The 144,092-nt window shown below is 41.7% G+C and overlaps 3 protein-coding genes across 4 annotated transcripts in view; all 3 read right to left on the minus strand.

The window, feature by feature from the left end:
* KCNAB1 (potassium voltage-gated channel subfamily A regulatory beta subunit 1) overlaps positions 1-36,858 on the minus strand; it is a 231,741-nt gene extending 194,883 nt beyond the window's left edge. The window contains exons 1-2 of the mRNA XM_072996106.2: positions 35,511-36,858; positions 17,457-17,705 (exon numbers count right to left, since the gene is read on the minus strand). Of these exons, the coding sequence (XP_072852207.2) occupies positions 17,457-17,705; positions 35,511-35,668 (407 nt within the window). The 5' untranslated portion in view covers positions 35,669-36,858. The remainder of the gene's footprint in view (positions 1-17,456; positions 17,706-35,510) is intronic.
* Positions 36,859-44,639: 7,781 nt separating this feature from the next.
* LOC110073037 (vomeronasal type-2 receptor 1) lies at positions 44,640-67,069 on the minus strand. Its single transcript, XM_020781844.3, has 6 exons — positions 66,476-67,069; positions 55,387-55,678; positions 52,526-53,395; positions 50,477-50,704; positions 47,509-47,632; positions 44,640-47,002 (listed from the first exon to the last, which is right to left on the minus strand). Exons 1-6 carry the CDS (start codon positions 66,748-66,750, stop codon positions 46,011-46,013), a joined length of 2,781 nt encoding a protein of 926 aa, XP_020637503.3. The 5' UTR covers positions 66,751-67,069; the 3' UTR covers positions 44,640-46,010.
* A 5,432-nt stretch (positions 67,070-72,501) lies between these two features.
* Positions 72,502-121,608, minus strand: GMPS (guanine monophosphate synthase). 2 transcript variants are annotated; one of them, XM_020781946.3, is made up of 16 exons: positions 121,177-121,608; positions 106,191-106,372; positions 101,429-101,543; positions 95,057-95,154; positions 93,448-93,551; positions 91,957-92,150; positions 91,531-91,696; positions 90,213-90,364; positions 89,116-89,289; positions 88,038-88,143; positions 87,132-87,247; positions 80,198-80,323; positions 79,436-79,551; positions 78,887-79,017; positions 77,956-78,128; positions 72,502-75,809 (listed from the first exon to the last, which is right to left on the minus strand). In XM_020781946.3, the coding sequence occupies exons 1-16, from the start codon at positions 121,201-121,203 to the stop codon at positions 75,708-75,710; spliced, it is 2,082 nt and encodes a 693-aa protein (XP_020637605.3). In that variant the 5' UTR covers positions 121,204-121,608; the 3' UTR covers positions 72,502-75,707. The 2 variants fall into 2 exon arrangements, with proteins under 2 accessions (XP_020637605.3, XP_020637607.3); XM_020781948.3 differs by lacking the exons at positions 101,429-101,543; positions 106,191-106,372; positions 121,177-121,608 and adding an exon at positions 95,263-95,378.
* Between the last annotated feature and the right edge of the window lie 22,484 nt (positions 121,609-144,092).

Here is a 144,092-nt window from a genome sequence, read left to right on the forward strand (position 1 = left end):
CAGTGGCCATGATCTTAGTTTTTTTGATGTTGAGCTTCAGACCATTTTTGGTGCTCTCCTCTTTCATCTTCATTATGAGGTCCTTTAATTCCTCCTCACTTTCTGCCATCAGAGTGGTATCATCTACACATCTGAGGTTTTGATAATTCTTCTGGCAATCTTATTTCCGGCTTGGGATTCATCCAGTCCTCTGCGTATAAGTTAAAGAATCAGAGAGGCAATATACAGCCTTGTTGTACTCCTTTCCCAATTTTGAACCAATCAGTTGTTCCATATCCAGTTCTAACTGTTGCTTCCTGTCCCATATATAGATTTCTCAGGAGAGAGATAAAGTGGTCAGGCACTCCCATTTCTTTAAGAACTTGCCATAGTTTGCTGTGGTCCACACAGTCAAAGGCTTTTGTTTAGTCAATGAAGCAGAAGTAGATGTTTTTCTGGAACTCTCTGGCTTTTTCCATAATCCAGTGCAAGTTAGCAATTTGGTCACTAGTTCCTCTGCTGCTTCGGAATCCAACTTGTACTTCTGGGAGTTCTCGGTCCACATACTGCTGAAGCCTACCTTGTAGGATTTTGAGCATAACCTTGCTAGCACGTGGAATGAGTGCAATTGTATGGTAGTTGGAGCATTCTTTGGCACTGCCCTTCTTAGGACAAGGATGTAGACTGATCTTTTCCAGTCCTCTGGCCACTGCTGAGTTTTCCAAACTTGCTGGCATATTGAATGTAGCACCTTAACAGTGTCATCTTTTAAGATTTTAAGTAGTTCAACTGGAATGCCATCACCTCCACTGGCCTTGTTGTTAGCCATGCCATCTAAAACCCACTTGACTTCACTCTCCAGGATGTCTGGCTCAAAGTCAGCAACCACACTATCTGGGTTGTCCGGGACATCCAGATCTTTCTGGTATAATTCCTCTGTGTATTCTTGCCACCTCTTCTTGATGTCAAGAAGCAATCCATGAAGGGTTCCATTCAACTACCTCTTATCAAATACAGCTCTCATTCCCTTTGATTTTGCTTCTTATTATTATTTATGGAACTTGTTTCCTTGGCAGCAATTACATTTTCTATTGGCATAATGTCTTTGAAATAAAAGGGCTGGGGAAAAGCACACCCCCGCCTCAGCTTCTCAGTCTCTTTGACAGCAAATTGTGAAGTGTAGGACAATAATCTTGCCTTGGTTAAAAAAACACACACAACCCTACAGCTTAATAGTAGCTGAAGAATGCTTGTTTCTGCTTGGAATAAATTGCATTTCTTGCCCTTTCCCCATCAGTATTTGCTTACAGCAGCAAGGTTATCCCATCTCTTCACTTCACCCACATTGCTCGGTCCACGTTGTTACTCGAAATAAAGGCTTTATTGCTATTGTCGCTGCTCCTGCTGTTGCTAATGAGTGAGTTAGAACTTCTGTAGGTGGAAGGGCTCTCTATTCATAGGTGGTGTTTCTGACCGATGTGAGGGCATCTCACTTACGCCCAATTATCCCATTCAGCATCATTCCACCCTGTGTGACAGTCTGTGGGGCCCAGAGGGGAAGCAGAAGGCAGGGAGATCTGCTGCCATCAGCCCAGTTGAGGAACACAGATGGACCCACTCTGAAGATTGTCCAGGGCAGATCTTCGAACTGCAGATCTGGAAGGGGCTCTATGGACCACCATGTCCAGCTCCTGTCAAGGAGGCCCAGTGGGGAATCGAACTTCCAACCTCTGGCTCTGCAGCTGGAGACCTAAATCACTGAGCTATCCAGCAGTTAAGGACTATGAAAACATTTGGGCCTCCCTTGGCAGCAATAGCATCCTGTTGGCTAATTCTTCTACGCCAGGAGCGTTATTGGATGACTTCTGACACAAGTGAAGGAGAAGACCAGACCAGCTGTTTCCAGTGTTATCTGCCATCAAGCTTCCTCTGACTCATAATGATTATATGAATTAAAAACCAGTCATTAACAGCCCTACTCAGATCTTGCAAACTCAAGGCTGTTTGTATACCATGTATGTGAACCATGATGTAAACTATGGTATATAAAGAATGTTCTACCCAGCTCAGCTCATTATCACTTCTGTCTCTCAGGGCCAAAGTCTTCAGTACAGGTACCATGTTAGAAGAAGAGGTGGTTCTTCAAGTGCTGAAAGACATCTGATTGTCACAATGCAAGCTTTTCACAATGCCCATAGTTCGCATATCAGCTTGCTTTGTTTTGTGATTGGTCACTGGGAGATAAACACAGACCTTATTTGCAAGTATGGTTACACAGGCCTGCTGGAATCACTTGAGTGAAACACTAACATGATTTCAGCCTCTAATGTTATACTTGTTCGTTTGTTCCCAACTAAAAGACTCAAGTGGGAAACACAATGTTTAGCATACTCAAAACCAATAGGAGTTGCTCTGCAGAATATACAGTATGTCTAGGACAAGCACAATAATGCGAACTATTCTGTCTTTTGGAAATCTCTACTCTGTAGAACAACATATGCACTTTAGCATTTATGTTACCTGTTTTGTGCTCCCCATAACTTTTTTGGAGGGGAGGAGAACTGTTACTTAACGTTCAGTGCTAGAGGCCAATGCAGAGCATGTACCAAAATCAGCTTATTATGTCCATGCTGGGTTTCAGAACCTTTACTAGAAAAGACAATGCCACTGTCCTAATTAAATGTAGAACAATTCATAATATATACTGGGCACACAGCTCCCTTTGTATATCCTAATTAACAATCCCTGTATGGCTCCCTTTTTAATGGAAAAAAATAAGTTCAATAATTACCACTTAATGGTCACTGTGTAGTAATCCCATATCAAATGTGTTGCTTTAATAAAGCAACTGTCAGTTACCAAGAGATCTGCTTTTCATACAACACTATTAGCTGACCAAGGCACTATCTTTTCTTTTATTGTCAATAGCAGTGACACCGGCGTGTTCTCCTGCTGCTTGAGGCTGGGGTCAGTGAGATATAAAATTCTGAAATGGTATTCTAAAGGGCTTAGTTCCTGTAAAATTAGAAATACAGTACCTGCTGAGCCTTTTTCAGCCCAAAGCACTGGTGCAGAAAAAGCACAAAAACACAGCAGCAACAGCTGCGTAGGAAGAGACCATTTATCTTTCGTTCCCTATGCGGCTTCAAGTAAAATTACTTTTTTCAACAGAAATTGTCTTTACAAATGATTAAAAGCTCTTAGGCCTTGTAGGGCTTGGCATGATACCTCCCATTTCTCAATATTCATAGCTAAACCCTTTGAAGAAGTGCCCCGGAACAGTTCAGGGACAGGAAGGATTGATATAGAAACCTAGATTGCTTTACTGCTCTTCTATAGTTAACCTCCTTTTTCAGTTAACAAAACCCTACTGTGGCGATATGGACCACAGACTCCCTCCTTAGCCATCAGCCTCCACTGAGGTTACACTCCCCTGAAATAGGACGACCACAAGGTTGATCCTTTGGGAAGCCTTCACACAAGTGTCAGAGGGCTGATGAGGTGGTAGAGATGGGCACAAACCAGTTCGTCCCAGTTTATCCCAGTTTGTAAAGGCGCTGCTACTCCCCTCTCCCGCCTCCACTGGCTCAATCAGCCACTCGCCAGGCCCAGTGTACTAGCTTCCAGCACCTCCTCAACCGAACTTCCAGTCCGGGCAAACGCTCAGACTCCTCTGCCCCTCCCTTTTGGCCGATCGCCCACTCAGACCATAGGACGGGGTGGAGAAGTCTGTGCTCTTGCTTGTGACTAGGAAATTAGCCAAAGAGGTGGAAAAAGCAAGCAAACTGGGCCTAGTGAGTGGCTGATCGGCTGAGGAGGCAGAGGAAGGGAGCAGCAGCCCCTGGCATGAACTGGTTCATGCCCAAAACGAGACTAGTTTTTGTGATGTTGTATCATCTGCTCCGAGTCGCCCAGATAGGTGGGGTATAAATCAATCAACCAATCAACCAATCAACCAATCAACCAATCAACCAAACAACAACAACAACAACAACAACAACAACAACAACAACAACAACAACAACAACAACAACAACAACAATAATAATAATAATAATAATAATAATAATAATAATAATAATAATAATAATAATAATAATAATAATGTTTACTGGAAATGTGTGGGAAACAACTCTGTGTGATTGGACAGGAAACTAGCTCCTTTTCTGGACTGCTTGTGGCATGTTCCAGTGTGAGCTATTTCCCAGCAATCACATGACGCATGGGTAAACAGAGGTCCAGGCCAACCCCAATCTGTGACCAAGCTGGACCATTTTAGTTAAACATCAGTGTTGCTCCTATTCTGTGACTTGAAAGTGATACCTAGATGGACAGAAGGGCTGCTTTAAAGGACATAATTCCCAATAACGTGACCCTTTCTCACTGTCTGATTGAACCCTCTATCTTAATAAATCATCCTAATTCAAGAAGTCAAATGGTTCAAATAAGCAAAATATTAAAGTTAAATCTAAGAACTTGTCCTAAAACAGCGTTTTTCTCAATATTTGAGAGTGACCAATGAAATTGGACAATAAAAGAATCACAAATCTAGTAACAGTGATTAAATGAATGATAGCAAAGGACTGGAAAGTTAAATGTGATTTAATAGTATAAAGAGGTGTGCAATGTAGCTATTAATGATAAATTAATCAGTAATATTATAGTAAGAAAAGGAATGACAAATAAGAATATGTTTAGAAATATATTTCTGGAAGGGGAACAGGGCTCCGTAAAGGGAAGGAAAATAAAGTACCGTATATCAAACAGTTCTAGTTGGGGGAGCACATTGGGTTGTATATGTTATTTTTTGTAGATTTTTTTTTATGTACGATAGCTCTTAAATAATATTTTTTTAAAAACTGAACTCAGGTATTTCATGCCATCCTAAGAATAACAAAGCAATTTTAGATACTGGTGTTCATTCTGCAGAGTGCCTCTTTGGTAATGGAACCTGGGCAACTTAAAGTTGAAACAGACAATGTAGATAGCCCATCATCAAAAGCGGAAAATCCTTAAGGCTTCATTGTGTGTGACTACCACAGCAGGACCTTCTTTCATGTCCTGGAGTTTGTAAAATAGCCTGCTTTGCTTGGTGTTTGATCTTCAGGACTCAAACATGGGGTTCCTTGAAGTCTGATTTATCAAACACTAAGGACTGTTTCAGTCACAGCTCTCCAACACTAACATGCCTTCAGTTCCAATAATGGGTTATCACTTCACATTTGATTTGACCCCTATTTTTGTCAGCGGTGAAGTAAATTTGCAGCAGGAAAAAAAACTGCTGGTCTGGGCTATGCTGTTCTGCAGTGCCATCTGCAGGGCAAAAATATTATCTGCTGACTTTAGTCCACTTCTACAAATAAAGCAATTTGTTTTTCAGGAAAGCAACTGAAGCAGTTTTTTTTTTAACAAATAGGATTTTTCAAAATATGCATAAAAGAAAAGTTACAGCTCTGTCACTCAAAGGGGACTTGTGCTGGGAAAGTATTGTACTAGACCTCTGTGTCCCAGCTTAGCAGGCAGTGGTATAAACAAACCAGAAGCAATGTAGGCCAGGGCAGCCTGGTACAAATCATGAAATAAATTGTGTCACTTTTCTGTGTACATTCCTCAAACAACGCCTACGCTGAAATCCAGTGGTAAGTCACAACTAGATTAGGCCCATTTGAATCAATTGAATTTATGGAGGAGTTGATTCACCAAATCCCCACTGATTCAAAGAGCCTTCTTTATTATGTTGACATTAACCATCGACATTAATATTAAAAGCCACGGGACTGATGGAAGAAATGGCATATAATAATCTATAATATCATAATATTAGAACTGCAGAGCTAGAAGGGACCCTATAGACCACCATGTCCAATTCCCCATCTGTGGGTCTGCAGCCGGATGTCTAAGCTCTAAATCATTGCGCTAGCCATAATAACATGGGTGGCATGTGTTGCCACGAGCTGCACCATAAGGGCTCTAGGGATTCCTTTCCATGGGTCCAAATCAGAAAAATTTCATCAATGTACCTCAAGTAGAGAAGAGGTTTCTGGGTGTCACACATGAGCACGGACATGGTCTTTTTTTTTTGCTATAACACTTGCTGTCTGAGAGGTTCTCGGAGCTGTAGTCTCAAACCAACTTTTTCTCAAGCTCTGGTGTTAGATAACTTGTAAGGCGGCCATACTAGTGAAACATGACTTCCATGCCTTTAAAAACACACACACACACACACACACACCCAAAACCCCTCTTTCGATGCATAGGCATCCTTCAGTCTCGAGAGACTATGGTAACATGCTCTGTATGGAGGACTTGGAACAGTGTCTAGTGTGGCTGAGAAGGCCAATTCAAGAGTGACAATCCCTTCCACACTGAAGACAAATACAGTCTGTACCCCGTCTAGCTCCCTGATTTTGCTGCTTTTGTGACCCTCTTTGCCTCAGCCTGCTGAACAAGTGTCTCTTCAAATTGGAAGAGGCCATGCTGCACCGCCTGCCTCCAGGCTGAACGCTCAGATGTAAGGGTTTCCCATCTGTTGAGGTCCATTCCTAAGGCTTTCAGATCCCGCTTGAAGATATCCTTGTATTGCAGCTGTGGTGTCCCTCTGGGGCGATTTCCCTGCACGAATTCTCCATACAGGAGATCTTTTGGAATCCGACCATCAGCCATTCTCACTAGAGAAATCTAGTTCATGTTCTCATTCTCATTGAGACAGGCCATCTTGACACATAGAAGTGACCTGTGAAAAATTTACTAACCTCTGCAAGGTATCTTGCTTCCAGCACAAGAATGACATCAGTCTTTTGGCAGGCAAGGCTAGGAGCCCTTTCCCCATTTTGTGCAAAATATCTGTGTGCCAAATTAGTATTTTTTTCCCACCTTTGTGAAGCTAATGCTTCTAGTGATTCTATGTTTTAAAAGTTCCTGTCACAAAAGTAGAAGCTTTCCCAGTTGCACACACCTGCACAGTTGGAAGAAAAATAATTCTCACAAATCTGTCTCAACACAACAAATGTTTTTGGAGAAAACGATGCAAGGGCACAAATGAAAAAAGTGAGAATTTAGATTCCTGCCAGTAGATCACTTGCCAAAAATAGACAATAAGCTCTTTTGAAAGGCTTTTTAGAGATGTAATAATCTGAACAATGATGCCGTTGGGGAGAACAGGTCACTTAACATAATAGCTTGCTTCTGGAATTATTTTTTTATTGAATATCTCTTCCTTATTATTTGGTACTTAACCAAGCATTTAGAATCAAAATTCTGCTGTGTTTACATTTTTTAAAAGCATGTGTGCTTCTCACATTTGTTTTTGTGATTTTACACTAAAAAGAATGCTTGCTTCATTTAAGCACAGGTTGTAAAGAAAGCCATGTGTTATTTCATGCTGTTTAATTTTGTATGTGAAATGATGAATTCTTAATAAGGAACGCTCATCAAATACTCATATGCTGGTTTATTTCTACAATGAATAGCTTCTGTCTCCCACTTGTAATGTTAACAAATCCTGCTAATTCAGCTTATTGTTGAATGCTGAGAATGAAATTAAACACTACCATTCATTTTCTTGGCTCCCATTCGTTCATAAATCCCTATCGAATATTCTGTTTACATTCTACATCTCTACGTCCTTTCAAGAGAGGCGGAAGAAAGTTCAGCAAAAGCAGAAATTCATTACTGTACAATGTTTCCTAAAGTGTGTTTTCTCTGGACCTAAGTGAGCTATATTATTGAGGGAATAACAATACTGTATTTATTACTTTGGTTTCCACAGAGTCACTGGAGAGCTGCATGGGTTAAATATGATAAACTTTACAGTGAAGTCCAGCAAGATTTGTTATGGCTTATCATCATCATCATCATCATCATCATCATCATCATCATCATCATCATCATCATCACTCTCTCCCTCTCTCTCTCTCTCTCTCTCTCTCTCTCTCTCTCTCTGTGTGTGTGTGTGTGTGTGTGTGTGTGTGTGTGTGAGAGAGAGAGAGAGAGAGAGAGACTGAGTGAGTGAGTGAGTGAGTGAGTGAGTGAGTGAGTGAGTGCAAAACAATTGATCTGATTTTATTTTGACAATGGAGAAGAAACTGCTCAAGGGCAGAACAAAAACATTGAAAAGAAAGCATTTTAAAGCAACACGTACTGCATATCTTCACAGTGTTTATGATTCTACGAACAGGGCCGACTTGATAATTAGGCAGATGGGAGAAGTGACTAATTGTACCACTTTCCCCGTTTGAGAAGGCCCCATTGCCACCTCCTCAACTAAATCTCTTTCCACCCTGCTCTGTTGCCAGGCCTGCTTACGGCTCCCTATCTCCTTTCTTTCACCCTCGCTTGCTTTCCTGCCTAGTGGTGGCAGTAGTGGCAAATCTTTTTCCACCTCAGGTGACAGAAGAGTGTGGGCTGACACTGGCTGAGGAATAGATATGAACATTCTGTCAGCACAAGGATTTAAGGCCATGCTAATCTTGAGAAAACAAGGTGCCTTTTGTCCAATGTTCTGTCCCACAACGTGCCCCCCCCAAATGCCTCTGATGAGCAACCACCCTGCTATATAATACAGACTGCATGCCTGCCCAGCCCCTTTCAACTGTAGTCCAAGGCCAACAGCCAAACCAGGAATTCTTCAGCATCCTGCCATTTGTTGCCATGCCCAGAATAATTGCCTACTAGTGGCTGATATAGTCAAAGGAATCAGCAAGATTGAATATGTAGGGGGCAAAATACAACTCTCAATACGGATGGCCTAATTTAAGAAGTGCAAGGAGGATTGTCTGAGCAGGGGCGTTTGAAATCTCTTATAGTTTGCACATGAACTAGCCTTTGTTCTATGACTGGTTTTCTGGACTTCAACAGAGGCTCTCTTTGCAGTTGTGATTTTTGAGATACAAAGGTCTGCTTGAATAATGTACCTGGAACACTAATGTGGTTTTGGCTAGAATTCCATGATATCTGTGATGTTTCATTTGACCCTGAGTGCTTCTCCTCATCCCCAATTTCCCCTGTCTAAACACTTACTGCAAATTGTAAATATAAGAAAAGAATGCCTATAAATACATTAATGTCCTTTTTGGAAACAGTGTGCTTTTTGTTTCCACCATGGAGAGATTAAATTTCTTTGACAGAGTGATTGGTACAATGTACTGTGGATATGAAAACTCTGGAAACAGAGGAATGAACTTGCAGAATCCAAAACACAAATTTTGTCATGCACAATTTGGCTGAATCCTCTTCGGAGGATGGAGGCAAGGATAATCTGCCTTAGCAGAGGAAACTAGGGCTGAGGAACAACGTGAGGCCTCACCTGGTAGTCCTCTCTCAGAGAACAAGAAACCGAGGCATGTTTTCATGGATGGAAGACCCAGTACTCCAAGAGACAACGAGAGCTTGATAGGCATTTTAATGCCTATCTCACTTCCTCTTAAATTGGCATTGCATGACTTTTAGATTGATTGCAAACTCTTAGCTCTTGCCCGATCCTTGTATGCTCCTTGAAACTCAGCTCTGATTACTCAGTAGCTGACTTGAACTAGTTGTGAAGTTTGTCTGACTCCAAAATTATTGCATTCAGCTACATCCGAATGCAGTAATTTTGCCTTTTTGGCAGTCTTGATTGCAAGACCACGAATATGATATCTGGCTCAGTTTTTGGATTTTCTACTTGAAGCCCAAGTTTTATACTATTTTTGCCTGATAAAGAAAGCTCATCTGATTTGTAAAGGTTTTAAAAGGTTCCCCTTGGCAATTTTTGTCCAGTCGTGTTCGACTCTAGACGGCGGTGCTCATCCCTGTTTCCAAGCCATAGAGCCAGCGTTTTTGTCCAAAGACAATCTTCCGTGGTCACATGGCCAGTGCGACTTAGACACGGAACGTTGTTACTTTCCCACCGAGGTGGTCCCTATTTATCTACTTGCATTTGCACGCTTTCGAACCGCTAGGTTGGCGGGAGCGGGGACAAGCGACGGGTGCTCACTCTGTCGTGTGGATTCGATCTTACGACTGCTTGGTCTTCTGACCCTGCAGCACAGGCTTCTGCAGTTTAGCCCGCAGCGCCACCACGTCCCACTTGTAAAGGTTTGGTGATCTATTAATAGTATTGCCTAGCTCAGAAAGTAACTGTCATTATTGACAGTGCTTGCATCCAGGGTAGGCAATCTCAGAAGAGTTGCGAACCCTTTTTCAGATTTATCAACAATCTGTGCTCTTAAAGGGCAAGGTTATGGCCAAAGAGACTAATTGTCATATTTAATTTTAATTAATTTTAATTTTAATTTTAATTAATTTTAATTAATAAATGCAGTAGCTATGTACTGTAGAGATTGCCCTGGGTTTTTTAAACCTTCACACCCTCTTGTGGCCAAATTGTAAAAAAACAAAAAAATCAACAATTTATGGAAGCACATAGGAAAATAGATCCATTCATCTCCCCCATGTTTAAAAATTGTACTATAGTCTCAGAGGTGCTGGACTCAAAATGGTGCCGGGCCTACTTTCAGCCCACAAAATGTTGGCTACCTCCTGTACAAACTGAGCTTTACTCCAAATGTGAGCTTGAACTTCCGCACAATTTGCAGTGAGAAAAAAGAACTGAAAGAGATGTCACATATTGTTATAAGGGGGGAAAAGAATGTTGGGGGAAGAGTAAGGAAGAGAAAGATGCAGGATGCAAATAAAGTATAAAAATCATCCTCAGAACTGTATAGGTTGCTTCTCTAAAAGGAGGGTGAACATTTTGTTTCAGTTCATTTTGGATAAGAATTTCCTAACATTGGCATATTTCTTTGTATTTGGCCACAGAGACTGGTGAAACGTTAGGAAGAACAACCTTCAGAACACGGCCAAAGAGCCCGAAAACCCAATACAACCTTTAGATCCCAGCCATGAAAGCCTTCGCAAATACAAAGAATTTAAAGCTGCATATTTTTTTAAATTGTATTTTTTTAGGACACGGTGGTGCCTCGCAAGACGGGTGCCCCATTTAACAATGAAACCGCATTACGTCGATCTGGAGAAAGCCAGAGAGTTCCAGAAAAATATCTACTTCTGCTTCATTGACTACACAAAAGCCTTTGACTGTGTGGACCACAGCAAACTATGGCAAGTCCTTAAAGAAATGGGAATGCCTCACCACCTTATCTATCTCCTGAGAAACCTATACGTGGGACAGGAAGCAACAGTTAGAACTGGATATGGAACAACTGATTGGTTCAAACTTGGGAAAGGAGTAGGACAAGGCTGTATATTGTCCCCTTGCTTATTTAACTTATATGCAGAATACATCATGTAAAAGGTCGGACTGAAGAAATCCCAAAACAGAATTAAGATTGCCAGAAGAAATATCAACAACCTCTGATATGCAGATGATACCACTCTGATCGCAGAAAGTGAGGAGGAATTAAAGAACCTCTTAATGAGGGTGAAAAAGGAGAGTGCAAAAAATGGTCTGAAGCTCAACATCAGAAAAACTAAGATTATGGCCACTGGTCCCCTCCTGGGAAATAGAAGGGGACGATATGGAGGCAGTGACAGATTTTACTTTCTTGGGCTCCATGATCACTGCAAATGGAGACAGCAGCTACAAAATTAAAAGACACCTGATTCTTTGGAGGAAAGCAATGACAAACCTTGACAGCATCTTAAAAAGCAGAGACATCACCTTGCCAAGAAAATCCGAATAGTCAAAGCTATGGTTTTTCCTGTCGTGATGTATGGAAGTGAGAGCTGGACCATAAAGAAAGCTGACCGCCGAAGAATGGATGCCTTTGAATTGTGGTGCTGGAGGAAGCTCTTGAAAGTCCCCTGGACTGCAAGGAGAACAAACCTATCAATTCTAAAGGAAATCAACCCTGAGTGCTCACTGGAAGGACAGATCCTGAAGCTGAGGCTCCAATACTTTGGCATCTCATGAGAAGAGAAGACTCCTTGGAAAAGACCTTGATGTTAGGAAAGTGTGACGGCAAGAGGAGAAGGGGATGACAGAGGATGAAATGGTTGGACAGTTTCATCAAAGCAATCAACATGAATTTGACACAACTACGGGAGGCAGTGGAAGATAGGAGGGCCTGGCGTGCTCTGGTCCATGGGGTCACGAAGAGTCGGACATGACTAAATGACGATGACCTCTACAGGAAATGCTTGTTTTTAATATGCTTTCCTAAATTTTATTTGTCAAAACATTTTGTAGAGCAGAGTGGGAGAACTCTCCAACCCACAGGATTAGCTTGGTTTGCAGAGGTTTTCAATCAAGCCAGCTTCCTCTTCTGCTATTTCCAGTAAGTTACAGGAGGTTGGCTAGTTTGGATTTGCAGCCATGAAGCTCTTTTGCATGGCATGGGAGCTGAGCTTTGCAGAGTGCAAAGCTTTGCATGGTATCATAATTCTTGTTTGCAGACTAACAAGGTTTTGCACGGCTCAGAGTATTTGCACAGGGGTGATTTAAACCTGGCATCTCTCATTTTACATTGGAATTCTATGTTCTGTGCCCATAGCTTTTCTCAGTGTTGGAGTGCAGCCTACCAGAACCTTTTCCAACTGGGGTTTGAACCCCAGGCTGGAAAGCGTTTACTTAAAAAAAATATTTAAATTAATATAACAAACAAACAAAAAGACAACAATTAAAGCTAAATTCACTATTCTTATACAGTATCACTCTTTGCATTTTTCCTCCACCCAGTGCCACCCTCCCCTTTGTCAATTTATCATTAATTGAAATATTCCACATTTTTCTGTACCATTCCTCCATATTCATCTGATTTTCACTTTTCCTGTTCTTTGCAATTATTAGCCTTGCCACAGTTATTTTGATGGTATGTAATTAACTCCTTTACTTCCCTACTTGTTTTTCATTGACAATATTCAATAAAGCAGTGGTTCTTAACCTTTGTTACTCGGATGCTTTTGAACTGCAACTCCCAGAAACCCCAGTCAGGACAGCTGGTGGTGAAGGCTTCTGGGAGTTGCAGTTCAAAACTCCTGAGTAACCCAAGGTTAAGAACCAGTGCAATAAAGCAATCATTGGAGACAATTGTATATCAACTCCGATTATATCCCTTATTTCATTAAAAATCATTCTTCATTCTTTCCTTCTTATTTTGCAAGACTAACTCATATACATATATGTCCCATTCTCTTTCTTACTTCTCCAGCACAGAGTTGATAAATTTTTGTTTATTATGTTTAACTTAAGGGACGTGGTGGCGCTGTGGGCTAAACCGCAGAAGCCTGTGCTGCAGGGTCAGAAGACCAAGCAGTCGTAAGATCGAATCCATGGGACGGAGTGAGCGCCCGTCGCTTGTCCCAGCTCCCGCCAACCTAGTGGTTCGAAAGCATGCAAATGCAAGTAGATAAATAGGGACCACCTCGGTGGGAAGGTAACAGCTTTCCGTGTCTAAGTCGCACTGGCCATGTGACCATGGAAGATTGTCTTCGGACAAACGCTGGCTCTATGGCTTGGAAATGGGGATGAGCACCGCCCCCTAGAGTCGGACACGACTGGACAAAAATTGTCAAGGGGAACCTTTACCTTTACCTTTATGTTTAACTTAACCAGTGTTAAATACCACTTCCATACTAGCTTATAGGAAATTTCTCTAATTCTTACATATTTTTCATTATTTTTTTATTCTACATCTTGCTCCATTCTTCCCCTTTAATTTCTTTACCCAAATCCTCCTGCCACAGTGGACCCTCGACTTACAGACAGCTCAGCTTACAGACTTTTCGAGTTTCAGACTTCTCTGGCCGCAAAATTTAGGTTCGACTTGCAGACAGAGAATCAACCTACAGACCGGGGGGAAAAAGGAACAAAAACGGCCGGCTACGGGATTAATCGGTTTTCAATGCATTGTAGGTCAATGGAGCCTCAACCTACAGACTTTCCGACCTGCAGCCACCGTTCCAATATGGATTAATTCCGTAAGTCGAGGGTCCACTGTAGATGTTTCATATCCTACTTGTACAAATACTGTATATATTTTGTCTGCAAGACCTTTTCTATTTTTTATTTCCCCTTTCTATCTTATTTCCTATATTCTCCTCAAACGGCATCAATTTTCTTCCCTTTCCTTCCTTTCTTTTCCACTCCTTTGTCCGTTTTTCTCTTTTGGAGTATGTTTAACCATGAGATCTATTCTTCTCCCAACACCTTCATTATTTGCTCTTTGTTTTGGAAAGTATTTCCTAACCCTGTTGTAAAGACTGAAGTTTACTCTTTGTACCACTAAAACAAGAGCACTGACATGTATGCACATGCTGACACTGCAAAGCCCAACTATCTTCTGCCTGTCTCCCATTGAATGCCTCTATTACACAATCAAGGACAATAGTGGCCCACCCACCTAAATCACATAACAGCCAAGCAGAACAAGCAGGGGCTTCTGATTGTCCATACAGTGACTCTTGACCTTTCAAGGTGAGTCCCCTCTGTTCAAACAATTGGCCACCCATGCAGTCATGGTCTTTTAGGACAAGAGGCTAATAATCCCCTATATCCCTCTCCTCTTTACAGGTAAAAATGTGATCGTACCAAATCAAAGACCATCCAGCCATTTGCTGCCCTTCCATGACTCTCAGGGTCTGCTACCTGAAGTAGTTGCCTCATCCTCTTCATGATACTGTAAGCCTTCTGCTAGTGACCTCTGGTTTTGTGAATGTTATTTTATTTTTAATTATTAAGTTGTGGCTGTTTTCCCCTCTGTTTCCCTTCAGTTTTTTCTTCCAAAAAGGCAGAGCACTTGCTATACTTTTTTGGAGACATCAATGTGATCGGGGCAAAACCATCCTTTCCCCAGTCCTTTTATGGTAATTAAATACAATGCAGCTGAGTTTTGAAAGATACATGATGACATATTGCACTGCAGCTAAAATACAAAGAACGTACTTCCTACACTGCCAGAAAACCTTTCCAAATAAAATGATTATATTTCTGTTATACTTCTTCTGAGGGCTTTATATGCTTGTATCTACTTCCTAGCATTTTTATAACTGATTATATATATTTTTAAAGACATATTCCCTGTCCCTCAAAAACTCTGGTGAACACATTCCATCTGTGGCGGCTCATGTCCTTTGTACTGTTATGCTGTTCAGCTATCTTTTTCAACAAAAGCTCAGCACTGGACACACAAATGCCCTCTTCTTTGTTGCGAACAACAGAATACGGAAGTTATAATAACCTTCTCTCAAGAATTGAGGGTTTTTGGAGGGCTGCACTGTAATAACCTAGCTATCCTTAACCCTAAGCCTTTCTTTCAGTCTCTAATCCACCAAGTGGCACACGATGAGATAATCAACCCGTCTGATGATGTCTCGTGGGCTCAACTAATCCTTAAATCTTTCAAAAGCAGATCAGTCAAGATTGATCATGCAAAGAGAAACATGTTTTGGAAAATATTATAAATCTGTGTTGCAGACAGAAAGCCGTTTCTGGCAAACATTTCAGGATTATTTAATGCTTTGGGAGCTGAGGCTGACTAATGACTGGTGGAGTTCTATGACCTTGCCAACACCAGTTGTTGCAAGGTTTCATCAGGCTCTTATCTCCAGATGAGAATAATGCATGGTTATAATTTCTAAGGTCAACATCTATTTTCAACATCTGCTTTGGAATCCTAATGCATAAATTCACAAGGGGGGCAGAAATTACTGTTTTCCATCCATTCCATAGCACGCTGGGGGGAAAAAAAATCAACATTCTATGAACCAAGCTGCTATCAGAGGTACGAGAGAATCCATCTCTGACATGATTGGTGAAGTCAACATTCTGTAGGAATGTTTCCTCTATTAGCAAGGGAAAACCCAAATAAACCATTGTAGTTTTTGAATGGCTTCTTGAATCAGGACCATGTTTGTGGACCATATGGGCTCACTCTCTGCCAAATATGGAAAAGATTGGACAAGTATTTTTAAAGGTCTAATTTCTGATTTTTACAAACCACTTCTGTTCCACCTGATTTTAGGTCGAGGCTCCCAAAATCTTCTTTCAGGTAAAAGTGAGCTTCAGGGAGCCTCAGAACTGAAAACAGAGGGACAGGAAGCTTTCAAATAATTAACAGTAAATTTTATCAGCACTAGCTGATCCCATCATTCGCATCAGCCTAAATTTACACCAATGGTCAATGAGTATCACATATTCCTTGGCTCTTACTTCTGACAGTACATCATTGATTGAATAAGTGGAATAATGAAAGAGATATTGGCTTTGTCATATTTTCTCCTTCACAGGGGCAGGCACAGTTTGAAAAAGGTCTTATCTTCTAAAAAGCTAGCTTGAGACCCCATTTGAGAGTTGTGGTGGCGGGAGTGCTTGACAGTGGCAGTGGGGTGGAGTGGGGTGGGTGTTTGATATCCAGCTATTCCTCTGGAATATAGCAAGAGGAGGGGGAGAAATACAGTCATGCTCTCAGTAATACTTTTTTAGCCTCACCTATGTACCTCCTGGGGTTGTTGTGAAGAGAAAGTGGAAGGAGAGTTATGCATGCCTTTTTGGCTCGCTGGAAGCAAAGTGAGGTAGTTCTGGGGTAGGGTTACCAAGTCAAGAGTTCCCTGTTCCCCAAGAGTCCAGGGCCAAAACCTGAGATAGCGGGAAGGAGGGTGACCTTGTGATGGCAAAGAGAACCTTTGGTTAATAAATGCACAATAATATGCACACACATGTTTATGAGTTTATAGAACAAAAAAGTTCGTGAGTTGCAATGCTGATGTTCCAATTCCTTCCTTACTCCAAATGAATGACCACAATGCATATACCCACCACCTCTCACCCAGTTCTCTTTCCCGTCCCATCTTTTGTCAGCACTGATCCTACCTAAGTACTCTACAAGTATATGTACTCTCATGTGAGTCCCCTTGATGCCAACTAGGAATGTGTGGAGATGGGCAGGCATATCTTAAAGTGCAAAGATCATTGTTTTCCTTCTCCATCCCTGCCATGAGAGTTGTATCTCTACCTGGAGACAGAAGAAACACAGCAATTTCCTGATACCTCAGCTGATGCCCCAAGACCCATTCAGCAGTGGATGAAATGCAGCCCCCCAGATATTATTGAACTGTAACGACCATCATCCCAGGCCAGCATAATCAATGGTGACGAATGCTGGGAATTGTATTGTTAGCAACTTTTGTTAAGTTGCGTTTCACCCCCAGTTGATCCTTAACAGAGAATGCAATCCCATGTATGTTTCTTTGGAACTTAACCTCCCTGAATCATAGCACTTGCCTTCCGGATAAATGTGCATAGAATTTCAGCCAGAGCCTTTCACAATTGTACCATGTATGCAGAAATCAATCAGTAAAGCTAACAAGTGATTCAGGAGCCATTACGTAGCCGTTTTTAAATATTTAACCAAGGCTAAATTTACCTTAAAAATATGGAAGCATCGCAACAGGATGTAACATTTATGCTTTATCTGTGGAGTCAAAAGTTATTCCCCCATCCCCAAATATAGCTTATTAAAGGAAGGCATGCTTAAAGTTCTTACCTGTGCAGCATGCCACTTGCATAGGCTACGGTATATTCGTAGGATAACTCACAAGTCTGGAGGTACCAGTTGGTTTCCAGTTCACGCAGAAGGGCCAGCTTTTGGGCCTTCTGCTGCATCTGTGTAGAGGTGCTGCATCGATTCTCTTTCTCTGAGGAGACTTTTGGAAGAGTGGATTGCTTCTTTAACTCTGGAGCTTTGCTCCTCACCGTCCCACCAGTGCGGGCTGCAAGCATCCTGGTGTTTCGTCTGTGCAACAAGCAAATACCTTCTATGTCTCTGGCCCAAAGTCATATAAACTGATTTTTCCTCCCCAGCAAGCACTGTAATCGTTGCACAACCTTATCCTGGACACAAAGCTGTAATCAGATACACACCCACAGGGCTTAAAGTAGAAAGCAGAGCTGTAACCTTCCCATAGGCACATCTGGGTAGCAGCTTTCTACATTTTGACGTATTTAAGTGTAGCAGTGCATTCATTTTTTAAAAAAATGAATTGGAAGCTCTGCTCCTAAATACAAGGTTGAGCACAATGTGGTTTTTCTGTGTCCAGCTGGATGGCATTCTACCTGTGCCCTTGGCTAATATTTCACAGTCCTAGTGTAGAAAATAAGATTTTTTAGAAGGTGAGGTAAGACTCAGACTAACTTCAGGTTTGTGCAAAACAGTAAACCTTATTTTTTTTCCAAAAGAGGAATGATGCAGGTTAAATCTATCTGTGTAAAAAATTCATAAATTAGCATTTCATTGTATCCATTTATTAAAATCAAGAAGGTTCAAGATGGTACTATTAGGATTTTATTCCACAGAGTTTCCACTTCATGGTTAGGAGAGAGGCAAACCAAATCTTCGCAAGAGAGCAAGCCTTTTGTGTATCTCAGAACCCTCATTTCAAGAATGACGCATCCCAGTGTGATCTTTCTTCAGTCTTCTGTTGTCTCTTTTTTTTTTTTTAAAGTAAATTTATGAAGCTGAATTAGTTTCACAGTGCAGGAAGAATATGTGTACTTTTTTTTTAGTTCTTGGAGATTATATAGTGGGCTACAAATGCAAATCGTTTTGCTACAGGCCAGGATTAAGGATGTCACAGAGTTGCTCAACTTCAACAGAAAAGGTGCCTCAAAACTTTGGTGGGAAAAATAGCAACTACTGCATAATAATTAAAAGAACCAGGCCTTTTCAGAGTATCAGCAGCATTATTTTTCATTAAAAGTGTTTTACGCCAAAGTCTTGTGTTTTACACAAAATAAATCATTTTGCACAAAGTACAAGAATTTGTGCAAGAAGTGTGACCTTTTCACCTCTTGTAATTTCACCCCGCTTTCACTTGTGAGAACAAGGTATGTGAAGGTTTATATCCTTAAAGAAGACACTATGGCTGAAATTCTATTGCTATAACTTATGCCGCTTAAGGCTGATGACAGCAGCAGCACAATGTTTGAGAAATTAAACATTTCACACTTCTGTCCCAAAGCTCCTAGGTAGTCCTTTTCATCATTGGGAACCTGTGGGAGCCACAGAATGGGAGAGGAAAGCCTGTAAATACCCAAGAACAATGCCACTGGTAAAGTCATCCTGGCAGTGATTTTCAGTAATTAAAGACTTCCCAATCTCAACCCAAGGATCCCACGGCTTCCAAACAACAAAAGAATTACATGGGAGCCTCTGGAGCATCAGGACAAAAGTAAAAAAAAAAAACTTATTTACTTCCTTCTTTGGAGGTTCCTTCTTGTGCCTTACACTGATTTCCCCCACTTTCTCTCTCCACCAATATAATGGTTTATACAGCGCTTCTGGATTCAGGTTTCTCTCAGCTTCTTCCCAAGAATCTCTAAACTGAGGCCATTCGGAAGATCAAGAGGGTTTTGCGCCCAACAGATCCAAGGTTATACCAATCCATACTAAGCTCCTCTTAAAATAATTGCTTATTTTAGCTTTATTTTGATCATTATATTTTGTAAATGATTTTGTCCATTGCTTCCATCTTGATTTTTAGATTCTTTGTCTTTTTATATTACATGTCCTTAAATATATTTTTTGGTTTTGGGTGGTATGTATGTATGTATGTATGTATGTATGTATGTATGTATGTATGTATGTATGTATGTATGTATGTATGTATGTATGTATGTATGTATGCATGCATGCATGCATGCATGCATGCATGTATAAATGAATGAATGAATGAATGAATGAATGAATGAATGAATGAATGAATAAATAAATAAATAAATAAATAAATAAATAAATAAATAAATAAATATTTCTGTTTGATTCCAAACACTCCTGTGCTCACTAGCTTTCTTGCAGCCATACCAGGATAAATGAACCAGCTCTAATGTAGAAAAGATTTTCTACTCCGATGGGATTTTTTTAAAAAGTGGCACTGAGATGTGAAGTTCTTGAACCTAGGGTCCTGAAATCCCCTTCAACAAGAAGTAAGGTCACGCTTCAAAACAGTGAGTGAAGGCACATATGGCTGAATACAATGTATTTATTCACTTTGTAATAGGCCATTGTTAAGGGAGATGTTCTCTCCATGCAGCTATTTACGTAGGTAACACTATAGCATGCATAAGCCTTCAGGTGGCAATGCCTTTTCCCTCACCCAAAGTAACCCCACACCAGCTGATGAAAAATTTAGAATTGAGGCACAGAGAATGACTTTGGTCCCAGAATAGCAAGCTAATGGTCTTTAAATACTGACAATTCTTCAACTGTATTTCTATAACCAGTTTAGTTTACTCCAGAGCAACCTAGGAACTATGACCAAACTGTGAATCTTTAAATCAGGAGTGATCAGTGCTCAGAAGTCAACATCCAGGAATCCATCCAACCCCACATCCTGGCCTACTTCATCTGTCCACAGACATTCCTCGTGTCCCTCCAACACCATTGATACCGGGTAAAGATGAAACTACATTTTAGCTACATTTTAGAACTGACAAGGCAAAGGAGAAAACACAGGTCCCAGAAAGACCTCACCCTGAAACATTCACACCTAGCTAAAAGGTATTTATGGCTGACATAGAATAACAATATAACTCTTCTCCTCCCCCCCCCATTTTTTTGATGTAAGAGATGGCCCATCATTGGAATGCCTGTAGGAGGAAGCCAGCAATGATTGTTGTAACATTCGCAAGTGATTCACAGTATTGAAGGCCATGTATCAGGGCCCAGGAAGAAAATACATAAACATACCAATAGATAAGGGGAAATGGATACTCTTGTCCCCAGACTTTCAGGCGCATTTTGGGCACAGGTCAAGGAAAGATGGGGGCACAAGATGCATATCTACATGTAACCAATAGATTAGCATAGTCGGCATCGTTTACCCAATGAGGGACTGGATCCAAAGTTGGGGTATGAATGACCAATAGGAAGCCACATGACACATAGTACCCTTCTCCAGGGACCTACCACCTTCTCCAAGCCTCTTCTGCCTAATGGTAAGGCTAACCTTGGCTTTTTCAGGATAGTAGGTTGGCTCGAGGGAGGCATGCCTTTAGCTTATGGTACTCTAAACCTGAGCTATATGGGAAGAGCTTGAAAAAGCAGAAAGAGAAAAGAACACCTCTTTCTATTTTTCAGTCCTCTCCTCCTTCAATTCAGCAGCCATTTTGCTATCATCGGTCAGTCGGTCGGTCAGTCGGTCTGTCTGTCTGTCTGTCTGTCTGCCTGTCTGTCTGTCTGTCTGTCTGTCTGTCTGTCTCTCTCTATCTATCTATCTATCTATCTATCTATCTATCTATCTATCTATCTATCTATCTATCTATCTATCTATCTATCTATCTATCTATCTATCTATCTATCTATCTATCTATCTATCTATCTATCTATCTATCTATCTATCCCATATAGTATGATATGTGATTTTAATAAAATAAAGCAAAACAGATAATAGCGTAAAATACCTCATACAAGAATAAAGTAATTTGGCTTGTGCCACATTTTGGCAATAACAGTGATGCTGATGGAGGTGAGAATCATCATCATCATCATCATCATCATCATCATCATCATCATCATCATCATCATCATCATCATCATCTTAGAACTGCAGCGCTGGAACAGTCCCTATGGGTCATCAAGCCCAGTCCCTGTCAATGAGGCACAGAGGGGAATCAAACTCTCAACCTCTAGCTCTGCAGCCAGAGACTTAAACAACTATGATTAAAAGAAGAGGAAGAAGAAAGCCACATTGCAAAATTTAAAAAAATTCAGTGCAAGAGAAAGAGAACTACTAAAGGCCACACAATGTGAAATGTCAGCTTCACAGTTAGTAGGGGATAGAATGTTATTCTTCCAAAGATGCACTCCTCAGAGCTGCCATGTGCACCATTAAGATGCATGTAAAACCTGTTGAGTACCTCCTAATGGCCAATCACAAAACAAAAACAAGCTAATTTGCAATTTACAGAACTACAGAAACCTTGTAATAGGATTAAGAGACATCAGTCACTTCCTAAGAAATCTCTACTTCCCATTGCAAAGTCTGGATCACATGTACTTGGTTCATCTCTTTTTTTCTAATAGGGCCATCATCTTTAACATCTTCTTAAACAGGTACGTAGTAGGTGTGTATAACCTGCTTCTGTCCATAATCCTGGCATCTTCTCAAGTTTCTTTTATCAAAGAAACATGAGTCTGAACCTAGAGTGAATGTCAAAAGTCTTTGCCCTGAATTTGGTAAGGGTGCAATCAGACACCTGGAAAGGTATACACAGGATTGCTCTGGAAAGGGTCACTTTTTAGGGAGTGATCTCCCTTAAAGCAACTCTTCCATGTGCCAGGAAATTGCTCCAGCCTGGCCTCCAAAGGTGGTAGTCCAAAAAGATCCAGCATGGGGACGGATTTGGGTCATGTTGGAGTTCATATCCTTTTACATCATGGGATTGCTAGGAAACAGATTGCTGTAGTATAGACCACTCCACAAGTGGTTCAAAATGTGATCTATTTCCCAGTCAGATCACAGACTAAGTCCAGTTGTTTTTTTCTTGCTCAAGTCAAAAAGCCACAAAAGGTGTTGTGTTAATTCAGTGTTCCTCTGTATTCTCATACAGATAACAGAATATCATTAACCCTGGATTTAGGCACATCTGAACAACAGTGTGAATACAGTGGTGCCTTGCTTAATGAAGATATTCCATTCCAACGAAATCGCTGTAGAGCGAAATCCTCGTTAATCGAAATAAAAAATCCCATTGAAACACATTGAAAACCTGTTCAATGAGTTCCAATGGGCGGAAAAACTCACTGTCCAGTGAAGATCCTCCATAGGGGCGGCCATTTTTGGTGCCTGTAAGGCGAGGAATCTGTCCAAAACCACAGCAGGAAGCCATTTTACACAGCGGGTGGCCATTTTGAAACCACTGATCAGCTGTTTTAAAAACGTCATAATGCGAAGAATCGGTTCCCAAAGCAGGGAACCGATCATCCCAAAGTAAATTTTGCCTATTAAAACATTGTTTTGCGATCGCAAAACAGTCATCTTATAGCGGTTTCATCATTTAACAAGGCAATCGTTAAGCGAGGCACCACTGTACTTGCTTTGACCCAGAAGAACCAACTTTGTGTGCATACCTATCAATACACTTTTGTTTGGGGGTATTGACAGAAGTACCCATCACCTCCTGGCAAATAGAAGGGGAAGATATGGAGGCAGTGACAGATTTTACTTTCTTGGGCTCCATGATCACTGCAGATGGTGACAGCAGCCACAAAATTAAAAGACGCCTGCTTCTTGGGACGAAAGCAATGACAAACCTTGACAGCATCTTAAAAAGCAGAGACATCACCTTGCCGACAAAGTTCTGCATAGTCAAAGCTAAGGTTTTTCCATTAGTGATGTTGGGAAAGTGTGACAGCAAGAGGTGAAGGGGGCAACAAATGACGAGATGGTTGGACAGTGTCATCAAAGCTACCAACATGAATTTGACCAAAATCTGGGGGGCAGTGGAAGACAGGAGGGCCTGGCGTGCTCTGGTCTATGGGATGACGAAGAATTGGACATGACTTAACAACTAAACAACAATTGACAGAGACTGGATGAGAAAGTAATGCTCTGGTTGCCCCCTGGTGGTATGGAGAACACATGTGCAATTGAGCAACCAGAGCGAAATAATTAATGTCAAACTCTGTTTTCTTCATTGTTTTTTCTTTTAATAAATTGTTTTTGGAAATATGACTCCCTGGATCCACTATCCAGGTGGAATAGTCTGATAAATGTATACAAAAGATATTTTTTTCCAGGTTTTGCCTTAGACATCACACAAGAGAATATACATTGCCTTCTCAGCACAGGTATTCCCATGTTCATCCATTTAATGTGACCTGTACTAGAGAGGGATAAAACTTGGCATTTTTGATTTCTTCTGTATTTTTTTAAACCCTCAATTCTTTTTGTCAAATTCATGTATAAATTCATAATTAGTTTTTTTTTTAGTTCTTATAAAAACACATATCAAACTATACTCTCAGTCATTAATTACTTCATTCATTCTCTATGGGGTCTAGCTTAACTGGGTGTTTTCATACTCTCTTCACAATTAAAGTTAATAACATCCACTGATCCTGTCTGAAATAATTTCCCCTATCAAACATCAATATGGCCCATCTAAAATACAAGTGAAGCCTTGATTGCTAATGTAGAGACATGCTGGATAGTTCAGCGGCTTAGGTCTCTGGCTGCAGAGCCAGAGATTGGGAGTTTGATTCCCCACAGTGCCTCCTTGACAGGGGCTGGACGTGATGATCCATAAGATCCCTTCCAACTCTGCAGTTCTAAGACTATCCAAATCCAGGTAATTTGAGTTATTTGAAGTATCGCTCTTGGTGTATCGCCTAGATTTTCTTCACTGTTATCTGTCCGTCTGTGCACATGGACACACGTGCGCACACACAAACACGGGGGGGGGTCCGCTCAGTATCAGTCACTGAGCAAAAGGGGGGTTTACTCAAACAGACTTTAAAATCCTGACAGGTGTTGGAGGAAGGAGCTTTGAGCCAGCCCTGTGGCTCCAGATACTGTACATACTCACTGCTCAAAGCAGAATCATTAGCCAATACTGTACTAAACAAGCCACAATCTGGCTTTATTTGTTTGTTTGTTTATTAGTTTTGAAGTGTCATATCAGTAAAACAATGTAATGGTAAAAAATAGAAACAGGTTTGTGGGTTTTTTGTTTGTTTTTTAAAAGAAGAGTTCTTTTCTAACCTGTCAAGAAACCTGCCATCCTGGCAGCCAATATTAGACACCCCCCACAGGAACAGACACAGTTTACACTGACATAAGTGTTCACAAATGTCAAAAATGCATGCTTAGTTGTATATCATGTAGACTGATGATTGTAAATTGATTTCTAGCGTGTAAGTATTGGGGAACAGGGTACAAAAAAGAAGGGGCACTTGTTTCTTCCCACCCTGGTAGTCCTTTGCAGGGGGTGGGGGGCTGAGTTGTCTTCACTAGTTCCCCCTACTCTGGCTATCCAGTCTTTGTTTAACCTCAATATTCCATCACTGTCCACAGTCTGATTGTGGTGTTGGGGTTTAAACACAGTCCTGAGCCACTTAGTGTTCATCAAGGATGGTTTATACTGCAGGCTGCTTGTAATATCTGTGTTTCTCTGCTGCAGCCACTTCTGTTGTCTCTTGCGTCTCCAGTACCTTGTGAGTGCAATTCATATATATTATAAAATACCCTCTCAGTCTCCAGCATCCTGGAGTGGGGTGAGGGCTGGGTGCCCTGATGGATGCTGAGATCTCCACGAACTGATGGGGCAGAGGCAATGCCAGGGTGCTAAAGATGGGTGAGCCCCTCTCCGCCCATTCATGACTGAGACTTTCACCAGAACCTTGGTCCAGATATTCTCTACATACCTGGCCCCCAGTGCACAAAATATGAGATCAGGCTTCTCAGCCATTTCATCCCATGTCTTCTCCTCCTCCTCTGTGGCTTTAGCTGACTCCAACTCTGTTTATTTCCCCCTCCTCTTTCTCCCCCTCCCTTATCCCCACCAGCTGCCCACTAGACTCGGGTCCTGTCTCCTTGCCCAGATGGGTATCTTCTGTCTCCTCTTCATCATCTCTACTCAGGATCTGCCATCCCATGTCCATGTGTGCCTGAGGTCCAGGGCTTGTACTTCTGATGGGCCATCCTGGGGTGGGGGTGAGGGCAGATGGCCTATTAGGGGTGCTGGTAGCAATATGCTCACAATATGCCATCAGGCCTCATTCAGTTTGGAGTAAGGTTAAAACCACACTGATATAACTACTGATGAATGGCAGGAAGACCATGCCATGCCATGCCAAATCTGTAAAAGGTTCAAATGTGAGGTCAGATCCAGGAGTGGACTGTCTGAAGGAACTGTTCAGATAATTCCTCTGAAATAATCTCAACTTTGCCATGGAATTTCAATGTGGGTGGATGGGTTGGCAATGGTGAGCCATTCCTTAAATATCTCCCATACCTGATTAGGGTTGTCATATGCTGTCAGGAAATGACATGATGGCATATGCCAAAATTAAAGAAAGTTCATTCATTCATTCATTCATTTCGCTCCCAGCTAGTAGCTAGGCTACTACTCGGTTCCACTACCAGAAGGACACATTATCATAAACACTAAGGATAATAAGAAAAACAATAAAACAACAGTGAAAATTAATGGCAGGCTGGCGGCAGAAGAGATGCATAAAATTACTTATTTAGTGACAAACTACTGAAAGGCTTGGAGAAAACAACCCCGCCTTCAGTTGCTTCCTAAAACTCAGGAAAGATGGGGCCAGTCACATCTCTGGTGGGAGGGAGTTCCAAAGTGAAGGGGCCACCACAGAGAAGGCCCAGTTTCAAGGGACTAATTTCCAGGCTTCCCTCCAGGTGGCCACCTGGAGCCTCCCAATATGAGAGGTGTGGGTGGGATGGGTAGATGTTTTGAGCGAAAAGCACTCAGCCAGGTAACAAGATCCTAAACCATTAAGGGCTTTAAAAGTTAACATCAGTTAGTACCCAAACAGCCATTAGAACCTTATAGACCAGTGGCTTCCAACCTTTTATAATGGCCAAGTAACCCGTAAACCTCCCCCACCACATTTGCATAAAAATGCATTTTTAATAGGGTAAAGTAATCTCTTCTCAGAAAGTAGAGGCTTCTTTTTCTTCCCCACTCCCCCAGGGCCTGTTTTTCATATATACATATATACACTAATTGTAATATCTTGCTCCAAAAGGTCAAGAAAGAAATTATTTAATAAGGGCTACACCCCCAGAAAACACTTTGTGAACCCCTAGGTTGGGAAAAACGAAACAAGATGGCCACTATATTCAGCAGACCACCCCATTCACCTCAGCTTGGCAACTCTTCAGCTCTGCTTTATACCCTCCTCAGCTCAGGTTTGGAGTCTCCTCAGCTCAATGCCTCAGCAGTTGTCCAGCTTAGGCACCCCTCTGGCCTGTCCTGCTCTTCATCTAGAGAGGCCCGTGTGAGGGAGTCCATGTACCCTTAGTCTCAAACCACTTGCTTAGAAAAGCAATTCTTTGTCAGAATGAAGCCACGTTCAGAGCAAAAAATGTACGAGATTCTATGCAAAGTACCCACATAGGGCGGCAGCCGGACTCCGTTAGTTCTTGAAATTTGCACGAGGCAAACCAAACCAAGCAAAAACAAAGCAGTAACCGTGACATCGAGATCGTTCTCAGGGATAAGCGTTTTGTTCTGTGGGTGCAGCAAACTCTGTATGCTTTTCCCCCCAAGAACGCCCAGGCTTTCAACATCACCCAGCAAAAGCTATTTCACATTCTGATTTTCCCTGCATAATTTTGTCTATGGTAAGAAAAAACAACAACAACTAGTCAGGTAATACGTAGGTTAGATACAGGAAGAAAAAAGGGGAATGTTCCCATCGTAGTTGAAACAAACAGTGTATGTTGCTGCCTGTGCAAGCTTAGTCTCAGAGGAGCTCCGCCTATTAACTGTAACAGCTTGAACAAGTATTGCTCTTTTTTCCCTTGAGAAAAATGACTGCTGTATTTTGCTTGCCACAAGCAGAATTGAAATAAATTAGACAGAAAACATCAGCTGTGATTGTCTCCCAGGCAATCTGGGCAGAAAGGCTGGTCATTTCCATTATTCCAAGGGGATTTTAAAGGGAGCATTTTATTTTGTGTTTTACACATGTTTTTAATATTGTTCTTGCGATAAGTATCTAATATGATAGTTGTTTAACGCTTTTAAAATATCGTAGCAATTTATTATTTGCTTTTTAACCTTGTTTCTTCTAAATACTGTAAACCACCTTGGATCCTTCTGGGCAAAGGAGGCATAGTGGTAGGCATCCTTCAGTCTCGAGAGACTATGGTAACCTGCTCTCTAAACGTCTTGGAACAGTGTTTAGTGTGGCTGAGAAGGCCAATTCGAGAGTGACAATCCCTTCCACACTGAAGACAAATATAATATCTCCCCTGTCCAGCTCCCTGGTTTTGCTGGTTTTGGGACTGCCTCTTTGCCTAGGCCTGCTGGACAAGGGTCTCTTCAAATTGGGAGAGGCTATGAAGCACTGCCTGCCTCCAGGCTGAACGCTCAGACGTCAAGTTTTCCCATCTGTTGAGGTCCATTCCTAAGGTCTTCAGATCCCACTTGCAGATATCCTTGCATCGCAGCTGTGGTCTCCCTCTGGGGCAATTAAAGGAGGCATATAAATACCTTAAATAAATAAAAGTAAACAAATTTCCCCCTTGTTAGGATTCCACTGGCAAAGTCATTGTAATTGTTGGACAGATTGTTTGGGTTTCTTCTCTGATGTTATAAACAGAGAGGGCTTTCTCTAGTCTTCTGAGGGATAGGAGATTCCAAGCGAGATCTCTTTACAGAGACTTCTTTTCTGGTAATGAGAGAGTGCTGGAGACTGAGACCATCCACAAATCACATAATCAGGGTATATTGGAAGCAAGAGGAGTCTTAATGCTTGGAGCCTGGCCACTCATCCTACATCAGAAGAACCAGTAAACAGCAGAAGACACCTCCAGTCCTAGCCAGCTAATCTCCAAGATTTTCGAACATGTGCTGCTTCCAAACTTGCTTTAGCATAGGAAGCCACCATTAGAGTAGGCCCATTTGAATTAATGGAACACACAGAGGAGTTGGCTCACTAAATCTCCATTGATTCAATGGGCCGACTGTAGAGCAATTTACTGCATTAAGCCACAGTGTTTGGCCATTTTTCTTTTGAACTGTATGCATATATTTCTGATAATGGTTTTCTCATTTGAAATATAAAAGTAATCGTTTTTCTGTTTTTTCTCTGTAGACATACTCCAGCATCAAAGTCAAGCTCAAGAACCCACAGGAGTTCAGTTCGCAGACAATCAGAATTCAGGGACAGATTACCAGTGAAAGAGGACTCTAGTTACGGCAGAGTGAAGTTTCTGAATCTTATATTGCTGTCAATCTCCCAAAAATTCTTTACTACATACCATAGCTACAGAAACAGCTTCCCCTTAATAGAGTGGACTTTTTTAGAGAACATATTTCTATTGGATTGATCTCTGTGCTCATCCACTCCGCTCTCCGTGTAAGGAATAACTGAATACTTCTTGAAGCCCAGTTTTACCCTCTCAGAAATACTGCACAAGTTGTGTCTATAACAAATGACATTCTAACTACAGACAGAATATCTAAAAATAAAAATCTATGGCATCGTGACTGTAGGTAGCACTCAAAGGGTCCCATACAGTCTGTGAATCTGCCTTGTTCTTAGTCAGGATGTCTATCCAATTCAGCATTGTTTACTCTGGTTAGCAGCAGAGTTGATTCAGGCAAAATTCCAGTCTTGAGAGATGAGATTTCACAACAGCAGCAAGAAATGTCAGCAATGAACTTTCATGATGCAATCTCTGTGGGAAAGGCAAATACTAGGGGCTGTCAGGAAGGGAACTGGAAAAGAAAAGTACTTGTGTAATGATGCTGTTCTATAAAACTATGCTGCAATCTAGGTTGGAATGCTGTGTCCAGTTTTGGTGACCACAACTCAGAAAAAGATGCTTGACGGCTAGAAAACAAGAGGATCAATAAAAAATTAACAGGGGGCGAAGGGATTCCCATTCATGGTGATGAGGAAAAAAAATCCATTGATCAAATCTTTTACTTGTGAAAAATCCTTGGGCCTTTTAGTTCCAGAGAGTAAAGTGGAGCATGATGGAAATGTATAAAATCAAGCATGAGGTCAACTGGCTGCAGGTCTGTTTAAAAATGTTTCAGGCAGTACTGGAAAGTCAGTGGAAACATTAAAAGCTAGGGCCAAACTGAGTTCCTTGAGTGCTGATTGTATATGATTGCCACAACAGAACTTTTAAAAAAATCTCCAGTAGTTTGGCTTTCTTTTATAGCTGGTCCTCAGGGTAATAAACATGTTCTTTGCTTGTGGGTCTGATTTATCAAATGTCTATCTGAATCATATCTCTGGAACACTAATAGGACTCCAGTTCCATTGCCAGCCTATCTATATTATTGATTACACAGGAATTCGCCCCACTGTTTGGTCCACTTGGAGTGGGCTGGTTTATCTCTTTTGCTGGTGACCAGACAATATAAGTGCCAACGCAAACCAATCCAACCCCAGAGCCTTCCTACCTACACTTTTTTGGCTCTCTGTCAGGAGCTGCTGTTTTTAGATGCAGATAACATTGCTCTGTTTGGTTTGATTCCAGTGTGTGTGTGATTGCTTGGGATCTAACCAAAGCAGATGGCTAGCTGTTCCTTTGGAGAAGCTGTTCTACTCTAAACTTCTGTCGGGTCTTTCTTTAGAGGTCAGGGCAGGGGAAATACTTTGCATTTTAAAAAACTTTTTACTAATTTATCATCAATACTTTGAAAGATTTTTTAAAAAATCCTTTCAAAGCATTGCTAATTTGCTGTGGCCATTAGCAACCACTAAAAAGAAATCTTAAATTCTCCTCCCTTCCCCTCCAAACGTAAGGAAGATTTAAAGGAAAGCTTCCCATTTCTCAGGGTTGTTAAAGCTGCATAATGAGAAATGGGAAGTTACCCTGCCCTCCAGAGGAGAGCCCAGTAGATGTTTCCAGTTAAACAGTTTCTCCAAAGGGAAAGCCTCAACTATCTTCAGAAATCTTCCCCTTTAATAGGAAACTTTCTTCATTTATAAAGTGAAATGAGGTCTTGATTGTGCTAAACAGGTCACTCGAGGTGCAGTGTGTTTTCCTGACCTGAAATCACCTGAATCCTTGCATGTGATCATACTTCTGGCCAACTTTAACTGACCTTAACCAACCCTATTTAGCCTGATCCTGGCCACTCAAATTTGGCCATCTAGCCAAACCCTATAATATATAGTGAGGCCCCTGGTACCCATCCTGAACTTTATAACTGAACAAAAGAAATTAATGGGATTAAATAACTGATTAGAATGTAACCTCCTGGAATGTAATCTCATTCCAATTACATTACATTCTGGCCCAGTGCTGATGTATAGGATTGATTGTGCTGGGAAGGTATTAATCAATTGCTGGAGGAGACAAAGCTGGTGGTATGAAGACAAGAGTGCTATCACAAAGTGACACCAAGGAAGGAAAAACCCCAGAAATTGACTTAGTTTTTCATCCCTAAACCACTTCTTTCCAGAACACAAATCAATTCTCATGGCTGTTTATTTGACAAGAGTGAGCACAAGAGGTTATCCTACATACCATCTTGACTGCTACCACTGGTGCTCTCAACATTTAGGCTGCCTGTTCCCTGCTGGCAACATGGCATGATATTGTGCAACAAAATTGGGCCATTTTCTGTTTGTTTTTTTAATCATGGATACTGAAGCACAATATCCAATATTCATAAACAAAAGGGCTTTTTAAAGGTTTGAATTGCTATTCTTAGGGCTGCTGATGTCACTTTCTTCTTTCTTGCATCTCCTTCTTGTCTCTCCAAGTAGGAAGCATCTTGCTTTTGTTCTCTAGAAATGAAGGGGGTGTTGATCACTCCTGACATCTCAAACTTTAGCTAGAACTAGGACATTTATCAGCTTTCCTATCAGAAGTGAATTCCTCTAATAAACACAAGCTTTTTTTTTTCTTGACAGAAGTGTGGATGTGATTCCTTTACAAGGCAGAAGTGTGATCATTCTAAGTCCCAAAGGGCTGAACCCACAATTTTAACTTTGCTCCAGTACTCCTGTGTGTGTACTCTCCAACATTTTTTTTTTTAAAGAACCATTTAAAAACTTGGCTCTTCAGGCAGGCTTTCCCTCATGTCAATTCTTGAATTCTATCTTTTCTGTTCTTTTATTCCCCATCTTGATCACACTATCTTAATGTTCAAATGTTTTTTGATTATGAATGTTGTTTATTTGATTGTGCGGTTTTTTATTGTTATTTTATGATATTTTATGATTTTGTAAGCCGCCCCCAAGCAGACACAGTCTAGGGGGGCGGGGTATAAATCGAATAAATAAATAAATAAATAAAATAAATATTCTAGACCTTTATACTATTTTATCAGACACTTCATGTTCCCTATTTTATCTCCAACTAGCATAGAATTGTTTCCCTCCATGTCTCCTGGTCAGGGGAAGAAATAACAACAAGAATGTAGCTTGATTTATACAGTAAGCTGAGGAGGTTCACTTGCAGGATAATTTAATGCTATATTGTCTGCATGGTATTGTGGGGGTGGGAGGCAAAGAGGTTCTCAGTTTATTGTTGCTTTACATACTGTATTTTCAAACAGCATTAAAGAGTAGCCTAAAATCCTGAAGATCCTGGGTTGTCGTTATTACAGTTCATCCTCCCACAGACTGACACTCTTGTTTCAATTGAAGTATTTTCTAGGACATTGCCTGCATTTTACAATAGCAGCCCATCGCTCAGCTGGAGCTGCCAGACTATTATCTATCCACACAGCTCCTTGGCAGAACATTGCGCTGTGTAACAAACAGCAGTGCTAGTAGATAAATCTCTCCATGGCCCATGGAATTAGAGAACTAGAGTAAGCTCATTAAAGCTGCTCGCTTGGTTATTACGGCAATTTACAGTGTGTTGTACTGGCGCTCTCAGCAGAACCCCTGGGATTCACAGAGAGACCAATGCAATCAGTTGCAACACAGAGAGCTAGGAGAGAAAACAGGGAGTGAAATTTCTTGGTAGGATGGATGTGGTGTGGATGTTAGGACATGAGTGTGTTTAACTCTGGGCATGTCAACCTTTCTCCTACAAAATTATCTCAGTCTTTATTGTCTGAGATAGGGATGTCTAACATCAAGGTTCAAATAAACCGGTTTCCATTAGAAGCAGCAGCAGATGTGAAGTTCACTTCTGGGTGATTTGAGGCCTTTTCTGCTTCTCAGCCTACAAGATTTTTTTAATGTCAGCAAACTTGGCCAAACTCCTTCCATAAAGATCTCCAGTGGGACATTTTTTTCATTATAGTCAATTCTTGTCTACCCTGTGGATATTTTGAATGGTGTTTCATGAGCAGCCACTATGGCATAGAGTGATCTCATATTTGAGGCCTATTCTGATAGCCAGAGGCAATAGGGAGTTGCAGGCAGTTGAGGGAACACCTCAGCCTTTATTATGTCCTTCATAAAAACAAAGACAACTGTCAGAGGAAGAAAGCTCCCTCCTTTACACCAAGGGAAGAAATGCAGTGGTCTGTTATCAATTGTAGAAAAGTCCCTGGGATTACTAAGATTCACAGTCCATACATGTAATTTTTCAGTGTTCTCTGATCTGTTGCAAGGAAGACAGACACATCCTGTCCCCCACTTCACCGCATGTCAATAACTGACGAGCTAGGTTAGTAGTCATTCTTTCAGACTAACCTGCCTACTTCATAAGATGGTTGGAAGGATGAAAATGAGAGAGGAGTATGTGTGCTACCTTATAAGAACATAAGATCCCTGCTGGATCAGGCCAAGCGCCCATCTAGTCTGGCTTCCTGTATCTCACAGTGGCCCCACCATATGCCTTTGGGAGCATGTGGGACAACTAGATACCTATCTCCTGATACCCTTCCCCTGCATCTGGCATTTTGAGGTACTTCCCTTTGAAGCCTGGAGATTATAACCTGTGATGGACTTTTCCTCCAGGAGTCTGTCCAATCCCCCTTTAAAGGCATCTAGGCCAGATGCCATCAACACATCATGTGGCAAGGAGTTCCATAGACTAATAACACGCTAGGTCAAGAAATATTTTCTTTGGTCTGTTCTCACTCTCCCAACACTCAAATTAATTCGAGTGGATGTCCCCTGGTTCTGGTATTGCGTGAGAGGTAAAAGCTTCCCTCTATGCACTTTATCTATCCCCTGTATAATTTTATACATCTCAGTCATGTCCCCCTTCATTTGCCTTTTCTCTAGACTAAAGAGCCCCAAATGCTGTAGCCTTTCCTCATAAGGGAGGTGCCCCAGCCCAGTAATCATTTTAGTCACTCTCTTCTGCACCTTTTCCAGTTCCACAATGTCTTTTTTGAGGTGTGCCAACCAAAACTGTATGCAATACTCCAGGTGCAGCCTTACCCGCACCTTAGCTTAGAGAAAGGGCAGGGGAGAAAGGTAAAGAAGAAGTAAATAATGATGACATTTTGAGGGGTGATCAGATTTTTTTTTGTAAGAATACTTAGCGTAGAGTTCCCCAAACGTTTGATAGCTAAGGCACTGTCCCCTAAACAGACATTGAACATTGGAGGCCCATGTGCCTCATACATTAAAAAGTACCTACATATTTGAGTGCCTGGCCGCGGAAACATACAGCCCTTTCCCTGGCTGCTGTCCGACACAGTATACTAGGTCAGAGTTTTTGCTGTCCTTCCCCAAGGTTCTGCTGAGATCAAAAGAACAAGGATCGAATTGCTGGGTGCATATGAGGTGAAGAAACAAAATGCTGCCTCCTGAGGTTATGCAGTACTGTCAGCAAATTTCCCCTGTGTATGCTTAAGGCATGAAGCCAAAGGAGATGCTTATTCATAAAGCCCTGGAACAGTCTTAAACTGACCTAACAACTTCTTTTAAGGGTGCTTTACAACCAAAAAAAAGTCTTCATTGTCCACCTGCTCTACAAACTTACCTGTTCTGTACTGCATAATGATTTATTAGTGATATTTAAAAAGTGGGGTGGTGAGACAGATCTGCAAAATGTTGAAGGATCCTTTCTGCAAAGGAAAATCAAAGCAAATATCTCCTGCTGGGGTGGAAGCTTTGCACCTTCTGCACCTTGTCTTAGAGCATGTCTACAGCACACATTTATAGCAGTTTGCTACCATTTTAACTATCATAGCCTTGTACACAGACATGATAGGATGTGTAGTTTGGAGAGGTGTTTAGAATTCTCTGGTCCTGTCAAGGGAGTGCGCTAGAACTCACCAGGAGAAATTCGAAACACCTCATCAAACTACAAATCCAAGGATTCCATAGGATGGATCCACAATGTTTAAATTGGTATCAAACAGTTGCAGCTGTGCAATGTAGATACACTCTTAGTTACCTGTGTTTGATACTACAACCTAATTCTCTCTTCTTATTGCAAATTGAAATTTAGAACAAGTAGTTTGGAATAGCCCCGAATAAAATGTAAAGCAAAAAAGCACACATATTTGCCAACAGCTTATATTGAAAGCAATAAAATCAAAAGTGATACAGTTCCTCAGCATGGTACATTCCCCAATTTCTCTCACTCTTTTGTCCAGGGTGAGATATTTTGGGGGCACTCCCATACTAGGGTTGCCTTGTTTCCAGTGCACACTGGCTATCTGTGTTATTTTATTTTGCTTTTGTTTGTTACAACAACAAAGCAGACAGCACGTGTGGAGGAAAATGTAAGGCTCCCTAGCACAGCAATAGATTCACTACCCACAACAGGACTCAGCCTTCTGTGAACGCACATCCCTCCCCTTGGATCTCCCAGTGCCAATGTTGTCATTTCTTCACATACTTGCATGCACAGGGCTGAACCAAGGCATTTTGCTGCCTGAGGCAAAGACAAAATGGCACCCCTTCCCTAATACAGCAACAACCCATTGAATTTTGCTTCCGTACCAGCAGCCCTCACAATACCTGATTCGCAGTAGACCAAATGAGGGAATTAGAAGTTTTCCGTTTAAATCTTCCTTGGGTATAAAGATGTAACTACAATGCACTCTTGAAGGAGAGAAGAAAGGATGTGCTAATGCGCAGAGCAGAGAGGACTGTATTTGTTGTTGTTGTTGAGTCATTTCTGGAAGCTCTGATTACCCCAAATGTGTCAGATAAATGGGAAAACACTGAATGGGGGTGGGGAAGTGAGTGCAAGTCAGTTGAACACCAAGCATGTTTGGGAAATTTGGCTTTACATTTCTCTCTTCTCTCAAAACATCTGCAGTGGGATAGGAAATTTGGGTTTACATTGTGTAAGCGACATACAGGCTAAAATGGAAAGAAAAAACTCCCTCCCTATAGACAAAGTGGGAGATAAACTGAATAAGGTTACAGCCCTGGTCACTTGTGAATCAGGTTGTGTGAGTGTACATAAGAGTTCCCAGGATGCTGGATGTCCACAGCTTTTACTGTGTTGCTGTTTCTGAGGGAAAGAGTGTTGCCTCCAGTTGGATTATTCTTCAGGTCCACAAAGCAGTGTTATTTTTGGACAGACTGTATCTTAGAACTGCCAAGGCCAGCAATATGGCTGAAGGAAATTGGCTAACAAGGCAATTCGGCTTATATTGGAACAGAAAGTTGACTTTGATGGAAAGATAGAAAAATGATTGTTTTAGGGTAAAATATAGTGACCAATTACATGTACCTAAAAAATAAAAATAAATGCATCACCAAGAACTACTGCCTTTCATAGTAGTAGTTGTCAAAGGGGTAGCTGTATTAGTCTGTAAGTATTATAGGCGAAGGCAAAATAAAATAAAAATGTGGTGGAACCTTAAAGACTAACTTTTACATTTTTTAAATGTGAGCTTTTGTGGACAAGTCCACTTCATCAGATATGGAGAAGGAGATATAACATGACAAATATTTTATACATGGCGTCAAGGTTGGGGTGGGTTGGTAAGAAAGTCAGTGGGTGTTAAACATTGTGATGATAGTTTCCTTGATATGCAGGTCTTTAGTAGAAGTTGTGCGATAAAAAATGCAGGAACCTGTGTCATACATAAACAATGGTAAAATAGCAATGGTAAAATAACAATGACAAGATAACGATGGTAGAGTAACAACTATGTTCATCAGATGGGCTACTTACAGTCGTTGATGAACTCTTCCCTACAAGCTTTTCTTTGTAATCAGTTGCAAAGTGTGTGAATTACCCCAAACAATGGATGACCCCAGAGTAGAGGAAAGAGAACTGAGTAAAACAGATTGTCCGAATGGTCACACAAAGAGCCTCCTCTTTGTGTGACCATTCGGACAATCTGTTTTGGAGGAGGAGAGCAATGTGCTCTAGCTGAGGAGTAGGGGAGCCAACTGGGGTGGGGGTGGGAGAAGGGAATGTGCAACACTCATGGGAAGTTACAGTCTTTACTTCACAAGGCCTGAGCATGACCTGATCATGTGGAGCTCCTTAATTCATAAAGTGGATGTAAGTCAGAAGCAGCTTAAAGGCACATAAAACATTTGATACAGAAGGAAGAAGAAATGGAGAAGAAGAAGAAAATCTCTTGTGTGTATACAAATAGAAATATGGGTACTTCTCTTCCTCTTTCATTTTATCAGATGAAAAAAGAAGTCAAGGCAAAAGCTTAAACTTAATTATAGCCAGCTGAATGGCTTAACATTTGGAATTTACCTTATGCTATAATATTCCTTTCGAATCCCAAGTACATGTTTCTTCAATTGATAACTGCAGTCATCGAGGATAAAAGGAGACTTCTAGCAGCATAAAAAGCCTGTCCTAGTGAGTACAACTTGCAGGCTCTTCAAGCTGCTTGTAGCCAAGTCCAACAGGCTGCCAGGAGATGCTACAACGATTATTGGCTTCAGCTCTGCTCTCAGATACAGATAGCAGTGGACACAGGTAACATCAAGGGAATGTGTGATGGTATCAAGCAGGCTTTAGGTCCAATACTGAAGAAATCTGCTCCCTTGAAGTCTGCTACAGGTGTGATCATCCAGGACCAAGCACAGCAGATGGAACACTGGGTGCAGCACTACTCTGAGATATATTCCAGAGAGAATGCACTACAGTGGACCCTTGACTTACAGACAGCTCGACTTACAGACTTTTCGAGTTACAGACTTCTCTGGCAACAAAATTTAGGTTCGACTTGCAGCCAGAGACTCGACCTACAGACCAGAAAAAAAAAAAACACAAAATGGAACAAAAACGGAACAAAAATGGCCGGTTATGGATTAATCGGTTTTCAATGGATTGTAGGTCAATGGAGACTTGACCTACAGACTTTTCGACCTGCAGCCACCATTCCAATACGGATTAATTCCGTACGTGGAGGGTCCACTGTAATTGAAGAGGCACTAAATAACATTGATGCATACATCATCACATTGTATAAGAACAAAGGAGATACGGGCGACTGAAATAACTACCATGGCATCTCTCTTCTCAGCGTTGTAGGGAAGCTGCTTGCCCGTGTTGTGCTGGAGAGACTCCAGGTGCTTCCAGACAGTCTATCCAGAATCACAGTGTGGATTTCGAGCTAATAAATCCACCACTGACATGGTATTCTCCCTCAGACAGTTGCAGGAGAAATGTAGGGGACAATGACAGCCACTCTTTGTGGCCTTCATAGATCCCACAAAGGCCTTTGATTTGGTTAGCAAGGATGGCCTTTTTAAAATAATTCCCAAGATTGGATGTCCATCTCGACTCCTTAACATCATCAGGCCATTTCATGAGGAAATGAAGGGCACTGTAGTTTTTGATGGTTCAACATCAGATCCTTTTGACATCTGAAGTGGAGTTAAACAGGGCTATGTCTTCACACAGAACCTGTTTGGGATCTTTTTTGCTGTCATTCTGAAGCATGCCTTTGGAACTGCAACAGAAGCTGCCTATCTCCGGACTAAATCAGATGGAAGCTCTTTAATCTCTCTAAATTGAGAGCGAAGACCAAAATCAAACTGAAATTCATGAGGGACTTCCTCTTTGCCGATGATGCAGCCATTATTGCCCACTCTACTGAAGACCTGCAACAACTCATGAACAGTTTTAGCAAGGCCTGCCAAGACTTTGGTCTAACAATCAGCCTGTAGAAAACACAAGTCATGGGCCAGGGCATGGACTCACCTACCTCTATTACCATCTCCACGTAAGAACTGGAGGTTGTTCATGACTTTGTGTACAACAATCTCAACAATCTCTGACACTCTCTCCCTAGATGTCAAGCTGGATAAACGCATTGGCAAAGCAGCTACCATGTTCTCTAGACTCACAAAGAGAGTATGGCTCAATAAGAAGCTGACGGCATATATCAAGATCCAGGTCTATAGAGCCTGTGTCCTGAGCACACTCCTGGACTGCAGTGAGTCCTGGAGTGCTGCAGTGACTTCCATATGCATTGTCTCTGACACATTTTTGGTATCACCTGGCAGGAGAAAGTTCCAAATATGAGCTGGAATTGTTAGAATGTATACATTACTGAAACAGCAATGTCTACGTTGGCTTGGGCATGTCATGAGAATGGCTGACGGTCAGATTCCAAAAGATCTCCTGTATGGAGAATTAGTGCAGGGAAAGTGCCCCAGAGGGAGACCACAGCTGTGATACAAGGATATCTGCAAGCGGGATCTGAAGGCCTTAGAAAGTTGCTTATGCCCGATGAAATGTTACAAGCAGGCTGTCTCAGAGAAGTGGATTCTTCTGGGACCTCTGGGCACAATGCTGAAGGAAAAATCAAAGCTCAGCATTGTTTAAAAAACATTTTAATAAAAGACCTTTATTGAAAGGTCAATATTTAGTTCAAAACTGTTGACTGAAAACATTGCCAATATTCTTTGGATGCTTGCAGCATCAAAGCTAAGGCCTTAGGAATTGACCTCAACAGATGAGAAACTTTAACATCTGGAGGCAGACGGTGCAGCATAGTTTTCTCCCAATTTGAAGAGACCTTGTTCAGCAGGCCGAGGCAAAGAGGCAGTCCCGGAACCAGCAAAACCAGGGAGCTGGACAGGGGATAGATTGTATTTGTCTTCAGTGTGGAAGGGATTGTCACTCTCGAATTAGCCTTCTCAGCCACACTAGCTACTGTTCCAAATCCTCCCTACAGAGTACGTTACCATAGTCTCTTGAGAGCCTCGTGGCACAGTGGTTAAACTGCTGTACTGCAGCCAAAACTGTGCTCACGACCTGGGGTTCAATCCCGGAAAGCCGGCTCAAGGTTGACTCAGCCTTCTGTCCTTCCGAGATCAGTAAAATGAGTACCCAGCTTGCTGGGGGGGGGGGGAATGTGTAGCCTGCATAATTAACTTGTAAACCGCCCAGAGAGTGCTTGAAGCGCTATGGGGCGGTATATAAGCAGCACACTCTGCTTTTGCTTTGCTTTGAGACTGAAGGATGGCTAATCAGATCAGAATTAAAATCAGCTGCAGTCAGTGTGATTCTCTTGTGTTTAACCAAAAGTGCTTGCTCCATACTGCAGTTAGATTCACAGGGAAAACCAAAAGCTTCCCTCAAAACATATTCCTATTTTTTAATTTCACTTTTTTTACTTCATCAAATTGTATTGTTTTTCTTCAGGATATTTTTATTTACTTATTTATTTAAAATGTTTTTCCTGCCTTTCTCCTGAAACAGGACCCAAAGCGGCTTACAACCTTGAAAAATAATATTTAAAGCTGAAAACAATGGTGGTTTACATCGTTATGAGACAATATTCAAAGCTAAGAACAATAAGTAGAAAGGGATAGCTTACATCATTAGAAGACAATATCAAAGCTAAAACAATAGGCATGCAAGTACTAAAAAGGCACAAACAAATACCACTCTGAGAGATGATAAGCACAAGTAGTACTTAAGACCCAGTCAAAGCAGCAATGCATAACAATCCATCTAAAAGTAAACTTCTTGGCTTTGTGTAGTGGCACTGGAGGAAGAGATTAAAAATAGATTGGCAAGGCATGAGAACTGTGTGTACGTGCGGCTCCTGCAAATGCGACAACACCAAATGCCTTTCCTAGTTGCAGAAAAGAACTTGGGACTGTGACTCAACTAGACAAACAGGCTAAGAGATCAAATGTGTTCTTGTTTCCTAAATAACCCCTCATATTTCATGAAACAGCCAGTAAAAGGAAAGAAAAATAAGGCGCAATGGACTAAATTCATCATTATGCTAAGCAGGCTATTGAATACGAATCCTGCCTTCTGCCAAAAAACTGTGGATCCCATTCTGGAACAATTCTCTGAAGAGATGATGTAGAGCAGTGGTTCCCAGCCTTGGGTCCCCTGGTGTTCTTAGACTACAACTCTCAGAGATCCTGGCTAGCACAACTAGTGGTGAAAGCTTCTGGGGACTCAAGATTAAAAACCACTTATCTAGAGTATCCTATCTTAAAAAAAACTGAGAAACACTGCCATGGGGGGGGGGAGAGCCAACAAAACAACATTGGCCTGGGTTGTGGTCAGTCAATACCTCTTCAAGTTGCTTCAGTTCACTAGATCTGGACGTGGTGGAGCTGTGGGTTAAAACAGTGAAGCCTCTGTGCTGCAAGGTCAGAAGACCTGCAGTCGTAAGCTCGAATCCACGCGATGGATTGAGCCCCCGTCCCTTGTTCCAGCTCCCGGCAACCTAGTGGTTCGAAAGCATGCAAAAATGCGAGTAGATAAATAGGTACCACCTCAGTGGGAAGGTAAACGGCATTTCATGTCTAGTCACTCTGGCCACGTGACCACGGAGGGTTGTTTGCGGACAAATGCTAGCTCTATGGGTTGGAAATGGAGATGAGCACCGCTGCCTAGAGTCGGACACGACTGGACAAAATTGTCAAGAGGAACCTTTTTTAACTCTAAACTGAGACCAACAATAAGATTATAGCCATTGAATATGATTGGAGTGTCCATAGGAGGAGCTCAGTGCTGTCTATATGTCATGTTTCTTTGTACATGATAATAAAAAGTTGTCCTGACAAACTGTTGCTCTGTCTGAATGTTTGTAGTGCATGTGCAATCCAAGATCAGATCAGGATGGTACCTTTTGGCCTCAGCCCCCACCTTGACAACTTGATGGGACCTTGTGCGAATAATTATTATGCATAGACGTCATTCATGATTGCTGACACAAATACCACCAATAAAACCTGAACATGGGCAGTGTGTATGTACAGAAGGTTGTGCAACATAATGTTGAGGTGTAAAGGCTGGAGTTAGAGCCAATGGGTGTAAATTTAACCCCCTCTGCATGTGTGCCTGCTCTAGGAATGTTTACCCCTGGGCAACAAAACAGTCAGAGATGGGAGGTTCAGTTGTGTAGTTAGCCCAGGGACACTGTTCATTGTATCTTGTTGATGAGGAGGGAAAAAGACAATAAGTAAAGTCTAAAAAGAACTCTTGTCACCAAACTGCAGGTGGTCCCACACATAGGGTTTGATCACACGAGACAAATGTTCCCTAGTTATAACCCTGTTAGATTGTTGCAGATATTTCCGGTCACATAATGCATGGCCATTATTGAATCATTTACCTTGCCAGCAATGTAACTGTTGCTTATTTCCCCCTTGGCAGGAGACTTCTGTTATTTTGTTCTGGTGGTGTTTCAACATATTCCTCATCAGTATGATGTGTGCATGACCTTATTGATTCTTTTCTGAAGCCAAGTCACTGGTGAAGGCGGCCACCATTACTGCTATGTGCCTGCCCTGCTATAATAGTTTTTTTTAAATTCAAAGTCAGTATTTCAATATTTAGGTAAACTTAAATCAACAGCCAGTAATGCCAGGGCATTGGTAGGTGCTGCATCACTCTACCTACTGTATGGCAAGCAACACAGCCCAGGAAGGGGGGGGTCCATTGAGTGCAATGCTGTTCTTCCAGGGGTACCAGCAGAACAGAGGAAATTTTACTGAACAGGAACCCCTACCTGACATACCAACGTATCATTAATTTTTCTGCAGTGCTCCCCAAAATGAGAAAATAAATGGGAACTATGGTGTGGCCAGTCATGATGATTTAAATAAGAGAAAATTAATCAGTGCCATTAAAACATATTAGGCCATTTGTTCAGGTATATATAGCACATAACCGTGATTCAGAACAACAAAGGTAGGGAAAGTATTGTTAGAACAGGGGAATATTTCCCTAGTGTAACCTTGGCCACAGCTTCTGACTTTTTGGACTACGACCCCCAACCTTATTTTCCACAATCCAGAAAAATAATGTATCCAAGCTCCAATCACATTTCATTTACCTATGAGAAGAAGAGAGGTTGGTTTTCAGACAGGCAGGAAGGCTCGTGGTTACGGTTCTTGCAGGATTTTCTGCCTCAGGTGCCAAAATAACTTCTTACAACTTGGGTACTGTGCATCTCGACTTGTGTGGTGGTTTCCTTTCTCTGTTCTCACACAGCAATTTTTTTTTTTTGGTCCAGCCCTGGTTCCTTCCACTCCTGCTCTATTTCACTGACTCCTGACGCTTGAGATGACCAAATCTAAAAGCAGCGAATCCTGCTGTTTTTCCTCTTCAAGAACAACTTCCATGAGTTTAGACCAAACAGAGTGCTGTTCAAAACACAGTCAAAAGTACAGCTCTAGCTCCTAGAAAACTTCCACATACAGATTAACTTCACAACCTAGTATACTGGAATGATGGAAGGTACAGTCCAACATACTGACAGAGCATGATTTGGGGAATGATGAATAATGAAGCCAATGGATGTTTTGTTTGCCACCTTTTCTTCCCCCTCCATCCTATCTCACAGATGGGTGAGGAACCATACAATGAGAGGCGTTAGGTATCTGAAAACTCTGTCTCCCTTCCCTGTGACAAGCAGAAATACACTGAAGTGGGAGAGGAATATTAGCTCCATATCAATGGAAAGAACATTTCTGAATATGATGGAATGTTCCATTTCTTCAAGAGAAGCAATGGTGTTATGGCAACCCACTGCCCTATTTCTGCTTTTCCTGGAAAGGTCTCTAGATAAGAAATGTTCATCAACGAACGTAGTGCAAAAAGGTTTGCTCTTAGTTATATCTCTGTAAATGTCCCTGCCTACTTCTGTAACAAAGGCAGAGGCTCAGGGATCCGTAATCAAACTCACACTCAGTCATGGGTCGGAGGGGTTCAGAGCCAGTACAATATGTCTTGTTGCCTGAGGTGGAGTAGCAAATGGTACCGTACATCGTCATGTACATAGTACCTAAAGCCAGCTATATTGTGGTAGTTCATGAGTGCAGAAAATCTCAGAAGAACCTCTCCCCTTCCCTGGCGATAAAAATGTAATGAGAATAAATCAAGTAACAATAAGCTTTGGTGTATTTTTATATTATTAAAAATCTTCAGTCTGAGGTTGCTGCCTCACTCTGCCTAATGGTAGGACCAGCCCTGGAAGGGAGAATGAAAACAAGAGGATGAATGTGCTTCAGTAAGTCAACAGCCTAGCTTTGAAACTAGACACAAAGTGAAGCAACAACAAATAGAAACAGTTCTAATTGATGTGTAATTTTCTTCTTTTCAGCTAATTTGTGGAGTGTATGGATGGATGGATGAGGGAGTGTCTTGAATAAATGCCTGCTTCTTTGTCTATCTCTCTGTGTATGAATACTCACATTTGTCCTTGACTTTATTCACCATTCGTTTCCATGACTTACGCCCCACAGCTACAACGGGCACCAACTTTTACTTAATGTTAGCACTTTTCAAATACCATATTTTTGCACCATTAGATGCACTTTTTTCACCAAAAAAACATGGGGGAGTGTGTGCATCTTATGGAGTGAATACTGTCCCCCCCCCACACCACCATCGCTGGCTTCGGAGGCCTCAGAAGGCCCCACAAGGGCCCCACACACACCACCATTGCTGGCTTCTGTGGCCTCCGGAGGCCTCAGAAGGCCCCATGGGGGTCCCCCCAGGCCACCATCGCTGGCTTCTGAGGACCTCCGGGAGGCTTTGGACTTGTAAGGTGCTGCTTTTTACTTTTTTAAAAATGTGGGTTTTGGAGGGTAGGTTTGGGCTGGGGGGTATGTTTCTATGTTGCTTTATTTTTTGGTCATTTTTGGCAGTCCCAGCGTGGGACTTGCTCTGTTTAGTTATTTTTATTTTTATTTAATTTTTGGTATTTAAAAATTAGGTGCGTCTTATGGCCAGGTGCGTCTTATGGAGCGAAAAATACGGTAATTTGAAGGGCTATCACATAGCAGATAATTGTTATCTGTTACTCCAGAGGGAAGACTAGATCTAATAGGTTGCAGTTAGGTTCTGGCTGAACAAAATATTATAAAAACACTTAACACGGCAGTTTGTACATGACGTGTTGTGAGCAAGAACCTCAGAAGAATTCAAAGTTTATACACAGATATGTTAATACAGCACGAGAAATAGGCAATGTGACTTCTTTTGGACCACAGCTCCCAGAATATTCTAGCCAGTATAAACAGTGGCCATGGTAGCAGGGGGATTGTGGGTGCTGTTGTTGGAAAAAGGAACTTATCCTATGTCTGTAGAAAAGAAAAGTATGTTCTTATTAAAAATGACCTATTGACAAAAAAAAAAAAAGACACAGTTGTAAATAATTCAGTTTATTGGAAAATATTACAGGCATTGCCATGCAGCCAGATGATAATATGTTAGGATGATTATTGTTAACAAGAAATTAAATCAGAATGGGCACCATGTTTCCCATAGACTACATGCAGCCCTCAGTGACCACACTGCTCTTGTTGATGGACCTACAACAGCAAAAAGGCCACTTCTCCCCATCCCCTTTTTACCTTGAAATACGGCCCAAGAGCAGCACACACCTTGTTTTAAAAGCAAGTTTGTTCCTCCAAGAAGCATGAATATTCTTTAAAACAGGATGAATGTTCCTTATGCATCTTGTTTAAAAATAAAAGTGCAAAAATATTGCTTTTTCAGCTGCCACTACACTGTCAGATTTTTGGTTAGGGCAATATTTCTCATTGTTTTTTGGTAGGGCTGGTCCTTGGGCCTACAAATCTTGTCAACCTCTTAAACTCTCAGCTAGCATTATAGTTGGAATTACAGGACTGCATCATATAAAGCATTAATGGAGTAATGGAGTGGGAATTGCCTGTCCTCTTTCTTACTGCCACTGTTATAAACACTCTGAGGGACAGGAAATGCCCAGAACAGTGCACCTCTTTTACAAGTGGCTGCAGCTGAGAAAGGATAGGAATCAGGGACTCCTCTCTCTTATGCAAGTTGAATTTCCTTTCTGCTTGCATAGAGTCAGATCCACTGCCATTGTTTAGAATAATGAAAATACAAAGCCCTTCAAAAAGTGTTTCATATTATTTTGCCAGCAAGCCAATTGGGTATGTTTTTCCATAAGAAGCAGGAAGTGTGACTTGTACAGAAACCAGGCATCTGCCTTCCCTGGGAATAGGGGAGGCAAAAAGTGCATTAAAACTAATAAAATTTTCACAAGCAACAGTTAAACACTTCTAATCTTCAAGAACCGTGGACACTGTAGTGTTGTTAACTTCACTGGTGCAAGAAGCTGAGGTTGGTGGTGCACTCTTGTCGTTTGTAGCTGCTCTGCCGCCGACAATTTCCTCTGTATTTCTTGCAGGTTTCAATAAAATAATGTAACATTTTGGGACAAATATGCACCCTAGCAAGCCAAAGCTGGAGGCCAAAATTGCAAATATCTCCACAGCCACTTTGAACTTCCCTCTTGTGCTTAAATAAGCAGGGACAAACGATATCCAGACAATAAAGAAGACCAACATCCCAAAGCTGACAAACTTGGCTTCATTGAAGTTATTGGGAAGCTTTCGAGAAACAAAGGCAGTGAGGAAGGAAAGGATGGCCAAAAAGACATCAAACCCAAACATCACACACAGGTACAAGATGGATCCCTCATCGCATTCAAAGATGATTTTCAGAGTTGTGAACTGGGTGTTTTTATTCATACGGGGAGGATTACGGATGAGGTAGGCAGTGCAAATGCCCACTTCCGTCAAGACGGAAAGGAGGACAATAATTTTTTGGAAAACTGGCTTGAACCACATCCGGACTTTCTCGGCAACCTTTGAGTTTTTGGCCAAGTGTGTCAAGAAGAGCATCACTGTCTTCCCTAAGACACAAGACAAGCAAAGGGAGAAACCCAAAGCAAGAGTCACCTGGCGGGACTGGCATGACCAATCTTCTGGCTTACCAATAAAGAGAATGGACGTCAACAAGGTGACAACAAGAGAATATTGAATGAGGAAGCTCAGTTCACGGTCGTTCGCCTTCACAAGAGCTGTGTTTCTATGTTTGATGTAGACACCAGTAACAGATAGGACGACACAAGCTCCAAAAATGGAAAGAGCAATCAATGTCATTCCTAAAGCATCTCCATAAGCCAAAAATTCCACCTCCTTAAGCACACATTCACTCCTCTGCTCATTGGACCAGTAATCCTCTGGGCATGGTGAACATTCTCTTGCATCTGTAAAGGAAACAATCAATAGGTACATCACAGTTTTTCTTGCTCCAAACAGCACAATGGACCAAATTTCAAAAATCACCATGAACCTTTCCCCTTGTTTCTGGCATTTTGATGTGCTCATATAGCACTCAAAACATACATAAAGGCACCTGAGGTTGGGCTATGGAGTTCTGGTGCCTGCTGGGAATGTGCTGAAATTGGTTCCCAGGCTTTAAAACAATATTACAGGACAGGGGGAATGACACTTCCTCTTTCTCCCACACCACTCCTCTTGAGATTTGTCCACCTACATGGTGACCCAGAGAAAACAGCAGTTCCATGAAATTTTAGTCAATGTCAGGAGTCCTGGCAACCCGAACCATAATTGCAGTGGAGTATGTTTTACCAGTTAGACATAAAACTCTTAATCTTCAACTACCTAGAGTCTTAAAAAGTGACATAAATATGTCTACCTCTCTTCTGCTGCACATACCCTTGTTGGGCATGATGCTAAAGGTGATCCATACCTGTAATATTACTGATCTGGCCTTCTGCACATCTTATACAGTCATAACAGCATGAAGGTTTCCCTTGAAGGATTCCTTTCCGGTAGCCAGGTTGGCAGTTGTTATTACATGCAGAGCGTGGTCGCTGAAAGGTACATAAAAGACGTTACATTCTTCTATGGGTGGGAAAAAGCCTGTTTCTTCCATGTAATAAGTACATTCTTAAACGTGTCTGCATCAGAGAGCTATGTCTTGTGATGATTGCATCCATGACCCAAGCTTTAACTGTAGTCTTCCAGAGATCCTTGGGTTATAACTCCAAATGTTTCTCACCACTGGCCATGTTTGCAAGTGCTGCTGCAGAAGTTGCAACCCATTTGGATCACCCTGTTCTTAGTCTACTCTCATGAAGATTGTAACAGAGCACCACAAGCTGAGTAAGGTTGGATATAATTCAGAGGTAGGATGCATGCAAGGTGCAGTGGAATTTTTGCAAGCCAACTAGAACAATATGCACGTGAGTATTCTTGTGAACTTCACTATGAAGTGTTGTTAACGTTTGTGTCGGAATGTTCATTTGGTGCTAAAATGTTCAACAAGGTGATAAACTTGTTTGCTTTTTTAAAAACTACAGAAAACTAAGTAAATGACATTAACTCAGCAATTTTATATCTTTTTTAATAAAGCGGTACCAAAACAGCCTTGCTAATTCCTCACTTTGTGGGCAGTGCAAGGAGGAATTCTCAAACAATTTCACAAAGGTAAGGCTCTCCACAACAGCAGCTGGCGACTCCACATTTGGACAACACGTGAGAAATATTGATGGAAAGCATGATCATAATTCAACACGGGCATGGCTAAAACTGGGGATCCTTAAGAAAGAAATTGGAGGCTTGATTTTTGCTATACAAGCACAAACACTCCAATGTGTTGAAAGCTAAGATCCAAGGAATTAGTGCTAACAGAAATGTCAACTCTGCCAAGAAAAAGATGAAACTGTGCCACACCTCAACTGTAAATATCCAAAGATTGCACAAACAGATTACAAAGTTAGACATGATAGAGTGGCAAAGTTAGTACACTGGTCATTATGCAAAAATTATAAATTGCCAGCCTCCAAAAATCCAAGGGAACTTCATGTGGAGAAGATGTCATAAAATGAGGAAGTCACAATTGGATTTCCCAATCTAAACGGATAGACACCTTGAACATAACACACCAGATGTATAAGTAATAGAATTCAGAAATGTCTGGATCACTGACATTGCAATTCCAAGGGATGCCAGAGTTGAAAATAAAGAATTGGAAAACTAACAAAGTACAGAGACCTGGCAATTGAAATATCTCGCCTCTGGAAGAAACACTCTTCAGTGGTCCCCATAGTCATTGGGGCTCTGAGAACAATATCAATATTAAGAACAGCATACATACTGCACTGATATTTAACCGTTACTTAGGTTTTTGGCTAAAACTTGTATCTGTTATATAATACCAGGCAATGTTTTTAGAATTTTGACTGTGGCTAGTGTTTTTGAATACTACTACTGCTACTGCTGCTGCTACTGCTGCTGCTGCTGCTGCTGCTACTACTACTACTACTACTACTACTACTACTACTACTACTACTACTTATTAGTATTAGTATTAGTATTAGTATTATTAGTATTATTAGTATTATTAGTATTATTAGTATTATTAATGTTTCATCCATAAGTGAGATGTTTCTGAAACACCATTTATAATAATACATTATTATTATAAAGGGTGTTTCAGAAACATCTCATGGATGAAACACACTTCAGTAGTCCCTATAGTCATCAGGGCTTTGGGAACAATATCAAGAATTTTCACACAGTACTATAAGCAGTTGCAGATCTCAGAAATCACATCATCAGAGCTACCAAAAATGGCAATATTAGGAACTGCATAATACTATGCCAATATTTATCAGATACTTAGGATTTTGGTTACAATTTGTATCTTTTATATAACACTAGTCAATATTTTTATAATTTTGCTGGACTATGCCTGGTATTTTTTAATCATCATCCTCATCCTCATCATCTTAGAACTGCAGAGCTAGAAGGGACCCTATGAATTGTTGAGTCCCAGCCCCTATCAAGGAGGCACAGTTGAACCCCCAACTTCCGCTAGAGACCTAAACCACTGAGCTATGCAGGAGGCATTGTTTTTACTGCTCAAGGGAAAGAGTGTAGCTACTGGTAGGGCATAATTTCTCCTCCGATTCCCCCGAAATTTCATTTTTAATACATTCATTTATAACTGGCTTTTTTCTAAGTAGATAGATTGGGAATAGGAGAGTAAATGGTTTATTGGAAGTTCAATCCCCTCTATACACATCTGCTAGAATCTCAGTACAGAATTGTGGTAGTAGGAAAAACACAATGTCCTCTTCTATGGGGCAGTCTGGGATCTCATTTTTCTGTTGTTGTCTTAAAACACTGTATCTGTTTGAATGAATTGTTATGGTTAAGCAGTAGCTCAGAGAGCTTGGTAAAGTTACATTTCTAAAAACGATATCTCCTACAAGCCCCCAATTAGATGGCTGCACTTGAAAGTATAGTCCAGAAAAGTAACTTTTCCAAGATATGGTAATTCACATGTATCTAGGGTAAACACTTTGAATTTGTCAAATGATGGACACCTATTGACCACATTAATATAGCACACATTACATCAAAGAATGTCTCTTGCTGACTTTCTTTCCTTAAACCTGTGTCATTCAGAAGGGCTCCTGAGAAACAGATTTGTATCTCTATATAATTTTTCTTCCAAGAAATGTGTACCAAAATTTGTACAGTACTAAAGAATATCTTTCTCATGCATAACATGAGCCCATGGCAGATCACAGATCCTTGCAGACTATCTATATAGCAGCCCATACAGATAACAACAGGAAAATAATTGTATATGTAAAACTACCACAGGATGTTAAACTAGGGAAAAACACTGATTTTTTTTAACTTACTGATGCTGCTGGATTGTTCCAAAATATTGATTCATTATAGATGTGAAATTCCCTGTTATCATCATTAGGCATGTCAAATGTTCCAACTTTCACAAAGGCAATTTCATCACTCTCGTTCCTTTGCCAGTTGAGAATGTCATACGGAGTATATACATCTCCTTTGTCATTTATGTTAACATGCTCACCAAGAACGTCAAATTGCATTCTGTTCTTCATGTAATACATTAACTATGAATCAAGAGGCAACAATTAGAAGACATCAAACTATGTGGTGGCTCCACCCAGATGACACTTCATCATCATCATCATCATCATCATCATCATCATCATCATCATCATCATCATCATCATTTACAACTGCAGGGCTGGAAAGGACCCTATGGATCATCAAGTCCAGCCCCTGTCAAGGAGGCACAGTGGGGAACTGAACCCCCAACTTCTGGCTCCACAGCCATCTCATCAACATAGTATCCATCTTGCTATCTGGATCATTTTAAATAGTGTTTGGTCCAAATCAAATCACAGTATTTACATGTATTTTGAATATGGCTGGTTAGTTTGCATCAAAATAGAGCAGTCTTATTTGTGCTGACAGCCCTGATTTGTATTTGGTGGGCTGTGGCATTGAAAAGGATGATGGAGAACCCCCTCTTCTGTTTTCATCTACTCTACTGTTTTAAATTTTTAAATATACTTCCCTATTGATGCAGCGCATTGATGTATTGCTGTTCTGATATGTCACTTGTTTTATTTAACAAAAAGAGAGAGGAAAGTCACCACTGCCCACCGAATGACAACCCTGGGAAAAGGTGAAGAAGGGAGCAGGAAGGAGAAGTTTTATTAATTGAAAGGGGGACAAACCGCAGCAATCCAATGACCCATCTGGACTCTTCTCATGGGAGAAGAAACATGGATGGCTGTGAACAGAAGGAAATTGCCCCATCTGGATTTCCCCACAGACAAGTCTTTAAAGACAACATAACATTCAGCTACCAATTGGGGGGTGAGCAGGCAGGCAATTTGATAAATTTCACTCGATTTTCAAAAGTGCATATACCTGCCAAATCATTAGGCTCTGCCGAAAATGCCTTTCTCTGTGTCCCACCATTCAAAGTGGCATGTTATGTGGAGATGTGAGAGAGGGCTTTCTCAGCTGTAGCATCCCTGTTACGAAATGCCCTTTTTTATTTCAGAGTTAAATTAAAGCCAGATAGCTCACTCAAGAATATGGTGATTAGCAAGATTATGGTTTGGTTTTCAATTGGTCTTTTTCAACCTTATTTAAAATGTTAAAGTGTTTCAAAATGTTTTCATCATTTTAAAGTATGCACATTGTATTCGTTTTTTAAAAATATGTGATGCATGGGTTGTGCCCCAAAGTGAGATCTGTCAATACAGGGCAGATTAGAAATACTGCAATAAACAAAGAACATTTAAATTGCCACTATTAACCTTTGCAGGTCTGAATGGTTTGGAATCTTGGTTATTTGAATGAACCACCTAGAGTGGTTGTTTGACCAGATAGGTGGGATATAAATGAATGAATGAATGAATGAATGAATGAATGAATGAATGAATAACCCCCAACATCTACAGCAGTGGTCCCCAACTTTGGGTCTCCAGATGTTCTTGGACTTCAACTCCCAGAAATCCTGGCCAGCAGAGGTGGTGGTGAAGGCTTCTGGGAGTTGTAATTCAAGAACATCTGGAGGCCCAAGGTTGGGGAACACTGATCTATAGGAACATTATTATGACCCTTAGAAGAGCCTCAGAGACTATGCTTTCTGACCCACCATTCAGATTGCTCAGATTGAGGATGAGCCCCATGTTTGTGGAACTACAACCCTTGAGAACTTCACTGGCACTTGCAGCCTTTAAATCTTGGGTGGGTGGGAAGCTTGGGAAACCATTTTTCCAGCCCCAGAATCCCGTCTCTCCATCTGGCTTTGAAGTTTATGTCACACCTCATTGTCCTTTCACATTAAAAAAAACACACTAGCCTTTTACAATGCCTAAGATTTGTGTCTCCTCCTAAACACCGATGCTTACCTGCCAGGGTTCAAAGTCATCTATACTGGCGCATGTGCCATCTGGCTCAAATGGTCCTTTCCCATGACAGAGGCGTAACTGGTCAAGACCGTAAGCAACAGCAAACACAGCCTTATAGACGTTATAAGTTATTCTAAGTTGTGAAACATCTAGGTATGTATTATTAAGGTCTTCAAGCTTCTCCTCTCCGGTGCACAATTGGTCTGAAGAAAAATCTGTAATATTCTCATGGCCAGTTACATTTTTTCTGTTGTCTGTATTGTACGAGACACTGCTGTTGGGCCATGTACAGTTGAATGCGGTCTGCCAAAATTCAATGGCCAGGTCGTCATCGGGATCTTTACTTGGGTGTATGTCTTGGAGAAATTCTTTGAGTCCTGGTATTTCGCCCCTTTTTACTGCAAAACCAATAGTTCCACCTAGAACTGGGAAGTATTCAGGCCTAGCAATTAAAGCTGATGTGACCCATGCTTCACTTGCTATCCAGGTTTTAGCAGTGATGTTGCTGATGATTAACTCATCCATTAAAGGCTGGAAGTCTATATCAGAGGAGTAGACCACAATGACTGTGGCATTGGTTTTACTGACAATATCAACAACTGACAGGAGCTTAGTCCGGGAATATATTTTGGGGATTGTTTCTGAGAAGGCAATGCAGGTGTAGGCATTCTCCACCTTTTCTTTAAAAGCTTTGACACCATATTTCCCGTAATCATCATCGGCTGCAATTGTCCCTATCCACCTCCAACCAAAATGGTGCACCAAATCTGCCATGCCTTGAGATTGTACCTGATCACTTGGGATGGTGCGAAGATAGGTTGGGAACTGATACTTATCGGAGAGAAGTAATGAGGAGGAGGCGTAACCAACCTAAGGAAGAACAAAAGAAATAAAGAGTTCGAAAGGGGCAAATATCGCTACCCCATATGTGGTGCTCTCCGGATCCATTGTAGCATAATCTTAGCATTTCAAACAGATTGTAACCCAATACATTTATAGGATTCGGAATGGGGAAGATGGCTATGTGCTCTTGATTACCACCTGTTCTCTGACACTACTGTACCTCTGTATTGGACGAGAAAGGGAATGGGGACAATGTTCTTGGGAGATCAAAGGAAGGGACAAGAACTTGGAAATGATCCCTGTTTTGGACCAAGCTGATTGGGCGGGTTCTGTGAGCTGTGGCCCGAAAATGAATTTTCCCAAGATGTGGGAAGGGAAGCGGGGGGTCAATGTTCAGTAGAAGAACATCGGCTTTATATCCAGAAGGAGCCAAGTTGACTACCTGGCTTCTTCATTTAAAAGGATCAAGTGGCAGAGGCTGGACAAGACATTTTGCCTCAGATCTCAGACAGGCAAATACTACATGTCATAGTACTTGGCCTAAAAAAAATCTGACTTCGTATAAGGCAGCTTCACACCTTTCTTTTTCTGTGATACAATGTCTAGTATGGACTAGAAATTGAGGGCAGCAGTAATAAGAGCAGTGAAACAGAGCGATTTAAGGCCTAAGCCATTACATGTTAGATTCTAAGGCCAAGGGAGCCCTGGGTAGACTCTAAGGAAATGGAAATGCAGGCAAATAAGGGCAGAGAAATAGCAGAGAAATGAGCAACCACTGCAGAAGGGTCTGTGTGCTGTTGACAGCTAGTGACATGGACAGAAGACTGCCTTGATTAGGATCTTCTAGGACTGGCCTATGATTCTTTCCCTCTATTCATCCCATCTACAGAAACTGAACCCAACTGGCAACTGAATCTTGGTGCCAAAGTGGTGGTGGGATAAAGTCCTCTGCTACACTCAAGGGCAGCAGATGGTAGAGGGTCAGATTGTATGGCACACTCGGTACTTTCTTCCAAGGTCTTGATACCTTCTCAACACTAGCCCCAACATCTCCCACCAGCTGTGACTCACTGACCAGCAGGGATTTCAGCTACGAGACTCACTGTCAAGTCAGACGTAAGTCACACCAGTGACTCTACTTGGACTCGTCTGGGTTTCTTTTTTTTTCCCCAGTGACTCAGACTCAACTCATGATTTGAACCCACTCACTCCTTTGGGGAGTAAAGTTTGTTTTTAATAGGAGCTCGAACTTGGGGCTTGGGGTTCGGAACTTGATACAAAATATTCGGTCTGTAATATAGATCTATCCAACAAGAGCAAGGGGCAGACATCAGGCACCCCTACCTTGTTTTGTATTGCAGTTCCAAGATCTACCAAACAGAGCCAGTTACAAAACAGGTATGCTGATTTTTTTTTTTTTAAGGATATAGAGAGATAGAGAAAAGCCTTGGAATTTGCTTTCAGTATCAGCATCTTTCTTACTAAGCCTATTCTGCTGGTAATGAAAACCTTTCTTCATCTTGACAGGCTGTTTGATGGGAAAGGTCATTTTTGTTGTGGCCAATAAACAGGTGAATTTGAGAAACACTTGTCAATCTATACAGAGATTTATTAGTAGATCCTTGTCTACTTTTGCCCTCTCTTGCCTTGCTCTACAGATCAAGAGACTGGACACTGACAAGGATGTAATGGTGATAGTTGATTATTAGACTCTGATAGTCTCTCAACTTGGCAGTATAGAGAAGGATAACAGCTGGAATAGGGTTCCCCTTTACATTACTCTACTTTTAAAAAGGGAAACCACATTGTTTTGACTGATATCACTTGTTCAGTAGTAGCCCAACCCATATTTTTCAAGCCATGTGCTGTTTAGGAGATGGAGCTATAGAACTAGAATAGAAGGCAAAGAAAAGCAAATGGGGAAGTGAGATCTGGTGAGACATAATATGGATCTCTCGTAGATTTCTGGAATATTGTGCTTACTTGTTCCTGTTAAAACTTTACAGGATTTCTGATACCTGAGGGAAGTAGTAAAGCCCAAGGATTCTTGAAGAGGCAATAGAGAGGGTTGATCCACCAGCTCCAACGACTGCAGCTAGAGGAGCTCCGGAACTACATCGGAAGACGGGAGTGGTTTCGTTCTGCCCAGTGAGGAATGCCAAGGAATTCTCAACTGTCTTCGACATTGTAAAGCACGTGTCATAGATCTGGTAACCAAGCTTTATGTCCTGTAGGATGTCATCTCTTTTGTTAATGTCATTAATGGCATGAATCATGGCCTTGACCCAGCGGTAACCTCGAAAATTAAACCTGTGGAAGAAAAACAATTTGAAACGTATGCAGATTCATTGGCAAACTTACTAAAAGGAAAGTGCTGTCCTCCATAGCCATTTGAGTTTACTTGAGGGGAGTAAATACACAAGAAAATTTATTTGTAGAAATGCTTATCTTCATAAATAGTGCCAGTAGGGGACAGGGGGGAGGGGAAACTTAGGCACTCATTGCCTTAATTGCCAGACCCTAGTGGCTAATTGAAAGAAACAAAGTTTTCAAGAAAAAATGGCAACAAATGATGGACTCATAAAATTATAATCCAGCTCCAAGTCTTAACATACTTCTTGAAAGAGAACACCACCAAAATCAATAGGACTGAATTCTGAGGGAATATAGTTAGAACTGGAGCATTAAGGCAGAATGCATCATTGTACCACCTCTTTATGGTGCAGGAGGCTCTGCAATATTAATGAAGGGCTTATTATACCCAAGCTTTATTCTGACAGTTTCCCTCCTGACAAAACATAGAAGGAATCCAGCGAGAAAAACACACCAGAGACATAAGCTCACCTACATTCAGACAAAACAGTAAAGTAAGTGTGGGATGTAACTTGGAGTGTTATTTTTAAAGCTAACATTATAGTTAAAGTAAAGGTAAAGGTTGCCCTTGACAATTTTTGTCCAGTCGTGTTCGACTCTAGGGGGCGGTGCTCATCACCGTTTCCAAGCCATAGAGCCAGCGTTTTGTCCAAAGACAAATCTTCCGTGGTCACATGGCCAGTGCGACTTAGACACAGAACGCTGTTACCTTCCCACCGAGGTGGTCCCTATTTATCTACTTGCATTTGCATGCTTTCGAACTACTAGGTTGGTGGGAGCTGACACAAAGCGACGGGTGCTCACTCCGTCATGTGGATTCGATCTTACGACTGCTTGGTCTTCTGACCCTGCAGCACAGGCTTCTGCGGTTTAGCCCACAGCACCACCATGTCCCTTAACGTTCCCTTATAGTTAGCCTTTCCTTAAAAACACATAGAGTACTGTTCACCACTTCTTTTAATAATGTGTCGTTTATTTTTTAAACAATACTTTCAAAAAGGCCCCAAATGGCAAGAAGCTAACAAATAAACAAATAATAATAATAAAAAAAGCTGAGGTGAGAGAGAAAAAACCCCAACTCTCAAGTGTTTATGTTTATGTTCCTGTTGTTTTGGTTAATAGTGATGGTATTTTGCAATTTTGATTTTTGGATATTATGTCTATTTTTCAAGTGTTGGTGTTATTGTTTTAATGTTTTGGTTTTTTAAATTGTAAACTGGCCGGAGTGGCCTTGCGGCCAGATGGGCAGTATAAAAGTCGAACAAACAAACAAACAATAGTGGTCTCCCTGTGAAGCTTTAACTAATAAGAGAATATTACTCATTGCACTAAAAAAAGTTAGCTGCATTTCTTGCCAATATGTTATTTTTAAAAGTAACAGCATCAGCATAATAACATAAGAAAGAGACTAGTGGTGCCTAGAGACTTAAATGTTTTATTATTTGACTTAAGCTTCATTCAGCTATAGCCCACTTCATCTGATACATGGAGAGAAAGCAATGTGTTATTTACATATATTGAGCAAAATGAGTTACTGCCTGTTATACAAAAAGTAACACGTTACAGGTCATGTCACTATTTACAACATGTTATTTTCCCAAAACTTGAAAAAGTTACTTGTTTAAGCTGCTTGTTCTGCTAGTGCAGGTATTCTCGGAATTGTTTCTCATAAAAAAACCAAATTTCCAAGTTCTATTACTTCAAAGCTCAGCTTCGTGATTTGTTTAATTGCTGCCACACAAGTGGAGTGATTGGGCCAGGACTTATGCCAGAGTTCTCAGGTAATGTGACTGTGGCCACACACTTCACACGCCTGTGTGGAGTGATGAGAAACAAATTTTGTATTCAGGAAGAAAAGAAACTAAATTATGCTAATTCTAGCCCTGAGGTCATATAAGAGAGTAAGAGTAACTAGATATATGTAGAACACAATAAGACATCAAGTAGACAATGTCTAGAGGGGTGGGGTAAAAATCGAATAAATAAAATAAAATAAAATAAAAAACACAGATAAAATCTGTCACCTTCCTTCTCTCTGAGAATAATTTAACAAAATTCATATATGATATACAGAATCTTCATATTTTGGGAGGGAAAGAAATTGCTCCTGGTTTCAGGTTCCTGGTGTTAATTTGAAATGTACAGTACAGGGTTTTTAGAAAGTCAACTGACCCATATAGAAAATGCAGTTAGGAGACGAGTGGTTGGTTTATTTAGTAGATGCATTTAGGAGCCAGCCACAAATGATAAAGAAGAAGCAAAAAAAAATTGCAACAAGAAAGGAAGCCCAAAGAAGGAGCAGGAAAGGATGGAGTGAAAACTGCTCCTTTTTCAAGCACAGCATAGTTTTAGATAAGTCTTTTAAGCAGTGCCAGTGTTTTGGGGAGAGGTAGAAGCTGACAAAGGCATACACCCAGAACTTAAAGAAGTCTGGATCAGAGTTTGAATACCTGAGTATTCAACCATGTTAGTGCTGAATTAGTGTTCTCGCCTCTCTCACACACTTTCTCTCTCTTCCTTGAGGGTCCCCATTTTTTATACTTGTATGTATATGACTGATGCAAACAGGAAAGAATTTTGTCCCAGTACCTTTTGTTTAGGAATTTGCCAACATTCACAATTCTTTCAAAGTCATTGGCCAAAATTCAGTGGTTAGTTGCAAGTAGAGTAGGCCCATTGAGTCAGTGGGGAGTCAAAGCCTTCATAGGTTTTATTGATTTAGTGGGCCTACTTTAGTTGTGACATACTACTGGATTTCAGCCACTATGGAAAGAAGTCAAGGTTTAAAATATTCTTTGTGGGGGAAAGCAGAATTGACCATTTTTTTTTCCATTTGTGCTTCTCAGCTGTTAAATTCCAGTGGTCATGAACATGTTCTCTCTCCCCCCCCTCATTCCATCATTCTAGTGTAGTGGATGGTGTTGTGGATGGGCATCTCCTCAAGCCCAACTTCAAACATGCCACATCACTTTGTTACTATAAAGTTTTGGAAATCTAATGCGGATAAGACAGATCTTGCACTCACTTCCAAAAACTCTGTTTGCTTCCTTCCCTCCTTGCTTGTTGAATTTTTATACCACCCATCTGGCACGCACACACACACACACACACTTTTTCCACCTGGGGCTACCACTTTGCCATCAAGAAACATTAAGGCAAATGTGAACCTTGTCTCAAACAAAAATGCTTTAGGGCTGAAGGGCAACATAAATATTTAATTTTTAAATTTATTCGATTTACAAAGCACCTTTCTCCCAGAATTGAATCCAATATTTTTAAGGGTAGACATTGAAATGTTCCATATATATATATGTGTGTGTGTGTGTGTGTGTGTGTGTGTGTGTGTGTGTGTGTGTGTGTGTGTGTGTGTGTGTGTGTGTGTGTGTGTGTGTGTGTGTGTGTGTGTGTGTGTGTGTGTGTGTGTGTGTGTGTGTGTGTGTGTGTGTGTGTGTGTGTCCGAGTGTCGTCTTGGGCAAAAAAGGAAAACCCAGATGAGTGGAGGTGAGAATTTCAGATATGACACAAATTCTCAGATGAAAATCACTGCTACAATGACAATACAACTCAATGTATTTCTGAACAGAATACATTATTTCCTCGAGAGAGAGAGCGAGAGGGAGAGTATTTATGTCCCACATGCAATTCAGAGCCTCCTCAGGTATATCCATATGGACAAATGTACTACGTGTGAATTCAGTGATGGATGTTTCTGCCATTTCCTTTTCCCAGCTGGGAAAAATATCTTTAAATAATTATGGCATTAACAACTGCACATATATTTTCAGTTCAGCTGCACAATTACTCGGCTCACTCTTCTCTCTCTGGGTCACCACTAGCTGTCTGGCCTACAGATCTCTTCATTCCTAAAAACTGCTCATATTGGCTGGGAATGAGGGAAAGGAGTCATTGGTCAAAATGTCTGGATTGCACAAGACTACAGAAATCTTGGGTATTCTTAACCTCCTTTGTTTGATTTGGGGAGAGTTGCCAACATTTTGCAGTCTTAATAGGAGACAAATGACTGTGCCCTGTTGAATGACATTGCTGGAAGGAAAAGAGTAGTATGGCTTACCCAATCCTTCTTCCTTGTCAGGAGAGTCTTTTACTTTAGGACAAAATCCTCCTATAGCGTGCTCGACTTGGCCTTGTTTCTTCTCCCTTTTGCCTTTTCTCTGCAGCTATCATTCATTCATTCGTTCATTCATTCGTTCATTCCTTCCTTCCTTCCTTCCTTCCTTCCTTCCTTCCTTCCTTCCTTCCTTCCTTCCTTCCTTCCTTCCTTCCTTCCTTCATTCATTCATTCATTCATTCATTCATTCATTCATTCATTCATTCCATATACTTTCATATTGCCTGATTTGTGACAAGCACTACTCTGGATGCTTTATAACCATGAGAGAAATCCAAAAAATATGACAGCAAATCATTGGTAAGTAATAAAACAAAAGGAAAGGAAGCCAAAATTTCATCCAATAAAAACTGACATAAAACCTAGAATCTAAAACCTAAACAATGGCAGGACTGGTGGCTCAAGTACATCCTGGCTCGAGGATCGCTTCCAGGTATCCCTTTCCAATTGTAATTCCAGGGATTCTGTGCTGTGGGAACAGGCCCTCATGCTGAAGAATGCAACCTTGTATAGCAGAGGAATGTGTGAAAAGAAGGTGGCAAAGGGGATTTTGAGGTTCTGTGGCGACTCCATTGTACAGCACTAGCCGTCATGTTTCATAGAATTGGAAGAGATTGCAAAGGTTCATCTAGTCCAGTTCTCAAGATGGGGTCTCCAGATGTTCTTGGACTGCAACTTCCAGAAATCCTGGCCAGCACAGCAAGTGGTAACGGCTCAAGAACATCTGGGGACCACAGTTTGAGAACCACTAACCTAGTCAATATGTTGCCAATGCAGCAAAATGTTTACACCAAATCCCCCTCCCCACACTTTTGTCCCCTACAGCTGCTAACCAGTCTTAGCATTGACCATGGTAGCTGTGGAAACCTGAACATTGTGGTTTCAAAAAGTCACTTCTTGAAGCTCTGCTGGAACCATGGGTTTTGGAGTCAGCAAAGAGAGTTCTGCTTTTGAAAATGACTACACATAAAGTGGAAATTTTCTTGCACTCTTTCTAGGTCTTGCACTCTTTCAGTCAGTAGTTTTGAATAATAAACACATCTGAGATTATTCACCTGCCAGGGGAAAATAAGAGGAAATCAAACATATAAACAGTTCTCTATGAATTATTCACAATATTGCAACAGAGCAAAACAGACAGACGCACACACCCTCTCTTCTGCTTTCTCTTCAGCAGAAATTTCATTATATTTCAGTATCATCTTCCTACTATTGTGCAATGAAAGAAATCCCCAAAGAAAGCAAAAATGAGTCTACTGCTCAGTTTTTACTAATACATACACTGAGCAGTCAGTAAGAAAACTTTATGTATTGCTCTGTTTTGCATTCAAAGTGCACTTCTGTCTAGCGTTGTACTCCAGAACTGTATATTATCCCCAACCAGACTGTAGCATTTTATTCTGTTTTACAATAGCTGGTGCCAGATATACTGTTTTTATTTAAAGCACAGTGAATATTTTCTGAATTGTTGGCACTCAGGACATCTCAAGCTCAGATCAATTGAAAAATGCAATGCATTTGTATTCGAGCTAGAGAAAGAGACTTACAAAGCTCATTCCAATGTTGTGATTAGAGCCAGCCCTACCATTAGGCGAAGTGTGGCAACCAGCCCAGGCAACAGACTCTTGAGGTAGTGATAGCAGTACAATTGAATTCAATGTGTCTTGTTTTTCCCTCACCCCCTCACAGCCTCAATCCTAGCATAGTCATCCTTCAATCTCGAGAGGCTATGGTAACATGCTCTGAATCGAGGAGTGTCCTCTCCAGAGCATGAAGCCTGGGTAAAGTAATATGGAGGATAGGCTATTACCCAACCAGCAAATCTCCCCTCTCCACGCTGCTGAAATGGTCCAATGGAAAGGAAAGAGCCAACACAACTGGTTCCAGCAATGTCGCAGGAACTGGCAGAACGACATGAACTGCCTTCAGGATTCCAGCTCCGGATTTTGTCTCAAGGTTAACTCCTGAAGCCTTTTCCATCAGTGGATATAGCCACAAGGCAGCGAAGGTTTGAAATCCGAGTTTTCCGTCTCCTAGATGGGCTGCCTTCCATGGCTGACGAGCCCCACCTACCCGGCCTGCTCTTTAATAGTGTGGAAGTATGATCCGACCCTTAAAACTTTCCTGCCTCCCAGGTGTATGCAAATCTAATTGGCTTTCCTATTTACAATATTAGGGCCAGAGATAGAATCAGAGAATTTGAGAATTTTGTCTCCCCCACCGCATGGCCTGGGGGTGGGGGCTAAGGTGGGACACACTCATTTAAAGTAAACTCCTCAGCAAAATGCCCATGCAAACATACCTGGCCTTCATGGGCTTTCTTTTTGTCTCCCCCACCGCATGGCCTGGGGGTGGGGGCTAGGGGGTGGGGCTTTCTACTTTAAATGAGTGTATCCCAGGACCCTGAACCCTTTTCCCTAGGAAGCTGGGCTGAGGATGAAGGCCTCAATCCTATGCATTATTTATTTGAAAAAGAAAGAAAGTCTGCGATATTGGCTTCGTTGAGATTACAACTCCCAGTGTAGCCATCGCTAGTGGCCACAATGACTAAGAGATTCTGGAAGTTGTAATTGCAAAAAAGTAGCTTTTCCAAATTTGGTGTGGTAGTGGAATCGTCTTCTGTTCAATAAGACTAGTCACCAGAATATTAAAAAAAAGATGTTGGGGGCCTGGAAGGGATGAAGAGAAGAGCAACAAAGATGATAAGGGGACTGGAGGCTGAATCCTATAAAGAACGACTAAAAGAACTCGGTATGTTCAGCTTAACTAAGAGAAGACTGAGGGGAGACATGATAGCAGTCTTCCAATTTCTGAAGCGTTGCCACAGGGAAGAGAGCATCGATTTATTCTTCATTGCACCGGAAGGTAGGACAAGAACAAATGAGTGGAAACTCATCAGAGGAAATCCAACCAAGAAATAAGGAGTAATTTCCTGATGCTGAGAACCATTAAGCAATGGAACAGCTTACCTCCCAATGTTGTGGGTGCCCCATCGCTGGAGGTTTTCAAGAAAAGATTGGACAGCCACCTGTCCAGGATGGTATGAGGTCCAGGAAGATACGAGGTCTCCTTCCTTGGCAGGGGGTTGAACTAGAAGACTTCACAAAGGTCCCTTCCAGCCCTATGACAATTCTATGATTCTATGACTTACTGTCAGCAAATAATTCGATAGAATGGCAGACATGTTAAATAACATATTATATCAGACAGGCCTTTTGTTTGTGTGTTCTTATGGCCGGCGATGGCTTCCTAAGGTTCCTGCTTCCTACTGGTCCTTGTCAAGGCAGAGGGGACAAGGACTGAACTTTGGAAGCACCTTCTTCAGAGCAACTACAGCTGTGGACTGCTCCCTTCCACAATTTTTCTTTGCCTGAATAAGGATATACAGATTTGAACTCTATTCACCCTATGCCCTTTGGAGGATACTCCCCACTGGTCTATGTCTCTACTTGTATTTATTTGCTACCAGATCTCAGGGGGGGAAATGTTCCCGCGAGTAGTGAAATACAAATGGTTGTAACTTGGAGGAAGGATTTCATGGAACCATCAGAATTATTTCTGACAGAATTATTGGTTCACATCTAGCTGAGAGGACAAATGAAAAAGAGAAGTGGAAGTCGGGAATTATGAACTTGTCAGGAACACAACTACACCAACAAGAAAAGTGAAAACAAAGTGGGGAGAAAGGGAGAGAAAAGCAGAGCTTAAGTTGTGACCTAATTGCTCAAAACCTACACAAAAATACAGGCCATTAAGAGCATGTACATGCGTGTGCACACAATCAGTCTTACTACTGTAATACATTATTAGAACCATGTTCAAAGGGCCACAGAAGAATGTTTAGAAGGGAGAGATCTGAGAAGACAAGGTCCAGTCTGTGTAAGTTAACACCAACACGAATCCCTCACTTCGCACAGCAAAACCTAAGGGTGCTGAGAAAGGGTACAGTACTTGGAGACCGTCTCTAGCCCTCCAGCAATTGGTACGTGCAGGAAGATGTTGGGCTTTATGGGGGTGGGGCATGAAGCTCCTTCTCCACAGGCTTCTAATCGATAGTTTTTGGTTTCCTTTTCCAGGCTTTTAATCGTGTTCTGTTTTTTTAAATTTTAATACTAAATTCACTCTCAAATGCTGGATTTCACACACAGAATGTATGAGAAGGATTACTGTATCCCATCAGTCCCCCTTTTTTGGGAGGGGGTAGTGTTTCTAGTTGCATTATTTTGCCTTGCTTTTGGCTTGTGTGATTTCCTATATCAGTCCTTTGGGGCAAGTGCTAGGCATTAAGGCAGGGTGCAGGAGTAAATCCTCCTCCTTTTGCCTCCCCCCTGTTGCACTGATAAAGACTATGACTGTAATGAAATTGGAAAAGTGTATTTTTTTAAAATATTTTTTTCTCCTGGTTTAGTACTAAACTGACACTAATTCAGACAATTGCCATCTCTTGCCATTTCAAGGCTATTTCACTTACTGAATGTTTGAAAAAGAGAAAGGTGAAAGGTATGGATAAGAGGGTGATTGTGGCAGAGAAAGTTGAGGGAGAAGCAGGGGAGCTATGTTATTTATTTATTCTATTTATACCCCACCTATCTGGTCATTGCGACCACTCTAGGTGGCTTACAACACAAAATACATGAATAGATATAAGAAAAGGAATTTTTACACAATTAGACAATTCTACAAGATGGAGAGCAAACAAAATAAATCACAATAGAGAAAGGAGGGAAGAGAATCAGGAATTAACTGGGGGGGGGAGGCCTGCCTAAACATCCACATTTTTAATTGGTTTTTGAAAGATCAGAAGGTAGAGACGGTGCCTTAGAAAAATGTTACAAGAAAACAACGACGATTGAAACATTGAAGGCTCAAGGAATGTTTAAAAATCCATTTGCTCTTGCAATATATGGGGGGCATGTGGACAGTTATGTGAAAGAGTGAGTCAAAATCTCTGTTGTTGTGTACATGGGAGAAAAGATTGTCGGGAGAAATGCACAGCCAGTTCAACATTTTCTCACCTGCTATAGTTAGTGTGACCATATCTATGTATCAGTGAGACAGGTAACCAAAAACAGGCTCATTAAAGCAGAAGATAGGAAAAGAGAACAGGTAGGTATAAGGAAGTGACTACCGTTCTTGGCAGAACACATGCTCAGCATTAAAGCTGTACAACTGTGACCACACAACATTTGTCCTGAGTTGATGTGAACATCTCTCTACTGCGCCCTGGCCTTTAAATCTCTGTTGCCTTTTACATAGAAATGTTGAATTTTCCTGGGAAGGTTCATTTCAAGTGTCCACACATCATGGAAGGAAAAAAACAAGAAACCGGGCCTTCTCAGTGGTGGCTCCTCACCTCTGGAACAATCTGCCTCTGGAGATTTGCGCGGCTCCCTCGCTGGGTTTTCTTGTAACATTTTTCTAAGGCACCGTCTCTACCTTCTGATCCATTTTCCAGCAGTGCTAATCACTGATCAATTATTACAATAAACTACAATTAATTAATTGAATGAGCCTTATTTGGAATGGCTCTTCTACGTTTCAGCAGAATCAGAAAGGATAAAGGTAATGGAGGAATGTGGTTAAAGGCTAAAGAAATACATGTTTTCCTCTCAACAGTTTTTCCTTTCAACATTCAGAAAACACATTTTATCCTTATGTCAGCTTTTTTGACCTCAGCTCACATTGGCCCCACTGGCTAGGAATTTAGTTCCCCTCAAGTCTCCCAAAGTAACTTTCCCAAATTCTGGCTTTTCCTGTCAGAAAACAGTCTCTTTCACACACATGGTAAGATAAGTCAACATAAATTGATAGCTGCTTGTTTTAAAACTGTTTTAAAGTTAGCTCTTTATATAGTTTAAAAACTGTTCTTAAAAAATTCTTCTCCTGGTTTTACTGTACAACGCTTTGGGAGCCCTGATGATGAAGAAAACAAACGGACACCTAGAATAAGAGAGAAATCAATATTGCAAACGCTCGGCCAAGCCTTGGCTCCATTCAAGCAGCCTCTATGTGGCATGAAACCCCCAGTAAATCCTGGTCCCCCAGCTTGTCCACTTTCTCCTGGACACCCTTACAACTGCCTTTTCTTTTGCCCTCTCAGCATCATCCTCTCAACAGAGGGAGAGAAGGCAAAAGAAGCAGAGATGACAGCTTTCTCTCCTTGTTTTTGCCAGCATTCACACTCAGAGAGAGAGAGATTAATAAGTAAAGAGAGTAAGCAAGTACAGCAGCAGAAAAGGGGTCCAGAAAGGTTGAAGGGGCCATCCATTTCAAAGTAAATTGACAAGGGTCTATTGATGCTGACTTTTTGCACCGGCCCTATTTCATGGGGTTTTCTGTCAGATTTCTTCCAGATCTCTCTGAACAGAGATGACAATGGGACAGGAGACACTAGTGGGTACACTTTGAGCATGGCTGCCAATTTGCATGCCCTTCTGCTTCTCTGAAGCATGGCCTGTCCCCAGTTTGTGACTCTTAAGAATATATCTCTTTTTTGGTGCTTTCTGCCCACTTCTCATCATTCCTCATGACTATCAATATATATGCCATGATGACCATAACTGGGTCCCCCACTCCAGCACTAAAGAAAAAGACAAGAAACTTACCCCTCACATTGGGGAGACATTGGTGGGGTGCTGGTGGGATCTTCTTCAAGTATGGTCCTGAAGTGAATCGGGAACATCCCCCCTATGACATGCATGGCATTCTCAGCGTTCACATAGCCTCTCAAGTCAAACTTCCCAAGCAGTCTGCATTCCCCTTCTTCGCCTTCAGCATCTTCCCCATCTTCCCCATCATCCTCCCCTCGGGTAGGGGCATATTCTAGTCCATGGAGGAGTAACCCGATGACCACCCATAATTTGGTGCAGACCATTTTCATTTCCAAGCTTCTAGAAGGATATAATTGCTCTTTGAAAAAAAAAAAAAAGAGCAGCGGCTTTTATGTGGCTCTCCTGTGTTTATTTTTCTTCTGCCTGTGAAGAAGCAGGTGAACTCCCCATGGGCAGAGAGAAGTTAATTCTCTCTTCTGCAGAGCTGTCGAAGCATAACAGTTATGAGGTACTTAAATAGTCGGCAAAGGGTATCCTGATTTATTTGCTTGTTTAAAGCTTCCTGTCCCACCTCCTGTTCTTTCTTTAATTACCCAAATAATTTATTCAAAGTGGAATCATAAAATTATCCATACTGTTTCCTGTGTTTTGAATCAGTCATTAGTAAGTTGTTGCACCGATACTATCACAGTCACTATATTTATCACTATCATCGTAAGCATCACTGCTACTTGTTGGAAGAAACATTGGGCTATCAGGCCAAGCATCTAGGTCTGTAGTCAGTTACTTTACTTTAATTAGATTTATACCCCGCCCCTCTAGACCAGGTCCACTCGGGGCGGCTTACATACATAAAAACATAATAAACAGCATCTTAAAAGCATTGAAAACATCAAAATGTTAATAATTATATAAAGAGCCTTCCCAAGATGGAAAGATTAAAGAAAAGTGAAGATCAGTTTGACTGGAGAGAAAGCCTGCCTAAAAAACCATGTTTCCATCCAGCGAGGGTGCCAGCCGAATTTCTGTAGGGAGGCTGTTCCAAAGCTGAGGGGCCACTACCAAGAAGGCCCAGTTTCTTGTTCTTTCTTTCCGGGCCTCTCTCGGTGTTAGGCCCCTCAGCCGTCCCTGCTGGCTTTGTCGGGTGATTTGGGTAGAACTGGGTGGGAGAAGACGCCCTGCCAGGTATTGAGTTCCAATATAATGGCCATGTATGTGACAGTAAATCTCTTCCATGCTGGTTGAAGCCTTCAGTCCTCTGGGCACCTGGCCAGGAGTTTGCTTTCCCCAGTGTGCCTCCCAGGAGAAAAGCCAAAGTGTGTGACGCTGGGAAATCTGCTTAGTCCCAGAGTCCCTGCAGAAGAAGGGAATGGTAAACCGCCTCTGGGTACTTGTAGCACCTAGAAAATCCTGGTATGGAGATTACAGGAACTCAGAATTGACTTGACAGCATGCGATCATTATTAAATCCCTTTCAGCTAAACATTCCTTCTGAGAAGACATCCATAGAATTGAAAGGCAGATTTTTAAAGAAGCCTATGAGTACAGTATTTTGGCAACGTACTTGTTTGGGGCATTCTTGCTGCCTCTTCCTCTAGATTTCTTTCCAAAGTTTTGTCTCTCTCTAACATCTGCAAACTTTGGGGTCCTCCAAAGCCTGCCGATGCCTCTCCTTTGTGCCGTCTTCTGCACAAGGGATTGGGGACAGCAGCACCAGCACCGAGCTCTAAATACTGGAAATATACACATTGAAACACCTTCCATAAGTTTTTTTAAAAAGCATTTAAGATTCTAGGTTTCACTGCATGCTATAATAGTAGATGCCACAAGCTAAGTACCCAATAGGTACAGTACATTCATTTATTAGTTCTGGGCCTTGTCCAGGGGTGGGAACTTCAGGATCCTAGAACCAATCTCTTCCCCAAAATTGGAAGGGCTGGGCGGAATGGGTCTCTGAGGGACACTGAAGCAGTCTTGAGGGATGCCTGATATCTACCTTGACCTAGCTGAACAAGAATGGTGTGATAGCATGAAAGTGTTTCTTCTCTCCGTTTACCTAGCAGTTTTCCTAAACTTCCTCACTGGCATTGTTTCAGAAATCCTTTCAACTGCAGCGAAGAACAGGTGGCCCTGTAGATATCGTTAGATGGCATTTCTCATTAACCCTAGCTGGTACATACAATGATGACTATGGCAGTCCAGCCACATCCAGAAGGCTCCGCTTCCCCATCTTTTTCTTATACCTGTGTATGTGAGAAGGCTACATATGCATGCACATTCACCCTCCATCACTGGTGAAATTGGGATAATATGACAGACACAGGAGCCCAAAATAAGAGCGGGCATACACTGCATGCAGATTGTCTCTATTTCAGGACTTGGCAAGTATCCTTTCTGGATCCACAGCAAATTGCCAGCAACGTTGACAATACCAAACTAGACAGACCAAATGCCTGCCTCAGTGTGAGTGGGTTTATACTGCTAGGACTGGGAATTAGGCTGCATTCCATCATTTGCTTTTCTTCACCCTATACCACCAAGGTAGAAACAGGAAATTAGCCTTGAAAGAAGATAGCCATAATTTCTCAGGGACATGGCTCCCAACTCCGGTTTTTCTGCAATGGGAGGAAGTGGACTGTGTCCTTAGGCTGGATTGTTGCTATCCCATTTTGAACAATACTCTTTCCACATTCAACTGCCTGATGATCACAATTGTGGCAGCAGCTCTTCGCCGACTGGCAGGCAACAATTATTTCTTCGTCATTTACAACAATGGCACCATCAGGAGTGAGGAACCCATGGCTTTCCAGATCTGTAACTGACCTGAACCCCATCAACCACAACCAATGGTAAAAGAATGTGAGGATTGTGGTCTGTAACATCTTGCACAGGCTCTCCATAGAGGCGAAGACAATATTGTAGCTTATGTTTTGATTCCTTCCTGGAGTTGATTTGGAGCAAAAACATATCCGTATGTTTCTATACATATATGTATGCAATATAAGTCAGAGACACCAGTCTTTGAATTGTTATTAGTTGGGTAGTTGCCAGTCTTCCTTAAAGATCTACCTAACTAGGTTGTTGTGAGGATAAAATAGGATAATTCTATATCTATCTATCTATCTATCTATCTATCTATCTATCTATCTATCTATCTATCTATCTATCTATCTATCTATCTATCTATCTATCTATCTATCTATCTATCTATCTATCTATCTATCTATCTATCTATCTATCTGTCTGTCTGTCTGTCTGTCTGTCTGTCTGTCTATCTATCTATCTATCTATCTATCTATCTATCTATCTATCTATCTATCTATCTATCTATTTATACATACCCCACCTATCTGGTCATATGCTGCCCTTGTGCTTCCTTCAGGGAAATGTTTGCTTCAAAAGTATTACAAACAGGGTACAACTTGTTACTACTTGTCTTTACCTTCTAGCAACACAAAACACCTGAACCCAGAAGATTACGAAAGCTGATGCAGACATCAGGGGATTGAGCCAATAAAGACTGCAGCCTGGATGCCTTTCTTATAACTATTTTGCTTCTTTGTTCATTTTATTAAATTAATATGTTTAACTTATTTCCAGTGGGTATGATGGGACATAGAAATCAATACCCTGTTTCCCCAAAAATAAGACCTAACCTGAAGCCCTAGTATGATTTTTCAGGATGCTCGTAATATATGCCCTACCACAAAAATAAGCCTAGTTAAGTGAAACCTGCCAGCATTGTTGAAGGGAGAAGTGTACAATTATTTAGTCAGTTATTTTAGCAGTAAAACTTATATGGAAACAATCTTTGCCACAGGACCTTTTTCCCAATGGTAATGTTTCAAGTCATTGCACCCAGCTTGTTACAAAATACCCAGCACCTATATACATCGGCTCTTGAGAAGGTTCTGGAGGAGGCTCTTGAGAGTCCCCTGGACTGCAAGGAGAACAAACCTATCAGTTCTAAAGGAAATCAACCCTGAATGCTCACTGGAAGGACAGATCCTGAAGCTGAGGCTCCAGTACTTTGGCCATCTCATGAGAAGAAAAGGCTCCTTGGAAAAAACCTTGATGTTGGGAAGGTGTGACGGCAAGAGGAGAAGGGGACGACCGAGGATGAGATGGCTGGACAGTGTCTGCGAAGCAACCAACATGAATTTGACACAACTCCGGGAGGCAGTGGAAGATAGGAGGGCCTGGCGTGCTCTGGTCCATGGGGTCACGAAGAGTCGGACACGACTAAACGATATACATCGGCATACCTTATTTTCCACATTTTCTATTACAGTAACTGTCTGTTGTCATAAATTACCACAAGCTATAATATCAATATATTTGCTATTCCTCATCGGGAACAACTGGTGGCAGTAAAATACTGATAATACACAGAGAAAAATGTAGGTTTCAGAGCGTTAGATCTCACAATAAGTTATGCAAGGCAGTAGTGTTACATTGTCTTGTAGGGCCTGTTATAGCAAGTTTGATGTGATGTTTCTTTACAACATGTGAAAACATCTTAACATAACCAACAGCTCTGGCTCTCTCTTCTTTTCCTTATTAGCAGCTGATGCTATGCAGATCCTTGAGCACTACCTATCTTTGATAACATAGTGGACCAATAAACTAAAAGTGAATCCAGATGAGATGAAGATCCTATTTTAGGATTGCTGGACCTGAGGGAAATTCACTTAGCCTCAATGGACCAGATCTGTAGCCTGGAGGTACTCTTTTACATATTACTATCAAGTGAGTACTCCTCTCCTCCTGCTAGTACAGCCAGCCTGTGTGGCCATGGGTAAGCTGCACAGTCCCCAGATGCCCACAGAAGGGAATGGTAAGCCGCTTCTGAATATTCTCTACCTGGAAAGTCCTTAAAATGGTCACCATGTCATAATTGACTTGACGGGCACATGAAGATCATTTATATTTATGGTTATAAATACTGTATGTTGTATTGCCATACTGTTTTTGAATGTAATTTTTGGTTACTGAGGGGCATTGAGGATTGCAAGTTTAATTTTGTGTGAACTGTCCAGCATAATGCTTGCACCAATAGAGCAGTATATAAATGAATGAATAAATAAATAAATACAATGCATGTTTCACAGTAGGATTTTGGACAGTGTTTCTCACAGTTCCCAAATGTAAGCTACTTCACCCCATTTCTCTCCTGGAAGAATTTCATCACATACAAAGGAAAAAAGAATCACAGTATTGGACGTCTATCATTTTCCAAAATTATATCCTGACCCATTTTGGATATGCCATTTCATAATCTGACCTGATTTAGAGATAATTGGACTCAATTTTTTTTAAAGGTCTGTCTTTGTCAAGTACTTACTGTGGGGTTTTTAGCTAGTGGTGATATGTAAGGAAAGGGTAATGTTTAATTAAAAATTTGTTTCTCCACCAAGGTGTCATTGAGGCTGATTATATTATTTGATCCAGCAAAATTTCTACTGATGATTGTTCCATAGCAGTTAACTCCAAGGCAAATATGATCACGTAGTACAGCAGTCTAAAATAATGGAATTTCACTCTAAACTTTGTATCTTTCATAGAAAAGTTGTTTTGTGTCAGGAATTAGCTTCAAGAATATTCTCAATGATACTTTGAATCTCTTAGGCTTCATGACACTCTGCTTACCCAAGAAAATCCAGCTAGGGCCTGCAGTCTTCATTAAATCTTTCAGGGCTAAATCCAGTTAGCAGATCCACTGAATGAATTGGTTGGACTTGGTAAGTCAACGGAGTCACTGGGTCTTTTCTATCAGGAACTAGCAATCGCATTTATCCATTAGAATAAGGAAAGGGAAAAGAATGACTCAAGGAGATTGGCTAAGATCTTTTTACTGCAATCCACTTGCACAATCCTATGCTGCACAAATAACAGGACTCTTGTGGGCCTTAAACAAGGAGGTATCCAGAACCTCTGTAAGAAAGCATATGTCCTGTTGACTTCAGGGGGCAAGCTCTAGCACAACAGCAAGTGCCAAAGATCACAGGATTCTGATAAGGGCTCCTCTTACCAATGAAATATAAAATTAGTGGCGCAAGTGGGAGGAAAGAACCACACAATTATCCAAATGGGTAACTTTTATTTGTGGATAAAAATTAAGGCTCACAGTACTTTTATCATTTACAAGCAGAAAATGTTTTTTTTTAAAGGAGAATGCTAGGAATTATTCTCTATACAAATTCCTTTGAAAATGCTGACATGTCTGACCATAGATGAGAGGGTGAACAAACTGAACAAGAACCACTGCATTCATAATCTACGTATACATTCCCTTCTGGATCACAACAAGACAGTCATCTGTGTCTCTGCATCTGGCTGAGATGATAGGAATTAACACCATGAAATACATTCAAAGACTAGAAGGATGGCAGTTAAGGTATATTCCACATTCTGCTTCCTGCAAAAACTAAATCTATGTGTTGTGTGTGTGTGTTTTAAAAAACCCCACAAAATTGTTTTCTACACCACTGGCATCTTGGCTAAATTTTAAACAACTCACTTATAATGCAATAAACATGACATTTGTGTACTTCTGGCTCTTGCAATAATCAGCTTTATAAATTCTGCCAAGGTCTATTTTATTCATGACTCCTATTTAAAATATAAGTTATCATCTAGAGGGAACTGAATTTACATATTTCCAAAGATAGAAATCCTAGACAGCATGACTAGTTGTGTATCTAACATAACGACTATCAAAGCAAAGTGTTCAAATTCCAGCTGTAAAGGCACAGTCACTATTCAATAAAACTTCTGCCTCTTATGATTGTAGCCATTATGCTTATTTTTCAAAACTACATAAAAACTATGCCAACACTATGGATTATAATATTGTTTTAGATATCAGTCTGGAAAAAATTGTGTTTAAATGGCAACATTTCAATGGAAGAGAAGGTGCTTCTGGCAAATGCCATAACCTCAGTCTCAAGGCACAGCAATAGATCCAAGGGAGCTCCAATCTCAGAACCCAAATGTTCAGAACTCAGCAGAATGTCAGGAACCAGAGTTCCCTGCTTCCAAATAGTGCTTGTCTTTACTCTCGCTGCCAGGGACTCACCAGCAACTGCCCTGAAAACTCTTCTGACTTGGCTTTCTTAAAACCATGGATTATGGGAAAGCATGAAGATTGGATGAAATGGACTGTAGTCCTAATCTCTGCACTCTCTCATTCAATGTACTTATATCAATGTTGCAAGATCTCCGCAGGAAATTCTTGAAGAGAAACCAAAACATCTGGGGCACAGTACAGTTGTCAGTACAACAAGAGACCCACCAGGTTATCCCGGCCATCCAAACACCCAAGGTTTTTTGTTCCCTCAGTTTCTGACTGGTCACAGTGAATTCATAGCCAACACCACCCTTTTTCTCCTTCCTTTGCCATACAGGAAAACGTTGTAGCACAGAGGAGCAGAGAACAGGCAAAACACTGGTCTGGTTAATTCATCCAACCATGTCTTGGAAATTCAGACAAGGAGAGCGGCCTTGTCTTGAACGAAAATATGAAAGGCTGATGTTTTGGCATCAAATCTTGCTTTAAACGGAAACACTTATTTCATCTCCTCTATACAATTGCAATCGTTAGGTGACAAGTTTCCATAAACCCTCAGCAGAGCAAATGATCGCCCGTATCCTCCTAGGAACTGTGGCTATGTACTGCTTGAGCATCTGAGCACAAACAAAACTTTTGTGGGCTTGTACTGATTTCTGGTACAAAACTGAATTGGGAAGACATTCATAATAAACTGTGGCAGTCTTAAGAGAAAAAGTACTCTTTTTATGATGGGATGGGCAACCTCTGACGCTTGAGACGTTGCTGTACAATGGATATTATGTGCATTATATTTTGTCACTAGCTATGCTGACAAGTTCGGAAGAGAGTTGCTATCCCACAATTATCTGGAGGAGCAACATGTTGTCTACCCATGCTTGATGGCAACTAGGCACTTTCCTCCTTTCCTGTTACATTAACAATATCTCCAGATTGCTGGAACTGGAACCCCTGACAACTCTCAACACTGGCTAGCTAGAACTGATGGGAGCTACAGTTGCTCCCTCCTGCTGAGGCAGCTATACAGACACATTTCTGTTTGAGTTCAGAATATGTGGACCACTACCCACACCTATGCAAAACACATCTAACTTCTAAACCCGATGCACACACTGAAAGCAGAAGTAACTATATTCATCTTTCCAATTTAATTAGCAGGTTATCCTTCAAGAACCAACAATGAAGAAACTAATTTAGATTCACTTTTGTGAAGCTGACTGCGAAACCCAATCACATAAAAACTGGCAAAACATTTCAACAGGTCTCATAAAGGCATGCATAAGGGTTGCTTTTCCCTTGCATTTACAAAATACTTTTGTGAAATCTGGAAGCAATGGGAAAGGCCAAAGGGATAAAGACAAAAACTGAATGGCACAGATATTTTGATGGCTAGTGTGAATTGTTCTTTGATTTTGTGTAAAATACAGTATCTGCTTCAAATCATATATATATAATTCCTGCCTTGTTCTCTTGTAACTGATATAATTACATTAAATACAGATTATCACAGCATGGTAGGGAAGATGAAAAAGGTATGCATATATTATGGAGAAAACAAGGAGAGAAGTGGGTGAATAGAGTCATTATTTGCGTGCCGGTTTAGAATATCATCACTTATTGCCATGGGCTTAATATTCCAAATGATATGGAATAGGATATACAGAGTACAACAAACAAATATACATTAATTCCACAATTCAACAATACCCACTAGTCCATTTGGCAAAATATTTATTTATAATAAATCTGTTTCAAAAGCAGTTGGTCACTTTTTTCCATTTTACATTATTAATAGGCTCTAACAATGGTTTTGGTAAATGTAAATAAAGGGCCTCTTTTTACACAGTATACAAAAAAAAATTAAAAAGAGACACTGAAGTGACAACAATAGAAACACATGGAAAAAAACTGGAAGAGTCAAATAGACAAAAAAAGGCAAACCAATATGAATCTATCTGCACATAGGCAATACTGCCCTAATTATTTTACCCGTACATATCCTCAGCCCCACTTACCTCAGTCCTCCCCCCACCCCATATCATCACTCTTAGTTTGCAGATTATGTTCCAGGAAAAAAAATATTTTTTTAAAAAAATCACATGTGATGTAGCAGCAGCTCCAGTCACTCTTTTCACAGTACTGCATGTCAACACTGGGAATGGTTTTTGATATAATTTAAAACTCCATACAGTACTTTCACTTCGGGGGAAATCATAACTATTCCCACTCAGTTGTTCCTGGTGGTTTTGAAGTCAAGTCATACATCACCCTGGAGATTCCAGGAATCTTCTTAATCTCTGTCACCATTTTCAACACAACCTATGTGGGGGGGGGGGGATGAACAACAACAAAAAAAGACAGTATTAAGGAAGGTATTCTCCTCTTTGGAAGAAAAGATGTAAATCAGGACTGGATTGCAAGGCATGTTAGATAAACTGGAATAACCCTATTCTGGTGTTACAGCCCGAAACTGGGTTAAGTTTGAAAATCATGGTGACATGGGAACACAGGTAAGTCCTGTCCGCCCGTCCCTACTCCTCCTGAAGTCACACAGACCTTTGCATTTATATAGCAAGGATCTGCAGCAGCACTTCCAAGCTTGTTCTGTTGCAGACACTTACAGCATTTCCCTGACTGAAGGTTTGATAAGACAGACAAGACATAATTATGGAAATGCTGGAAAGGTGTTAAACAGAATGTACTTCCAAGTCCCCCTCTGGGGAAAAAAAGAAAAAAAAAAGGAAAGTCCACCTAGGGAGTGGGACCATACATGCATGCCTTCATCACTACCAATGCTTCAAGCCCTACCTGGTGTCATGCTGTAACACCTAAATAGGGCTGATGTTTCACCCAGTCCTCTAGAAAGGTGATTTTTTAAAATAAAAGCTGCTTTATTGGCCAAAAGAACCTCAACACATAAACAACAGCCCCAAATAGATAAAGGGCTCGCCGGAGATCAATTTCATTCATTCATTCATTCTTGTCAAATGAGCTCTTGCAACGCTGCCTCCTCACCTTTTCTCTCCAGTTATAGAACTGCATTAATTATAACTAAAATATGTCTTTTTAAAAAGGCAGCCCTAATAAAACACATCTGAAATTACAAACATGGCTGTGTGATTAAGCTCTTATTCCCTACTCCAAAGCTATGAAATAAAACCCAGTAGCACAGACTACATGACTGCCTACTAACTACCACAGAGAATAACCTCAGAGCGAAGGGACTGCTGTTTCATTCAACCTCCTGAAGGCAAGAAAGGTTCTGAGGAAAGCCATTCTTGTACAGGGAAATGTGTTGCCAATAGAAGGACTCTAATCGCTAGAGTTTACTGTTTAAAAAATGTGAATATAAAAGAAGAGGCTTTGCTGCTTAGGAGGCTTTTATCCTCACAGCCTAAATTAAATAAAATGGGTGGTTATAAGTATGCAACAAATGGATCTATATAAACCATTACATTGCTATAGGCATCCTTCAGTCTCAAGAGACTGTGGTAACATGCTCTGAATAGAGGTCTTGGAACAGCGTCTAGTGTGGCTGAGAAGGCCAATTCGAGAGTGACAATCCCTTCAACACTGAAGACAAATACAATCTGTCCCCTGTCCAGCTCCCTGACTTTCCTAGTTTCAGGACTGCCTCTTTGCCTCGACCTGCTGGACAAGTGTCTCTTCAAATTGGGAGAGGCCGTGATGCACCGCCTGCCTCTAGGCTGAACGCTCAGATGTTAAATTTTCCCATCTGTTGTGGTCCATTTCTAAGGCCTTAGCTTTGATGCTGAGAGCATCCAAAGAATATTGGCAACATTTTCAGTCAACAGTTTTGAACTAAATACTGACGTTTAAATAAAGGTCTTTAATTAAAATGTTTTTTAAACGATGCTGACCTTTGATTTTTCCTTCAGCATTGTGCCCAGAGGTCCCAGAAGAATCCACTTCTCTGAGACAGCCTGCTTGTAACACTTCATCGGGCATAAGCAGCTGCATGACCTCCAAAGGCATTGGACTAACACTGTCTTTGGCCCCAGCACCATGGCTGAAGAGCAAAGATTGGAAAGACCTGTTCTCCAAAATATCTAGAGGCTAGCATGTGGCCTTTCTCTACTCTGCACTACAAGCTGATTTGCTTACAAAAGATAATAGACAATGTTCCCTTGTGCAGCTATGCCAATGTAAAGTAAACAATGTAACTTAACTGCTTCTTTCTGCTTAATAGGACAAGTCCCTGCTTGGATTTTCAGATGTGTGCCAATCCATCAGATTGGGGTGTGCCCAAAAACCAAAATGGGTACTCATTAATTAGTAGTGAGAAGCTGCTATAAATAACACAATTCCTCTTTCACAGGCATAACTAGGTAACAGGATTCTAGCCAATAACAGCAGCTTTTTTAGTATTTCAATATACAGAACAAATGTTTTTCCACATCGGCAAAGGAACTGATAGTCCTTTAGCTAATTTATTTTACTTTACCTCTTCTGGTATCTCATTGCCAGGAGTCGCTGCAATACCAGTCATGAAATCGCTAGTAATAAAGGTTCGAATAACTACTGATCTTTGACAGGAAGGCTGCTTCTGTAAGGGATCTCGATCAAAATGCAACGGTGTTAGGATTATTGGCATCTGGCTGATTTTTCCAGAATAACCTTCAATAAGAGAGCAAACATACTGCAATTAAAAACTTGTGATAATGATAAAGAAAAAGAGCACAGACTATTGCTAAGACTGGTGGACAAAAACTGGTGAGCTGCTGGACAATTCTCCATTCAGTCATGAAGCTCACTAGTTAATCCTGGTGAGCCAAGTCTGACCTGTGTTACACCTGTTTTGTAAACATAAAATGGGAGAGGAGGAAGTACAGTGGGCACTTGTGCTACAACCATTTTTTAAAAACTACCATTCCCCAAACTTCCCAGCCAGCAGAGTTGGTTGCTTTTCCAAGCAATGTCTCAGGTCCCTGAAGGAATAGAGGGATACAAATGAAGTTTGAAAAACACAGCTCCAAGGCAAATTGTGCTCCAAAGGATGATTCTGAAAAGACGCTTGTAAAGGAGATGTACATGTTACGTTAACACTACAGTTCTCTTAACATTTTCATGTCATCCACTTTTTGTCCGAATGCACACTTTTGGCTATAAAATGAAGAAAATAGTTAGTGTCTCAAGCTATTAAACTTTCTGAAGCTAGAATTTTACAAATTCAAGATCTATTCCATTCACATCCAAAAAAACATCTGGATAGTTTGATGAATTGGAATAGGTGGGATTTACACAGGTACTGACTCACGATTCAGCGAGCAGCTAAATTGGTCTGCTCTTGCTGAGACCAGCAACTGCATTTAGGCCTTTCCCTATAATAGAGTATTTCATACAAACAAATAGAGCAAACAAATGCATATACTAACCAGATTCCCTGAGAATGTTATGAGCTTCAAAATCTGCTTGTCGCAACGTGCTGAGAACTCCTGTTGTCAAGAATGTTGGAGTAACATCTGTGGGGGGTTCCTTAACTGGTGGGCCAAACACATAAACAACTCTAAAGAAAGAAGAAAATGTAGAGCATTAGACTGTGCACTTTCTCCAATAAGACATGGTCTTTATTCAAGCAAGGCATCCAAATATGCTACATGGATTCTACCCAGCTTTATAAACTGTTATTTCAATCAAACTGATAAGGGAGGTAGCTGTATTAGTCTAGGAAAGGAACTATGGCACCTTAAAGATGCGTCCAGTCCACTTTTTCAGATTTGTTAGAAACATGGTCTGCAGAACAAGGGCTAAGACATAGGGCCATGCTTTAAGTATCAAGGTCTTCTGACTCTTTCCTCTTAGTATGCCTTTTTGAGTAAAACTGCAGAAAGAATATAAGTCATCTGTTCCCCTATTTAGTGTTTGCCTTTACTTCTCATGAAAACTAAACAGCAGCTGTACTTATAAATACCATAGGCACATACCGGTTTATATTGTGACACATGCGTGGTATGAGTCTGGCCAGGAACATCAGGGACTCCCAATGTGGAGCATCTTTACTGGAGATCCCACACACATAGCTGTAGGAACGACAGTCTCCCTGCAAATCAGCAGAACAAGACCAACAGTTGATATATTTTAAAGCACAGTTTGAAAACATGGGTGAACTTTATTTGCAGAACTCTTGTCTAGGTCTATGGCATTTTAACTAAAGGTGGTTCCAAACTGTCTACTGGTTTTCTGGCGGTCTGGTGATCAGACTGCCTCAGGAAAGCAAAGTTAAAGCATCATCCTCATCTATCACCAATCTCTACCTGCAATAAACAAAATAGTATCCCACATGAACCTCTGACTATTCTTTCTCCAGTTAACAGTAAGAAACTGATGATTCATTCAAACTCCACAGCTGCTTAAGAATTTATATATCTATTATCTCAACTTATATACCACCCCACAGTACAAAGCATTCTCTGGGAAGTTCACAGCATAAGAATACAAACAATAAAGAATAATACCACATAGTATATACTGTAGATGCATATTATTAAAACAACTTAGTGATCCCAAAACTATTCGGCCCCAAATTTACAAAAGGGATCATTTACCCATCTAAGCTCTTCCCTTACATGTGTGAAAATACATATTCTTTTCTTTCCACCTTGTTTTATTCAAACTCCACAGTTACTGAAAAAACAAATAGCCTCCACCACTTTTAGGATTACTCCAGCAGACACAACTTTACTCACTTGTACTCCCACAGTTTTGATTGGCAGCAAGAAGGCATTCAATGAATGGAGACTTGTAATTTGCATCAATTTCTCTTGGTCTTCTTCAGTTGTACATGCTTTGACCCTCTGCAACAGCGTATGAGGCTAAGTATCAAGCAGAAAGTCAAGCTAAGTATTTAAACATGTCAGCAGATTGTGCATCACTAGTTGTTCAACCTCTGTGCACAGAGACAAAAGTTAGAATGTAAGGGATTTTTGCAAAAATAAAAAACCTTCCATGCTTATGAGACTGGTAACGACAGGTTACCCACCTGTAATTGTAGTTCTTCAAGTGGACCTCTGTGATTCACACTCTGGGTGCTCCGCGCCTGTGCGGAGCTTCATCGGAAAGTTCTAGAGCTTCTGCGGCAGCAAAAAACACATTAGAATAAGGCCCCTCTCCCCTCGTATAAGTACCTCGGTGCCAAGCGTCCCCTTTCAGTTGTGTCACCTGCCGCTAAATTAAGCAGAATGGCGTGGCAGTGGGGAGGACGGGCAGGATGTGTGAATCACAGAGGTCCACTCAAAGAACTACAATTACAGGTGGGCAACCTGTCGTTCTTCTTCATGGCCTCTGTGAATCACACCCTGGGTGACTAAAAAGCTGTTTTACCTGGAGGCAGGGTGTCACTCCAAGATAGAGGCTAGAACAGCACGTCCAAAGGCCGCATCAGACTTTTGCCGGAGATCAAGTCTATAATGGTGGATGAAAGTGGACAGCTGTGCCCAGGTGGCAGAGGTGCAGATGTCTGGAAGAGGTATGCCATGTAGGAATGCCGTAGAGGTTGCCACTGTTTTGGTGGAGTGAGGGCGAATCACCTTTGGGATTGGTTTATGTGCCAGCTGATACGCGAGGTGAATGGTTGAAGCAACCCATCTAGATATAGTTTGAGATGTCACCTGGCGACCTTCAGTAGGTGATTGGTGACTTATGAAAAGTCGAAGTGAACACCTGAAAGGTTGAGTGCGTTGGACATAAAAGGCAAGGGCTCGCCTAATGTCAAAAGTATGGAGGATTCTTTCTTGAGTTGTGGACAGTGACGGGAAGAAGGAATGAAGGATAAATGGCTGAGAGAGATAGAACTGAGATACAATTTTGGGGAGGAAAGAAATATCCATGGACAGTTTGTCAGGAAAAAACTGTAAATAATGATAGTCGTGTCATAAGGCCACTAAATCACTAGCACGTCGAGCTGAGGTGATGGCGATGAGGAAAACTGTTTTAAAGGTAAGTAACCGTAAATCAGTTAAAGCTAAAGGTTTGAAAGGAGTTTTAGTAAGTTGTTGCAGTACTAGTGTTAGTAACCAATGCAGGGAAGGCGGGCGGGTATCTGGGTAGATATGAGATAGACCTTTAAGAAAAGGGTGCTTAAAGAAATCAGCTGCCGGAGAGTTAGATAAGAAACTATGTCAGAGAGGCAAACTCTGAAGGAAGAGAGGGAAAGGCCACTAGACTTGAGATGAAGCAAAAAAAAAAAACAAAAACAACAAACAAACAAACAAACAAACGTAGAACAGTATCAAGTGATGGGTTGATAGAAGGCAATGAAGAAGCTTCAGTGAAAGATTTGAATCTGTTCCATTTATACAGGTAAGCCTTTCTAGTGGAGTGCTTCTTTGATTGACGCAGGACGTTCATTAGTGAGGCAGACTGCCCCACACTGCCAGGTGCAGAACAGGTAAGTCTGGGTGGAGTACTTGGGAGCTGTTCTGCATGAGGGGGTGTGGAAGGCAAGGGAGGTGATGAATGTCTGATGAGAGATTGTGAAGGACTGGAAACCAGCGTTCTCTTGGCCACCAAAGGGCTATAACGATGGCATCGGGCTTGTCTTGTTGTAGGCGATCCATGACCTTGTGGAGAAGCAGGAATGGTGGAAAAATGTAAGTGAGGGTCTTCGGCCATTGACCGATGAATGCATCTCCTTGGAAGTGTTTGCCAATGCTGGCTCGGGAGCAGTATCATTTGCACTTCCGATTCACACGGGAGGTGAAGAGGTCAAGAATTTGTTTGCCCCATTGTTTGCATATGCAAAGAAAAACTGATTGGTCTAACTCCTATTTGTGAGCTTGAGAGTTTGTGCAGCTGAGTAGATTAACCAAGTTGTTGTGGTGGCCGGCAATGTGTAAAGCCATGAAGCAGATATGATGTGCTAGGCATCACTCCCAGAGGTTGACTGCTAAATAGAGGAGACTTGGAGAGTGGGTGCCACCTTGTTTTAGAATATAGTACATCTCCATAATGTTGTTGGTGGCAATTTGTACCATCTTGCCGGCGAGGAGATTTCTGAAAGTTTTGCTTTCTGCAAAACTGCTAACCACTCTAATTCGTTGATGTGAAGCAATTTCTCTCTGGAGAAATCACTTGGCGTGGATTTTGAGAGATTTGCAGTGAGCTCCCCAGCCTGGCGATGGTGGCGACCTGTATTTGTGGTCGTCGGAACGGCTACCACTGAAGTTGGGAGGCGAATTCTGGGGTGACCCTTAAAAGAGTGTGAGGAGGGTCTGTGAGCAGATCAAAGAGGGCAAGAAACCACGACTGAAGATATCTCATCTTGAGACGTACGTGCTGCACTACTGAAGTCATAGAGGCCATGGTGTCCAGTACATGTTGCACAATCAAGGCGGGTACCATAGCATGAGGGGTGAAAACTTGAAGAAATACGATGAGATTTTCTCTCTTATCTGGAGGAAGAAAGGTGCGAGCTTATGTGAAATCTATGCATGCACCTATATAATGAATAATCTTTGTAGGTTTCAAATTTGATTTTTGTTCGTTGACAGCAAGACCGAGATCGCGAAGGAGGGTAAGGGTGAAGTGAGTGTCTCGTTGGACCTTGCGACAGGAATGAGCTACGAGGAGCCAATCAATACAGTGATGCCTCACATAGCAAAGTTAATCCATTCCAGATTAACCCTCCCTATGTGAAAACATCGCTAAAGGGATCATAAAAACCCATTGGAACGCATTAAACATCGTTTAATGCGTTCCAATGGACCCTAAACTTACCGTTCAGCGAAGTTTCCTCCATAGCGGCAGCCATTTTCGCGCCCTCAGTAAGTGAGGGGAGGGCGCGAAAACGCTGCGCACGGCCATTTCGGGCGTCTGGCTGCCATTTTAGAACCGCCGAACAGCTGATCCGCGGGCATCGCAAAGCGAAGATCGGTAAGCGAAACGCTTACCGGTCGTCGCTATGCGAGTTTTGCCCACTGGAATGATCAGTATGCCTCCACATTAGCAATCCCGAAAAGGGGATCGCTATGCGGATTCATCGTTGTACGGTGCACTCGTTAAACGAGGCACCACTGTATATGGAAATATGAGATTTTTTTTGCAACCTGAGGTAAGTAGCTACTGGTGCTATGTACTTGGTGAATACTCTTGGAGCTATTGCAAGGCGAAAAGGAAGCCTTTTGAATTGGTAGGCTTGTGATCCTAGCTGAAATTGAAGGAATTTTCTGTATGGAGGATGTATAGAAATATATAAGTATGCATCTTTGAGATCTATGGCAGTGAACCAGTCGTTTTTGCAGAGTAAAGGGAGAACTCATTCAAGGGTAACCATATGGAATTTTGTGGTAATGATGTATTTGTTTAACTCTTGTAGGTCTAAGAGAGGGGAAACACCTCCGTCCTTTTTGGGCCTGGTGAAATAGCGAGAGAAAAACCCTTTGTTGCATTGTGAGGTGGGGTTGTATGACGTCTTTGAGGAGTAAATTTCTTGTTTCCTCTTGTAGGGTTGGAGATGGTGGAGTGATGATGTCTGTTGGAAGAAATGGATGCAGTAGCCGTTGCAGATGATGGACAGTACCCAGACATCTGTAGTGATGGATTCCCAGACAGGCAGGTGTTTCCAGAGGGCAGGATGGGTGGAGTGGTGTGTGATCTCAGTCATGGGAGCATCAAACGTGATGTTTGGGCTTGCGGTCATTGCACCTAGTAATGAGTTGTTGGTGAGGTTTATTTCTTTGAATTCTGAAATAGGGTGTACAAGATGTTTGTTTTGGAGGATCACGTTGGAATTTTTGATATGAGTTGTACGGTCGTCTCAATTCATTTTGTTGGGGGTGTTGTAGGTAAGATGGATAAACTCCCCAATGTCTAGCTGCCGATCTTTTCTTTTGCACGTTTTCCAAAATATCATCAGTTTCAGCATTAAAGAGGCTTGCCCCATTGAATGGAAGGTCTTTGATACATGTGCAGGCATCCTCAGCCAGGCCAGCTGTCCTTAGCCAAAAGAAACGTCATAAGGTTAAGTGTCATAGTATTCATGTTTGTGGCTCAATGTCAATGGAGCCAGCATGTCCATGGGCATTTGTCAGTGTCAAAGATTTTTAATATTGAGAGATGTCATCCAAGTGTCCATGGACGTCATTTTATATAGTTCAGCGTTGGTGTCGAACTTCGGGTCATAGTAATGTCGAGTCTGATGGCTTGGTTCTATCGGGCAACAGAAATCGTGCGTTGATAGAGGGACAGAATGAGTGTCCACGGATCAGGATAGATATCGAGGATCATCAATATCAGACCCTGTGTCTCGGTGATCTCGAAACAGATTTTGTTTACAAGCTGGTAAAGCAGTGGAGTATACAGACGCTGGAGATGCCAAGTGAAAGGAATGATTTCCCTCATCTGGATTAGAGGGAAAATATCCGGAGGCTGGAGCTATAAAAGCCTCAAGTGTAGAAGAAAACTGCTCCATCGTCCTGGGTCTTTTAAGTGCCTGGTAGGGAACAGGTTGGAGTTGATGTGGGTCATGGTGATACGGCCGTTTCGACACTGATGGCTGTAGAGATCGAGGCCCGCCACAAGAAGGTATGGCCAAGCTAGATAGAGCAACTGGCTGATTGGCGGTTGCGGTTTGTCCAGTTGAGCACTGGTTGGGGCAAACGGCAACCCGGTGAGAGTGCTGAATGCGGGTCTGAGCCACGCGTGATGAAATAGACAGCTCCAGGGACTGTTTGGGCCGATGTCTCTGAGGCGATTGCGGTGGGCGATCAGATGTTGCCTAATAAGGTATGGTCACTAGTTGCTGTTCGGAGTCGGCCCTGTCAGGTGAAGCAACTACGGAAGGGTTGCTTGAAAGAACAGTGTGTTGAGGACTGGGAGGAGAAGATGTTAATTGATCAACTCTGTCATCCCATTCCGGTGATTGGGAGCAGGGTTGATGAGAGGGGATACCATCATCGTCAGAAGGTGAGCCAATAGAGACTGATTTGGCAGTTTGTTGAGGCTGCTGAGAAACAACTGCAATTTTAGATGTATGCAGTTTAGGTCTTTTAAGCGGAGAAGGCTCCGGAACTGAAGAGGCTTCGGTGGACATTTGTCGTTTAGTGGAGGGCTTCAATATTGAGAATTTCGGTATTGAGCACTTCGATTTATGAGTTTTTGAAGTTTTAGATGAAGTAGATGGAGCATTGGAGTGGTATGGTGTGGTCGATGGACGTTGTTTTGAGGCTTCAGAAAGAGCCTTCTCTATTGCTTTGGTTTGTGAGGTGCCCTTAGAAGGAGGCTGGGCCATTTTGGTTGGTTGAAGGGATTGTTCCCAAAGATGGAGTTTTAATCTGGATAAGTGGAGGACTCCGTGCTTGAAGTTCTTATAATGCTGGCAGGAGGATGTCTGGTGTGCCTCTCCCAAGCAAAAAAGACACTTGGTGTGGCCATTGGAGAGTGGTATTTTGTTATCACAGACCATGCAGTGTTTAAACGGGTCCAAAGGGGCCATGAATAGGAGAAAATAATTTGAGGAGAAAAAACGATGATTGAGGGGAGACCGAGTGAAATAGAAAAGAAAAAAAATCTCTGATGATAATGAATTTGATCTAAAATTTAAAGGAAAAAAGATTGATAACAGGAAGGAATCAAGAATAAATCTCTTTCTCTTTTACTCACAGAAGCAGAACTATGAGGCTCTCAACGCGGCAGTTGAAAGAAACTGAAAGGGGAGCCTTGGCACCAAGGTACTTGTACGAGGGGGGAGGGGCCTTATTCTAATGTGTTTTTTGCTACCGTAGAAGCTCTAGAACTTTCTGATGAGGCTCCGCACAGGCGTGGATCACCCAGGGTGTGATTCACAGAGGCCACAAAGAACAACAAAATGTTGCCACTGGAGCAACATCAAGGGCTCCTGTTATTCTGTGCAACACAAGCACCACCATCACACCATGCTCCCTACCATAAAAATAAGCAGCAATGGCTAACATAACAGCAATGAATGAATGAATGAATGAATGATTGAATGAATGAATGAATGAATGAATTAATGAATGAATGAATGAATGAAGATTAACATAACAAGTTACTTTAGTATGCAGGAGTAAGAACAAGCCAAATGAGTAAATGAGATGAGTGACCTAACATTTCAAGTTGACATTTCAAGCTCAGCCCTTTTTATTATTATTTCTCAAGCACTTAAAACTTACTGCTACCCTTATAAAGATACAATCTGAGATATATCCAGCTGGTAGTCACACAGTCTACATATGGAAAGTATAAACCAGAATGACCAAGATATAAGGTATAAGTTGTCATGCTATGGAAAATGAGAGAGCACAAGGATATGATCTAAGAAGTCAAAGGAAAAAGCAAGAGGAGAATCTTGAGATCGTTCTTGAAGAAATCAAGACTATAGGCAGTGCTTTGGGAAGTTGTAAAAGGTTATGGAGAGGTGGCAGAGAAGACGAAAAAGCCAGCAAAAAACTCAGGGAGAATATGGAGCAGGTGACATGATGAAAAAGTGGATGAGAAAAAGGGTTTCCTCAGTAAAAGACAAGTGGGTAGGAAAGCTACAGAACTGGCTTAGTATTATTTGCAATGCTAGTTCCTAATTAGCTTAGTTCTAGGCACATGCATGAACAAGCAGCAAATTCAGTCTGGTTGAATGCATTTAAATCCCTCAGCAATATAAACAATTACCTTTTTAACACTGGCAGAAAAGTCTGCTAAGATTTTCAAAATGTTGTTGGTTTCAGGGAAATCTTTGCAAACGTATGGTTCTTCAGCACATATCACCCTAATGGCAAGACCAGGACCTAAAATGTGATATAGAAAAAAGAACACAATGCTACCAGCAGCCAACAAGAAAATGATGAGTGATATCTCTGAAATGCTGCGTGGCTACAATCATGACCATTCTGCCTACACTATCACTTATCTGTAAATGGCTCAGCAGAGTGCTTGCAAATATTAGCAAAGAGCTCTGAAGCACTCGTAGTTTCTGTACTGTTTGCCCACAATGGAAATGCATTACTCTAGTTTCACTTCAGATCACACAGATATTCCCCATAACTCTTTATTACATATTTTCTTTGGAGTGAGAGAGAAGCACTCTTGCTTTCCATCTCCTCCCGTGCTAATTCCTTATAACCTGGAATTCTTACCCTACACCAGTTTTTCCCCTTTGCATCAAGCAGCCCACAGTCCTTTTAATTCTCTGGGTAAAATCTAACTTTGGCATTGCTGAGACAGAATGAAGGAGAGATAAATTCTCAAATAAAAAAAATACAACTTTAAAAGGAGGGTTTGGTTAAATAAGGAGTAACTGCACAAAGGAGTTATCTAAAAAGGACTGCATAAGAAAACAAAAACAAAGCAAAGAAAAGAACAACAAAAGACCCTTAAAACAAAAAAGAACAAGAAAACACACCAAGAATTCTTGCGACACCTTTATATGCAACAGATCTGGGGTTTTTTTTTTTAAAGAAATACTGCCCTGTTAAGACAAGAATACCCCTGTCATGAGCAGAAGAAGCTTTTCCTTAGCAGAGGTGCATCTTAGGATTCAACCCACTGACTTCTAGTGGATTTTTACTGAATCTGTACCTGGGAAGGGATGTCTTGAGACCAGCTCTTCAGGCAGACCTAGTTCTCTTCCAAGTATTCTTACTTCATCCTTATGGAAGTCCTTCAGTGGTTCTATGACTTTGCCCTGCAAGGGAACATAATAGAAAATCTGCATTCAGGACTTGGACATAACAGGTAACTAATGAGAGAATCGATTTCTAGTACTGTACTACTGAGGCTATCATTTAAACCTTGCCTGTATTACCCCAATGAAATGTCACAGGAACCATGAAAACAGTGAAGTGATGCAAAGCACTCGGCATAAAATTAATTCAATCTTTTTTTTTCAGGCTCCTGCTGCACAATAAAGAAGTTTCTCATTTATACTTAATAATGCATCTGAAATTGCTCTTCTACTTTACTTGGTACAGAAATTCTTTGTAAGCGGGTCTGTGTGAGAATATTAATGGCTTGTTGTTGCTCATTAGGTTTTGTATGAGAAAGAATGGCCACATTTCTAAAAACATTTTTTTTTGCTTAATACTGCCCTAAAAGGCAACATACTTGCTACAGATAAAGCTGGGAAGGAAATGGAGTATAATTTAATGGCTGCGAGGGATGGAATAGGAGTATAGATCTGGATCTACTGGGTAGGTCTCTGGTTGATGTGCTGTTTAGTTATTGGCAGAGGGGATGGTAACCCAAATAATATAACAAAAGTAAGATCAAGGTGGATAAAAACCAAGGCTTTTAAAAAACCAAATTAATTGAAATAAAGAAAATGATTTTTATTTAAATCATCAAAACTTTATTTTTAAAACTTAAATTGCGATTTAAATGAAATCCACCCTGAGCAAAATTCAAAGTGATTTTGTCCACTTAGATTATTCTGTTGAAATGAAGAAAGGTCATGTTTGTATTAAGTGGTATTTTCATGTAAAATGATTGTATGCTGAGGTCTATCTATGGGAATGGTCCTTTCCATCAAGCTCCAACTGGTGGACCCTAGGTTTTTTTTTAAAAAGGCAAATCTAACAAGTCTGAAGTCTGGCTAACTCTACCGCACCCATAGCTGGGTTAGAGGTAACTTAAAAATGAAATTTAACATTCTGTTTACCTCTTCTCTCAGCTTTCTGATGAGCTCTGTGTCGTTGTGATGAGTCTTGATAACTTCTGCTTTGCCACTGGCGACAAGGGAAGCACTCTCAATGAGATCAGGCCTCAAAGTTCCCTGAGCAAGGAAGACTTCCTCTGGTTTCAGATTCATTTCTCCGATAACTTCATTAGCAATCTGTAGTTGGAGTCAGGAGGAGGGCGAGAAATAGAAATAAAGAGACTCTTTCACAATTGTGCCCAAACCCTTATTGCAAATTATGCGATTTACAGTCCTCATGAGCTGCACCCCTCTGCATGGCATGTGGATTCGTCGTTTTGCGAGGTCGTCATCTAGCGAGGTACCACTGTAGAGCTATTTTGAACCTATACTGTACAAGGTGCAATGGATAGTGGGTGACCCCTGCTGGACAAAACAGCGGGCTTTACTCAGTACCTTGTTCTGTTTCATATGTATAAAAAGCAGAAACTTTAGTAGGTTGAAAACACGCAGGAAGATCAATATACAAGGTTTGGCAAACAGTACGTCCTTTAGTATAGAACACAATTCTTTAGGATTGGCAACGTAGCATGGGGTTGACTGGAATTGCTTGTCAGGTCACTTGGGAAGCAAAACCAATATGGGGTAATCTGATCTATGAGGAACCTTCCCTAACAGGACAATCCTGACAGCTGCTAGGGGAAACAGGGACACTACAGTGATAAAAAAAAAAAACCCAATATGATTCTGATTTTGGACCAAAACCTATCACTGGAGGCAAAAGGTATCCCTAAGATCTTGCAATAATGAGGAAGAGTTTGGCCTGGGAGGGTTATATTGCTGCTTAGTTCCCATGTGGCTTCATTTCTTCGAAGGACAGCAGTCCCAAATGCTGGTAAATTGTTGAATGAGACACAAATGTTGTTAAGCCACATGCTAAAGGCTTGGGCCTAGAAATAAAGTGTTCAAATCAGCATGGACTAGACGGCCACACCTGCGTGAGCACACATGTATACACAGAGACAACTTTTAGAACAATAGCTATAAACATCTGAATATTTTCCCCAGGAAAACAAGGAAAAGGGTACATCAAATGTTTCATCTTGAATGGTAAAACATACCTTAACAAAGGTATCACCAATGATTTTGCGTTTTTCCTCTGGACTCGTAGTCATATTTAGAGTTTTACTGATTCTTTTTCGCGGAGTTCTGTCTTCCTCAGAGATTGGCAGAGTTGTTGTGCCATTGTAGAACCAATGAGCTGCATTGACCACTGTATAAGATAGAAGATTTTTTTTTATCAATTAACGTATCTATTAAAGATGGGCACTAGCTCCTGACCCTGTCTGAACAAGGGCACACAGAAATGATGCCTGATCTGTCCCATGCCCTTGTCCTCCCATGCCTCCGCCAAGGCACTGTAGAGAGTCACATAAACAATAGAAAGATACATACATTAAAGAATTGTGGGCATCAAAAGCTGGGAAAATAAAAGGTTAGAGGAAATGATTATTGACTCTATCTGGTCTGAGGATAGAGGGGAAGCCCACACCACCGTGAGATCATGCTTGCTGCAAATCTCCACCTATTAATAAGGAGCAAGAAAATTGCAGAACTACAGGCTATTGTACCGCAGAAGCACTGGAAGATTATTAAACCAAAGTGCGCAAAGTAAAGGCCTCTAGATGTTGTTGGACTGCAACTCCCAGCATTCCTTACCATTGGCTCTACTGGCTAGGTACAATGGGAGTTGTAGTCCAACAACACCTGAAGGGCCCATTCTTGGACTAAATCAAAAGAGCTCAGAATCAAACTCTTCCCCAAAGAAGAGTCGGAAAGGAAACAAAGAAAGCTGGAGATACACAGGCCTTCTAAAAGAAGCTCCAAGTAAATACGGGGGGTGGGGGGGTGGGGGGGAAAGAGAATAGTTACAGTTCAGAACACAACATCTATATGTGGCAGAGACAGCTGCTTTAAACTAGGATAATGAGGTTATAAGTGTCTCGTAGTCTCAGTGGCTATATATCCCCTCCAATGCCAGAGACAGTACACCTCTGAGGTCTAGTTATTGGAGAGTATCAATAATAGGGTACATTTTGCTTGTGAGGTCCCCATGGGTTGGCCACTATGTGAAAACAGGGCTGTATCAGACAGGTCTTGGATCTATATAGATATTCTTGTGTCTTTATAATATGCCATAGAGAACCTTTATTTATCATCACCAATAGGCAGACTTATCTGTATGTGAAGTTCCAGCACTTATTTTCCAGGAACACTCCACATTTAATACAGAGCTATACTTTCTGGATAAGGAAGCCAAAGATGGAGATGGAAGTGAGACTATATGTCCCACTATCTAATTTCTAAAGTTGGAGCACACCTATAGGAACTCAAGTGTTTTTAAATGTGTGGCTTAATATGGAAGGAGCAATGTAATACCTTTGACTTGAATTCCCAGTTTTTTGAGGGCCTCTTCCACAGACTGACTTTCTCGCTTCCTCATGAATCCGTTATCTATATGCACTGCAATCACCTGATCCCGATTCAAAGCTCGGTTCAGTAAAGCTGTACACACAGTGGAATCTACACCTCCACTTAGTAAAACCTGAAATGGCAGTGAGAGGAAAAGCAAGGGGATGTATTGTTATGAATTCAGTAAGCAGAAAAATGAAAGCATCCAAATGAAACATTTCATTTGCTTTACTGCTTTTCATTATTTACTACAATATCCAGCACAGTAGCTATTCAGTAAGCCAGCAAAACATTCCCCATTTTAAGAAAATAATACAATGAAATCTGAAACCAGTATTCAAATCCCGCTCCTTATTAACAGAAATGACCATGGATCAAACTGTCAAACCTTACCAGAACTTTTGAGGACCCCACTTTCTCCTTGATCTCTCGGATGCATTCCAACTCTCTGTTTTGAACTGTGAAAGTACCACTGCACCCAGCAATATCATAAAGGAAGTTTTTTAGCATCACTTTTCCATTCACTGTAAGGCTAACTTCGGGATGAAACTGTGCCCCGTAGAGTTTTTTAGATTCATTTGCTATAGCTTGGACAGAAGGGAAAAATTAGGAATTACAATGATATGAAGTGATTGCTTCTATTTATATGGGGAAAACACATACAGAAATGATCAGAGGGAGACTAGTGTGTGTCAAGCTATGTGGGGGGAGGGCAAAACCTAAATGTGCACCACTTAGATTTATCTAAATAAACCTAGAGGTTTCCTACCAGAAACAGGCCAAAAGGATCAGATGAAGATAATGACCAGAATCCCATTGGATATTTATATGCATGCAGAAGGATCGACAAATTTGCAGCAGGAACTTGACAAGGTCCTGGGTTATGTGCATAACTGGATATGCAACCAGCATCTTGTCAATCACCTGTGGCAACTTCTATGATTCCTCTTGTGTGTGTGTGTAAACACCCACTAGGATTCTGACTTACTCTTCATTACATTAGAATAATCAAATGATATAATTTCCCCAATAACCTATCCAGTTAGGTTTTTTTCAGGATCATAAATTGCCTTCAGTTCAAATAAGTGTGAAAATAACTACTTGTCATATTCTTTTTTTAACAGCATACATAACAAGAAGCAATGTGGGACCCACTGGTTTCATCCAAGGAAGAGGAACAAGCAGTTGCTCCATGCTCAAGAGTGCCCCCCCTCTTAAACAAAGCATATAAATGAGCAAAGGGTTTTACTACAAATGGCTACAGAAGTAGCCTTGGTCTAAAACGGCAACCACAATCAAAATCAGGTCATGTGGATCCAGTACCTTCTATTCAAATATCCAAGTGGGTTTCCCATTCATCTAGGACACTAGCCAAGTTTGCTGTATCAACCTGTGACCATGCTTCCTCATTACACACAAAGGGAGGAGAACTATAGATTCCATTGTTGATTTATAGATTCCAATTATAGATTCCATTGTTGATTGATCAAACTGTAGGGTGCTTTTTTCCTACCATAAGAACTTGGCAAACAGTGATTTATTTCACAACTATACTTTTACATCTAACCAAGAACAGGATCTTTACATCTCTTTTCTTCTTGCACAAAAAGGAGAAGATACAAGCCTAAGGCTTGTTCTGCCGCAACCAGACTATTGTAAATGGTGTTCGGCTCTTGGGGGGTGGGGGAGAAAGCCTTTTAAACAATCTAATGTGAAGATTTCCACTTGCATTTTTACAAACACAAAACGCCTTTGTAGTCTAAGGAAAGGCATGTTGTGAGTTAAACATGTTGACAGATGCAGAACTTTGTGCACTGTGCTACATTTTACCCAAGAGCTTCCATAAGAACAAACGGAAGAAAAAATAGCCTGGAAAAGACATACCTGCTATCACATTTCCAGACTGTGCAACAACTTTGAATCCATCTGCTACTTTATCTACACTATCTCCATGTGTGAGAAGCACTATCTCTTCCTTCTGAAGTCCTCTAAAAGTAGAAACAAAAAAAATGTCCAAACCAATAAATAACATTACAAACATCCACAATCTAGATCAGTTAAGCTGCTCCAATAAATACACAAAAGACTTGTGGGTGGAATACTACTTAATATTTTTTATGATTTAAAACTGAAACACTTTGAAGTTCAAGAGCTTGTATCATTATTATTTCCACTCTCCCTTCTACTCTTTGAAACCAAAGTAACCACAAAATCCCAAACGCCATTGTTAAAAGTGCCTCCACCAATGGAGGCTAAAATGAGGAACCAGGCCTTCTTGGTGGTTGCCCCTATTCTGCAAAACAAGCTTCCAACCGAGCTGTACCAGGCTCTGTCCCCCCTGATATTTAGGAAACTAATCAAGACAGAACTCCATAAAACAGCCTTTAAGAACATACAGTCAACCCTCGACTTACAAACGGCTCGAGTTACAAACATTTCGACTTACAAACCACTCTGATAGAAAAATATTGACTCAACTTGCACACTTAGATTCGAGTTACAAACAAAAAAAAACATGTTTGAGGTGAGGAAAGCATGAAGTTTGAACTTTCAGTTAACCGTTGGCCAGTGAAGAGGGTGCTTATCTGCTTCCTCGCTCTTCCCAGTGTTTTGAGAGTGGATTTGGAGACAGTCTTCAGACTGCCTGGTACTGCCTGGTACTGCTGGTATTGCCTGGTACAGTGCGGTACGGACTGTATTTTTATTTTTTGGTGCTTTTTTAATTTTGGATTTTTGGATTTTTAAAAGGTGTTCCCTCCCTCCTTTGCTGCCCCCCCCCCTTTTCCCAAAAGGTGCTTGTATTGGCTTGTCTTGATTTAAAAGCTGCTTTTCAAGGTGATCTGTTGTCTGAAAGGTGCTTGGTTTTTTCCAGAAGGTACTTGTCTTGGCTGAAAATGTGCTTTTCAGGGTGTTCTGTCGAAAAGGTGTCTGTTCCCTCCTTCTCTCCCTCATTTCTTTCCTTTTTTTTAACCTAAGTCATCTTAGGTTAAAAGGAAAGAAAGAAAGAAATTCTGCCCCTAGTGGTAGGAACGGATTAACCGGCTTTGCCTTAGTTCCTATGGGAAATGCCCCTCAACCTAAGAACCAAAAACAGCCGGAACAGATTAATTGGTTTTCAGTGCATTCCTATGGGAAATGCTGATTCGACTTACAAACTTTTCGACTTACAAACTGCCTTCCAATACGGATTAAGTTTGTAAGTCGAGACCCCACTGTATCCCCAGAAGTTGTTAATATTACTTTTTAAATTTAGGTCTTCTTTGATAACTGTGCTAGAACTGATGTATCACCATATCGATTGTGTTGATATGTCAGGGGAGAGTTGGGCAGAGCCTTTGGGAGGTTTTGCGTTACATTCTGAAAACAGTCCAGTATAGTGAGCATTCAATAAGTGGGCGGTATATAAACCAAATGAATGAATTAATGAGACAATATACAAAGCAAAGCAAACAACAAATAAATAGGGTGGCATACAAACCAAATACATACATACCTGAAGAGTGAACATGTATTATCTACAGTTATGCTGAATACTCCATCTTCTCTTACATCTTTTTTGTGTACTGTACCTCCAAATACCTTATTCATCATCTGTCCAAAGGGGGGAAAAAAAGACTTCAGTTCCAAAGTTGCAAATGTTCTGTATATTAAGTATTGCAAATGACTATGGGTCACACGCTTATTCCTCCGACAACCTACACTGCTTTCCTCTTCAGTGCTGCTGCGCTGTTACTTGATTCTTTCCATTACTACTCTCAAAGGCTTCCAAAATTTGAAATGCTTGGGAGGGCAGGAGTCAGGATAAACGGAATGTAGTGTTCATGGTTTCATGCTGTGTTCCTGCCATTCTCCTGATATCCAATTTGTACTACAGCACTCTGCAGAGGAGTTCTGAGTTATTTAAATAATTACCAGCAACAGCTTGTCTCCTCCATTTCTGCAGGAAATAAAAAGCTTGTCTTAATAAGATATCTTTGTTTTGCATTAGTTACATCTAAGGAGCCTCAAAACCTTACTTTCCTGACCTGAAGAATATCACCAACAGTAGAAGAATCAATAGTACAGCCTCTATTTTGTAGCCTCCAATAGTAGCCACAATAGACTGGGTTCAGATAGCATGACAACTTCCCTAAAGTTAGTGGCTAAACATGCCAGGATCTCTTGAGTTGTGAGCTGTATCTAAGCCAGAAAGAAAGTATATAAGTCACAAACAAAGAAAAACCCCAATTCTGACTTTTTCCAGGTGGAGGAAAAAGGCCAGAGTCCCCAGTTAGGCCATCCTGCTAAACCAGGGCTGAGCAAAATGCACTCTGAATATGTTGCTTAACTGCAATACTGAACATTCTTCTCTATTCATTACACTGGCTAAGGCTCATAGGAGTTGCATTTCCACAATGTCTGGAGGGCTGTACTTTGCCCACCATGGGCTAAACAACCAAGGATAGAGACAGCCAACTTTGTTCAACTCTTCCCACTGGACGTTGCTACCAAGTGGAAGCAACTGAACAGGATACTTGTTCATTTGTGGTAAAGTACGAACAACAGAAGTTACTTAACCTAATTATCTAATTGTCTAGCCTAATTATCTCTCGGGAAAACGCTATGTTCATCTGCTGACCTACTGAATGACTTACTGCTGACCTACTGAATGACCATGGGCTCTGGAACTATGCAGAAGTTCTGTCAGAATCTATCAGCACAGGTTAGCTAGCTTTCTCATTTTCTTGTGGGATTGTTCCGGAATTGTTTATGCCTCAAAAAAATCTTTTTGATTGCTTCTTTGCTCCACAATCTTTTGACGGTTTCTGTAACTTTTGAAACTGGAAGTTTTGCTCTTTGGACTTTTTCACCACCTTCAATAAAATATATAATTTTACAATTTTTACAACCGTTTTGTCATTTTACAGAAGAGGGCTATTGATAGTATAAACAGGCCTTGCCTTGATAATCTACCAGAAGCCTGTCTATTTTGTGGGTACTTTTGGTATTTGCATCTTGGGTTGGAACAAGAGGTAGTCTATCTAATTTTGTGGATTTTTCTGGTAACTCCCTGGAAGTACTACTTAGAGTCGACTAAGGTGTGGGAAGAGTAACAGGCAAGAAGATCTCACCCAGCCATCAGCAAATTTGCCCCTCCTGGATTTTACCCCACCAGGAAGTCTTGGCCATGCGGCTATGTGGTTCATATGGGTCTCTGACCCAGCATAAATTGTCTTATATAGCTACACACACAAAGTTCCCTAGGGATTTCATTTTCACAAATATTGCCAAAGCACCAAAACTGCTTTAAAAACTTCCATTATCTTAAATTGTAGCTTGAGACTGAGCACACTAGCCTCACACAAACATCCAGAAGAAACATCCAGGGGATAGATGCCAAATCCAATTAATAGTGGTCATAAATACTTAAGCCTTCTTCTCGTGATCTGTGTGAGAATGCTGGCTTCTTCCAAACAATTAACAGCCTGGCAAGAATGGGTGGAAGCAACTGCACAGAGTACTTGTTCATTTGTGGTAAAGTACGAACAACAGCTACAGAAGTGACTTATGATGTGTAAGCTCGGCTCCATAGGTATAATACTACACACACTGTGTTGCAAATGCCAAAGTCCCATATCCTGCAACGTAAAAATCACTAACAAAAAAGGCAGGAAAAACCCAGGCATAACTCTCATCATGGAACTGAACGTTTTCCCACCAGGAGAAAGCAGAGGTCAATTCTATGCATGTCCTGTGTTGTGTTAAATGTAAGGAGAAACCAATCCTTGAACTGGAATTTGCTAATAGCAAAACAGGTAAGATTACTCATGACTGCTACCACACAGTTCGCAGGTGAGAACTTGACACAATCACTCCTCCTAACCTTTGCTAAGTCTCCCTTGCACATGGAGACAAGACATAGATGGGTTAATTCCTAGCTGAATAATGGAAGCCAGAACCTGGTTTACAACTTCATGATGTAAGAGAACTAGGCACCAGCTACAAGAACACCCCTGGAGAATATGCATCATGAAAAAATGTAGGCAAGTGTCCAACCCAGAAATATGCAATCATGCAAGTCACTGTTATGCCATGTTCTAAGAAGCAGCTCCTTTAATGCTCAGTATTATAAAGCAATAGGATCACACCATTGTAGTTTTTATTACAGCATTCAGACAGATGTGACAAAGCTAATCGTTATCCATTCAACATTACATTATAGTGGAAGATAAATCTGTTGCCCTTGAATCCTCTGCAGACCAGTATTTTTATCTGGGGTTACAGGCTACACAAACAGCAGACTTCTCCATCCACATACAAGCATGACTCTGGCAGTCTGCAATTGAAAAGCTTGCTTTATTATTATTGCTCATTATACCATATTTGATTTCTCGTGAAGCCTTGGTATTTGAGGGAGTTCTGTTTTGATATGGCATTTATTGCACTTGACTGTTTCTACACTGTTACAACAAAATATAGGGAATGGTATTAGGGACATGGTGGCGCTGTGGATTAAACCGCAGAAGCCTCTGTGCTGCAAGGTCAGACCAGCAGCTGTAAGATCGAATCTATGCGATGGAGTGAGCTCTTGTCACTTGTCCTGCCAACCTAGCAGTTTGACAGCATACAAAATGCGAGTAGATAAATAGGTACCAACACAGTGGGAAGGTAATGACATTCTGTGTCTAGTGGCGCTGGTCACGTGACCATGGAAACTGTCTAGACAAACGCTGGCTCTATGGCTTGGAGACAGAGATGAGCACCACCCCCTAGAGTTGGACACGACTGGACATTTGTCAAAGACAATCTTCACCTTTACCTTTTATTCTGGCTTCAGAGATGAGAACTTAATTTGCAAATATTTTGTGTCAACTCACATATGCTTAAGTCCTAGTATGGTTGGGATTTGGGGACTGCTGTGAGACAGCTCCTTTTCCTAGCACAATATACTGTACATCCTTCCATATTTATATGAAGAGAAGTCATTTCTCTCTCCTGAAATTGGCTAAGGCTTTGCAATGACTTCTAGGGCTCCTAACTTGCTTTCACACAGAAATCTAATCAAATTTTATAGAAAACTTTTCTTAAAAAAGTGACAATTGGCCATCTCTTTGTCTCCCCTCCTTGTTTTCTGCTTGTGGAAATCTTGACTCTGACATCTCTAATTCCTTTCTCTCATGATTCATTAACTTTTCCCATTCAACTCATCCTAGCTAAAAACACAAATTTTATTCTCATCCTTTTATTGATCTCGAATGTTTCCTCTCTTCTACTTATGGTATTTTTAGCTTCACTTATTTTACTTTGTGGACTGTTGTGACATTTCCTTACTATTGTTCATCTATCTTATTTAATTTTTGCTCTACTTTTCCCTGTTCCTGATGCTCCTATTCTTGTTGATTACAGTGCACTTATTGATGACATTTTTTGATCTGCTCTAACGTTCTCTACTTGGTTCTTTTGTTTATTCATCCTTTTCTCTCATACTGCTGGTCACATTTAAACCTTGCTGCTTCTGAACTGTTTTATTTCCATTTTTTATCTCGTTCCTTTCCTTTCTGATCATTACCTTCCTTATTTTAATCTTAGATTTCACTATTTCCTTCACTCCCTGAGGCCAGAGATTCTAAACTGTTCCAAAACCTTTAAATGTGTCACCTCTCAGCATCTTTTCTACCTACTCTTCCTTCATCTTCTCTCTCATCTTGCTGAACTCATTGTGGAAGAGTTTTGTTAATTACTGCCTTACACTTCAGTCTTCTATAGTCCTCTTTCCCTTCCATTTTTTCCAAATTACTACTCCTCAATATTAGTGGTTTTTCTTAAACTATTTTTATTCTTTCATTCCTGAATATCGCTGACATTAATCTCATGATCTGTAAATAAAAGCTTTCATCCCTGTTTATAAGCTTTAGATATCTCAATGCTCCCATTAAATTCAGCTAGGAATTTGCATTTCCAGTACCTACTGATTTCTAATTTTCTTCTATTCCTTCATCAGACTCTGATATTTAGTGTACTGGACTAGAGAGCCCAGTTTGTTTGCTTGTTTGTTTGATTTCTATACAGCCAATCTGGAGGCCAAGGCCACTCTGGGCAGTTTACAACTAAACAGTAACAACAACAGAATCACAAAACATAACAACATCAACAAATTATAAAAGTACAAAACAAAATACAGTTGTCATGAAATAATGAATGAGGAAAAAACCAAATACAGAAAGGATCTAGAATGGAGGACAGGTAAAAACCATGGCTGGTTAACACGCATTCTGGACTCAAAAGAACTGTGCACTACACCCTTTTTTCCTGCACATTCCACTTTAAAAAAAACTATGTACCAAGGGTTCTTGTCTTCGGTTTGACCCTTTCTCAGCCTTTAATATAGCTGATCACCCTATTTTTTTAAGTACTCCTCCCCTACCCCCCAGGGTTTGCATGGACATTCCCCATTTGTGCAATCATTTTATCCCAGAATTAATATGTTGAACTTTTCATTGAAAACTCTGCTCCATTTCTTATTTCTGTTACTGGTCCCCAGGGATCAATTAATGCCCCCCATCATTTAATATTTTTCCTCTTGGCAGGCCAATTTCCTACCCTGACTTATAAGATCATTATTTTACCGACATTTAACACAGTGCTTTCTTTCAATTCTCTTTCAAACATTTCAGCCTCTTCCAGCTATTTCAGTCTGAATATTGACCTCAAATTTCATTACACCCAACCCACCATCTTCATTTTCTCTCCTTACTGGCAAAATCAAGCCTTCTCAGAAATTTAAGGACCCTGATTGTTTCTTCTTCTTCTTCTTCTTTATATTACTTCTGTAGCTAAGGTCTGTCAATTCTCTTTATTATGTCTAAATTTTAGCCTGTTTTATCTATTTATATTCTACTAACATCTTTATTCACACCCTTATTCTACCTTGAATTGATCATTATAATACTTTGCTCACTGGTTTTTCTACCTCTTCACTTAAACTGATTTCCCATTCGGAACACTTCTGGCATGTTTTCTTTCTTCATACTTAAATCACATTACATCTCTATTGGTTTCTCCTCACTGGCTTTCTCTGTTGTTCCATATTAAAATTTAATTGAGTATCCATTCCCCTGTTCTCTTTTCTGTCTTCCAGATCCATATGTGTGGAATTCTCAGATTGTCCCCTCTTTGTCTTCATTCGATAAATTATTGAAGACAAAACTCTTGGCTTTTGTATTTCATCTTTGCTGATGTCCTGATTTTTCAAATTAAGCACAAAAAAGACTGTTACAGATTATCATTCAATGTTAAATAAATAAGAAAATACAGAGAGGAAAATACTTTTAAAATGTAACAGAATGTTCAGGTTTAGAGCTGCTGCATCCAATAGTCAAGAGCCTGTCCAAATTCTGATAGGGGAGAAGGAAGTAGTTCTCTACCCATTAATTTTGTTTCATTTTAGTCCCAGATTAATTTGTGTAAAAGCTAGAAATAAAAATCAGAAGAATTAAGTACCAAAACGAATTCATTTAAATTATCATTGAAATCCACAGCAATCTTATTTCTAAAATTATGCATGATTTCCCACAGTGATGACCTTGAAAAATTCACAGATCACCAAACAGCAGGCTACTGTACACTTACAACAGATTTGCCTGCAGAACCCTTTTATTACATGCATTGACTACATTTGGGACTATACTGCAAATTATATGCAAGGAATGGATACACAATTTCTATTTCTTCCAAGAAGTCTTTGCCCATATTTGCCGAAATCTATTTTAACAATATAACTTGTGTATACTGGGGTGCTAGAGGTTGCACATGAAAATAATCACTGGATCATGACAAGACCTTAAATATAACCAAGCATTGAATAGTATTTCTAGAAGTTTAGCACCTGCATGCCATAGCAGATTCCAAGAACAGGTTTGCCTATTGTAAATATTGCTGGGTCGAACCAGGGAGCATCTTCTGCATAAACAGAATTTGGACCTCCAGATATAATGATGGCTCTGCAAAAGAAAAACAAAAAAAAACCCACTTTAACAGATGTATGTTTTACTGTAAATTTCCATAAAACAATCACACAAGCAACTGTGCAAGGGAGTTCAGCATCCTCAATCTACAAAACAAGCAAGATGTCTCCCATACTGGAATAACAAGTTATCAAGGCTGACATATTTTATCGACGAAAAGAAAACATGATCATCAGCACAGCATTTCAAAAATCAGAACAAGCAAACAACTGTATCACTTGTCTTTCAAATGCATCCCTTCTGAAATCTTCAATTTGTTTCAACATCCAACAACAACTAGAAATTGTGTTAGATTCCGCCATCTGTAACCATTAACCATAATTGTCAACTGGATTTAGAAGCACTCTGGATTCAAGAATCTGGTATTTATTTATTCACTCTAACAAGAACACTATTACATAAAGAGAGACAATGTTTACAGAAAGAAGTAGTAAAAGACCCAGAAGGGATGCTAAAAACAGTATACTGTGCTCTTCAGAGGGGTGGGAAGACACCTCCCAGTAACATACACTAAAAACCAAGAGGCAGAAAAATTAATTCCAGTATTTTCGTAGCTTAACTTCAAGCACAAAAAGAATACCAACCCTTTCAGTTACTGACAATTTGAGATCACTTTAACTTCCACAAGATACTGGAATTTGCAGTTTGCTGAGATACTCTGCTGTAATTAAAAAGTATGGTGAGAAACTCTGATTTATTTTGCTGAAGATTTCTCTGCCAAAGAAATCTAAATCCTTCACCAATTATATAATCTATGACTGTATAAGATGAAGCCAAGCTCAATTTCAAGATCCTGTAACTGACCGGATAGCTCAGTGGTTTAGGTATCTGGCTATGGAGCCAAAGGCTGGTACTTGATTCCCCACTGTGCCTCCTGTGAATAGAGTCAGAGGTGGCCTTGGGCAAGCTGCACAGTCCCAGTTTTCCCCAGAAGAAAAGAATGGGAAACCACTTCTGAGTACAGTGGTGCCCTGCATAGCGATGTTAATCCGTTCCAGGATTAACGTTGCTATCCGGAAACATCGCTAAACGGAACAAAAAACCCCATAGGAATGCATTAAACCCTGTTTAATGCGTTCCTATGGGGCAAAAACTCACCGTTCAGCGAAGATCCTCCATGGGGCGGCCATTTTTGGTGCCTCTTAAGCGAGGAATCTGTCCAGAAAGCAGCAGGCGGCCATTTTGAAATCACCGACCAGCTGTTAAAAAAGCATTGTTTTGCCATGATTAGTTCCCCAAGAAGGGAACCGATCATGGCAAAGCACCGCCAGCCAGGCAGCCAGCCCGCCCGGGAGACACCGGGTGTCCTTGGGCAGCGGGCGAGCGAGGGCTCCGGAGGAGGGCCGCCAGGAACACCTGGGCCTTGCCCTGCCTCCCGGCTCTCCCCGAGCCACCCTTCACCCCCGTCTCCGCCGCCGCCGCTGGGAGGAGGGCCGCCAGAACACCCAGGCCTTGCCCTGCCTCCCGGCTCTCCCCAAGCCACCCCTCATCCCCGTCTCCGGCAGCGGCGGGGCGGGAGGAGGGCCGTTGGAACACCCGGGCCTTGCCCTGCCTCCCGGTTCTCCCACAGTCACCCCTCACCCCCGTCTCCGCCGCCGCTGAGCTGGGCAAAAATGCCGGCGGGGCCGGGGGCTTCCGAAGGACCGCGGGGGAGGGCATCCATGGGAAAGCTTGGTACCCATCTCCCACGGATATGGGGATCATACTGCATTTACTTCATTCACTAGCCAGTCAACAAAAATCACAATAAAAACCCAAAATATACAAAAAAGTGTGCAAAGGCAAATTGTGGCATTCGCCCTTGTGGCCCCTGCTTATTTTGCCCTCACAAAGGCTCACAACGTTTTATCTTCTCGCTGCCACCCCTTGTGGCGTTCACCCAGTGCCCCTGTTTAATCTCCCTTAAACATAGGTTCACCTTCTGGATGCGTTTCCACTTTACACGCTGCCACCAGGTATTATTCACTAAGACCAATTATGTATTTCAGACGTGTGCTGCCAAGTATAACAGGTTTATTGAACTTTCTCCCTCTCCAAATCACTATCTATCTTCTGCCTCTCTCTAACTCCTAACTGTCATTTTTTCACTCAACTGCCCCTTTTGACCCCGCCCCTCCTGTCCTATCATTGGCTCCTCCCTTTGGAGCTTTCATGATGGACAGACAGAAGTAATGTCATGTGTTGGCATTTCGCCACACAAATTAAGCCATTTAAGTTAAAACACAGACAATAATATTAAACAGCCAAGCAAGAGCTTTAGTATTCTTACAAATATATATGTAAGAAAACAAACATTTTCATGGGAATTTTAATCATTTCTGAAGGGTGAACTGCACACACACTGTCTGAATGCACACACTTTGAAAACTGACACAGGCTACTAACGTCTGTTATCTTCAATAAAAGAATGCATGAAAAAGAAAACCAGGGAGAAAAAAATACAGAGTATCATTTTTTCCCGTTCTATGAAACAAGCAGCACCAGATCTTTTCATTTTACCTTTATTAAGCACATTCTATTGTATTTCTTCAGTGGCTCAGGGATTATACTTTTTCAAGTCACAATAAATATGATACATTTTAACCTACAATTTACAAGATACATTCCATCTTGTACACCTTTCAAATAAATAGTAGTAGGCATCCTTCAGTCTCGAAAGACTATGGTATCGTGCTCTGTATGGAGGACTTGGAACAGCGTCTAGTGTGGCTGAGGAGGCCAATTCGAGAGTGACAATCCCTTCCACACTGGAGGCAAATCCAATCTGTCCCCTGTCCAGCTCCCTGGTTTTGCTTCCTTTGTGACTTCCTCTTTGCCTCAGCCTGCTGGACAAGGGTCTCTTCAAATTGGGAGAGGCCGTGATGCACTGCCTGCCTCCAGGCTGAACGATCAGATGTCAGAGTTTCCCATCTGTTGAGGTCTATTCCTAAGGCCTTCAGATCCCGCTTGCAGATATCCTTGTATCGCAGCTGTGGTCTCCCTCTGGGGCGATTTCCCTGCACTAATTCTCCATATAGGAGATCCTTTGGAATCCGACCATCAGCCATTCTCACAACGTGCCCAAGCCAGCGTAGACGTCGCTGTTTCAGTAATGTATGCATGCTGAAAATTCCAGCTCGTTCTAGGACTACTCTATTTGGAACTCTGTCCTGCCAGGTGATACCAAAAATCCGTCGTAGGCAACGCATATGGAAGGTGTTCAGCTTCCTCTCCTGCCGGGCACAAAGGGTCCAGGACTCGCTGCAGTACAGGAGTGTGCTCAGGACACAGGCTCTATAGACCTGGATCTTGGTATGTATTGTCAGTTTCTTATTGAGCCATACTCTCTTTGTGAGTCTAGAGAACATGGTGGCTGCTTTCCCAATGCGTTTATCCAGCTCGACATCTAGAGAGAGGGTGTCAGAGATGGTTGAGCCAAGGTACACAAAGTCATGAACAACAGTAGAATGTCAGCCTATATTTATTCAAATAAATATAGGCTGACATTCTACTGGGGTTCACATAAGCTTCCCATAACTTGCCATGGGTCACAAAGTCTGAGGGCAAATCTCAGGGTATCTGTCAAAGGGCCATCATTAGCTGTGTCAAGTTATACACACCTTATGCATGCACTTAAATAGGGATTCTGGATATATTTACAAGTACATGTACATGTATATATTTATGTGCATATAAAAACAATTTGTGCACACGTTTTCTGATGTACATATTTTAAACATTCAATTATAATCCATGAACCCTCACGTTAAAATACTGTATATAGATTAGTCTTAAAGGTGCCAGAAAGTCTTATTTTTCTCTCTCTCCTTTTTTCTTGTTATGCTGAAACAGGCCAAGGTAGTGGAGTTGCTGAAAAATATTTTTTAATTTTTTTTCATAAAGCACTTCTTGCAGTTTTCAAAATACATGCCTTTTCAATTGTACATTTTACATACGATTTTCAAAGAAAACCTTTTGGCAAATCCATTGCAAACCCTAGGAAAGTATGGATTTTAAGGCTAAATACGTTCTAGTTTGCTTTCAGACTCTGGAAATAAACTTGGTATATTTACACTGAACTACGAAAAGAAATCATTTCTCACCCATGCACATTTTATAAAAACATGGAGAGGAAGCAGAAAGAAAAGCCATTGGGTGAGTTATTCCCTATCCTCCCACTTCATGAACCATTTCACTGTCACTCAAAAGCTTGTTTGTGGTGTTGGCTGGATTCCAGAACTCACTGAGAAACATTAGGTTGCCGATCTGCTGGTGATCTGGTTGAGTTATTAAGTAGTAAGACCACAAAAGTTATCCTACAGATCTTGTTCCTGCCACCATATTTATCATTTCCTTCAACACAGCCTCTCCCTCTTATTTTTCAGACCACTTTACACCCAAGGGCCAAACTGCATTGCAATTGTTGTGGAACAACAAATGCATTCCTATATTTCAATCCATCCAGCAGGCCTTTTATGGAATTGCCAATCCAGACAGGTTCTAGAATTATATATGTGCAATCTTACAAAAAAATGTACATGAATTCAGCTTCTTCGTAAAATCCTTGTTCTTCTTCTGACTTCTTAGACAGGAGCCAGCACTTTTCAAAGCAAAACACAAAGAAATCAAACTAATCCACCTTACCGGAATCCCTGTTCTTTTATGGCAAAGGCAGGAGTTTCCAGAGGGAAGATCTCAGACTGGACAAAGAGTTCTCTGACTTTACGATCTATAACTTTCCCATACTGCGCTCCAGCATCCAGTATTACTACAGCTCCTTCGTAGTGGCACAGACCATCCTTGAGATCTTCTCCAGTATTTTCCAACTGTGAACATGAACAAAAGCACTTCATTATAAATAGATAATCAATGCAGAACAAGAATGGGGAAGCGGAACATGTTTTTCTAAAGGAGTACGACTTCATAATTATTATACTTGTAGTCTTCTACTACAGAATGTCTTTGGGAATAAAGAAAACACTGTAAACAAACAATAAATGAAAAAGAAGTTTGAAAACAAAGATCTTTAACCTTTGTGCACAATAATTGGTTGTATTCAATAAGGACTGTGTGCCAGTAAGCAGTGAATTAAGGAAAAATGTTCTGTGTTTATGAAGGTTAGCGTAAACTGTTTATTAATGAATACAGATGCAAACCTTTCGGTATCTATCACCTTCCTGAGCTTTAACACTACCTCTCCACAGACCAGACCAGCAAATAAATAAATAAATGGGTGTCTCACCATTTATGAAAGCTATGCCTATTAAGTATGCAGAACAGTTTTGCTTCTTAGCAAAGTAGGATAAATTACCCAAATGCCTCCTTGTGCACAATTAAATCCAGTAAGGCTATCACTACAATACGTGTCACAAATGCAACTCTACAACTCATTGTAACTATTAAAGCAGTGAAGGTAAAACCTATTTCTGCTTAGGTAAAGATTAGTTATCCATAATTTCCAGCTATTATGCAGGAGATGCTTCTTATAGCTTAGGAGCATCACACCGAACGCTCGCCGACAACCTACATGCTGCTGCTCTGAAAAGAATCTGGTAATGGAAGGGGTGGCACTGTCATTGGAAGAGATTGGCAGGGTTGGCCCAGAGCAAAACTGCAAATGGTCACTCAACTCTGGTGACAGGAAACAGCTTTCAGACAAGCAGGTTTGGAAGCTTTTATAAATGGGGTGAGAATATATTTAATCACCGGCTCTAGATTTACTACTTTTCTAGTATATCTGAAGAACAGCTCCTTAGCACAGAAAGTACTTATATGACTACTGTAAATTCTAATCAAGTTCGATTTTAATAAAAAAGAATATTTACTTTTTCATAATTGTAAGAAACTTGAATACAGACAAACTACATTAAAATCCACAGCTTTATGCATGTCATAAATTCAACTAAACATCAGTTTGTACTTTGGATGTTCACAGAGAAGGCGGACTAAACATAGAGCGATCCATTACTGAAACATTTGCTACACAATATAATGAGAAAAATAGCTCAATGGTAGCACTTCATGTTACAGGTCCTGGGTTCAACGTCTACCATTTTTAAGCATGATTTTTTTTGTGGTGGGGGGAACTTTGCCTGAAACCCCGGGAGCTGCTGTCAGTCAGTGTTGACTATATTGGTCCCACATCTCTAACTTTGTAACAGGGTGAGGTGGAGTGGGAGAGAGACAACTCTAAGTTGAAATAAACAAAGAGAGGTAACTGTAATAGTACCTTGGGATTTAGGATTAACATTTTGTGTACTGTTTGCATTTAACAACTTTTAAAAAGTAAGATATTAATGAATCTTCTACCACAAATTGAGCTTTGTAGGAGAACATAATGAGGCAGGGGAATGTATTTTTCCTACCTGTTCAGGGGATCATTTTTTAAGCATTACTTTCCATTCTATAGTACAATAAATGATTCTAAAAACAGACTGATACAAACCTAAAGCTAACGTTGAAACTGCTGGTGACACAGCATTAAATGATGTATCATAATTTTTTTTTCTCTGCCCCACTCCCTTTCAGCTGATGGTACATTTCCCCCTAATAGAAGCAGCTGCTGGTACATTATGTCTAGAGGACCTCATGTTCATTATTATTTAAAGGAAAATAAACCCACACTTCTATAGGCAATCTTGCTTTCTTGCCCATCCTCATGCTCAAACCAATCTGTGCCAATTTTTCTGAGAGCGCTGTTTTCCACACTTCAAAAAAACCCAACATCCACCTACTCTATGACTGCAGCTGCCTTCCAACATCTTGCAATTTCCTGCCTGGTAATTTATTATTGATTGATCACAATAATTTACACCTCACCTTTCTACTAGTAAATAACACAGAGGTGACCAAATGTTTTAGAAACAAAACAATCATAAATAATTAGAACAATTACAAATCAAACATGGAAACAATAGATCAGATCATTGAAACTTCAGAGTCTGATAGAAATAGAAAGTGTACCAGATACTTACTTCTATCTTTCCTGGGTAGCAAAACATACAAATAGAGGACTGGGGGGGGGGGAATACATTAACTTCCTGAAGAATTACAAAGCTAGTTTACAACCATTTAAAAAAGGGCCTACTGAACAGCCTCAAATTTGCATCCATCCCTGCCTGGAATAAAACAGATTATCCATCAATTCTCAGGGTATGCAGAGAAAGACAGTGAAGGAAGCTTTACTTAAAGCATCCTGGACCAGTTGGGGCATTATAAACAATAACCAGCAATCTGAATTGTGCCCAGTAATATATCAGTAGCCAGTCCACGTGTTCTAGAATGGGTGCATTCACATTCCTTGGAGCATCCAAACTGTTACATTTTGGACCAACTGAAACTCTGAATACAGCTGCAGGCATCAATGTTGGCTTATTCTGCTTTAACCCAATGTTGATGCAATATAGCTGTGTATCATTGTGGCTTGGTTTAAGAGACATAATGCCATAAAAGGCTAAAGTCCCCCACATGCCTTTCAGGCACTGTCCGAGCACCTAATAACCAAACTAGCTCAAGGAAGACCCCCTTATTGTCAGCCTTGTCTTTCCAATAAATATGCTGAAACTCTACACCAGAAGAAGCCATCCATCCCCAAACACATACTCCTTTATCTTGTCTGGATTAAGCTTCAATCTGCTATCTTACTGCTTAAGCCTCAGTATGTTAGCCCATTACTGTCTCCAAGACATCAACAGCTTTCCTGGAATCAAATGGAAAAGACAGGAAATATTGCATGCCACCTGCATACTGATGGCAATGCATCCTAAATCTCTGGACAACCTGCCTTAGCAGTTTCAGGGAGATGAAAAACAACACAGAGGGTAAGAAAGATCCTTGCAGAATACCACAAGGCAAGAAGTAAAATGTCCTAAAGTCATCTGCCAAGAACAAAATTTCAAACTGAATTTGGTAATACATGATGCTGCCTGATCTGATTTTAACCACTGGCTAGGATGGAGAGTTTTGTTTTTAACATAGTTATATGTTGCATGTTGTCTTAAATGTTACATGGTTTTTTACTCTTTTATGCTACCTGGAAATGCTCAACATAATAAGCAATATACAATAATTGCATAAATATAAACAAACAGTAAACTGGTACCTTAGCCCAAAAAAAGTCTACAGAAATTTAAACTGATAAAACTATAAAGGCTATCCCTTCTTTGATATTTACAGTTGCTGATTATTATGGGTGCTATATAATTTTATTGATTGCCTTTTTATTTTAGCATTTCACTATAGAAATTTACACTATAGACTGTAAGCTAATTAAAGAGTAAATGAATGATGGAAAAACAGAAATGAATACTGCAACAGGTTAGGAGATTCAATGTCCCACATGTGGCTCCCTAATTTCAGATACAGTACTAATATGCATGCACTTCCCTAAGTCAACCTCCCTAACTTGTTAGTCATGCGGGTGATTATGTCATCATCATCACTGCCACCATTACTATTACTACTATTTTTAATATGACTAGTTAATCAATTTTCTGACCACCAGATTCCCAAAGAAATGAACAATAAAAACCACCATTATCACTCTGAACACACCCAATCTCATTTGATTTGGGATACTAAGCACGGGCCAGACCTGCATGGGAAACGACCAGTGAATACCAACTATTTCCAAGGAGATGTAGGAGAAAATTCTGCCTGAAGCCCTGGAGAGTTACTGCTAGTCAGAGAGGGCACTACTCTGGGTTAGAAATACTAATAGACTTAATTCAATATAATACAGCTTCCCACATTCACAAAACAAATTAAAAACATTATTTTAAATCTAATTTAAATCAGTTTTAAAACTTTAATGGTATATGGAATAAGACAGTTTTGGCTGCACACTGAAAGCTCAATGCAGACGGAGCTACTTGGACTTGCCCTGGCACTGCGTTCCACAACTGAGGCGCTCCTACAGAGAAAGCCCTAGCTTATGTACTTATCAGACTAGCCTCCTGGGATAGTGGGACAGAGTTTGCTGTAGATCTCAAATTCTGGACAGGTTAATATAGGGGGAAGTCGTCTTTCTGCCGTATGAGCATTTGCCCAACACATCTGAAGGGCATCAGTTTGTGGAAGTCTGCCCTAAGCAATATGCTTACCCTCAGCCCTAGGCCATGCATGGCAAATCTTTACTTTAGGACATCAGAGAAGGTAAACAAATGGCAGTCTAAATGGGCCAATACAAATACTGAAGATCAAGGCCAGTGTGAGATCAAGAAAATGTTTACACAAAGGCTGCAAAAGGAAGCTTCAATGGCAACTGAAGTGTGATCAAATCAGTTTTCAACTAGACAGGAAGTACACATTGCTAACATTTTACAAAAAAACTTAGTGGAAGAGAACGAGGAAGTGAAGCAGAAGGATACTCCTTATCTCTTAGCCATGTTTATGAGGGTGGGAAAGCTGTTTCAGTATCAGCTGTCCTCCAGCAGGCACACATCAATTGTGTTGGACTACAAGCCCTATGGTTCCAAACCAGCATGTCTATTAGGCATGCTAGCATGCGATGATGGCAACAATAACACATTCGGAGGGTCTGAGACAGTAGAAGGCAGCTCTATACCTTGATTTCAAACTGCTAGGTTGGCAAGGAGCTGGGACAAAGCGACGGGAGCTCACTCTGTCGCGTGGATTCGATCTTACAACTGCTGGTCTTCTGACTCTGCAGCAATGAGGCTTCTGCGGTTTAGCCCGCAGCCCCACCATGTCCCTTTATACCAAATCACACAATAACAAATTGAGGGTTCATGATCTAACAACATTTCACCCCTAAATTACTTGAATGGTGACATCTTTTATCTCCTGTACTATAGTTCTGCTTGTTATCTTACTATCATTCAAAACTGTGAGAGTACCTTCCTGCCTAAGTAAGCACATCTCACCTTTTTAACAAAAAAGGTACAGCTTGAACTAGAATCAGACACACACAGTAACAATATACTGCAATCAGGCAGTCTCTTCAGGTGAATATCCTACAGGTTCTTAAAACTTCCCTCTAGGCCAGACCTGGGCAAAGTGTGGCCCAAGGGCCACACACAGCCCACGAGCTGCTCCTGTCCGGCCCGCCATTCGTCGCTCCAGTCCAGTGTTCAAGTACTTGTTCAAGCCCAAGACAGACTGCATTTCTCTCACTGAACAAGTTGAACATCAAAACCATTTATAGCTTTTTGTCTAAGGTTGATCAGTTGCTTATCTTTTATTTTTAAGTAAAGTTGGTTCGGCCCCCGAATACAGTTCAGATTTTTCATTTGGCCCCCTATAGAAATTAATTGCCCACCCCTGCTCTAGGCCAGTATGCACCACTTAGAAATTTGGCATGAATATGAGTGACAGAAATTATCCCTAGTTAGAAAGTTGAGGTTTGTATTCCTCAGCATATGCCAAATCATGAGACTGGTGTGTGACAAGGAATACAAGTATAAACTTCTTAACTAGCAGCAATTCACTTTTGTGATTTCATGCAATCTGATTTATGCATGTGTGTGTATAAGTCATATGATTCTAGCAAAAAAAATTTAAAAGAAGTTGAAATATCTAAGCCACTCTGTGAAAGGCGAGGCGAGTGTAGAGGCTCTCGTTGGAGTGTCATCCGTTCTTAGGGTGTCTCAAGAGGTCCAAACCATCCCTCTGCCATCCCCTCGAGAGATTGTCCATCGGGGAATAGACACCCGGGAGCTGGAGGAGAACTTAATGAGATTAACAGTCGCCACACAAACAGACTGGAAATTGGTGGGAAAGGAAGAAAAGGGGAGGTCCGTGATAAGAGGCGGGAATGGGGGAAATAAAAGGGGGGACAGACAACATACCAGATGGTTGGGAACTGATCTGGGTAGAAGACACTTGGGTAGGGAGATGGGAGAAGGTGAAAGTACCCCGCGAGGAAGCTGACTAACGACGGAGGAAAGGGCTGTCCCAGTGACCATCGTATTAGGGTGAGTTAGAGGCACACAAGTGGAGGCGAAGGCTGAAAGAGGAGAAGGAGCCAGTGGCTAGGGAAGTGGAGGAATGCTGGGCATGGCGTGTGGAGGAAGCATGGAGGAGGACATACCTCTGGGACCATGGGGCACCTATGAGAGAGACGGGGAACATTTATGGCAAGAGGGCGGAGACGAGGAGACCCTACCGTTATCAAGGGACGAAGACACAGAACACCCTAATGAAGACAACGGCCCCTTCCTACTGGTCCATGGGAGAACAAACCATTGAGCCCTTTTGATTCTGAAGTGTGGTTGCCATTGCGGCACCCGTTGGTGCCAAGAGAGAAGTTACAAGATGAACAGTTGAATGAGGTTTTACGGTTGAATGAATCAATAAATCCTACTTTTGATTTGACTTTAAAAACAACTCCTATTTTATTTGGAAAAGAGGGGGAGGCTAAATATGAACCCTCACACACTCACACCAAAACAGATATAAATCTCTTAAATAACTAAAATAAACTTTCTAAACTAATGTTAAGTCTAACTATGCATCACCAGTTTGAAAACATAACAGTGAGAGCAACTCCAAATGTAATAAATATAGACAGCAACAATTCCAGTAGAGACCACAGCTCGGGATTCCCCCTTGTATAGTCACTCCACCAAGCAAATCTCCTTCCCAACCACTGACAAATGAGACTGAGAAAACGATACTCAGTTTCAGATAGCAAAGACATCTCTACAAATCTCACAGATGCTGTTTGGAACAGAAAAAGAGATCAGGACCAAATCATGGGTCTCCTACAATACACATAGTGGGCTCTCAGCTCAGCTTATTTATTTCTCTCTAATACAGTGGTGCCTCGCTTAACGAGTGCACCGTATAGCGATGTTTCCGTATAGCGATCCCTTTTTCGGGATCGCTATATGGAAACATCCCCGATCGTCGCAATGGGGAAAACCCGCATTGCGAAGATCGGGTATTGCGGCGGCCATTTTGGAGCCGCCGAACAGCTGATCGGCGGTTCCAAAATGGCCGCCAGAAGCCCGGAAATGGCTGCCGGCAGCCGTTTTCGCACCCTGCCCTCGCTTAGCGAAGGCGCAAAAATGGCTGCCGGCACTTGGAATCCTCGCTGAACGGGTAAGTAACAAAGGTATTGGAACAATACATTTCCCCTACCCGTTTAGCGACAATTTCGCATAGCGAGGGTTAATCCGGAACGGATTAACCTCGCTATGCGGGGCACCACTGTACTAAGTGGTCTTGAACTATCTGTCAAGTAAGCAATTTGCTATCACAAGACATGGAGGCAGATACTGATTTAAATGGGTTCAGATTAATATATGGAGCAAAAACTTATCAGCAGCTACTCTTCATGATACCTTTGAATAACAATTACTGGGAAACAGCAGAAAACGTCTATTAGCCTTATGTCTATTAGTCCTTGTAAACTTCCCACTGTCATCTGGCTGGTCATGATAGGAAAACAGGATGCTGAACTTATACCAATCTGTTCCAGCAGCACTCCTGACACTGTTCTCACCTGCACTGAGTTTAGGAGACACTCCAAATTCAGCATGATATCAGACACAAGATCCATTCTCCCTCTCTAAGTGGAACAAGGTGAGTGGCAAGCAACAATGCTGGCAGCCTAATAATGTCAGGCCAAGAGCTGTTGACTCCTGAACAGCACTTCAACAGCATCACAATCTAAACAGCAACTACATCAGTCTTAAGTCAAACAACATATGGTGGAATACAGTAGCCAATATCGTGGGCAAATTTTCCCTTCCACAAGCTTCAATTAATCACTAGCTAAATAAGGCCCCATCAACATGACATCCATGCTCAGAAGCTTTCTCTCCAGACATACTGCACTTCCCTATTCCTCCTCTGATCTTTTCACCACTGAAATACATTCCTTTCTTCTTTCACTTCCTAGGCTTCCACCTTTTAAAAGTTGATCTGCAGCAGTGCCAGAATGAGTCTATGAGGACAAAGAATTATTGCTCCTCTGGTTTAGTTGCCTTGACATCACAACAGGGCTGGACTGCCTTAGAGAAGTCAATTATTCAGCACTAAGAAACTTAGGAAGTTATAAGCAGCTAAGGTATGAGCAACTAGGGTGAGGTTAAGGCAGTCATCATGGGATATGGATTTGTCTTTCAATGGCTGACAGTACAAGGATAATAACTGTAACTTATAAAGAAAGGATAGCTTGCAGGAAACCACTGTTATTGATTGTACTCACAGTGTGGGAGGGAAAGTTGTAATAGTATAAGTTCAGCACACAGAAAACAGTTGTCAATGCAAGGTACAGTTTTGTGAATCTATTTTAGGTTCATTTACAGAACACAGTGGCCAATAAACCACAACACTAGAATTCTGTATCATCAGCCTCAAATATATCTGAAATTGTATAAATGAGAAAATCATTAACAAGACTTTAGAATTTGAATCAAAAAACTTCATTCAGGAAAGAACACTGTGATATCAGGAAGGAAGTCAGAATAAAGTTACAATAAGCCCTTTTTCTTTCTTTCAGACTGTCAGATTGTGTGGATTAATTTAAATCACAAGAGTCTATATTGAAAGAGATCATCACATTCACGAGAAGTCATCTGTGTCTGATCAACCAAATAAACCAATTGCACGATGAAATATTTTAAAGTCATCTTGTGACTTCCTTTGCTGGCAGCTTTTTAGAATCCTGTAAAGTTTTAGTGATGATAAATACACAAACACAAAGCTACAGTTAATATTAGAGTCCAGTGTTATACTGCTTTACAAGACCTGTCTGCTGTGGCATTGACACTCCTGGCTTACTAGCTGCTATCAGCAGTAAAGGAAAATGCATCTGGCATAGAAACATTAAACATGTGAGTGAAGAACAGCAGAAGAGAAGATGATGAACTCATTACCACATCCTAGGGTCCGCATAGTCAAAGCTATGGTTTTTCCAGTAGCCATGTATGGAAGTGAGAGCTGGACCATAAAGAAGGCTGAATGCCGAAGAAGTGATGCTTTTGAATTGTGATGCTGGAGGAGACTCTTGAGAGTCCCCTGGACTGCAAGGCAATCAAACGTATCAATTTTGAAGGAAATCAACCCTGAGTGCTCACTGGAAGGACAGATCCTGAAGCTGAGGCTCTAATACTTTGGTCATCTCATGAGAAGAGAAGACTCCCTGGAAAAAACCCTGATGTTGGAAAAGTGTGAAGGCAAGAGGAGAAGGGGACGACAGAGGACGAGATGGTTGGACAGAGTCATCGAAGCTACCAACATGAATATGACCAAACTCCGGGAGGCAGTGGAAGACAGGAGGGCCTGGTGTGCTCTGGTCAATGGGGTCACGAAGAATCGGACACAACTTAACGACTAAACAGCAAGGGCTGGGGAAGCAGCCTTACCTTGACAATGTTTATACTGGAGCCTCATCCTCCTGCATTATTTTGCCCTGAAAAAGGGGGAAACACTCTCTTTGAATTTAAATGTCACTTCAGCTGTGCTCATTCCACAGGAATTGAAGAGTTAGGTAAGAGAGCTGGCCAAGTAGGAATGAAGTTTCTTTAATGCCAGCCACAGAACTACAAAGAGGAAATATACCCAGGATCAGATCCTCCCACAAGATGCTCAGAACTCCCTCCATCATTCAGAACAGATTAACAATTTAAGATAGACTCCTAGCATTAACATAACTCTTTTTGTATTCTTAAGGGCTTTCATGGCTTGGATCTGATGGTTGTTGTGGGTTTTTCGGGCTCTTTGGCCGTGCTCTGAAGGTTGTTCTTCCTGACGTTTTGCCAGTCTCTGTGGCCAGCATCTTCAGAGGACTGGAGTAGAACTCTGTCCATGCTCAGTCCAAGAGAGCATGGACTGAGTTCCCACTCCAGTCCTCTGAAGATGCCGGCCACAGAGACTGGTGAAACATCAGGAAGAACAACCTTCAGAACACGGCCAAAGAGCCCGAAAAAACCACAACAACCATAAATCTCTTTCCTCATGTTTTAGATTCAAAGACAACCTGGCAATCTATTCTGGATTTAGGAATACCAGTGGGTATACAGATTCCATCCATCCCTCAGAAACACTTGACCTTCTGTTTTTGTCTGAGAGTGTACTAGCGCTGGCAATGTAATGGGCTGATTCATCACCCAGACAGGATTCCTCTTTACCTGGAAGATCACCCAGAGAGGTGTTCTTTTTCTAGAGGCTCTTGCCAAAACCCAGTTCCCACAGTCAATTTTATCATGGCAAATCTGTAAGATTAATTTACTTTATCAGTGTCACATGGAGACTATTTCTTACATGGCCTCTAGACAGTGACAGCTATATATCTGTCTCATCACACAGACTGTCAGCTGTCAAACCTTTTGTCTGGTAAGGTTTGTTCGGAACAAATATTCCCAATGTGGAACTGACAAGAGAAAGTCACAAAGAGATTACTTTGCATCAACACAGAATATGGGAATTAGATTTTTTTTTGAGGGAGGGAGGAAGGGAGGGAGAGTTTCATATTTCCCCAAGTGAAGAACAATTACCGTATTTTTTGCTCCATGAGATACACTCCCCCCCAAAAAAAGTGGGGGGGAGTCTGTGCATCTTATGGAGAGAAGCTGGCGATTTCGCCCCCACTGGCTCTGTGGGGGGAGCCTCGCAAGGGTCCGAGTGAGCCTTCTAGGACCCTTGCAAGGCTCCCCCCCAACCCCCATGGGGCCAGTGGGGGCGAAATCGCCAGCTTCTAGGACCTTTTCTGAGCCTTTCAAGCCTCAGAAAAGGTCCTAGAAGCTGGCGATTCCGCCCCTGCTGGCCCCATGGGGGGTGGGGGGAGCCTCGCAAGGGTCCTGGAACAGACCCTAGGACCCTTTGGAGGCTCACCCTGCCCCCCCCGCCGGGCCAGAGGGGGCAAAACCGCCACCTTCTGGGACTCTTTTGAGGCTTGGGAAGCTTCAGAAGAGTCCCTGAAGGTGGCGATTTTGCTCCCTCTGGCCCCCAGGGGAGCAGGGTGAGCCTCCAAAGGGTCCTAGGGTGTGTTCCATAAGACGGACCTCTCCATAAGGCTCACCAAATTTTTAGGAGAAGAAAACAGATTATTTTTTTCCTGTTTTCTTCTCCTAAAAATTTGGGGGGGTCTTATGGAGAGGTGCATCTTATGGAGCAAAAAATACGGTATCTTTCCCTTCCTATAGTCAAGGCCACTCAGGGACCACAGCCCCCCCTTGGAATTACAGCTGGTTAAAAAAACACCTCAGTTTTCCTAATTGAAGGGAATGAGAACAGAAGGTAATATGGAAAACAACAGGTAATCTTGGTGCACATTATGCTGCCCTGGATATCCAAACTCACACTTCTTTAAAAAAGAAAAGAAAAGGAAGTGGTAGAATAGGTACCACAGGGAAAGCTGAGCCACTATCCACACAACAATTTCAAATGCCTCAGAGCAGGTTTCCTCAATCTTGAAAACTCCCTCAATCTACCAGCCAGGAGGAATCTGGGTGGGTAAGGCTACCCTAGAGAAGTATGCTGCCTGTTGGGAGTTATAAATGAAGGGTGATAAACCACCCCAACTTTCTGATAAGACAAACATTTTTAATTTGAGGATACCCAGCAGTCTCCTTCCATGTGTGTTCAGAAAAGCACTATTAAACTTGCACAGACACAAAGGATAAGCTACAAATAACCTAATCACGTGGCAAACAACACTTTCTGACAAGAGGAAACCACTTCTGTAAAAGAAATAAGAAGGTACCCCTCTAAGAATACAAAACCCCATATAAAGCTAACGTTCATCCGACAATGTGAAAACTACGTTATTAAGTCGTTCAAAGCAGTCTACAGAAACTAAGAAGTACAAAATAAATGTACTAATAAAACAAAATCCTACTTCTCAAGAAATATATGAAGAATTAAATAGCTTTTCAGAACTCATACATGCTGTAAAACTTTTTGAGATGCACTCTAATCTTCATATACTGAGGAACAGAAAAAGGAAAGGCAGCTGATTTTTTTTGTCCATTTTCTACAGAATCATGATATGGACAATTAAAAACTATTAGTAAGTAACTCAGAACAGTTCCTTTAAAGGACATAGATCTGGGGAGAAATCAGCAAGCAAAGCTGAATAGGGCTGTAGATTTCCAACAATAATCACACATTTTACAATCAGTGTTAGCACGCAGAATGCTGCAATCTTTTACACGCATAGAAACACATGCACCCACTTTTCACATATTCATCTACAAGCTACAAATTTAGGGCTGAAAAAATTTAAACAACCACAAAAGTTCTTTTTCTAACCCCGACAAACTATCTGAACAGAAGTGGAGTTAAATGTTGCTGTGTGCGGGAAAGACCATAGCATCAGGAGCACACTGAAAAGATGTCAGAGCAAGAATGGGGGACAGGCATCTCTAATACACAAGATCTTGCCCATCCACCACCACTCCTGTAGAACAGGAAGTCTTATGTTCTCCAGTTTCGGACATGGTATCTAAAAGTTAGGAAAGCACAGATGGAATTTCTAACTATTGCTAGAGCTGCATGACACAGTGCAAAGAAAAACGAGTCATTGCTAGGAAGACAATTCCCTTTTTAAAACTGACTCTTCCTAGCAAATACGACTGAAGGCATTAGTTTGCCACGACAGCGGTTTTCCAAGCAAATTTCATATTATCTTTCTAGCTACTGCTTGTGGAAACAAGTGGAGAAAGTTATGTTATATATACAAACACACACATAAACAGAACATTATAGCTCCATAAGTCACTTTAGGCAAGGTGGACATGACTGGCTGGACAGCTCAGTCAGTTAGGTACCGTATCTGGTTGGGAGTTGAATTTCCCCACTGTGCATCCCACAAGAGCCAACCAGCTTGCCCAGTCCCAGAGATGTTCTGGGACTGGGCAAGCTGCACAGTCCCAGAACATCTCTGGGGGAAGGGAATGGCAAACCACTTCTGAGTACTTCCTACAGGGGAGGGAAAAAAACCTTGAAAAGGCTCACCAAGTCAGAATTGACTTGATGGCACACAATTAGAAGCATTAAAGTCGACAAAGGGGAATATGGTTCATTACTTTATCCATCATCATTCAAAACCTAATCACACATTTGTTGTTGAATCAGATGTCTCCAGTTTCCTTCAGCCATTAATACAAGCTCAATGTGGAAGGTTTGGTTCAACAGAAATGCACAAGCCATGCCAAATGTCTTTACCACAGTAAGTACCTCCAGCTATTATTTTTCTATGCATGTACGACTGCCAAATTCTAAAGTTGTCCAAAACAATGGTGTAGATTTTTCTTCTTTACCTTGTTGACTAGCAGAATATTAACACACTCCTTTCTGAATATTCTTTAATTATGCCTAGGCATACACAGACTTGAAGTTCTGAAAACTATAGTACTGTATTTGTGATTATGATATATGTAATACAGTATAATATACTTAATTTTATTTTAAGTTAAAGAGTGTCTTCTCTTTTTCTGGGGGGAGAATAAAACCGTTACACAACACCAAAGCGAGCAGTGAAACAGCACTGAAACAATCGGGGCACCCCTTTGTCCCCCCCTGCAGTTTCTTAGGGTACCAAGCTGTACACTTTTCTTTCAAAACAGAACACTCTTACAAAGCTAAATATCCCAATAAGCAGTGTTTCGGAGGCATTAAGGGAACAACTCCTTAGCACTGCAATTTTGAGTATGTTTCTTTTTTTAAAAACTTGACTGAGAAGTTCAGGGAGGCTCCCCCAACACACACACACACTAGGACGTTATTTCAAAGAACCCATTCTTTCAGTTTTGTTATCCCTGCCCTCGCAATTAAGATCGAAAGCTCAGCGACTCCTAAAACGTGTACCAAACACGCGGCTTTTCTATCCTTACGGCTAGCTGACCGTCTCGAGAGTAAAGACTGTTACCACCTCTTGTAACAGTCCCCCCCCCTCCCGCGACCCCCGTGCCCGCGCGGGCACAGAAGCCGATCGCCTCTTTCTCTCACCGGGAAGAAACCACTCACACGCACACACAAAAACACCAGGGCCCTGGCTCTGCCCAGCCAAGAGGGAGCAGCAACGGCACGCCATGTGGGGCAAGTGGCAGCGGGAATGTGCCTAAAGGGGAAGAGGAGGGACTTGCAGGCGGCCGATTTCGGGGCCGGGCATTTGCCTCCTTCCTCCCCGAGTGCCAGTCAGTCGCCCTTCATTCCTCTTCCTTCCTTCTCTCTCTCTCTTCCCTCCGCCTTTTTTCCCATGTGCCCGGCACGAACCCTCCTCCTGCTCTAGGAGAGGAGAAAAAAAAGGGGGTGGTGGTAAGAGAAGAAGGGCCACAAGACAACGCCGGAGGGAGGAGAAAAAAAAAAACCCGCTACGGCCGCTGCTGTTACAGGCGAAGCCCAGCGGGGGACCCTGAGAGGAGGAAGCGGAGCTGGAAGGAAGCAGGGCTTGCCCTTCCCGTCGGGCTCTCGCCTCTGATACACACACACACACACACACACACAAACACACACACAAAGCCCCCCCTCCCAGGAAGCTGCCAGGCCGGGGGAAGAGAGGGAGCGACGGGAAAGCAGAGCCGGGGGGGGGCGCTTTCAGCCCGCCGGTCTGTCTTGTCCGTCCCGCCGGCCTCTTCCTTTCCCTTCCCTTCGCGGCTCTTCCCGTTCCCCTTCCCGCGTCTTGCCGTCGCGCCCGCCCGCCCGCCCGCGCGGCACTGACCTTGGCTTCTCCATTGCACAGAGCCATAGAGCCGGCCGGGGAAACCCCAGAGGGCTGGAGCAGAAGAGGGAAGGAGCGGGGTGGGGGGCGGGGAAGGGATGATGGCGAGAGAACAGAGGGAGCGAGCTCCGCTCCCGTCCGCCGGCGCCCGGCTGAGAAGCAACCCCGGAATAAGACAGCGAGGGGCAGAAGGAGGAGGGTGCTGTCGCCGCCGCCGACCAGCGGCCGCTGCTCCTCCTGCTGCTGCCGCCGCCGCCACTCTCTAATGTTGCTGCCGCGGCCGCTGTCCTGCCTCCGCCGCCGCGATGAGCTAATCCTGCCGCCCGCCCCACGAAGACGCGCCTCCCGCGAGGAGGAGCCCCATCCCCGCGGCCCGCCTTCTTCGAGGGCCGACGGGCGTGAGAGGGGAGAGCGCGAAGCGGCGGCAGGCGGGCAGGGGCGGGCGGCGTGCCTAGCTCGCCTGAGGAGATAAATCAGTTTTTAAACGTCTCTCTTCCCCCCCCCGGGGGGGAATGTTTGGACCTGGGGGGGGGTTGAGGAAAATTTTCTCCTGGACGGTCCTGAAAATTTTCTCCTGGACGGTCCTGAAAAGGGGGGGGGGGGTTGTCACGAAGTTAATAATGAGGCGCCCTGGTCTCCTTTTGCCCTCCTGCCCCGTTCAGGACAGGGTGTCAATCGGGTGGGAAAAGCAAAATTAATAAAATTCACACACACCCCTCAGTACAAAAGTCGCTGTCAAGGAATTTGAAATTTTTAAAAGGGCAAATTTTGGGTGCGTTGGAGCTGCAGTCTTCTGCACACCTTAAATATCATTGAGTAAGAGTTATTTGTTCGTGAAACGTATAGGATAGGGAAGTATATGAAAACTCAAAAATACTTCTGAATCCTCAGTTTCTCCATCAGATTTCTCACCACCTTGATTTGTTCCATATGAGGCCAGGTTTTGTTTTGAAGGCCCTGTCAATGAGGTGGAAGGATAGGATGTAAAAATGTAAATAAATATTTTGAATATGTCATAGGCGGCTAGGATCCTAATTTTGTTCTCCTGGCTGGAACAAATTCAGAGAACTATTAAATTTACACCTTGGCTTTATCCCAAAATGTTCAAAGGAAGGGCCCTATCACACCAAATTTGCACAACAAACCTATGAGGTAGACTGAGAGATGGTGACTGACCCAAACCAAAAACTTCATAAGGGAGAATGGGTACCTGGTTCACATCAACCATGAATATATAACTATGTTAACGTGAAAAAAATAAAACATCCCCTGAAAATAAGCCGTAGTGCAGGGCTCTCCAACCGCCGATTGGCGGCCTGGTACTGGCCTTGGCAGGACCGGCCATGGAGACAGATTTCACGCTCCTTCAGGTATGCACGGATGCACACATGCCCTGCCCACGCATGTGTGACCCCATGCATGCACACACATCACGCACACAGATGCACGTACGCCCCCCTTGCATGCTAAACCAGTGCATGGTGCCAAAGAAGTTGGGGACCACTGCACGTAATGTGGTTTTTGGCGCAAAATTTTAAATAAATAATATTTTATATTAAATAAAAATGTAATATAGGACTTTGTCTTATTTTCAAGGAAACACGGTACTGTGTCCATTCCTGGACACCATAATTTAAGATGGATGCCAACAAACTGGAATATGTTCAAAGGAGGGCAACGAGGATGATGAGGGTTTGGAAACCAAGACCTATGAGGAAAGACTGAAATAATTGAGCATGTTTTGCCTTGAGAATGGAAGACTGAGGGAAGATATGATAGCATTTTACAAATACCTGAAAGGTAATCATGGAGAAGAGGGGTAGGATCTGTTCTTGATCATCCCAGAGTGCAGGAAACAATAATGGGCTCAAGCAGGAAGCCATATTTAGACTAACTGGCAGGAAAAACTTCTTAACTGTTAGAGCAGTACGACTATGAACCCAATGAGCTCAGGAGGTGGTGAGCACTCCAACGTTGGACGCATTCAAGAGAAAATTGGACAACTATCTGTCAGATCTACCTTGATTTAGATTCCTGCATCAAGCAGGGGATTGGGTTTAATGGCCTCTTAATCCCAACCCAATGATTCTATATTTATAATTTGAAATAAAAGGAATGAGAACATCTAGAACATGCTTTACTCAGCATTCACTTAACCCTGCCATGCATACAAACATACACATGGAATCCAGTGTATGAATGAATCATGATCAAAGGCATCTTCTCTCAAACAGTGGTTGTTGAATTCAGAAGTTACTGTACTGTGTGTACTTTACCTTAGATGCTATCCACTTGAATAAGAAAAAGGAAACCATTTTTTTCCTGATACAGAGGGAGGAGAGGGCAAACTGGCGTTCCTCTCAGTGGCATCCCCCAACAGCAGCACTTTATGCCTTGACTTCAAAGGCAAAAGTGGCAGAGATCTGAGACACCACAAAGGACTGTACCACTTTAAGCACTAAGTGGAAAATACCATTCTTGAGTGTCTGCTTATGTAAAAGCTCATGCATGTGAAAGCCTCTATTCCTGGGAGTACAAAGCCAGTATGGCAAAGTCCATATTCTGCTAGAACTGTTGCAACGTCTTTATTGTTTACTAGCAAGTTTATCTGTTTTTTTAAATTGCGAAAGGAGAAGCATTCAAACCCAGATCCCCTACCTACACTCTGAAGTGACACAGTCAACTCTACCACCTCAGGATTCTACCAGCTCATAAAAGGTCTGTTCTACTCTCACCTTTGTAATCAGACATTAAGAGAGAGTACTGTACAGGATTGCATTGGCTGATCCCATCCTCTTCTTTTGTGCTAAGCTACCTTCACTCAGTGCTAACTAATGTTTTTCACTTGTTTGGCCAGACAGAATGCACGCAGGAACAATTCTTCCTTGCATTGCACGGATCTGAGCAGCATGGGTTTGGTTATACACTCCCCCCACCAAAAATCAATTAATATTCCAATGAACAAACAAATAAATACTGTCTTCAATAATTACTGTGCTGCTGTTTGTCTCCCAGAAGTGGCTTGAGAAAGGTGGGTCTCAGGATTTTCTTGGGCCCTATGGTTGGCAGTGTGCCCACCCCCTGGTTATAGTGGCTGGGCCAGCCTCCTCTCCTATTATCGCAGCTCCATGTGGCGGCTGGGAAGAGTGCTGGAGCATGCCAGGATGCTGATGTGGGTCAGGGGAGGGGTTTGTGTGTGTGTGTGTGTGTGTGAATCAACTGTATGCTTTGTAGTTATGTTGGAGGGGGGGCATAAGAATTATACAGGATTTTGAACTACGCGGGGGTCTGGCACCCCTAACCCCAGCACTGTTGAAGGAAGAAGTATATATAAGCCTAAGGCCTATATGTGTGAGTGGGAATTATGACAATATCAGTGCTCCTCATCACAAGCAGAGGCACAGTGGTCTAAACCCAGTGTTAACACTAATAGAATAAAAATCCTCACTCATGCAGTTGTGCTGAATTTTGTGCAAGAAATACGTACACAGTTTGGTACCATCTTTGACCCAGTTCTGAAAATACACAGCTATAAGCGTGCTGTGCCGCAATTACTTTCTTCATCCAGTTGCTAAACAAAAAGAGTTAATTTTTATTTCCTACTAAAAGTATGGGCAACGGGGTGGGCAATATGCTGAAAACACTGCATTTCTTTCTAATCTGATCTTTTCCCGTATTTGTATACTTACTGTTTTTAGCTTTCAATATTGGCTTTTAATTATGTTAGCGCCTTCTTAAGGAGAAAGCAGGGTAAAAATATTTTAAATAAAGTCTAAAATGATGTATTTAATGAATGAAAGTTGCTGAAATATTGGCTTAGCTGAGTCTTTAAATTCAACGTAAATATACAGAAGTCACTGACTTCATCGAATTGGTTTGATGATTTACAGATTGGAAGTTGAAGCACGATAAATTTGTCAGGTCAACAAAGATGAAGTTCTAGCCTGGTTGGCTGAGTCTGTGAGCAGCAGACCTAAAATTTAGCTTTTTCAAAATAGTTGAGCTTACCAGAGGCAAATCAAACATTTCAGCTGCAGTGTTGGAAATACTTTCAAACAGTCTCTTAAACATCAAGTGGGCCCAAGAGATTCCACTATTGCTGCTTCTCAATGCTTTCAGCACTTAAAGCCAAAGGTCTCACTATATCATTCCAATGCCTTTGGCTACTTTCATAAGAACCCTTAACACACACCCAAAGCTTCAAAAGAGATTTCTCTGCCTGTTTTTTCACCAGCTCACAGCATGTATATTCAGATGTTATCTTTTGGGGACTCTCTGACTGTCATTTTAAGCACACTCACTTAAAAGTAAATTGCACAGAAAATAAATACTTTATAACACAATTTTCAGACAGGGCGGTCTATTGATACGTACTGAATAATATTAAGTCAATGAAGTCTGGTAATCTTTATTTCTGCATAAACATGAAGAAGATGGAACTTATAACAGCAGTATGCTGTACATGTCTACTAGTAAGTAAGTACATTTACTGGAGTAACTGTCTCTAGATACTAGATTGCAACTCACACCATACCTAACTTGGCTTTGCTTGTTGTTGATGATGGGAACTGGAATTGATCCTGAGTGTCACAATTTGCCACCCTGTTGTGTAGGATTATGATGACTTCTGTCAGCCCCCAATTAAGCATTAAGCAAAATAAGCACGTGCTTAGAGCATCAACAAGGGCAGGGGGCACTAAAGAGTTTTTTTCAGTGTTGGAGTTAAAAGGAAAAGTGAGATATCAAACATATCAAATAAATAAATACAGTGGTGCCTCGCTTAACGAGCGCACCGTTTAACGACGAATCCGCATAGCAATGTCGCTTTTGCGATCGCAAAAGCAATCACATTGCGACGTTTGGATAGGCAAAAACTCGCATTGCGATGATCGGTAAGCGTTTCGCTTACCGATCTTCGCATTGCGATGTTTTTACAACAGCTGATCGGTGGTTCCAAAATGGCCGCCGAGTGCCCAAAATGGCCACTGCAAGTGTTTTTGTGCCCTGCCCTCGCTTACCGAGGGCGCGAAAATGGCGGCGCTATGGAGGAACTTCGCTGAACGGTGAGTTTGGGCCCCATAGGAATGCATTAAACTAAGTTTAATGCGTTCCTATGGGGTTTTCGATCCGTTTAGCGATTTTTTGCATAGCGACGATTAATCCGAACGGATTAACGTCGCTATGCGGGGCACCACTGTATGTATATTTGAGACCTGAAGTCCTAAGCTGCTATATTAGCACTAGAGATGGGGGTATTCATATTCATATATGGATATCCCTGCACAGGTGGCAATAACGAGGGTCCAGCCCCATGGGTCTCTCCAGCCACTCCTGGCAGGAGGCGGGAGTACAAGCCTCTCTGCAAGGTCGAAGAGTGGCTCGCCGATCGCACTCTGCAGAGCCATTGGAAGAATCGCAGTGTCCGCAGCAGCAGCGGATCGGTGAGTGGACAGTCTGGCCCCATGGGGCTGGACCCTCATTATCGCCACCTGTGCAGGGGTATTCATATTTGAATACCCCCATCTCTAATTAGCACCAATTCCCATCTGTTTCAACATGTGTCAATGCAGAAGTACCGTAACATCACAAAAACACACAACCAGTCTCAGGTTTTGGCCCTGAAATCTCGGGGAATGAGGTGTTGCTAACATGATGACATTTCAAATGCATGAGCAGGTAGCACCTTTAATTGATCATTAGGAATATACTGTGTTTCCCCGAAAATAAGACGGGGTCTTATATTAATTTTTGCTCCAAAAACGCATTAGGGCTTATTTTCAGGGGATGTTTTATTTTTTTTTATGTACAACAATCTACTGTACATTTATTCAAATACTGTACAGTCATGTCATCTTCTGCTTGCTACACAATGGTGGAGGGTGGGGTTTCAATTAACTGGGGCTTATTTTTTGGGTAGGGCTTATATTGTAAGCATCCTGAAAAATCATACAGTACTAGGGCTTATTTTAAGGTTAGGTCTTATTTTAGGTGAAACAGGGTACAGAAACTGTGTATGTAGAAATCAGGGTTCATTATGTGGATTTTTATTGGCTAGAATAACGTTTTCCTGTAAGGAGATATCATTTGGAGCAGAAGTGATCAAAACAGCTAATATTTAGGACATCAGACAAATACAAACAGCCACAAAAATGATGATTACAAATGGGGCAAGGTAGGAAACATATCTCCAAAATCATGCGCTTTACCCTCTCTAAAATATGTGTATAAAACCTTCCAGTGAATGGCGTGTGATTATCTGAAAGGTGAAAGAAGAAATGGCAAAAGTGGAACTACAGTTGAATATTAAGAACACTAGAAAAAATTAAATAACTTTAATGTTGACAAATGAAGATATTGAGATTAAAGATTATCTGTACCTTGGTCCAATCATCAATCGAAATGATGCTGCAGCTAGAAATATGACTGAGGCATTCAGAGCGGGATTAAGAAGAAGGCTACTTTATGATTCTGGCAAACATATCTCCTCCTGGGCTCTGGGGAGGGACCAAGGAAATGGGGAAAAATGTAAAGTGTATGTTAACTTATTAGTATGTATGTGCAATTATTTATTGCATCACTTTAAAGACCTGAAATACTAAGGGAAAGCAAATGTGCATTTTGACAGCAGGCTGCACTGTGCTGTCCTATTACACATTCGCTTTCCATTAGTCTTTTAGGTCTTTAAAGTAATGCAGCTGTCCTAATACACTTTAAAAAAAAAAAATTCACTTCCTCCGGCCCTCCACATAGCCAAGGAAGTAATCAATTTGCCAACACAGTAAGGTGGCTCTTTTCTTAAGCCACTTCATGATATTAGCAAATTAAGAGAAGGTTCACTTTTGGTCCATTTCCAGAGATCACAGGTGCTGGAAACAAACCAAACCAGAGCAGACCTACCTGTGCTAAAAAAGCAGAAGCCCCTGACAGGGGGCAGAATAATGTAGCTAGGAATGATCCTAGGATGATTTGGTTAATTCCAATAAATACATTATGTGATCTCTATCAAAACGGGTGAACTTGCCTGTCCCTGCAGTGGCAGGCAAAATGTCAGTCTGATCACAACCTGAATATTGGAAGGGTAGCTTTCAAGGGACGGGAAAGTTTCTGAAGTGTAAGGAAGTGTCACCAGAGATCAAGGCCATGACCACCTTCAGGTGGTATTCCTGATTACTGGGGATGCATGTGAATGCAGGACAGAGAAGGAAGCAGACAGGAGAAACACAGATTCATCTGAAATGCACTGTTGAAGTAGAGTTCTGTCAATATCATCTGGCGAAGATTTTTGGCTATTAAAGCCCTTCCCCGAAGCTCCCAAAGGTTCTCCCAGGTCAAAAGGGGGCTTTGGAGTGCCTCTGAACCTGGAAAGGGTGTTAGGAAGCTTGCAATTCATTTAAATTAAATTTTAATAGTACCAAATGAATTTCTAGCTTCTCTTTCTAAAATGCATCTGTTAATAGCACTGTCTAGGATCCTGGGCAGCCAGGGCCAGTCAAAGTGGACAGTATATTGTGCTATATGGAACAATTATCTGATCAGAATACAGTATAAGGCTTTTGAGATGAAATTTAATTATTAGTTGCAATTTGAGTAGACCCCCTCCCCCCCGAATCAATAGGACTTATATATGTGTTGACTATTCTGGTTAGGATTACCAGTTGAACTTAGTTTGTAGTACAGTATATACTTTAAGAATACTTTTTCTTTGGATTGCAAGGGCTTGACAATCATTTCTTATTATGTATGCAGAAATGTGTAGCATCTTTATGTCAAGGGCAGCTGCACTGCACAGGGGTCTCTCTCCTAAGCTGCATTCAGAGCTTTCTCATGCTACAACCTAGGGAGAAAGGGGCTAAAAAATAGAGAGATTAGTGAAAGAAAAACAACAAGAGAACAATGAAGCTGACAATTGCTTTATACTTGCTGTTAAAAAAAACCCTCAAACAATATTATGCATATCATATCAGAGGAGGTACATTAGCAGCACCAAAACTGAACACACAGTCAAAACACATTTTGAAAGATAAATGAGGTGATGTTACACAGAGAAACTGAAATAATATCCCTTTAAAAAAACTCACTCCTTATAACATTCTGTATTTTAATGTGAGCTTATGTCTAAAACCAGACACCATCTATTTTGGTATATAAATGTAATCTATACATTTATATATGTATAACTATATTAAAAAATTGCCATGCAATCTTATTCTTCTACTGAGGAAGTGGACTTGATCCCTGAAAGCTCACATTAAAATATAGCAGTAAAGTTTTTAAGGTGTGCAACATTTTTGTTTTCTTTATTTTCTTTTATTTATTGCCTTCTATGCTAGCAGAGTACCATGACTACTCTTTCTAAAACTACAGCTCTTTATAACAGTATTGCTCTGTGATTAATCTTCTGTCATCTGCAAGAGATATAGTGCTGATGCTGAAGTATCTGCATTTACAACATACAGTACAGTACTTCATGAGAACCACTAGTTGACCACATTCTCTCTTTTCGTCACACTTAACTGTGACTTTTTTCCGAGTAAACTGCTGCCACGAAAAGCACTGCTAAAGGCTGTTGGCCAGGGTAAAAAGGCAATATGTTTGCAAGCATTTTCTTCCACCACCTCCTCCTGCCATAAAATAACTGAGAGGGGACATTTTGCTACCCGAGGCAAAGAACAGGGTGACAGCCTTGCCATCTTTCCGTGTGCACACAAACGGACAAGAATGGCCATTGAATTTTCTTTAGAGCTGGCAATGGAAAAAAGTCCTCCATTTCATATGAGGACAGCAGGCTAGCTTAATGGGCCGACTTTGTGGTATGCAGTCTTCCAATGCCAAGCTGCTATTGCCCAGCATCTGTAACCCGTGACACCTTCCTTCTTCCTAATACTAGGACTGTTCCTGAATCTGAGTGTTGCCTCTTACTCCCCTTTCCCAATGAAACGGAACCAAGTTTTACTCCCGTGTGGATCTGCCTTAAATGGAATGTTTTGCAGAGGCATCCAAAGTTATATAGTTAACTCAAAAAAGTGCCCCATTGTCACAAAAGGTCTCATGTTATTTTGTTGGTAAGAGTGGAGAGTTAATTCTGGAATGGAAACAAAACAAAATAGACTCCACTGTGCAGCAATTAAGAGGAGAGAGGAAGTTGTGGATGCTGACCTTTCAAATGGTTAAATTGTATTTGTTTGTTTAGTACCATTTTGTAGACTCCCTTTTTTCTGACGAGGGGACTCAAGAAGGCTCCCAATGCAAAATCCCAACTGAGTGTGAAACAAATTCAGCAGAGCAGATGAAGAGGAAAGAGGGAAAGAAGCAAATTTCGGTGCCATTTATTTTTCACATTTTTTTAGCACTTAGGATCAGAAGGAGGAGAGTTTTTAGACTACGGTGCCCAGAATCTTCAACGTGGCCACAGTGGTGGTGGGATTGGGGTAGTTATTGTCCAAAAAGAGCAACTTTTAAAAGCTCTGTCTCAGCTGCAGAATTCCTTGCTCTGAACAGAATTGTTTGCCAGCTCTCACTTTCAGTATTTTGCCATCAACTGAAGTTCTTATTACTGAGACATGGTTTCGGTCTGTCTGCTGCTGCTGCAGGTTGAATTGTTATGGGCTCCGTTGTCTCCTTGATTTAACTTTGTTAAATGGTATGCTTTTAAAAAAATCTGATAGATTTTATTGATTTTCTTTCTTACTGAAGTTGCCTGCCTTAAGTGGCTTTTCAGATACAGAAGGGTAACATGCAGTTAATGTATACTGTATTGTAGAAGTCAAGAAGAATATGCGCTGAGGAAATTTGACATTTGTAAGAAGACAGTCATGTTTAACTCTAGGTCCTCCTGAAACAATAATAACTGTTGGATATTTTTTTTTAACATTTTGCCTGCCTGGGCATTATGTGGCTGCTTGGGGAAAAGCCATCAGGAGTCTCAGAGACCAGTGGCTTCTGAGGCAGAAGCAAAGTACTGTACAGCTTTCCTGATGCTTTTGGACGTCACTGTCCATCAGCTTTAGTCATCATGACCAATAGTGAGGAAGGCTGTGAGCTGAAGCTTGAGGACATCATCCTTTGCCTGCCCTTGGTCCTACCATTGGACAGAGGGAAGGAAGAATCTCAGATATCAGGTGTTGAGAGAAGTATGTTCCACGTGGCCTGCTCTGCTCTGTGTAAACTAGACTGCTTCCTTTGTTTGTGTTAGCAGCACCAGAATAGACTTAGCAAGTATTTTTCACCCAGTAACTGACAACATAAAAAAGCATTTGGGGCAGCTAGCATCAAATCTTCCATAGTTCATGTTGAGGGGCATAGAGTAACGTCACAGGTGTGAAATTACTTGTTATTCTTCACACTCAGAAAGAACTGTGTTGGTGCAAAAATCCCATTTTCTTCAGTTCACCTTGGTTCTGCCAACCCCAGTCTATAGCCTATGAAGTGACTTTCAAGTAAACTAGTTCTCCATGTGACCAGAGGCTAGATTTTCGCGGAGTTCCATCCATTTTGAGAGCTGGGTACTTATATTTTGCCATGCTGGGTACTTACATTCTGCCACACAAGTCCTGCCATTCTCTGCTGTTTCTTCAGGAATTATCAATGTTCTGAAATCACCCCCCTTGATTTTAATCTGGAGAGGTGGGATAGTAACTGGACTGCTGCTTTATGCCTTTTTGCCAGTAAGACTGAACTGCCAGTCTAGTGCGCTTCATACTGCCATCTCCATGGCTAGACTATATCGGACCAACCAACCAAAGCTGTAGGACAAATGTGCTGGTAACATCTGGACAGAAGTTGGTTTGGGCTAGTTTAATTCCTTTGTGGCATTTAACTGTCCTGAAAGAGAGAGCAGGAGAATCAGAGAGAGCTCCCAGCATCTTGTCCTGATCGTGCTCTGATGGGAGGCATGTGACTTCCCAGAAAGTGTGTGAGTTACCACAGACGCCATTCAAAACAAGGAAGAAGCCCACATACTCACCATTCTCTGTGACTTTGTACTCACACACAGCTATTTCACCCCTGGTCAAGGGAGTGTTGCATCTACTGTAGTTTCACCATACTTCCGCAAGAGGGCAGTCGCAGCCCAGAAGGAATTGATTAGCCCAATTTCCCTGACCCTAGTGATAGTGGCTGAGCAGGTGAGGTGAAGGGAAGCAAACGACAAAGAAGCTGGGATTGCTTTTTCTTTCTTTTACATCTATTAAGTTTTGCTGACATTTTTAAAAAAATATTTTCATGTCGTTATTTGTGCCCCTATGCTTTGCTGCATTATTGCTTGGCTCCTTGAGCATTTTGCTATGTAACTAGAGAAAAGAAATGATTAAGAAAGATGTGGGGAACTCTCTGCTTCAGTAATCTAGCTAGCAGTGCTGAAGAGTTAAGCCAGTGGTAGTGTCGTACTGGTAGGTAATTACCCAGGCAAATAACAGATGTTACATTTGAAATCAGTCTTCCTATCCTCTTTCCAATGAGTAAGATGCTGGTCATCTTGCTAACCTTTTCTATAGTCCTGAATGGAGAAGGTGCTGCTTGCAAATGCCAGTTTTGGGCATAATAAGACAGCTCTAGCCCATGATTTGACTGCAGATGAAGAGACCAAACTGGCATGTCAACAAAACTTTGGTATGTGAGCCGGAAGAAGGAAGGAGTGGGCCTGTCCCAGCTGTGTGTACCTAAATAAACTGTGCAGAATGAACTTGGGCACAGAAGATATTTTTTGCAGTGCTAGGTTGCAATGTCTGTTTTGGGTCAGAGACACATACTGGCAGTTCTGCTGGTGTACCTGTCGTGGATAATTGGTAACTCCTTTTGGTCAGCAAAATATCAAGTACAAGCAACAACTAACCACACAGATAAAGCGTAAGAGAATAGCTCACATTTCAGAAACACTCTCTCTTCATATTAACTAGTACTTTATATGTTAAAATCACTCTGGAAGCTTTTTAAGTAGAAACAGAAAATATACCTTTACTTACACTTGTGATCAGTAGTTACAAACAGAAGAATAAAAGGAAGGTTTTTGTCTCCACATGCAGAAGAAACTGTTTCCATGACAGCATGGTGGAAAGGGACAGTAGCAGAGAGGACAAAACAAGCAGGACAAACAGGAAAGGAGATACTGAAGTACTGGGACTTGCTTCAGATCCCAGAGGCAAGGAGAAAAGGAACTCTGCTAATTCGTTAGTGGCAAAAAAGGCAATCATCTTAGTTTCTGAAAACTCCCTCCCAGTAATACCCAGTTTTAAAGCAAAGCGAAAAGCAAAGTGTGCTACTTATATAGTGCCCCATAGTGCTTAAAGCATTCTCACACACAATTGTTATTATCCCAACAATACCACCCACCCTGCTGCCTATCAGTCCCATCAATTGTCTAGCAGTGTTTCACCATTTATGTTGGAGATGCCTTAATGGGCCCAGTTTAGGACTTCATGTCTCTCATGACAGCCACAGAGATGTGCCAGAGATCACATTATGGTGTCCACTTTAAGTCACTCATGATGGCAATTGTATTTTTTCTCTGGCTATTACAAAATTAGAAGGAATTGACCAAATGCATTCAAAAGACAGTGAATACCTTTTTTCAGTGGCTTTGAAAATACTGGTTGTGTAGCTACTTCTTAAGAAACAATATTTGGATGTGGGAGATTTTAATAACTATTGCCTGACTGCTAATATCCCCCTTTGGGGTAAGATCTTAAGAGAGGTTTGCAGTTGCCACACTCCAGATGCTGTCAGATAACACAGATTATCTAGACACATTTCAATTTGACTTCAGGATGGATTTTGTATTCATTTGCCTATGATTTTTGTTGTGAAAGAAAAAAAGGGGGGGAATTCAACTGTGTCAATAGCCTTTGATCTCACCGTGGAATTTGATACCATCAGCGGTGGTATCTTACTGGGTTATCAAAATATAGATAACAACCAGCTCTGTTTCTCTTTGTTATTTCAGTCAAATGAAGCTGGTGCAGGTAGTGGATTGGTGAAGGGAGTTTGTGATTGGGCTTGTTTGAATGCGGCGGCAGCTCCTCCTTTTGGGTGGGAAAAAACCAAGAGGCGTCGTTGGAATGATCAACAAATTTATTTAACTGAACATTAGGAGATTCAACTATCACTTCAATAGGGTCAAAACAATTCAAACTCAGCAACTGTCCATACGAAGACAGTAATAATTCAACTGGAGAACTTACTTCTACGAGAGTCTAGAGTCTATTGTGGAGCTGGTCCAAATTGCTCTCTGGCCATGGGCTTCCTCAACAGAGTCCTCCTCATGGCACAGATCATGCCACAGCAGGGATGCCGAGCCCAATCCCCCTTGCACGCTGGTTGATTGAACATTGCATGGGCTGGACCACCCTTCTCCAAGGACCTTGCCCTCTCGGGAAAACCCACTACTGTCTATTCTTGCATTTCAGTAATCGTCACCTTTTTCTCCTTAGGGTCTGGGTCAGGCAACAGTCCTCCTACCTTTAAGTTGGGAAAACCCTCCAACAGTTCCCGCACTCTTTTGTATTCAACCTCTCCTTCTTTCTTCATTTCTTCCCCGCGGCACTCTGAACACTCTTACTTTCTCCTCCCTTTTTATCTTCTTCCCACATACTCGTCCCCTTCCTTTCCCTTTCCTTCTTCCACCAAACAAACTTCCACCTTTACTTCTTTCTCCTCTCTTTCTTTTATAATCAACCCCTCTTTTTCCCTACTTATTCCCTCCTTTAGTGGTTCTTTTATTTGAGTAGACGGCGCACTCTCATCTCTTTACTCTCTATTTCTCCTTCACAGAGTTAGTACTGGATTAGAGCCAATAAACTGCTCTTGAAACCCAACAGGACTTCTATAAACATTTGAGAATATGAATATGTAACAAGACATTGGAAATATTTAATAAAGAATCTAAGATACTGTGACAAAACTCCCCCATTGCAGCTGCCCAGCACTTTTTCCAACTGCCACCCTACTTTTTTTCAGTTTGGGGTGAGGGGACCCATTTTACTTCACTTCTACGCAGGCAACCCCTCCCCAGTGGCTGTGCCTTTTAAGAAGTGAAATCCATCTGTGCTTTATACATGCTGCCCCCATTGGTTGTTCTTACTTTAAACCCCACCAGTTTGGAAAATGGTTTCAGACACCAGAAAGAGTAGCTAGATTTCTTCTGCACACAACATTCCACCCAAATCCTGGGTAAGATTTTATGCATTTTATTAAAAGAAGAAGAAGGAAATAATTAGAAAATGATTAAAAGCACAGAGGTTACTTAATCAAAGACGGGGAAAGCTTGAAAAGCCTTGGATCTTCGCGGAGGAGGTACACACTTAGGAACATAATAAAATCTGTATAAACCAAGTCCTTTACTTATTCCTCGCCATGCTGTTACCTGAACAAGGTTTACTTATTTTTGATAAACAGACCATTTCCTGGGGAGTGAAGCTGGAATGTTACCCTTAACCGCAATGTTTGAACTTTCTCATCCCATCTGCCTATTCCAGGCTTCTTATTGGGGAACAAAAACCTAGAGTTACAGAACCTCAAGTACCTTCCCGTTAAGGCTTAATCCTTTGAAGTCACTCTGGCCAAATGGATTACCTCTTTAATGGGACTTAATCCTTTGATTAACAATTGCCATTGCCTCTGGGTAGAAAGGACTTTCCCAGAGAAACAGATATTCATTATGCATATCAAAGTCTGCTTTGAACCGCCTCTAAATAAACACCCAGGCAAACCTGGAAACTGTAAGAAGCCATTTAAAATAAATTCTGGCCACTGAAGTCACTGAGACACTTCAGATGCTTATCTGTGTTTGGTCTTCCTAACAGCACATCTCATGATTTTTTTTCCATCACACATTTTATTTCTTGTAGCCCAATCTCAATTTCTTCATCTCTTTCCAGATACGTCGTTTAGTCGTGTCCGACTCTTCGTGACCCCATGGACCAGAGCACGCCAGGCCCTCCTATCTTCCACTGCCTCCCGGAGTTGTGTCAAATTCATGTTGGTTACTTCGCAGACACTGTCCAGCCATCTCATCCTCGGTCGTCCCCTTCTCCTCTTGCCGTCACACTTTCCTAACATCAAGGTTTTTTCCAAGGACTCTTTTCTTCTCATGAGATGGCCAAAGTACTGGAGCCTCAGCTTCAGGATCTGTCCTTCCAGTGAGCACTCAGGGTTGATTTCCTTTAGAACTGATAAGTTTGTTCCAGGGGTATGATCAGCAAGAAGGATCATTGATTTGGGATAATGTGTAATACTTAGCTTATTTTATCTCAGGAAAAGGTGGATATGTATCTGGAAAGATACATATCCACCTTTTTCTGAGATAAAATAAGCTAAGTATTACACATTATCCCAAATCAATGATCCTTCTTGCTGATCATACCCCTGCTGAAGAAGTCCTCATCAGGAGAGCTCCCTAAATACAGTGGTGCCCTGCATAGCGACGATAATCCATTCAAAAAAATCGTCGCTATCCGGATTCGTCGCTATGCGGGACAAAAAATCCCATAGGAATGCATTAAAACACGTTTAATGCGTTCCTATGGGGGAAAAACTCACCGCTATGCAGAAATCCTCCATGCGGCCGCCATTTTCGCTGCCCGGTAAGCGAGGAAAGGGCGCGAAAACCTAGCAGGTGGCCATTTTGTTTATCCGGCGGCCAATTTGGAACCGCCAATCAACTGTTAGAAAAAACATCGCAATGCGAAAATCTGTAATCGAAACCCTTACCGATCATTGCAAAGCGATTTTTTGCCATTGGGAACATCGCAATGCGATTGGTTTTGCGATTGCAAAAAACACATCGCTATGCAGATTCATCATTAGATGGGGCGCTTGTTATGTGGGGCACCACTGTACTAGTGACTAACAATGTGCTGGAGGACTCTGGGTCTCCACAAGATACAACTGAGGACACATTTCCCCCAGAAGATACTCTGCATCAGAAGTATTTACAGGTCCCGGAATATGTTAGAGGCTTGTGGGAATTCACTTTTCGAGGAGATGTCTGCATATTAATAGTCTATTGGGGTGCAAGAAAAGGACCATGTCTGATCACACTGGGAAGGATTGCTTTTCTGGGAACAATCTCCCTTAAAGCAATCCTTCTGTCCATAGAAGAATCACTCCAGCCCAGCTCCAAGAAACAGTAGTCCAGCTGCTGAACCAGAAAGGTCCAGGTTGGGCACAGGCTGGTTTGCGATCTCCCGTACATTGTGTGATTGCTGGAAAATAGCTCACAACATACTGTGTCACAAGCTGTCCAAAATATGAGCTATTTCTCCCTGTGACTGCATCCTTACAAGGAGTCTTCTACTACAGCTGAGCACTTCTAGGCTTGGAAATTCCAGCCCACTGTTCAAGGTGCCAACACAATCGGGGACTTGCAAATTACAGAGCACGTTCTATCTGTAGCCTGCATGTGGGGCTTTTAAAAAAAACACAAAACCCTAAGTACGTTATTTTGACTGTGAATGTGCTTGTTAAGCTTCCATTTTCACAGAGTCATAAACTCTCCCCCACTCTTTTATTCAATTCTTTTTTAAAGCATTATACTCCAGTTATCATGTGACATTTTAAACTAAGTGATATGAAACTCAAGAAGGTATAAAATGAAAATGTTCATCAATCAAAGAAGAAAGGGGGGAAAGGAAAAAAAATCATATACTGGCTTTCCCATTCCATTATATAACAAGCTTCTGTTGCCTCAAACATTCCAGGTAAATATATCAATGGGATGTGATTAACTGTGAATTGTGGAAGCTATTATTACCATGCTAATCAAAGTTATACAATAGGCAATGAACCATTTCAAAGCACTATAGGGTGATAGCACATTCTGTGCACTTACCCACATAGTTGATCCCACTGCTGCATTAATAATAAGGTTGGAAGAAATTGAAGAAAGGGTTAAACAGGATTCTGGGACCTAAGAAGTACTACTACTACTACTACTACTACTACTACTACTACTACTACTACTACTACTACTACTACTACTACTACTACTACTACTACTACTACTACTACTACTACTACTACTGAGAAGTAGGAAAAACTGAACCACAGATGAAAAATTAAAATAAAGCTTTTACTAGATGTCTTATACTGCTTGTATAAGATGTAGCAGGGGTCCCCAACCCCCAGTCTGTAGCCAGAACTGGTCCGTGGCTTTGCAGGACCAGGCCGCAGACACAGATCTCCTGCCCCCCACGCACGCCCCCCCATGCACACACGGATGCATGCATGCTCCCCCATGCATGTACAGATGCACAGCCTGCCCATGCACACTTGGATTTATACACGCCCCCACATGCACATATGGACTCCCCCACTCATGTATGCCCCCCACGGATGCACAGACGTATTCCTGCACACATATATGCCTGCCCAGCCGCCCCCCTGCCCCCCCATGTACACATGCTAAACTGGTCCGCGGTGCCAAAAAGATTGTGGACCACTGAGAGAGAGAGAGAAGGAAATGTTGGCCTTTCAGATGTTTTTTCCTACAACTTGTATCAGCACATACAATGTGGCAAATAATGAGATTTTGAGAGTTGTCATCCAAAATTTCTGAAGTCTGTCCACTTATGGATTTACATGGCATAGGCATCCTTCAGTCTCGAGAGACTATGGTAACATGCTCTGAATCGAGGAGTGTCCTCTCCAGAGCATGAAGCCCGAGTAAGGTAATATGGAGGACAGGCTGTTACCCAAGCAGCAGATCCCCCCTCTCCACATTGCTGAAATGGTCCAATGGAAAGGCAAGAGCCAATACAACTGGTTCCAGCAATGTTGCAGGAGTTGGCAGAATGACACATGCTGCCTTCGGGACTCCAGCTCTGGATTTTGCCTCGAGGTTAACTCCTGAAGCCTTTTCCATGAGTGGATATAGCCACAAGGCAGTGGAGGTTTGAAATCGGAGTTTTCCTTCTCCTAGATGGGCTGCCTTCCATGGCTGACGAGCCCCACTTACCTGGCATGGATTTACAACAAGACATGAATACTGTGGGGACTAGAAATACTCCTTATATGCAAAGTGTACTGACTATTGTGAGACTGGAAGCAAGATACCATCAGTTCTTGCTGGAGTGCTGTCTCGCCCCCCCCCCCCCATAAGAAAGGGGTACAAACTTCACTTGTGGCCCACCTCCAAAAGACAGGAGGGCCTGGCATGCTCTGGTCCATGGGGTCACGGAGAGTCGGACACGACTAAACAACTAAACAACAACAACAACATAAACAGACCCTGTGCTCCTGGACAAGGAACTACAAAGGTTGATGGTTGGGGAGAGCAGGAAAGCGATGGCGGATATAAAAGGGAAGGAAGGGGAAGTGCCTCCTGGCTGGGAGTGGATATAGATGCAAGATCCATGGACAGGGAAGTGGGAAAGACTCCGTGAACCTAAGGAGGAGGCAGATTATAGGAGACGGAGAAAGAGTGATGCCACGGCCGTCCTATTGGGGTGAGACGGAGGCAAAAGAGTGGAGGAGGAAACTGAGGGAAGAAAAAGAGCACGTTGAGAGAGAAAGAAGGGAGAGAACCAAATGGAGGGTGATGGAGAGCCAAATGAGGGGATACCCAGCGGACCATGGCAGACCCCTGCACCCTCCAGGGAACCAACCTGGGTGGAGCTCCGAGACAAAGACACCGTACCCATATTGGAAGCGGGACCCGGACTATTACTGAATGCTGACATGCCAAGAGACTGGCCGGGGCCTTGGAACACTGTTGGGGGAAAACCCTTTAAAGAAGAAGATTGGAAACCCCTCTCTGACCCCGTTGTTAGGAGGAGATAAAAGCTGGAATGTGTTTGCTGACACCGTTTTTCTGTTGAATACTGCAATAAATGTTACACCGATTTCTAAACCTCATACGTCTGCTACTTTATTTGCAGAAAAGGAAGAGCCACCCTTAGAACCCTCACAACTATGCAGTGGTATTTTCTACTCATCGGTGTACTGGACAGAGTGCTGGACTAGGACTCTGGAAAACAAGGTCATGGTCAGTCATGGAAACTCCGTGGGGGTGTGAACCTGGTAAAACTACTCCTTACATTGAAAGCCCAGTTTTGACTTGACGGCACAGAAATAACAGTACAGTCATGCCCTGCTTAATGATTACCCCGTATAACTACGAATCCGTTTCACGATGATGTTTTTGCAATCGCAATTGCGATGGCAAAAAGATATTTTAATGGGGTTTTTTTGCTTTGTGACGATCGGTTCCCTGCTTCAGGAACCAATTCTTCCATTATGACGATCAAAACAGCTGTTCGTCGGGTTTTCAAAATGGCCACCAGCTGCTCAAAATGGCTCCCTGCTGTTTTTAGGAGGCATTTTTCGCACTACAGGCACTGAAAATGGTTGCCCCTATGGAGGATCTTCGCTGGACCAGCAGGTATTCAGCCCATTGGAACGCATTGAATGGTTTTCAGTGCATTCCAGTGGGCTTTTTTATTTCACTTGACAATGTTTTTGGTCTACAGTGATTTTGCTGGAACAAATTAGCATCGTCAAGCGAGGCACCACTGCAGTTGCTGCTTGTCTGATTCTTTTCAAGAGATGAAAATATTCTTAGGAAAAAAAATCCTATTAACTGATTAACATTTCAGATGTGAATAAATTTTTAAAAACTTTAAAGTCAAGCAGAGACAATGCTCAAATCCTATTTAGGGTAGCAGTCTTATACCCATTTAACTGGGAGTAAGTCTCACTGAATTCAGTGGCATTTATATCTAACTAGACATAAATAAGGTTACCAAATGGTTTCCAGGCTGAACTTTAAAGGCCTTAACGTTGTCAAATACATCTCCCAGAAAGGTCATGTTCTTCCACATGTCCATGTTTCATTAGGAAGACCATCTTCAAAAGTCTTCTCTAGGCAGGGCTGCCCACAGTGGTGTGGCAAGTGTTAACAAAGGGTAGAGCCTTTGCAACATGGCCTTCTCTGCCCCTGCCTTTTGTGGAATGTTTCCCTAGGGAGACCCACCTAACATCTTCATGAGATACATTCAGAAAACCAAATTAAACTTTCCAGCAGGCATTTCATCCTTGATAGTTTTACTTTAAGTTTATTGTTGGAATACAAAATATTTTAAAATTTTGATACTAAAATAGCAGATTTTTTAATTTTGTGATTTAATTGATCAGTTTATAGACCATGCTGAAGGCCATTTGCTCTTTGGGCAGCACAAGAAATTTAACATTTACACACAATTAACCTGTCACCAAATCCGGTAAAGGATTCTTTTCCGTCACATGAATATTTTCTCAAAACAGAAACAGCACAGATGTTTTGGAAATGCCTGGCAAATACCACACGACTTACTGAAAACACAGCCATTTTGGATCTAACAAAATGAAACACATACTGTAATTTCATCCCACATCAGAAATCACACTCAGTTTATATCAGAACAGCACTATTTAAATTATTTTTTAATTTTTTAAAATACAGTCGTCATCTTGGATAATTTATCTAGGTTTCACTCTGTTTCAGAGCCAACAGCAAGGACCAAACACTACCTACCTACCTACCTACCTACCTACCTACCTACCTACCTACCTACCTACCTACCTACCTACCTACCTACCTACCTACCTACCTACCTACCTACTAACTTACTCACTTACTTACTTACTTACACCTTTCTCCTTAAAAATAAGCCAGGACAGCTTATATCAGTATTTTAAAAGCCCATAATAATATTTGATGTCAAGACTAGGTCAAACCATCATCTCTAGAGCTGGAAAATCAGCAGCATCTTGTTTTCTGAGATTTCACGGTCAATGTTGATGGCCGCTTTTGATGTCACAGAAGTGAAATAGGCAAGGATAAGGATGATAGAACTACTTCTGGACTAGCTAACTGAAGAAACAACCATGCACTAGGGAAATCCAAGTAAATGAGCTCAGAATCCAGGTAAAATCATGCTAACCAAGTAATGTAGATACCCAGAGCCCAGTGCAGGGGCTGGGGGGGGGGAACAACACACTATTTTTCAGCAGCTAGACTGGTGGCAAAATGGCCCATTCCCACCAGAGCTCACATCCTATGTGACACTTGTGGAGTTATTTCAGGCTGTATAGCAGGGAGGGAACTGTGCTATTCCTCAAATATATCTGCACTTCAACTCCCATCACTCCTAAACATCTAAACCTATACAGGCTTCTGCGGTTTAGCCCGCAGCGCCACCACATCACCTCCTAAACATCGCAGCCAATGGTAAAGGGTTATGGGAGTTGCAGTTCAACCAACCTATTAATCACTTTGCTCTGGGGTGTTGGTAGGACTTTCAGAAGACTCATTACCAGCCCGCAGGGAAGCTTGACCTAGATAGCACATGCATGCACAAACACAGACACACCAGCTGCTGTTTCTCTCAGGAAAGCTTTGGGTGCCATTCCCAGAGTGGCACCTGTTTTAGTCTGTTGCAGCAAAAACAACAAATGCTTTTGTGGCACTTCATGAGGTGGGCTGCTTTCTGCCATGGCTTCAGTCAAAGTAAACTTCCTCATCTTTAAGGTGCCAAGATTCTTTGTTGTGACACATAGTACATCTACATTGCCTTTGGGCTTCAGCCTGATTTGCCTCAACCCCCAAAATCAATAAAATACTGCAGTGGTAGACATCGTGCATAACAATAAGACATATGCCTTTCCTTCAGCTAAAAGGGCAATCTGCCTGAAGAGAGAAAAAGTGGAGGAGTGAGGCAAAAGATTATATCAGTTTGACTTGTCAGAATGATGTGGCAAGTTGTGAACATGCATTTCTATCCAGACGGGGCCAATCTGACCTTCAGCTTCGGCAGAGTTTCCCAGGTAGAGAATACTCAGAAGCAGTTCCCTTCTTCTGGGTTCACCTTGGAGTGTGAAGCTTGCCCAAGACTACACAGGCTGGCTCTACTTATAGGAGACACAGGGGGAAGAACTCCCAATCTATGACTCCACAGCCAGATACTTAAACTACTGAGCTATCCAGCCAGTCTCGGTCTTCTAGCTCAGAGGTCGTCAACCCCCGATCCACGGCCCGTGCTGGTCCATGGCCTGAGCTGGACCGGGACATGAAGACAGACCTCCCGCCCCCCCCACGCACTCCCCTCCCCACAGCTGCTTTACGCACGTGCACATGTGCCAGTGCTGGCGTGAGCGCTCCCCCACCCCTTCATACATGCGCTCGGGTGCCAGAGTGCCCGCGCAAGGGGGTGGGCAGGTGAGCAGGGGAGCGCTCATGCCGGTGCTGGTGGGTGGGCGGGCACTCCCCCACCGCTTCACGCATGCACCTGAGAGCACACACACATCCACACGCACCTGTGGGGGCCCCTGGTCTTCCTCAAAGGCTCAGCCGGTCCGCGATCCCGGCAAAAGCTGAAAGGCCTTTCCCCTGCTTCGGAAGCATAGACAAATAGCAACTAAAAGCAAAGGATACAACCACCACATTCAAGAAAGCTAAAGATGAAATCTACAGACACAAAGAATGTTAATGCACTAACAAAACAGAAAGGCCAAAACTTCAAGACATTACTTTGAGGCGGGCAGTTCCCAGAATCCCCTAAATAGCAAGGGGAAAGAAAAAGGAAGGAACTTTCCCGTGCACTGGCCACCGTGAGCCATGCCATGCCTGCAGTCCTTGCACAGAACTGGACATTTTCCAAGTCCTCTCACCTGCAGATGCCGAGCTACCCTAGACAAATCCTTTCTTTTCCCCAACTAGTAGAAGGACAAATGTGCAATCCCGCTTTCCACCTCGTCCTCTGCAACTCTGACTGGGCTCTTCTACTGAGCACATTAGGCTGAAGCCTCTGATCATAGGCATTAACTGTACAGCCTTTGAATAACAGCCAGGGGATTAAGATTTGCTCTGAAAGTGGGCAAAGCGACAGCGGTCCTGTACGGAGGCCAGGAGCAAGTACAAAACTGCACCTACAGCACTCAGGCAACAC

This window comes from Pogona vitticeps, chromosome 3 (assembly GCF_051106095.1).
Source record: "Pogona vitticeps strain Pit_001003342236 chromosome 3, PviZW2.1, whole genome shotgun sequence".
NCBI classification, from domain to species: domain Eukaryota; kingdom Metazoa; phylum Chordata; class Lepidosauria; order Squamata; family Agamidae; genus Pogona; species Pogona vitticeps.

Excerpts from the sequence above, each read along its gene's own strand:
- LOC110073037 (XM_020781844.3), bottom strand. The coding sequence starts at position 66,750 with ATGAAAATGGTCTGCACCAAATTATGGGTGGTCATCGGGTTACTCCTC. Across the intron at positions 53,396-55,386 it reads GGCTTTACTACTTCCCTCAG|GTTGGTTACGCCTCCTCCTC; the intron begins GTATCAGAAATC and ends GTTCTTCCTTAG. Across the intron at positions 47,633-50,476 it reads GGAACAATCCAGCAGCATCA|CGACCACGCTCTGCATGTAA; the intron begins GTAAGTTAAAAA and ends TGTACCTTTCAG.
- GMPS (XM_020781946.3), bottom strand. The coding sequence starts at position 121,203 with ATGGCTCTGTGCAATGGAGAAGCCAAG. Across the intron at positions 90,365-91,530 it reads ACTGGGAATTCAAGTCAAAG|TGGTCAATGCAGCTCATTGG; the intron begins GTATTACATTGC and ends TATCTTATACAG. Across the intron at positions 79,552-80,197 it reads TCAAAACTGTGGGAGTACAA|GGAGACTGTCGTTCCTACAG; the intron begins GTGAGTAAAGTT and ends GCTGATTTGCAG.